We start from the raw sequence: 144,179 nt of genomic DNA on the forward strand, positions 1-144,179 counted from the left end.
CTTTTCTCTTTTTCTTTCTTCTCTCTCTTTTTCGTTATTGATTCCAAAAGAGGGGTATGAAAGAAATAAATAAAGATCAAAAGGGGGAACAAAGGGTAAAGTGTTTAGATAGCAGAACGAATTGCCTTCGTCATTTCAATCTTCGAAACAATGCCCGGTACAAACAATCAACAATTATAACAAAGAAATCATACATAATATCTCTTGACTGCATCAGAATTGATGGCCATGTCTATGCATTTTCCTTCAATATCTGTTAAACATAGAGCACCATTGGACAATACTCTGGTTACAATAAATGGCCCTTGCCAATTCGGGGCGAACTTGCCTTTTGCTTCAACCTAATGTGGAAGGATACGTTTCAACACTTGCTGACCCACTTCAAACTTTCGAGGACGCACCCTTTTGTTGTATGCTCTTGCCATTCTCTTTTGATATAACTGGCCATGACATACTACTGCCAATCTTTTTTCATCAATCAAGTTCAACTACTCCAAACGGGTTTTGACCCACTCATCATCATCAATCTTAGCCTCAGCTACAATCCGAAGGGAAGGGATTTCAACTTCTGCAGGTATTACTGCTTCAGTGCCATATACTAACAAATAAGGAGTTGCACCTACCGAAGTACGAACAGTAGTGCGATATCCCAACAACGCAAATGGTAATTTTTCGTGCCATTGCCTCGAACCTTCTACCATTTTCCGAAGTGTCTTCTTTATGTTTTTGTTGGCTGCCTCGACTGCTCCATTTGCCTTGGGACGATATGGGGTAGAATTGCGATGTGTAATCTTAAACTATTGACATACCTCTTCCATTAAGTTACTGTTAAGATTAGCACCATTATTTGTGATGATCACCTTTGGGATTCTGAATCGACAGATGATATTTGAGTGAACAAAATCGACCACTACTTTCTTGGTCACCGATTTGAAAGTTTTGGCCTCAACCCACTTGGTGAAATAATCAATGGCTACCAGAATGAACCTGTGCCCGTTGGATGCTGCTGGCTCAATTGGTCCAATGACATCCATGCCCCAAGCGACGAAGGGCCATGGTGCCGACATTGTGTGCAATTCCGATGGTGGAGAATGAATCAAATCTCCGTGTCTCTGGAACTGATGACATTTGCGTACAAAATTGATACAATCTCGTTCCATGGTAAGCCAATAATAGCCTGCTCGGAGAATTTTCTTTGCCAACACATATTCGCTCATATGTGGTCTGCGGACTCCCGAATGTACTTCGGATATGACAGCCGTAGCTTGTCTAGCATCCATGCATCTTAATAATCCAAGGTCTGGTGTTCTCTTATACAAAACTCCTCCACTTAAGAAGAATCCATTTGCCAACCGTCGAATTGTTCTCTTTTGATCCCCCGTGGCTTGCACTGGATATATCCCTATTCTGATGTACTCCTTGATATCGTGGAACTATGGTTCGCTATTTAGTTCTTCTTCAATCATGTTACAGTAAACATGCTGATCTCGGACTTGAATATGCAGAGGATCGACATAAGCTTTGTCCGGATGGTGCAACATTGATGCCAGGGTAGCCAAAGCATCGGCGACCTCATTATGGACCCTTGGAATATGCCTGAACTCCACTGATCGAAACCGTTGACAAAGATCATGCAAACATTGTCGGTACGGTATGAGCTTCAAATCTCGCATTTCCATTCTCCTTGAATTTGATGTACCAGGAGATCCGAGTCTCCCAAGACCAAGACTTCCTGGATATCCATGTCTGCAGCTAGCCTTAGACCCAAAATACAGGCTTCATACTCAGCCATATTGTTGGTGCAATAAAACCGAAGCTGAGCCATAACAGGATAGTGATGCCGTGTTTCAGAAATAAGCACAGTTCCTATTCTGACTCCTTTCATGTTCGCAGCCCCATCAAAGAAAAGTTTCCAGCCTGGTTTTTCAATTTGCTCCAGTTCATCGATATGCATCACTTCTTCATCAAGAAAATAAGTTCTCAATGGATCGTAATCTTCATCGATCAGGTTTTTGGCTAAATGATCGGCCAATGCTTGGGCTTTCATCGCAGTCTAAGTCACATAGATGATGTCAAAATCTGTGAGCAATATCTGCCACTTCGCAAGTCTCCCTGTCGGCATAGGCTTTTGAAAGATATACTTCAACGGATCCAAGCGCGAAATGAGGTAAGTAGTGTAGGATGACAAATAATGTTTCAATTTCTGAGCCACCCAAGTTAGGGCGCAACATGTCCTTTCTAGATGAGTGTAATTAACCTCATAAGCCGTGAACTTCTTGCTAAGATAGTAGTTAGCCTGTTCCTTTCTGCCAGTAATGTCATGCTGCACCAGTACACAGGCAAATGAATTTTCCAAGACTGTCAAGTAAAGAATCAAAGGTCTTCCTGGTTCTGGCGGAACCAACACAGGTGGGTTTGACAAGTATCCTTTTATCTTATCAAATGCTTCTTGACACTCATCAGTCTACTTGACCTCAACATCCTTCTTTAGCAATTTGTAAATAGGCTCACAAGTTGTCGTGAGCTGAGCAATAAACCTGCTGATGTAGTTCAACCTCCCTAACAGACTCATCACTTCAGTCTTGTTCCTCGGAGGTGGCAATTCTTGGATGGCTTTGATCTTTGATGGGTCCAACTAGATGCCTCGCCGGCTAACTATGAATCCCAACAGCTTTCCGGATGGAACACCAAATGCGCACTTGGCAGGGTTAAGCTTGAGGTTGTACCTGCGAAGTCTCAGGAAGAATTTCCTCAAATCCCCAACGTGGTCGGCTTGACGCTTTGACTTTATGATCACATCATCCACGTATACCTCAATCTCCTTATGTATCATATCATGAAACACCATAGTCATTGCTCTTATGTAAGTTTCCCCGACGTTCTTCAAACCAAATGGCATTACCCGGTAGCAATAAGTTTCTCATGGCGTGATGAATGCCGTCTTTTCTACATCTTCTTCATCCATTAGAATCTGATGATACCCGGCATAGCAATCCACAAAAGATCCTATCTCATTCTTGACACAATTATCGATCAAAATGTGGATATTGGGTAGTGGGAAGTTGTCCTTCGGAGTTGCTTTGTTGAGATTGCGGTAATCAACGCATACTCTGTTCTTGCCGTCCTTCTTTGGCACAGGTACGACATTAGCCAACCAAACAGGATATCGAGTGACCCGAATAACCTTTTCATCCAACTGCTTGGTGATTTCTTCTTTAATCTTCACACTCATATCAGTTTTGAATTTCCTCAACTTTTGCTTGACGGGAGGAAACGCTGGATCAGTGGGCAATTTGTGGACCACAAAATCAGTGCTCAAACCCGACATGTTGGCATACGACCATGCAAAAATATCTTTGTTTACGATGAGTGCTTTGATTAACTCTTCCGGATCTTTGGCTCGAGATGGACACTTATTTTAGTCTCTCTGACATTATCTGTGTCCCCTAAATTGACGGTTTCTGTTTCTTTTAGGTTGGGTTTGGGTTTTTCTTCGAAGTGAATTAACTCCTTACTGATCTCTTCGAAGGCTTCATCTTCATCATATTCTGATTCGTAGTCACAATCTACTTCTTGAACTATTATTTCAAAATCAGATTGATTTTTAAGACTGGGTTGAGGATTCCTCATGCATGTCATGTCATTAGAACCATAGTAAAAAGAACTGTACAGAAAAGAAAAGAAAAACAAAAGAAAAACTATCAGGAATGATAAAGAAAGGGAAACCGCATTTCATTAAATGATGAAAGATAACAAGGTTTGCACACTTCAAACAGACTGAAAGATAAAAAATCTGGATTACAACCCTGGAATAACCCAGACAAACTTAAGGAAACCCAAAATAAACTACCAAGACTCCTTTCGAGTGGGGAGAGAAGTAGCCTTCCAATTGTTCAGCTTTGTTTTTGGCCCGACAAATTGCACTTCCACGTTGCTAGAACCTTCTCCAATTTCCACCATGTTCACACTATCGAACAACTTCTCAAATTTTTCAATTAACTCCTTATCAGGATCAGTCACAGAACTGGGAATTGCTGTTATTGGGCGACTTTTGGTACCGACTTGACAAATGATTTGGAAAGACGTGGGACTGGCTTTGAAAGGACCCATGCCTTATGTTTTAGCTTTCTGGCCTTTCTTATGTCTGCGGCAGTGGGCTTGAATCCCAAACCAAATGTTCCCAAGTTTTCGGGAAGAGACACCGGCTATATGATGCCTTGCAAAGATGAGCCCAAACCTTTACCGAGTACAAAACCATTCTTCAACATCTCATAGGCTACCATGACTGATGCGGCGGTTATCTTTGGATTTGGAATGTATTTCCCCTCCGGAACTTTCTCTACCAACATCGTGTCAGAAACCTGGTAGACCCATGGTCCCTGGTCATCTTCCACTTCAATGACTGGTACATTGGCATTGCTGTGAGCACATAAACTGTCTTCCCCATGCACAACTATTTCTTGTCTATCCCATTCAAATTTGACTACTTGGTGTAGTGTTGATGGGACTGCTTTAGCGGTGTGGATCCATGGTCGACCCAACAGTAAATTATAGGAAACAACTATATCCAACACCTGAAACTCCATTGTGAACTCAACTGGCCCTATCGTCAGCTCCAACACTATGTCCCCAACTGAATCTTTACCTCCGCCGTCAAATCCCCGCACACAAATACTGTTCTTATGGATCCTCTCATCTTCTATTTTCAACTTGCTTAGAGTGGAGAGAGGACATATGTTTGCGCTTGACCCGCTGTCAACCAATGCGCGGGTTACCACAGAGTTCTCACATTTTAATGTGAGGTAAAGAGCTCTGTTGTGCTCAGTACCTTCTACAGGCAATTCATCATCAGAAAACGTGACTCTATTTGCTTCGAAGATTTTGTTGGCTATTTTTTCCAAGTGATTCACGGAGATCTTATCAGGAACGTGCGCCTCATTCAAGATATTCATTAAAGCTTGACGGTGCTCATCTGAATGGATTAATAATGACAATAGGGAAATTTGAGCAGGCGTCTTTCTTAATTGTTCCACGATAGAGTAGTCCTGTAACTTCATCTTCCTCAAGAATCCTTCCGCTTCTTCTTCAATTACAGCTTTCTTTACTAGCGCTGGATTATCTTTAGCTCTTCTTAACTCCTCAGGAGTAAAACACCTTCCCGAGCGAGTCAAACCCTATACTTCACAGATTTCTTCTTTGACTTCCTTCCCTTTGTACATCACAGTTACCCGTTCGTAATTCCATGGAATAGCCTTGCTGTTGATTATTGGTAACCGGGTTACTGGCTTGATAATAACCCGATCTGCGCGGGCTCCTTCCACGATTATGATGGGTTTGCTGGCTGCTCCCGGTACAATCACCTTCACCCCTTCCTGTTTCGTTGCAACTTTGCTTAAAGACCCCTTCTCAACTGCCACAGATGGCTCAACACTCTTTTTGCTCTGCTTGAGCACCAACTTCTCATTTGCTGATTGTTCATCTGTCTTGACTCCACTAGACCGAATCATCATGATGGTCTGTGATGGCTTCTTGGGTTCTCCCTCTGCATGCACTATTTCGATCATATTTGCCTCCTAATGGGCTGGCATCAGATTCCTGTTGATATTGGGTGCTTCAGGAGCTTGAACTTCAATTCTATTGGTATCAATAAGCTCCTGTATCGCACTTTTCAAGTGCCAGCACATTTCTGTATCATGACCCGGAGTACCAGAACAATACTCACAACTGACAGTATAGTCAAGATTCTTTGGAGGAGGATTTGGCAGTTTGGACTGTATCGGCCTTAGCATATCTAGCTGTTTTAACCTGTGGAACAGACTAGTGTATGATTCTCCCAACGGATTAAAGGTTTTCTTTTTCTGCAACCTTTCACCCTTGAATGCTTGACTAGACCTGAAACTTGGTCCGGGAGTGTTTTGGTAGGCTCGTGGATGTGGATAAGTATTTGGTAGGACATGAGCACGCCATTGAGTGTGGGCATGAGGTTGGTTGTATGCTTGTGCATGGTGGACGGAAAATGAGGTTCTGGTGGGGGATAGTAGTGTTGGGGTGGATTATGGTGATAAGTTTGTTTGTGGGGTCGAGGTTGATTGTAGTGGTAAGGTGAACCTCTGGATCCGGACCAAGTTCCTGAATCCACCATTGCTGCTTCCTCTTTTTTCTTCTTCCCAATCCCTCCTATGCCGCCCTGAATAGCCTGAGTAGTCGCTTTGATAGCCGAATAGCTCATGATTTTATTCAACTTGAGACCTTCTTCTACCATGACCCCCATCTTTACTACTTCATTGAATGACTTTCCCATAGCTGAGACCAAATGGCCATAGTAAGTAGGTTCCAAAGCCTGTAGGAAGTAATCTACCATCTCACTTTCCTTCATTGGAGGATCTACTCTTGCTGCTTGCTCCCTCCATCTGAAACCATATTCTCTGAAGCTTTCACTGTGCTTCTTCTCAAGTTTAGTTAAGGACAGTCGATCTGGAATGATCTCAAGATTGTATTGGAAGTGACAAGCAAATGCTTGCGCCAGATCATCCCATGTGTATCATCTCCCATGGTCTTGGCGGGTATACCATTCCAATGTTGATCCACTCAAACTCTGACTGAACTAAGCCATTAACAATTCATCTTTTCCCCCAGCTCCCCTCATCTTGCCGCAAAAACCCCTCAAGTGGGCTACTGGATCGCCATGCCCGTTGTATAGATCGAACTTGGGCATCTTGAAACCTGCCGGTAATTGCACATTCGGGAACAAACATAGGTCCTTGTAGGCCACGCTGACTTGCCCTCCCAACCCCCGCATGTCTCTGAATGATTGTTCTAAGCTTTTAACTTTCCTGAACATCTCCTCCTATTCGGTATTTTTGACTGGTTTATCAGCTTCTATCGGGAGGTCAAAGTGAGAAGTATAGGAAAGGGTTTCTGGAGCTTTAAAAGTGGACTCCGAGGGGTAGTATTGGTTGTCCTGGGCCTGGAACATAGGCTCGCTAGGAGATTTGTGGAGTGTAGCTGGTGGAGATGCTACGAAGACAGGAGTTACTGGTAGATGGGGGTATGGAATTGGTTTAGGGGGTGGAGATTGTGGTGTATGAGAAGTGGTGCCCCGGTAGTGTTGGTAAATGGGAAAGCTCGGGGATAGATCCGTGGCAGGATGATCCTGAGTTTGAGACGGTGGTAGAGTGAAGGTAGGGTTAGCCGGGTAGGCGGACGGCGGTTGTCCTTTAGCACAGGCCTGATACATTTCGGCCATTTGTTGTTTTAATTTGTACATCTCTTCTTTTATGGCGTTAACGTCCAACTCTTCTCCTTCAATGACACTGGTGTCTACATCTGGGATAGACATGATTATTTATCCTTTGGATCTGGTTTGGTAGGGGTGGGTTGCCAGTATGCTTAGGTGTACTAACTGCTTGAATTCTGATAACAACAACCAAACTTGTTAGCGATTAGAGTTTTAACAAATAAACAACCATACATAGGGATGCAATGCACCTAGGCAATTAGTCATTTCTACCATGTATTTGCTCGGTTGCTTGTGTCATCCCAGCTTTTCCTGCCCTTTCCCTTTTATTGTCACTCACGCCTATCTTTTATTCCTCTCCCCCTTTATTCATTTTATTCTTTTCTTTTGGTTGTGGTCGAATCCTATGGAGATTGCCTACGTATCATGACCCCGCATAAATCAGACCGAGCGTAGTTCTGGCGGAAACAATTATTATTACTTTTATTTATTTTAACAAACGAAACAGTACAAAGACAGAAATGACATTACATTTGGACAATACTTTAAAAAAAATGGTTTAAAAGACTCAACATGGACTTAAACTAAAACATGACTATTATATGAAAAGTTCCAACAACTATGACAACGCTTCACTCCACAATCTTTTGCTTTTAATCACTGGAACATCTGCTTACGGTGGGGCTTGACCCGGCTGACCTCCTAGTGTACGGTACATCCTCTCTAACTCCATTGCAAGATGACGGGCAAAAGTAGGTGCATGCTCTAGAAACCTCTCATAATCCATCCCTTGGCAGTTCACATAACTTTGAGAGGTGTAAACAGCCAAATCATGGATTTGTGCTCTGAAGTCCTGGAGATTCTGGTCTTGGTTTTGTAACTGCTGTTGGCGAGTGGTGGCTATATCTCTTATGTGGCCTTCGCGATCTAAAGCCGACTTCAATTGAGTCCGAAGTCTGGCCTGATCGAGTCTTGCCTGTGCTTTCTCCCTATCAATATCTGCGTGCTGATGTTCTCTATTGTACCTTCTCATTTCTTCCAACTGTGCATGGAGTTGAGCTTCTGAATATATCCAATGGTTCTTCTCTCTCTTGAATTGAGCCATTTCTTCTTCACATCTCATTACTTGGCGTTCCTTACTAGATTTGGCCTCCTCATTTAACTGTATGATTTTTTCCTTAGCTTTGTCTAACGCCTTTTCAGTCTTTGTCAAGATGGAGTCATAATCTTGCATTTTTTCCATCAGATTGGCAATGATTTTCTGATCTTTCCAACTTCTCACTGGCGCTTCAGAGGTTTTCTTCATCTGTTGAAACTGAGCGCGGAGAGTTTTATTCTCGCTAATCAGACTCTTCTTTTCACCTTCTGCTTCTTGTGCTTGTAAGTCTTTCTCCAAATTGAGGTTCCTCAGGCTTTCTTCTAAGGCATGAATAGTTGCTTTGTACCCCTTTTCCTTTTCACCCCAAGCCAACCGTTCTTGGATTTTGTCATCAAAGGCTTGAACATGCGGTCTTTTTATGGGCCTTCTAGGATCAGGTTCTGGTGCATCATCCACATGGGATCTTTTCTCAAACCACCTAGCATAACCCGAATTTATCTCACCTTTCGCAGGATCTGGAACTTGGGTATCATCTTTCAAGTATCGACAACCATTCCAAATCCGCTGGATTAAAGCCTCAGGGAGAGTGGCTTCGGGGTGTAGCTCAATCACTTGCACACTCAAATCTTCATCATCAGGCACCACTTGGTATCTCCCTAGCTGTCTTAGAACTCTTTGAGGCGCATACGACTGGACACTTCTTAAACCCAACAGCAACAAATAACTCTTTAAGGTTGACATGTGTATCACCTCTCTTACCGGGAGCCATCCCAAAGTCCACTCAATTTGACTTGCCATTAAAGATCTTAAATGAGATATCCAGGCTTCCACCCCTTCTGGAGATTTATAATCTTTTATTCTTTCTTCATAACTCTCAATAAAATTGTCCTTGCTCGGACCATACTGCATGAACTTGGGGTGATGTCAGAGATGTTCAGTCAACCACATTTGCAACAAAATATTGCACCCTTCGAAGAATTTTGGCCCGGATTTACACAAAGTCAACGCCCGATAAATGTCTGAGAGAATGATCGGGGCAAGAGTGTGATGTTCTTTGGTAGTGAGGACTTGTACGACTCTGGATATGCGAATATCAATCGTCCGCTCTTTGTTTGGGAAGACCATGATTCCCAGAAAAGCCACCATGAAAGCGAAGCGACGGTGAATCTGCCAGGTGTCCTTGTTTTGTTTGTTAGTAAGGCCTTTTTCATGAATTTCAAATCTATCCGGCTTTCCGAACCTTGAATATAGGAAGTTGAAAGAACAACACCCTTTGACAACGTTGCTTTTTCTGATTCGATTACTGATATTCAGAAGACCAAAGAATCGGTGTACTGAGGGAGCCTTTGGGAATATAAGATTCTAGTTTCTCAAATCTCTGTCAAAACCGGAATATCCAGCTATTTCTTCTAATGTGGGAGTAAGCTCAAAATCAGAGAAGCGAAAGACATTGTGAACAGGGTCCCAAAAAGTCACTAGTGCCGTAATCAAATCATCGCGTGGTTTAACTTTCATAATATCTGTGAGAGCTCCCAAATACTTAATGACCCATTTCTGACCATCTCCTCCTAATTCATACCACCACATCTGAAGCCGAAATAGAAACTCATCTACATCTGTGAACAGTGGGTTTTGGATGGTGCTCATTTTGTACCTGCGAGTGATTTTAATTTTAAAAACAAAAATCAAGACTCATTTTGAAAAAAAAAGTTCATAAAAAAAACACTTCGATGAAGAAGATTTAAAGACTGTGTTTGCTAACCGGCAATTTTTTTTTTTTTATTTATTTATATATATATATTTTTTAAAAATGACCAAAGACGGCTGTTCTTGCAAAAACAGCCTTCCGGCGCCCTTTTGGGGACATTCGGCATATTTTGGACAAGAATGACATCGCCTTACTTATGACAACACAACGACATTTATGTACCCACACTTTTATTTATTTATTATCTATTTCTTTTTTTTTAAATAGCTGGGCCCGATATGGGTTGCCTACGTATCTCACATCCAGCGAGAATCAAACTTACGTAGTTCGTAATAATAAAACTATTTTTAAAATAAACACAAAATTTCCTTCTTTTGTTTTTTAAAAATTTCCTTCTTTTGTTTTTTCAAAATTTCGAAAGAATTTCAAAATATTTTGGAAATTGTTTTTTTTTCCCGAAAAACAGCCAATTTTCTTTCTCGGTCCTCACCTTGATTTTCCTTTTCTAACTTTTCCTATAAGCTGGTCAACATGCAAATCCGAAACAAATGAATGCACAAGTAAGATGCATCAGGATGGTCTTTTCATTTCAGGGTACACCTGCCCTAGACAGACCCAACCCATGTGTTGAGTCTCCGAAGTCAAATGCACATGATGCAAACAAACGTTCCTACTAGGGATCCGGCATGAAGCTGAGTTATTCTAAGTGTAAAACCTGGGGTATACTGTTCTAGACTTGGCTTTCCCAAGCGGACAGCTCGAGCCAAAGTGTGGGTAACGTACCGGGAGCACGAAAGTCTACCCGGCCTAGTTACTTGGACCAACTTCGTTCTATTTGGTATGACCTTTAACAGAAAGGTGGGCCACGCGCACGTGTGCACCATAAATTCAGAAGACTCAGAAAGAAGAAGGGTTTCGTAACAGTTTATATATACAGTTCAGATAATATCAAAGTGGTAAAAAGCAATATTTCGCACATTAAGCACAAACATGAAAAAATAATAAAGCCAAATATAACAGTTACTGTATGCTCGAATTCTTGAACCCTGAACCAGAAATTCTGGGTTCTTGTCCCCATCAGAGTCGCCAGAGCTGTCACACCTCCTTTTTACACACCTGAAAAATGAAGTTTCAGTTCCTCAAAGCATTCAACAATTACACAGACAAAATCGACACCGCAACCATGACAGGAACTCAAACGGACAGGAGCTCGGACCTCGTCGGAATTTTTTTTAAGAAAAAACAGTCAGATCTGATTTTGTAGAACAAAGTCACTAAAATAACTGAAAAATGAGAGGAGAACAGTAGAGAGAGACAAAAATGCGATTTCATCGGCGTTAATCGAGGTCGCCGGAATTTCTCGAACTAACTGAAGTCCCACGAATTCCTGTTCTCTCTTTTGTTGTATGTGTGTATCTGTTTCCAACAGTGAGGACGAAGAAGACGAAATAGTGGTCGTCTGGGGTGGGGTTCATGACCTTGTATTTTTCAATGGCTGCCCGTGTATATCCAGTGTATATCGAGAGTATCGCTAGTGTATATAGAATGTATAGTGACTGTATATCGAGTGTATACCCCCTGTCTCTTTTAAGAAGAAGCCATCCCTTTTTTTTCGTCTGTGTTTTGAACCTCTCCTCTCGTTTCTTCTTACTTGAATTTTTTTCTCTCTTTTTCTTCTTTTTATTTGTGAAGTGTATTATATAGATGTGTATGTGTGTTTTTGTGTAAGATCGTGTGTGTGCGCATGATGTGAGACGTGAGGGAGTGATCACTAACATGAGGAAGTGGGGAAGTCACTAATATGAGAAAGTGGAAAAGTCACTAATATGAGGAAGTGGGAAAGTCACTAACATGAGGAAGTGGAAAAATGGGAGTTAAGAGGAGAAATCGTGGGGCGGTTGAGGAGATCATGGGTAAAAGGGATATTATTTTGTATCTTTCTTAATTTACGGATTCTTGTTCTTCCGTTAGTTTATTATTTATTTTATTTTAACTTTTCTTGGCACCTTTTTTTTTTCTAAAGTAAAACATATTAAAAGTAAGATAATTTTTTTTAAAAATATTAAGATTAGACCTAAAAGAAATATTTACACTAAACTAGTATAAAATTTGAGTGCGGTCAAAAATTAGGTGTTCACACACGTGGTATTAGCGCACCGGTCATCATATCCATATCTACCCTTTCCAGCCCCGTTAAGGTAATTAAAGCGAGGGTTGGTCTAGGCTCTTATTGCATGTTGTTACCGTCCCTTCCTATCAGTCCCGGAGGAATTTAGGACTACTATTCCTATAAGGAGGGGGTTCTAGGCAAACCCTCAGGTTTAAAGGCAAAATACTAAGGCGACATACAAAAACATATAAGACTACAATTATGGGGGGGGAACATATAAGCAAGTAGAAGACTCAGTTATACCTCCACAAAGAATGCACATAGATAGCATGACTTATACACAGTTAAGGTCTAAATTTAAAGTCCTAAGCAGGGTGTTTAAGTTAGAACTAGATTTATTATATAACTCAGAAAAGAAGTCCGAATCAGGCCTACCTGCTAGTTGTAGCAGTTAATAATTAAACAAAGGCAGTTCCAGTTTTATTTAGGTTATTACCTAGGGCTTGCCTAGGCGTAAAACAATGCAGTAGTTGTTCCAAATCATTAAGACAGTTTTTATTAGCTAAAACATGTTGTTCTAGGTGTTCAGCACAAAGAATTATTGCCAGTTGATTGTAAAAACTGAGTAAAATTATTTTATTCCTTTTTGTGCATTCATAGTTAGCCTAAGCGTGCTTAAGCGAATATAAATGAAATCCTAAAGACATGGTATCTAATGTACAGAGATGTAGAATGATGCAGAATCCTAAGCAGGATTTCTATATGCACAAATATTACAACGTTTAAACATGATTTCCAAAATATGCAGAAATGATATGTTTGTTAGTGTTGTTTAGCCTAAAACCGGATCTCTAAGTGTGCATGGCAGCAGGAACATAATCGCAGAAACTCCAGTTATTAACATAATTAATGCAGGATTTAATAAGTGATATGATAATGAAATGGACATGCTGAAAACAGTAAGCGTAAATCCTAGGGAACATGATCTCTAATGCATGAAATGAGTCCTAAGCATGGTTTCTATTGTGCAAGTAGGAAGATAAACCTAATAACATATTTTCTACCCCTTTTATAGCTAAAACATGCATAGTCACCCATTTCCTTTTCACTATCAATCCCCAGAGTTGTTTACAAATTATTACAGACCATGTGATTGAATTACATAAGAAAAATGCACAAAATAAGAAGTTACAACCATAAGAAGCCTGATCCTGACTTCCTCTATGAGTTATGTAATAAACCACTTCAATGCCAATATTGTTCCAAAGCCTTTTTCATATTTGGGTGTGTCAGAGTTCCTTAAGGACCTCAAGGGATCTCGGACAGTGCTCACACCCAGATTGCATAACCAAGAGAGTTAGTGCAGTGGAAGGGCCAACTCTTATGTGTCCAGGTTCAGAGGGAGCTCAAGGGTCCCAAAGCAAGGCTCACACAAGAGGGGCAGAACCTAATGATCTAAGAGTGCATGTGAGAGTGCTGGACATAGACTCAAAGGAGTTGAGTTGGAAAATAGTTTTAGAAACAACATGTTTGAAGTGAGTTTGAAAATAGCAGAAGAATTTCCTAATAAAATAGTGTTTGAAAAGGGAAAGGGGGTAGGAGCAACAACAACACACACAGAACTAGTTACAAACAGGGGAGTAGGGGTTGGGGACATAGAGGACCCAAATCAGAAACACACAATTAGTCATGAATTAGGTACATTATAGACATGCTGGTTGAAGGACATAAACAGGAACAAGTAAATATGTTGATCACATTTGAACAGGGAAGGGCAAAATTTTAAGCATGCTGAGTAAAGCAATAAACAAACAGTACAACTCAACAACACGAGCCATTAAGTTAGTGCAGAAAGAGACAATGATTGAAAACAAGGGAACACATAGGTGTTGAGTTTCTGAATTTTAATTAAGAACATACCAGTTGAAGAAGCAAAGTGCAGAAAAGTAAAGCAATCAGAGTTCCAAAGTCTAGCCTTGGCTTTCAGCCAGCTAGACAAGGCAGTAACACAAGTAGTAGAGAAAGAAAGAGAGTTTGAATGTGTAAGTGTATGTTTTTGAACTCAGTTGTTCGTGTCTTGTTAATGAAAGTATTAGGGTATTTATAGCCTTTAAAACGAGTAGAAATATAAGGTAACTAGTAAAGGTTTGACACAAATATGGAGGTAATCACAGTTAGAATCAATTAATACAAGTATTCCCTTTAATCAAGGAATTACTGCTCAAACGGATACTAACAAGGGTAATTAAGGAAAGAAAATCAATTTGAGAAAGATTGATTTCTGACCATATAGGGGATAGTAAAAGTATAGAGTAAATAATTAAGTATATGTACAAAATATACTTAATTTTGGGAAAGGATTCAGCAGGGGTAAAACATCACAACAAAGGAAGGGAATCAATCAATTTAAATAAAACGAGTGAAACCAGGGGTTTATAAGAAAATATTTGCAATCAGTCGTAACTTGAGGAAATCAAGATCAATCAAGAAAGAGTCATGATTCTGCACTTCGCCATATAAATAGAGAAGAATGAACATGGAAGGCCAACCGTATTGACAAAAGAAACAACTAGATGTACACGAACATACAACAGTAATGGGAGTAGGCTAGGGCTTAGTAGTAAAAGAACCTACTCGAAGCATAGTAGTCAACAAAGTCACGTAGTCACATAGAACCAAAAATGAAGGAAACAGTCAAACACATAGCAACAGGTAAAGGAGATCTTTTAAAAACTCTCAGTAACAAGTGAGGAAAAATTCAAGAAACTAGGGTTTTAACAGATCTGAGTTAAAAGGGTAAGAACTTAGAATCAGTCAAGTTAAACAAAGAAAAGGTTTAAACACAAAGAACTCAGTCGAAACATGTATACAAAATAAAAGACGGTTTCAGAACCTTGGATAAAACCAAAGATATTTAGGGTTTTCAACATGGTGAGTCAGGTAGAAGAAAAGCATAAACAAATCGTTTGAACATAGTAAAATCATAAAACAACACTGAAAATCGGAGAAAAGATCTTTTAAAAGAGGTTAAGAAATAGATCTAAGACCGATCTGAAAGAAAATCGGAAAGCTTTTAAAGTTAGGGTTTCGGAGAACCTAGAAAAATAAGAAAAACTTCGAAAAGTTACCGATCTAGCCTGAAAGCCATGGATCCGACTTGAACGGCCATGGATGGCCGGAGAAAGGCCATGGATAGAAGTTTGCAAGGTCTGGACTAGATCTCTTTGATATCTTTCCATGAAATCATGAAAATAGGCAATCAGGAGACATAAGAGACCGGTATACATCTCAAACGGCCGTGGGAGTCCATGGATTGAGTGAGGATTGAAGGGGTTTAGGGTGGATTTGGGTAGCAGCGGCTAGGGTTAGCCTTAGGTTTCAGAGAGGGTTTGAGAGGAGAGGGATTCAAGGGCCGCGAATTAGTAGAAATGAATTAGGTTAATGGGGTCATTTAGGTTTATTTTAGGCAGGTGGTATGGTGGCCGTTGATCTGAATGATCAACGGCCTAGATTAAATGGGGTAGGTAGGGATCCAGGTTTGGGTAGGGTTAAAAAGGGTTAGGGTCGGGTTTAATTAGAAATTGGGCAGGGGAATTGGGTTTGATTTGAAAGTCAATTTGGGCTAAAATTTAAATAGCCACATTTTTCCTTTTTAATTTATAAAAAATAGTAAATAGTTTCTGAAAACTAAATTAAAAGGTCTAAAATGATTTATAACACATAATTAACAATGTAAAAATACATGACCCAATTTTATGAATATAAAACCTAATTAAACCTTAAAAAGGTCTAATATTACAATTATATGCAATTTAGCTTTAAAAATACTAAATAAAATTGTAAAAATATGTAAAAATTACCTTAGCCATATATTGGCATAAATATTAAAATCCAATAGATGAATTATCAAAATAATAATTTTGAAAATAATTATTGTGATTTTATTGATAAAAAGGGAGAAAATAAATCAATTTAAACCTTTAAAATTTATGAAAAAATAATAAAATACTTGGACATGCTTATATATGCATACATATGCTATTTTGAAGTTATTTCGCATAATGAAAATATATAGGGAAAAATTGGGTTTCAACACCCAGGAACCACAGATGCAGAATATTGGGCGCACCTGCGTGACCGCAAGTGCGAGAGTTGTGGTCGCAGGTGCGACTAGGCTCGCAGAAGTGACCCCTTCTATTCGTAAATATGGAGACTATCCAGGTGAGGGAAATGCGCACCTGTGATGGCTTTTCCGCAGGTGTGAGACCATAAATGCGGCCAAGGCATCACAGGTGCGAAAGTCACAGGGTAGTGACATGTCATTTAATATAGACTTCAACCATTTTATCACATTTTCTTCCATTCTTCGGAGATTTGAGAGCTTTTAAGGAAGGAATTTCGACCTAGCTTTGTGAGGTAAGTAATTTCTACTTAATGTGAGTTTAATACATAGGTTATGGGTAGATTTCAACATGAAAATTTGGTAGAAATCATGGGTTTAGATGAAAAACCTCGGGTTTAATAAAAGTGAGATTTTACCGCGAAAATGATTATGGAACGTAGTGAAAATCATGTATTTATGTTCCTAAGGTTATGGGTTGTATGCTGCGGTTCATGGATTCTATGACTCAGGCTGGTTTATTTCCAGCAGACCCAGCCACATCTCAGGCGGGAGGGGGAGCACATACCCCTACTTATTAGGCTCCTGGGCATGCAACTGCAATATATCAGACTCCGGGTACACTACCTGTGGACGGAGCCCAGCCAGTTGCAGCGGCTGTACCTGAGCCTAGACCAGCTACGGTCGGTGAGCCGCAGAAGCTCTTGGACAGATGGACTAGGCTACACCCTCCTGTCTTCGGAGATGAGCGACATGAGGATCCCCAAGACTTCATTGAAAAGTGCAGGGATAGACTGCACAACATGAGGATATTAGAGTCGCATAGGGTGGATTTCACTACTTTCCAGTTGGAGGGCAGGGCCTGTAGATGGTGGCAGTCTTATCTTCTCGGCAGGCCAATGGGTTCTCCTCCCATAACTTGGGACCAGTTTACACGGCTTTTCTTGGATAGGTATATTCCATCCTCCCAGAGGGAAGAGTTGCTGTGTTAGTTTGAGCAGCTTGAGCAGGGTCAGATTTCAGTGATCGATTATGAGGTGAGATATTCTGAGTTGTCTCGCCATGCACTTATGATACTTCCTACGGATGCAGAGAGAGTGTGGAGGTTTGTTGCAGGATTGCACTCCAGTATTAGGGCTAATATGGCTCAAGAGGTTAAGATAGAGACTAATTATCAGCTAGTAGTGGACTTTGCTCGGAGGATTGAGGGCTACCTCCAGAGGGGTAGAGAGCAGATGCAGCAGGACAAGAGGACCCATTTCTCTAGAGAGTTTAGAGGTGTCCCGGCTAGGTGCAGAGGTTAGTTTGGGAGGCGTCAGCCTAGCAGGCCTACATATCCAGCACTACCACCTCCTCGGGGTGCTCCAGTGCGACCCTATTTCAGTGTCATGTCAGAGAGTTTATGCCACCCACCAGCCATCTGGGGTTCTTCCAGTGGGTATCCAGGCCATCAAGGTCAGACTTTGGGGCAACAGTCTATAGCACTAAGGGGTTGTTACGAGTGTGGGGATTCGGGTCACATGAAGAGATTTTTTCCCAGACTTTAGGGCAAGGCAGTAAGCAGGGTCATCAGCCCATGGTTACAGCACCAGCCTTTCGACCACCTAGAGGCAGAGGACAAACAAGTATAGGCCGTCATAGGGGTGGAGACCAGGCAGGGGGAAGGCGGCCAACTACTGCTCAATCAGGCGGAGGCCAGCCAGCGGGCGCTCCAGCTAAATTCTATGCTTTTCTTGCCAGACCAGATGCAGTGGCCTCAGATGCCGTAATCACATGTATTATTTCTGTCTGCGGTAGGGATGCATCGGTATTATTTGATCCAGGGTCTACCTATTCAAATGTATTGTCTCTGTTTGCTCATTTTATGGATATTCCTCGTGAGTCCTTGGGTACTCCTATTTATGTGTCCATTCCTGTGGGCGATTCTGTAGTTGTGGATCAGATCTATCGGTCCTGTGTGGTCACATTATATGGTTACGAGACTAGAGCAGACCTTTTCTTGCTTGATATGACCGACTTTGAGGTCATCCTGGGTATAGAATGGTTATCCCCATATCACGCCATCCTTGACTACCATGCCAAGACTATTACTTTAGCGATTCCCGAGTTACCGAGATTGGAATGGAAGGGTTCATTTGTTCGTACATCTAGTCGGGTCATCTCTTTTCTTAAGGCTCGACATATGGTCGAGAATGGTTGTTTGGCTTATCTAGCATATGTTTGGGATACTACCGCAGAGTCTCCGACGATTGATTCAGTGCCAGTAGTCCGGGAATTTGCCGATGTGTTTCCTTCTGACCTTCTAGGTATACCACCAGATCGTGACATTGATTTCTTTATTGACTTGGCTCCTGGTACCCAACCTATATCTGTCCCACCACACTGTATGGATTCGAAGGAGTTGAAGGAGTAGCTTGAGGAGTTGCTAGCAAAGGGGTTTGTCATACCAAGTGTATCACCTTGGGCTGCACCAGTATTATTTCTGTAGAAGAAAGATGGGACTATGCGGATGTGCATTGATTACCGCCAGTTGAACAAAGTTACCATCAAGAACAAGTACCCGTTGCCGCGTATCAATGATCTGTTTGACCAATTGTAGGGTGCTAGGGTGTTTTCTAAGATAGACTTGAGATCAGGGTATCACCAGTTGAAGATTCGGGACTCAGATATTCCGAAGACTACTTTTCGTGCTAGATATAGTCATTATGAGTTTCTAGTGATGTCTTTCAGCTTGACCAATGCCCCAGTGACATTTATGGATTTGATGAATAGGGTGTTCATGCATTATATTGATTTGTTCATTATTGTATTCATTGATGACATCTTTATCTACTCATGTAGCCTGGGGGAGCACGAGCAACATTTGAGAGTGGTGCTTCGTACCTTTAGGGAACATAAGCTATAAGCTAAATTCTCCAAATATGAGTTTTGGTTAGATTTTGCGGCATTCTTGGGGCATGTTGTATCAGGCGAGGGTATTAAGGTAGATCCCAAGAAGATTGAGGTAGTTCAGAGTTGGCCTCGTCCCACTTCGACGATGGAGATCAGGAGTTTCCTGGGGTTAGCAGGTTATTATCGCCGATTTGTAGAGGGCTTTTCATCCATTGCAGCACCTTTGACTAGATTGACCTGGAGGGGTGCTCCATTCCGTTGGTCCGATGATTGTGAGGCGACCTTTCAGAAACTCAAGACAACTTTGACTACAACATTGGTTCTATAGTTGCCTTCCAGTTCGGGGATGTATACGGTTTATTGCGATGCCTCACGTGCTGGCTTGGGTTGTGTACTGATGCAAGAGGGTGAGTTATTGCTTATGCGTCACGTCAGCTGAAGATCCATGAAAAGAATTACCCTGTCCATGACCTAGAGTTAGCCGCGATTGTTCATGCTCTTAAGATCTGGAGGCATTATCTTTATGAAGTGTCATGCGAGGTTTACACTGATCATCGTAGCTTGCAGCATTTGTTCAAACAAAGGATCTCAATTTGAGGCAGGCAGATGGCTTGAGTTACTAAAGGATTATGACATCACCATTCTTTATCACTCGAACAAGGCAAATGTAGTCGTGGATGCCCTGAGTAGAAATGTAGAGAGTATGGGTAGCTTGGCATTCATTTCAGTAGAGGAGAGGCCATTAGCTTTGAACATTCAGTCCTTGGCTAATAGACTTGTGAGGTTGGAAATTTTAGAGCCCAACCAAGTTCTTACATGTATTGTTTCTCAGTCTTCACTATTGGAGCATATCAAGGCTCGACAGTTTGATGATCCGCATTTGATGGTCCTTAGAGAGACAGTACTATGGGGTGGTGCCAAGGAGGTTTCTGTCGGTGAGGATGGTGTTTTGTGACTCCAGGGTTGTCTATGTGTTCCTAATGTCGATGGCTTGAGAGGGAGGATTCTAGAGGAGGCACACAGTTCTCGGTATTCCATTCATCCAGGTGCTAAGAAGATGTATCGTGACCCGAGGCAGCATTTTTTGTGGCGGCGGATGAAAAAAGACATAACTGAATATGTAGCTAGGTGCCTAAATTGCCAGCAGTTTAAGTATGAGCACCAGAGGCCAGGCGACCTACTCCAGCAGATGACTATATTGGAGTGGAAATGGGAGCGCATTACTATGGATTTTGTAGTTGGGTTGTCGCGGACCTTGAGGAAGTTTGATGTAGTTAGGGTCATTGTCGGTAGGTTGACCAAGTAGGCACACTTTATTCGAGTTGTGACTACATATACTTCAGAGACGTTGGCCCAGATTTATATTCAGGAGATAGTTCGGTTGCACGGTGTGCTTGTTTCCATCATATTAGATAGAAGCCCTAAGTTTACTTCACATTTCTAGAGAGTCGTACAGAGTGAGTTGGGGACCTGCATAGAGCTCAGTACAGCATTTCATCCGCAAACCGAAGGGCAGTCAGAGTGGACAGTTCAGATCCTTGAGGACATGCTCAGTGCATGTGTGATTGACTTTGGAGGGCAGTGGAATAGATTCTTACTTTTTGGCCGAGTTTGCTTACAACAACAGTGATCAGTCCAGCATCAAGATGGTTCCATTTGAGGCTTTATATGGTCGGCGATGTCGTTCTCCCATCGGATGGTTTGAGCTAGGCGGGGCTAAGTTATATGGTACCGATTTGGTAAAGGATGCCTTGGAAAAGGTGAAGTTGATTTAGGAGCGACTTCGCACAGTGTAGGCCAGATAGAAGAGTTACGCGGATCAGAAGGCGCGTGATGTATCATTTATGGTTGGCGAGAAGGTTCTCTTGAAAGTCTCGCCGATGAAGGGTATTATGAGATTCAGGAAGAAGGGCAAGCTGAGCCTAAGGTTTATAGGCCCATTTGAGGTGTTGAGGCGAGTTGGGGAGGTTGCTTATGAGCTTGCTCTACCTCCCAGCCTATCAGGAGTTCATCCGGTTTTTCACGTGTCTATGCTCCAAAGGTACCACGTCGACTTGTAACATGTGTTAGACTTCAAATCTATTCAGTTAGATGAGAGCCTGGGTAATGAAGAAGAGCCAGTTGCCACTGTTTCTAGACAGGATCGCCATTTGAGATCCAAGAGGATTTTTGCGGTAAAGGTTCAGTGGAGGGGGCAACCAATTGAGGAGGCAACCTGGGAGTCCGAGGAGGACATGCAAATCAGATATCCACACTTATTCAGCACTACAGGTATGCATCTAAAGCCGTTCGAGGACGAATGTTTGTTTAAGAGGTGGAGAATGTAACGATCCGACCAGTCATTTTGCTTTCTAAAACCCCGTTCCCCTAAATAAGACTCCCCGTACATGCTTTTACTGATTTATGACTTGCGGGAAGGGTTGGTTTGGTATTTGGAATTGGGGTTGAAATCAAAACACTTGGTTCCTTATGTTTGTCTTAAAAGGCTAAGTTTGTCTTTGGACAATATTTTAAGTAAACGACCTCGGAATCGGGATTCAATGATTCCAATAGGTTCATATGATGATTTCAGACTTGGGCGTACATTTAGATCGGGTTTTGGATAACTCGGGAGCATTTTGGCGCTGAATAGTGAAAGTTGGTTCTTGAAGGTTTTAGAAGTTCTTTAAATTTGGTTTGGAGTGGGTTTTGGTTATATTGAGGTCCAAATGAAATTCCGAGATAGGGAATAGTTCCATAATAACATTTAAGACCTGCACACAATATTTGGTGTCATTCCGAGTAGTTTAAGTACGTTTCGGTGCATTGGAAGTAAATTGAGGAACTTAAAGTTCATAAGTTTGATTCAATTGGTTTTGGGGTGTGATTCTTAATTCTAATGTTGTTTCGGGCATTCCGAGAGCTCGAGCGAGTCCGTTTTATGATTCCAGACTTGTGGGTATGTTCGGGTGAGGCCCCGAGGGCCCCGAGTGTCGATCGGACGAGGCATAGACCAAGTTGGGAGTTTGAAGCAACGGCTGAAGCTCCCCATATCTATCACAATCGCACCTGCGCTTAGCTAGCTGCAGATGCGTGCTCACAGGTGCGAGGAATGAGCCACAGGAGTGAGAAATCAAGGGCAACCCAAGAACCGCAAATGCAGAATATTAGGCTCGTAGAAGCGGCCCCTTCTGTCCGCAGATGCAAAGACTGGCCAGATGAGGGAAATGCGCACCTGCGATGGCTTTTCCGTAGATGCGAGACCGCAGATGAGGCCAAAGCACCGTAGGTGCGAAAGTCGCTGGGCAGTGAGGGGTCTTTTAATAGGGACTTAGGCCATTTTAAAAACATTTTCTTCCACTCTTGGGCGATTTGAGAGCTTTTAAGGAGGGGATTTAGACCTAGCTTTGTGAGGTAAGTAATTTATACTTAATGTGATTTTAATACATAGGTTATGGGTAGATTTCAACATGAAAATTTGGTAGAAATCATGAGTTTAGATGAAAAACCTAGGGTTTAATAAAAATGAAATTTTACCACGAAAATGATTATGGAACTTAATTAAAATCTTGTATTTATGTTCCTAAAGTTATGGGTAACAACTTTCTTCAAAAATTTTCAAAATCCGGGCATGTGGGCCGGGGGAGGGGGGTAAATTTTAGGAATCTTGCATTTTGGGTTGGGTAATAACTTTAATAGTGGGGATATGGACTTTTGAGCGTAGATTGATTAATTTATGTAATGTTTGACTAGTTTCGAATAGTTGGCACCAAATTTGGAGGTTTGAGCACCTCTTGAACCGAAAAGTAGGCTTTGAGATGAGGTAAGTCTCTTTTCTAACCTTGTATGAGGGAATTTACCCAATATGCGAACTTAATTAATATGTGTTGTGATTTATGGGGGCTGCGTACGCACGAAGTGATGAGAGTCCATACATAGCTACTATACCTGTTTATGTCTGGGTAGTTTTAGATTTACACCATGCTTTGTGGAATCCATTATTTGATTATATTTGTTAATTATATCAAATGGAACTAAGTTAGGGATTTTTAAGAATTTAAAAGCTTCAAGTTGAATTGTCCTTATTTTTAAAAGAATCAAGAAAGGGTATGTTTTATTGATAAATTTATATTTGACCACGTCATAAGTATATTCCGCGAGGGGGTAATTCTTTCCACTACTCTCATTGGAGTGGGTTATTCGCCTAGGCAGTTTAATAGATGCATATATGGTTCGTTCCGTTCGACCCTCGGCGAGCACTTCCTACTAAAAAGCGACAAGTGACGATGCAAAGCGATGCGGAAGAAGTGAGCGCTTCTCTGTTTTAAAGGACCACCCACCTATTTAATTAAAAAAGATGTTCTTTTTTAAAAACATATCGACCAACAACATAATAGAGAAAGAAAAAGGTGATTAGGGTTCAAGTTTTCTATCAACCAGCAGCAACAGAGAAACATATCGACCAGGTATGTGATTTCTTCTTACTCCTTCTCCTCCTCCTCCTCCTCCTCCTCCTCCTCATTCTTCTTCTTCTTCTTCTTCTTCTTCTTCTTCTTCTTCTTCTTCTTCTTCTTCTTCTTCTTCTTCTTCTCTTTCTTTCACTATTTTAGCGTCCAACTAGCAGCGAAATGCTGGCGATTTTTTTCCCTTCTCATTCTTCTCCTCTTGTTCTTCTTCTTCTTCTTCTTCTTCTTCTTCTTCTTCTTGCACTGTTGTATAAGAATAGGATGCTCATTTTGTGCTTAAATTGTTGCTACTCTTTAGTTTTTACATTGAAGTATTGAACATTTGCTTACAATTACATGTATTGTCTATGCAGTATTTATTTTAAAATTTTGCTTCACTTTACAAAAGCGAGCGCTTCGATTCTCGCTTCTCGCTTTAAGCGAAAAGGGGCTTGTTGCTTTTCCTCTCTTCATGCTCTTCACAACACTGAACCTTCATTAAACTATTCTGGTGGTTGGACTTTAGTGCATGTTTGTTTGTGAATTCTTTATGAAGGGGTGGACCCCAAATTGTACCTTTTGTGAATTCTTTTGTACGTGTTGTTGTATTTCATTATTCATGAGACCTTTTGTCTCACATGTCATTTTCTGCCTATATTTACTCCTTTTTTTACTTTCAACTTATATTGGTTCTTTTATTGTTTGCTAATCATTCTTATTTGCTATAGTTGCTAGATTATTGGAGATGGTCATATATAATGACCCGGCCGATTATTTTGAGAGTTAGAACCCTGATCCCCTATTAAATACTTTTCCCATATCTATTTTTTCTATTATGGCCTGCCAAGAGGTTTCGTTTTGGGGTTTGAAGTGTTTGGGACACTTAGTCCCTAAATGGAGGTTTAAGCTTGAGGATTTGGACCGTAGTTGGAACTATATGAAGACAACTCCGGAATAGAGTTCCGTCGATTATGTTAGCTCCGTTGGGTAATTTTGGGATTAGGAGCATGTCCGGATTATGTTTTGGAGGTCTGTAGCTCATTTAGGCTTGGTATGTGGAAAGTCGAATTTTTGGAGATTTGGACTGGTAGTGAAATTTTTGATATCGGGGTCGGATTCCGATTCCGAAAATTAGAGTAGGTCCATAGTGTTGAATATGACTTGTGTGAAAAATTTAGGGTCAATCATATGTGGTTTGGTTGGTTTCAGCATCGGTTGTCGAATTTGGAAGTTTCAAGTTCTTTAAGTTTGATTTGGAGGGCGATTCATGATTTTACCATTGTTTGATATGGTTTGAGGGCTCGACTAAGTTCTTCTAGTGTTTTTAGATTGGTTGGTATGTTTGGTTGGGGTCCCCGATGCTTCGGGTGAGTTTCAGGTACTTGACGGATCAAAGATTGAAATTTGTGTTGTTGCTGAAGTGATAAGGTTTCTGGTGTTTTTGCACCTGCGGTGGGGATACCGCATGTGCGGGATCGCACGTGCGGAGTGGAAGGCATACACGCGAAGTTTGGAGACTTGTCCAGGGATTGCAGGTGAGAGGGTAGTACCGCATCTGCGATGCCCGCAAATCCTAAGGAATTGCAGATGCAGCGTAGGACTGCATAAGCGGACAGTTTCCATAGGAACGCACACGCAGGTGTGGCTCTATTTTCGCAGATCCAAACCCAGCCTTCATATGTGACTTTCGCACCTGCGATATTTTTCCGCAGGTGTGGTACCGCAGGCGAGGTTGTGGGATCGCAGAAGCGAGTTCGCTGGGCAGAAAAGAGAGAGTTTCGAGGATTAGAATTCGTTCTTCATTTTTGGACATAAGAGCTCGGAAATTGGTGATTCTTCGAAGGATTTCAGAGAGAGCTTTGGGGTAACGATTCCTAACTTGATTTTGGTTGTATTTTATTAAACCAAAGTTGTTTTCTTCATTAAATTAAGGAATTTGGGTGAGAAGTTGGGGAAAAGGGGGAAATGTTCCTCAACCGAATTTTTGAGTTTTGATTTGGATTTAGACATCGGATTTGGATAATTTTGGTACAAGTGAACTCGTGAGCAAATGGGTGTTCATAATCTGTGACTTGCATTCAGGTTATCATTAGTTGAAGATTCGGAGACAGATATCTCAAAGAAATCTTTTAGGACTCGGTATGGTCATTACGAGTTCCTTGTCATGTCATTTGGGCTGACCAACGCCCCAACAACATTTATGCATTTGATGCACAGTGTATTTCATTCTTATCTTGACTCCTTCATTATTGTCTTTATTGACGACATTCTGGTGGACTCCCGAAGTCGGGAAGATCATGAGCAGCACCTGAGGACTGTGCTTCAGACCTTGAGAGAGAAGAAGTTATATACAAAGTTCTCAAAATGTGGGTTCTCGAGTGAAGGGATCAAAGTGGATCCGAAAAAAGTGGAAGCGGTGCAGAGTTGGCCCAGACCATCCTCATCTACAGTAATCCGAAGTTTCCTTGGTTTGGCAGGGTATCACCGTGGATTTATTGAGGAATTTTCATCTATTGCAGCGCCTATGACCAGGCTCACCTAGAAGGGTGCTCCGTTCAGGTGGACGAAGGAGTATGAGGAGAGCTTTCAAAAGCTCAAGACAACTTTGACTGCAACCCCAATATTGGTATTGCCTTCAGGTTGAGGGTCATATATAGTTTATTGTAATGCGTCATGAGTTGGCCTTGGCGCGGTGCTGATACAGAACTATCCTGTCCACGACCTTGAGTTAGCTGCTATTGTTCATGCCTTGAAGATTTGGTGGCATTATTTGTATGGTGTCCCTTGTGAGATCTATACTGATCACCGGTGTTTGTAGCATCTGTTCAAGTAGGAGGATCTTAAATTGCGTCAGAGGAGGTGGTTAAAGCAGCTTAAGGATTATGATATCACCATTTTGTTCCCCAAATTCCGTCACTACTCGACCGAGGTTAGGCTTGACACTTACTGTGTACCGTTGTGGTGTACTCATGCCCTTCCTTGCATATGTTTTTCAAGTGCAGATCAGGTACCGCTTATCAGTCGCATTACTAGTGAGGTGAGACAACTGTAGAGACTTCAAGGTATATATCTGTCGCATCTGCAAACCTCAGAGTCCTTATCTACTCCTCCCCATGTCAAACACTTCTTGTATTTTTTTCTTCTTTTGTTAGACTCTATAGTATAGACGTATTGTTTCTTTCTGTAGCTTGTGACTTATGATATTCCGGGTTCTGGGAGAGTCTATGTACATATCGAGAGTGATTATTGTATATGTCGAGCGACATCTCAAATTTCTTATTTAAAGTTACCTATTAGTTGTTAGCTTTATGTTTTCATTTCATTTCCGCAAAATATTAGATATACCTAGTCATAAAGACTAGGTGCCGTCACGATGGTTCATAGAGGGAGAACTTGGATAGTGACATCATAGTTAATTTAAAATTCAATTATGATGGTGAATGGGTTACACTTTCTGAAGCTGTGTACACAAAGAATTAATTGCACACTTGGTTAGGAGTATGATTCAGACTTGCTTTCTCATATAGATATAGTCAATGAATTCACTGGTGAGCTAGGGTTTGTAGGGGTTCAACAACTTATAGTTGTTGGACCTTCTGGTAAATTGTATGAGGTTGAAGGGGAACTGGGGATTAGAGAGTTGATATCTTTGCTTTCTGATGAATATAATATAGTGAACCTATATGTTGTGGATGAATGTGATCCCCCTATTGATTGTATTCCTAGTATTATACATTATTGTGAATCATATCCTTGTTTAGATGAGGATGATACTAACTATAGCTTAAGTGAATTAGGATCTGACTCTACTTCTGATTCTGAAGAATTAAATTCACTCAAAACACAAAGTTGAGGAAGAGTGATACAAGGAGGGTTAGGTATAGATGCATTATAGGTGGTCCCTTTGTTTGTTTAATATCCGAAGATAGTAATGCATGGGTTACAGTAAAAATATTAAAGACAGAACATAATTGTGGCTCTACATATGATAATAGTACTGTTGATTTCAATACCATTACGTATTACTTTAAGGGAAAACTACAAGATAATCCTAAGTATAAGGTAATGGAGATGTTTCTTGATTTGAAAAGGATTTTTGAGTTAAATATTAGTCATTGAAAGTGTAAGAGGGAAACCAAATGATACTGGAGACCTTAGATGTGAGTTTTTTAGATGAGAACAACGAACTTGATGTTTATGCCATTGAATGACGGGAGAGTAATCCAGGAAGTGATGTAGTGATTAACATTTTAAAAAATACGCTTGAAAATAGAAAAAGAAGATTCTTGAGGATGTATGTTTGTTTCTAAGCTATGAAGATGGGTTTCAATTTTGGGCTAAGACCATTTATTGGTGTAGATGACACCTTTTTAAAAGGGAAAGCCAAGGATCAATTGCTAGTTATTGTTGGACAGGATGCATAAAATCATTTTTATCCTTTGGCATGGACAGTTGTTGATAAGGAGACAAAGTATTCTTGGAACTGGTTCCTACAGTTGCTTCAGGGATCTCTAGACTTTAAGGAAGGAGAAGTAATTACCTTCATGTCAGACATGCAAAAGGTAATGTTTTTGAATTTTTTTTCTATTTCTATTGTTGTCCAGTTTTCTGTTATCATCTATTTCTGTCCATCTAATTTTGTTCTATTTCAATTGATGTCCAGTTGTCAGTCATCTACTACTGTCCATCTGATTTTTTTCTACTTCTATTGCTGTCCAGTTTTTTATCATGTATTGCTATCCAATTTTCTATTTCTGTCTATACATATTGTTGTCCGATTTTTATTTCTGTCAATTTCTAACTGCTTTATGTTTTGAAAATTTGTTATATGGATTAATTGATGCAATTAAAACCGTTGGCATAAGTACATCATAGGTTTAGTGTTAGACATATCGAGCTAACTGGTGAAAGACATACAATATTGGGGAAAACAAAAAACTGCTTTGGTGGTGTTCATGGTGCACGTATGCAGAAGTCTTCAAAGACCAACTAAGCAATCTAGGAGAGTTTAACAAGGATGCAACAGAGAGTTTATTGAAGTAGCCACCACAGTCTTGGTGCAAAGCTTATTTGGATAAAGTTTGCAAGAATCAGTCGGTTGATAAGAATCTAACTGAATCCTTCAATTCATGGATTTTGGAAGCAAGAAAAAATCCAATCATTAAGAAGTTGGAAGACATTAGACACAAAGTTATGAACATGATGACAAAACATAAAGCTGAAGTTAGGACATTGAGCGATGAGTTCAGTCCAAATAGCCTAAAACTCTACAATAAATTCATGGGGATTGCTCGAGTTTGTAAAGTTAGTTCCAATGAAGTAGGAGGATATAAAGTTAATGAAGGGTCTGATAAGTATTGTGTCAACTTAAGCATGAAGAAGTGCACCTGCAGGGCATGAGACGTTACAGGAATCTCATGTTTTCATGCTATTAGCGCTATGATTCACAACAGGGTGACCCTTTGACAGAGATGCACTGGTGGTACAGTAAGGAGGCATTTCTACTTATAGGCACAAGCTCCAACTTGTTAAAGGAGAATTTTTTTGAAAAATTAACCCATCACAAGCAATGAAGCCCCTAGAGTTGGTGAAGTTGGCTAGCAGGCCTAAAGTTAAGAGGGATAGGCAGAATGATGAGGCAGTTAAAAGGCAAGGAGTATGGTCATAGTCCAGAAAAGATAGAGTCATGACTTATGGCAAATGATGACAACCAAACCATAATGCAAGAACATGTGCTCAGGTAATCCACAATTTGTATATTTTTTATTAAATTTTGTACTTATTTATGTTTTCTAACTTTATTTTTTAACATCAACCAAAGGGAAAACAACTAAGAAAGGGAAAACAATCTTTAAAAAGGACAAGAACTTATTAGATTCTTAAGCAGAAGATGAAATACAATGTTCAGTACCACAAATGACTCAATCAAGTCAAGAAAGTAGATTTAGCTTCATGCCTACACCTAAAGTTGGCCAATCAAGTATGTTTCCAAATTTTAAGCTTCCAGAGATGGAATATGATGAAGATGTTGTGGGTAGGCCAATAGTGATATCAGAAGTTAAAACAAGATTTCAACTAAGGCAGCAGGTAAACATACCATCTGGGACAAAGTCAATCAACTTTACTGGTGATCACACAGGTATTAGTGAGCCCACATATCTTCCATATTCATCAACAAGCCTATTGTGAAAGGGTAAAGCAGCTACAACTTCAAATCAGTTAGAAAAACAAAGGCAGGAGAAGATTGGGAAGCTGAAGTTAAGAAAAGGAAATTGATCAAGCTATTCTATGTAGTTTTGTGTTATGTTGGTAACTGAATTAGATGTCATAGTATGACTTAAGTTGTGTTAGTTTTTAGGATTATAATATGACATCCAATCATCAGTTTGACCTACTATTTTTACTATTTTTGGTGATATGTAATTACTGCATTGACAATACTTCTAATATGTAATAAATGTTTAATTTTCAGAATTTCATGTTCTGTAATTACTGCATCATCAAATGAAGTTACTGCATTAGAGCAGATTGTTATCATCAGTTCTTGGTAATTTGAGATCCCAATAGGCAGTATTTCTTGACTTCCAAATTCCCGCCATGATAGCAATGACAAATGCCCTACAGCTTCTTCCCTTGGTATTCCTGGCCAGCCTACTCCATATACCCCCTTATATTTTTATGTTGTACTTCTTTCCCTATCCATATAAGAATTCATTGTAAGCTGAGAAAGTGCATTCAAAGAATATATGATCCACAATATGGTCATCATATATTGTACACCTATCATCTTGACTAGTACCCAATCTATACAGCCTATTCTTGGTCAAGAGTCACTTCTGTAAGACCCGCCAATAAATAAAATTGTGCTTTGTCACATTTCCTCTGCTCCATACTCATCTCCAACTGGGTCAATCCTCCTTATCCCTCATTTACCATTTGTATCCATTACTGACAGAATATTGAACATGGACACTTAGCCACCCATTCAAGACAAAGCCAGAGGAAAACATATCTCTTGTACTGCATACCATTTTCCAATTCAACAACAATCTTGTGGTCGTGTGTACTGCCACCACTCGATGTCTTTTAAGCATACCATTTTTCCAATTAAATATGTCATCTTCGAGCAATTGAATAGGGACAGGACCTTCAAGTTGCTTGTTTTCACTGCACATGCAATAAAATAATGAGTTACTAAAATTAATCCAAACTTTACATATAGCTTTATATATTCACTTACAAATCATAATGTGTTGATATCCCATTATGGATATTGTCCTGTTGATGATGACTCCCAGATGGACCACCATGATCCAACACACCAAAATTAGGCATATTCCAAGTGGGTGTTGGTTCATAAGTTGTAAAATTCATATTTGGTCGGTATCCCATGTGGATATATGACTGTTAATACAAATTCAATGCATGAAAATATACATCTTAACACAAAGAAAAATTGAAGTTTACCACTCGAATTGTAGATTATGTAAACTAGGAGACAAATTATTTCCTCGCTCCTCATTCGCCCGTGGAGATAATTTTAGATCATGCCAAACTCTTTCACCCGGAACTTGTTCGGCAAAAAATGCTCCAAAATAATTACCTGATGATTGAGGGATATCCCTACTTTGCGCAACCTCATTATTGCGAATGTCTTCAGCCTTGACGTATATTTCCAATAGTTTTATCACAAAATATTTCCGGTATTCATCCGGAGTCCTCAAAAAATCTTTCAGAGTTTCATCATCTTCGATGTTAAACTCAGTATAACAAGCAACCTCTTGCGGAGTCACAGAATATGGATATCTTCCGGTTACTTTAATATTCAACGAATGTTTGCTCACACTCATTTTCTTTTACATAATAACATTATCAATATATCGTACTCCATTATAAGTGGCAACTTAACATGATACTGTGGAGATAAATTATAGCTTACTGAGTTATTTGCCACTACAAAATCTTAATTCTTCGCTCTTCAAACATTATGACAAAATGCCAAATAACTAAACGAAGAAATATTTTAGAAGACTTGAAAATGTTTATAAGATTTTCACAAAATCCTTAACCTCTTTAAATAAGGCAAAAACCAATCTGAGGGTACAATTATTTGAGGTATAGCGCCTTAGCTTAAGACGCTATACCCAGTTGAATTATTGTTATGTCAGTTAAGCCTGCAAGAATTATTGGTGGGCCCACATAATACATATAGCAGGGTAGGTTAAGGCTTTGTATATATATAGCGCCTTAGATAAATGTGCTATACTTAATTGGGCAAACAGTCGTTAAGGTATAACGTCTTTTGCTAAGGCGCTATATATATTTTGGTCACCAATTTTTTTTCCACGCATTTTGGTTCTTTGAGTCTAAAAGAACCACATTTTGGTTTCAGTCACTCATTTAAAATTATTTTTTAAAATCCATTGAAAATATACAGCAGTTAATATGAATGTTATGGTAAATTATGCACTTCATTTATTATTTTTTAAGGAATGTGCAAAGTCTATAGTAGACAAGTAAAAGTGAATGAAGAGAGTAATAAGTACATACATGGGAATATCTGGGGGGTTCCATGGGGCACGTGAACCCATGCTCACCTCCCTAAATCATGTATAGTAATGTTATATCTTTTCAAATTTTTTATATATCTGTATGTGCACTTGTGCTTAAAATATTATATAATGTGATGATTATTGGGTGTATCTCTCTAGGTGAGGTTGTGAGTTCAAATCATATGTTAATCTTGTTATTTTTTTCGTCTCTTTTTTTCTAGAACTAGACGCCCACGGGAGATGGGCGTATCTGGTATTATTTTTTGCATATTAATTAAGAACTTTTTTTATTTCTTTTTTGTTTGGTTTATTCTTCAAATTTTTTATACATTGAAATTCCTATTCTTGCATCAGGGATCAACACTTAGCCCATTTTTATTTTCACTGAATGGATTCTTTAATACGTCACATTCAAGGGGAGGTGCCTTGGTGCTTGTTATTTGCGGATGACATAGTCCTGATTGATGAGACGCGAGGTGGCGTTAACGAGAGGCTGGAGGTCTGAAGACATACCCTGGAGTCTAAGAGTTTCAAGTTGATCAGGACCAAGACAGAATACTTGGAGTGCAAGTTCAGCGGTGTTACCCAGGAGGCAGACGGGGATGTAAAACTCGATACGCAAGTCATTTTTAGGAGAGAGAGTTTCAAGTATCTGGGATCTATAATTCAGAAGGATGGGGAGATAGATGAGGATGTCACACACCGTATCAGAACAGGGTGGATGAAGTGGAGGCTTGCTTTCAGTGTCTTGTGTGATAAGAATGTACCATTAAGACTTAAGGGTGAGTTCTACAAGGTAGTGGTTAGACCGACTATGTTGTATGGGGCAGAGTCTTGGCCAGTCAAAAACTCCCATGTCCAGCAGATGAAGGTAGTAAAAATGAGAATGTTGATATGGATATGTGGGCATACTAGGTTGGATAAAATTAGGAATGAAGTTATTCGAGATAAGGTGGGAGTGGCCCCTGTGGAGTCAAAGATGCGTGAGGCAAGGTTTAGATGGTTCGGGCATGTTAAGAGGAGAAGCGCAGATGCCCCTATCAAGAGATGTGAGAGGTTGGCCTTAGGAGGTGATAGGAGGGGTAGAGGTAGGCCAAAGAAGTCTTGGGGAGAGGTGATCAAGCGGGACATGGCGCAACTTGAGATAACCGAGGACATGACTCTAGATAGAAGGGTGTGAAGGTTGAATATTAGGGTAGAAGGTTAGTAGGTAGTCGTGCGTCTCCCTTTGTCTTCTCTAGCTCGATAGTATTAGCGCTAGTACAGTACATTTTTTCCTTAGTTTGCTATATTCACATGTCTTGTTTCGTTGTTACTTGCCATTGGTATTTCCGTAGTTTGCTAGCAGTAATTTGTTCATATTCTCATTTGCTGCCTTGGAAATAGTTTTCTAAATATGTTATTTTGCCACTACTTGTTATTAGTACCCTTTTCATATTATCTGTTGCTATCTTCGATTTAGTTTTCTAATTATTGTCTTGCTATTACTTTCTACTAGGGCTTCTCTCACCTTCTTTAGCCAAGGGTCTATAAGAAATAGTCTCTCTGCCCTTCTAGGATAGGGGTAAGGCTGCGTACATCCTACCTTCCCCAGACCCCACTTGTGGGACCACGCTGGGTTGTTATTGTTGTATTGAAATTCCTATTCTTCTTTTGTCATTGTAAAATTTTATATGATTAAACAAACTATGTATATTAAAACTAGTAGTAGTGTATGATGTAGCATAGTCAATAGGTTCAATTGATCCCACTATTTTCAACATGGAAAATAGATATAAATGTGAGAAAATTACTATTTTAAAAAATTGAAGTTATAATTCTAAAAGTGTAATGGGTGCTCAATCGTAAGAACTAAAGGTTGAACCCATAAAATTTATATTCTAGATCCATCTCTTCTTAATAATACACCCATCCTGTTAAAATTCTGGATACGCCTTTGAATATATACGTCAATGTCACGACCCGGATTTTTTACCCTCGGGAATCGTGATGGTGTCTACTCGTAGAAGCTAGGCAATTTTTTTTTAACTCTTTCATTTTTAACCCTTTTTAATAGTCTGAATTAACAGGTATCCAACATTTAGATATTAACGATAAGTGAAATCAAGCGGAAGACTTAATCTAATATAATAACCAAGACCAGTACGATAATGACAAAACACATCTTTACTCGGAATCTGGTGTCATAATATCACGGACGGACTAAGATTACTACAACAATTGTTTGAAAGAAATACAATCTGTCTCGAAATCTAATGAAAACAGAGTACATAATAAAGTAGAAGAGAACGCCGGGCCTGCGGATGCCTGCAGGACTACCTCGAGATCTCTGGCTGCACTGAAGGTAGGCTCCCCAAGTGTTACTGTCCAAAAGCTGCTCCGGAATCTGCACATAGTGCAAAGTATAGCATCAGCACAACCGATCCCAGGTGTTGGTAAGTGCCTGGCCTAACCCCGGCGAGGTAGTGACGAGGATATGACTAGACTCCAGATAAACCTGTGCAGTTATATAATATACAACGGAAAATAAACAGGAATAAACAATTAATATGGGAGGGGTACATGCTATGTGGGAAATATCAAAATATCAAACAGTTATATAACATCTGTATGTGCACTTGTGCTCAAAATATTATAAAATGTGATGATTATTGGGTGTATCTCTCTAGGTGAGGTTGTGAGTTCAAATCATATGTCAATCTTGTTATTTTTTTCTTCTCTTTTTTCTAGAACTAGACGCCAACGGGAGATGGGCGTATCTGGTATTATTTTTTGCATATTAATTAAGTACTTTTTTTATTTCTTTTTTGTTTGGTTTATTCTTCAAATATTTTGTACATTGAAATTCCTATTCTTGCACCAGGGATCAACACTTAGCCCATTTTTATTTTCACCGACGATGGATTCTTTGATACGTCACATTCAAGGGGAGGTGCCTTGGTGCTTGTTATTTGCGGATGACATAGTCTTGATTGATGAGACGCGAGGTGGCGTTAACGAGAGGCTGGAGATCTGGAGACATACCCTGGAGTCTAAGGGTTTCAAGTTGATCAGGACCAAGACAGAATACTTGGAGTGCAAGTTCAGCGGTGTTACCCAGGAGGCAGACGGGGATGTAAAACTCGATACGCAAGTCATTTCCAGGAGAGAGAGTTTCAAGTATCTGGGATCTATAATTCAAAAGGATGGGGAGATAGATGAGGATGTCACACACCGTATCAGAACAGGGTGGATGAAATGGAGGCTTGCTTTCAGTGTCTTGTGTGATAAGAATGTACCATTAAGACTTAAGGGTAAGTTCTACAAGGTAGTGGTTAGACCGACTATGTTGTATGGGGCAGAGTCTTGGCCAGTCAAAAACTCCCATGTCCAGCAGATGAAGGTAGCGAAATGAGGATGTTGAGATGGATATGTGGGCATACTAGGTTGGATAAAATTAGGAATGAAGTTATTCGAGATAAGGTGGGAGTGGCCCCTGTGGAGGCAAAGATGCGTGAGGCAAGGTTTAGATGGTTCGGGCATGTTAAGAGGAGAAACGCAGATGCCCCTATCAAGAGATGTGAGAGGTTGGCCTTAGGAGGTGAGAGGAGGGGTAGAGGTAGGCCAAAGAAGTCTTGGGGAGAGGTGATCAAGCGGGACATGGCGCAACTTGAGATAACCGAGGACATGACTCTAGATAGAAGGGTGTGGAGGTTGAAGATTAGGGTAGAAGGTTAGTAGGTAGTCGTGCATCTCCCTTTGTCTTCTCTAGCTCGATAGTATTAGCGCTAGTACAGTACATTTTTTTCCTTAGTTTGCTATATTCGCATGTCTTGTTTCGTTGTTACTTGCCATTGGCATTTCTGTAGTTTGCTAGCAGTACTTTGTTCATATTCTCGTCTGCTGCCTTGGAAATAGTTTTCTAAATATGTTATTTTGCCACTACTTGTTATCAGTAACCCTTTCATATTATCTGCTGCTATCTTCGATTTAGTTTTCTAATTAGTGTCTTGTTATTACTTTCTACCAGGGCTTCTCTCACCTTCTTTAGCCAAGGGTCTATCGGAAACAGTCTCTCTGCCCTTCTAGGGTAGGGGTAAGGCTGTGTACATCCTACCCTCCCCAGACCCCACTTGTGGGAGCACGTTGGGTTGTTGTTGTTGTTGTATTAAAATTCATATTCTTCTTTTATCACTATAAAATTTTATATGATTAAACAAACTGTGTATATTAAAACTAGTAGTAGTGTATGATGTAGCATAGTCAATGGGTTCAATTGATCCCACTATTTTCAACATGGAAAATAGATATAAATGTGAGAAAGTTACTATTTTAAAAAATTGAAGTTATAATTCTAAAAGTGTAATGGGTGCTCAATCGTAAGAACTAAAGGTTGAACCCATAAAATTTATATTCTAGATCCATCTCTTCTTAGTAATACACCCATCCTGTTAAAATTCTGGATACGCCTTTGAATATATACGTCAATGTCACGATCCGGATTTCCCACCCTCGGGAGTCGTGATGGCGCCTACTCGTAGAAGCTAGGCAATTTTTTTTAACTCTTTCAGTTTTAACCCTTTTTAATAGTCTGAATTAACATGTATCCAACATTTAGATATTAACGATAAGTGAAATCAAGCGGAAGACTTAATCTAATATAATAACCACGACCAGTACGATAATGACAACACGCATCTCTACTAGGAATTCGGTGTCACAATATCATGAACGGACTAAGATTACTACAACAATTGTTTTAAAGAAATACAATCTATCTCGAAATCTAATGAAAACAGAGTACATAATAAAGTAGAAGAGAACGTCGGGCCTGCGGATGCCTGCAGGACTACCTCGGGATCTCTGGCTGCACTGAAGGCAGGCTCCCCAAGTGCTACTGTCCAAAAGTTGCTCCGGAATCTGCACATAGTGCAAAGTGTAGCATCAACACAACCGACCCCATGTGTTGGTAAGTTCCTGACCTAACCCCGACGAGGTAGTGACGAGGCTAGGACCAGACTCCAGATAAACCTGTGCAGTTATATAATATACAGCGAAAAATAAACAGGAATAAACAATTAACATGGGAGGGGTACATGCTACGTGGGAAATATTAAATCCAGCAGAAACTTAAGAGAAATATGAGAGAACAATTCAAGATTTACAACAAAACCAGAATAACACTGTTGCGGCGCGCAACCCGATCCCTATCATTTAACACTGTTGCGGCGTGCAACCCGATCCATTTATATCACGGTTGCGGCATGCAACCCGATCCAATATAATATTGTTTCGGCATGCAGCCCGATCCAACAAAACATTGTTGCGGCATGCAACCCATTCCAACATAACATAGTTGCGGCGTGCAACCCGTTCCATATATTGTATTGTTGCGGCATGCAACCCGATCCAACATAAAATTGTTGCGGCGTGCAACCCGTTCCCAATATAGTATTGTTGCAGCGTGCAACCCGATCCAACATAACATTTATATACCTTTAGCAACAACCATACCAAGAGTCCCGACAAGGGACCAACAATAAGCTACACTATCCCGGCAAGGGATTCGACAGTAAAAGTAAATACGTCCCGGCAAGGGAAAAACAGCTATAACCAATCTTAACCCAACTTCTACTCATCTTAGCTAACACCAATACTCAATCATAAGTAATTTCCATGAAAACAAACTTAATCCTTGCTTAATATCGAGAATCATCAATTAAAGCATCCGTAGTACTATTTAAGAACACAAAATAAAGTGCAATTTAAGACTCACGGTCATGCTCGACACCAATGTATAGATACTCCCTACCATACCTATACGTCGTACTCAACAAGAAACAAATAGAAAATAGGCCACCACTCTTAATCCCTCAAGCTAAGGTTAGATCGAACACTTACCTCGAACTTCCACGGCCAACTCAAGCCTCAAACACCGCTTTTCCCTTTGAATTCGGCTCCAAATCAATTATATCTAGACATAATCGACTTAATAACATTAATAAACGCTAAACAATCCAATTCCAATGCTTAATTATAGCTTTCCAATCATTCTTTCCAAAAAGTCAAAAATTGACCCCGGGCCCGCTTGGTCAAAACGCGAGGTTCGGACAGAAACCCGATCACCCATTCACCCACGAGCCCGAATATATAATTAGTTCCAAAATTCGACCCCAAAACGAGGTCTAAATCACAATTATACAAAAAGCCCTAAGTCTACCCAAATCCCTAATTTTCTACCCTTAAGAATATGATTTTAAGCCTAGAAATCTAATGGGTGTTAATGAAAATTGAAGAAAATGAGTCTAAGATTACATACCTATGAATTGATGGTGAAATCCTCTTTCAAAAATCGCCCAATTTGGAGTTTGGAAGAAGAAGTTATGAAATTTTGATTAAATCTCGATTTGGCTTCTATTTTAAAATCACTGGACATGCCTTCATCGCGTTCGCGATAGGCCTGTCGCGTTCGCGAAGAGTTGGGCCTAAGTGACCTTCGCGTTTGCGACATTGGGCTCGCATTCGTGGAGCTTTGACTCCTCGAGCCTTCGCGTTCGCGGGCCAGTGGCCGCGTTCGCGTAGCACAAAATTCCCTTCCCCCTCCCCAGGCCCAAATGCCTTCGCGTTCGCGAAGGGAAACACCCCCAAGGCTTCGCGTTCACGTCCTGTGCCTCGCGTTCACATAGAAGGAGATTTCCTTTAGCCTGACTAACCCTTCGCGTTCGCGAGAGTCCTTCCGCGAACGCGAAGAAGAACACACCAGCACACCAGAAAACTGAAAACCTGCAATCTTTTCCAAGTTCAAAACCTTCCGAAACCCATCTGAAACTCACCCGAGCCCTCGGGGCTCCAAACCAAATATGCGTACTAACTTAAAAACATCATATGAACTTATCCGTGCGATCAAATAGCCAAATTAACCCCCTAAACAACGAATTAAACCTCAAAATCAATGAAATATTTCAAAACTTCTTAAAACATCAAATTTTGCATTTAAGGTTTGAATCACGTCAAACGGATTCCGTTTCTTACCAAACTTCACAGAATTATCTTAAATCACATATAAGACCTGTACCGGGCGTCGGAACCAAAATACAGGCCCGATACCAACATGTTCTAATCAAAATTCATTTCCAAATCCTTTAAACAATTTCAGAAAATAATCTTCTTTAAAAATTTATTTCTCGGGCTTGGGATCTCGGAATTCGATTTCAGGCATACGCTCAAGTCCCATATTTTCCTACGGACCCTGGGAGACCGTCAAATCATGTGTCTGGGTCCGGGTCCGTTTACCCAAAACGTTGACCGAAGTCAAATTAATTCATTTTATAGTCAAAATTTACCTTTTTTCACAGATTTTCACATATAAGCTTTCCGGCTACGCGTCCAGACTGCGCACGCAAATCGAGATAATGTTAAAAGAAGTTTTAAGGCCTCGGAATGGAGAATTCAATTTATCACCGTCAAATTTCTCAAAGATTGTGAGGAAATAGCTCATTTTTGCTTTTGATTGAAGGTAATTGTCACAAAGACTTTATTACATCTATCAAGTTTTCGTTGTCATGAAATATTCGGTATGTGAACCTTCAGTAGAATATTGAAAAGATGGTCTGCGTAGCTCAGTTTTCATGATAAGACTCTTTGTTTTCTGTAACCTTGAGAAGCAGAGTCACTCCACACAGCTATGTAAGAGCCAGGTCCTATTCATAAAGTTCGTAGTATGATTGTTAATGTCCTTTCTTGGGGACTCAACTCATCTTCTCTAATTAATAGAAACATGTATTATCAGTTACAACTCTTATTAATCGATATTATCTTCTTCATAATTTTAGATATTTCATAAAAAATAAATATGATGAATCCTATATGAATGTTTAATATCGGTAGAAACCTTGGGCATAAATCACTCTATAGAGTCTTAATGTCCGTAGAATCCAATGGCATAAACCACTGTATAGAGTCTTGAGTGCCTTAAACAATAATATGTTGGAAAAATCAAGATGTTATCTATACATGTTCAGTTATGCTTCAGTGTTGTTCATTTTTTGTAGTGTTCGGGAGATATTAAATCATCTTGCTTCATTGAGATATATGGACACCAGCTTCCCCTCAAGTTTTCCTTGTTTTGGTGTGCAACTTAAAACAAGAAAACAGAACTTCTACCATTTTGAACTAAATCTTGAATAAAGGTAATTTGATATGGAAGCAGAGAGAAGTTGGTGTCTTGGTGATGTGCAAACTTGGAATTCCTCATTGAGTAGAGATAAAGACACGGATAAATTATTCCATTTCAAGGTGCGTCGTTCCTTTACGTGCTTTGGAGTTTGAAAAAGCGAAAAAGATAAAAAGTAGGATTACGAGGTTAATTTCACCTATAGTCACTCAACTATGTTTTAATTTCACTAAAGTAACTCAACTATTTTTTGTCACTTAAAAGTAACTAAACTTTCACATTATTACTTAAAAGTCATTTTGGCTCAAACCCCTACCATAAATAGGACATGACATAAAATTTAGTGAGAAAAATCCAAAAGTAAATGTCACATAAGCTTAAATGGATTATACTCACTTTAGATCAATTTCTTTCTTAATGTGATTTGACTCATAACCCAAGTATTTTCCATAAAAAAAATATATTAAATTTCACATTAGTTTAAAATGATTATCCTATACTACATAATTCTTGCCTTTTCTGTTACATAATGCCCATTTATATTATTCTATACTAAAAAAATTCTTATCTTCTTTGTATGCCACATCCGAGTCGTTTTATAATTTTACTGAAGTTAAAATACTACTATTTCTAACTCACATAACATATTTATAATTTTCTAGTGAAATTAAATAGTATTATGTTCATCTTGCATAACATATTAATGTATCATAAGCATACAAGAAGTCAAGAATAATAATAAAGCTAATAAGAGTCTATTTTCACAATGAATATGCAATCACAGACAATCTATTGCAATTGTTTAGGCAAAAGAAATATTGTATTTGTACGATAAAAATCCCACAAAAAATCACAAGACCTAATTTTATTAGGGGTGTGTGTTTTTTCCCCCGTTGAAACCCATTTGGGTTATGAGTTAAATCACATTAAGGAAAAAATAGATCTAAATTTTAGATTTTTCTCATTAAACTTTATGCCATGTCATATTTATGGTAGGGGTTTGAGCCAAAATGACTTTTGAGTGACAATGTGAAAGTTTAATTACTTTTAAATGACAAAAAATAGTTAAATGACTTTAGTGAAATTGAAACATAGTTGAGTGACCATCAGCGAAACTAACCCTAGGACTATGCTACTCTTTTAAGTTGAAGTATGCTACTCTTTTAACCCTAGGACTATGCTACTCTTTTAAGTTGAAGTATTATTGTTAAATATTATTTTCGCATCAAAAATGGCTAAAATTTAATTAGTTTTGGAACAATAATGTATTTTCAAATTACAGTTGTAAAAGTGGTTATTGTGATATTTTCAATGGAAACACATCTTCGAAGCCGAAGGGTGTTAATGTGTAAAAATAAAGAAAAGGGCATCTTTCTTGATTGCAGAGAGGCGAGAGAGGTATGCGGAGCGTGGAAGTACGAGCTGCATGTGGATAGGGTTAGTGTGATGAGATTCTTAGCTATGTGATTAATGACTCACAGTTTTTAAAGGCTCGACAAACTTGTGCCGTCCTTCGAATAATTTACGCCACGAGGTGATGAGGAACAAATATGTGTGGAATGGTAAAGTTTTTCCTCCTAATTATGTATTATCTCAAGCTCTGAACTTTTATAGTGAGAAGGAATCCTCCTACATGGAACCTGAAAATGAAATATTGATGTAGCTATCTTCCTTGGTTCAGAGTGCAACGGAGTAGGGTTGTTGTATATGATTTAGCGGATCACTTTGTAGTTGCAGCTTCTTTGATGTTTCAAGACTGTGTCAATCCTAGCATGTTGAAATTAGGGGTGTGTTTTGCTCTCGGTTGGTTGTTCAAATATTTTGATGGTCCAGGTATAGTTGAATGTGGTACCCACGAAATTGTGCTTTCCTGCTACTCGTCAAGTGAAGATTTTACAAAGTTCCGAATGTTGTTATATGATAATCATTTTTTGTCAAAGAGAAATTCTAATGTTCTTTTGGTTTGGGTTAAGAGGCAAGCAAATGTAGTTGCTCATGGCCTTGCAAGAGAATCTAAAAATTATGCTAGTCCCATCTGTTGTGAGCATATTACTAGTTTTATTATAAACTTGTTGGTGCCTGATTCAATTTATTAGAGATGTTCGTTTGAGTTAAAAAAGAAAAGTGTATATTTTTAGCTGCTCCTAAAAATAATCGCCGATAAAATATATATTTTCTGATATATGTATATTATACACAAACAATATTCATATTTTATATATTTTGTAAGGCCCCGAAAAATTTCGCTAAATAATTTAAGATTTCGTGGTGCCAGGTAGGCTAATTATAACATTTACGTGCTATTAACATGATGGACATCAATTGGATTTGGTAAATATGTGAATAAGTCATATAATACGTAAATTGGGGTCCAAGGAAAGGTCTAAGTGTAAGTCAAATTGAAAATTTTCATAATAGGCTAAAATTCCAAATGAGTTCGCGCAAGTATACACTTTGGACGAGAATATCTAAATATATATAAGGTTTTATATGATGAACAACCTATCAAATGAAAGGTCTTCGAGTCTAGTTTCTAACGCCTCAAACCGTTTGTCATTTGGACATTCCTACGCAAAGTTATGAACAAATTACCAAAGGCTGGATTTGCAATCAATGTTGCGATCGCAAAACGACTCTGCGGACCGCATACGGGTCGTATAGTGAAGCAGAGTCGGGAAAAAATTAGGCTGTCGCATATTGATTATGTTGTCGCATAATTGATTATGCTGTCGATTATGCTGCAAGTCTGCTGTCGGGGGTCATTTTTGGAAATTTTCATATCCGAACCCACTTTGATAAATAAGCTTTGGGGCTTCATTTGAGGCTATTTTATACTAAATCTAGAGAGATATGAGAGCATTTTAGAGAGGGAAGGAGGAAGCCTAACATTATAACCATTCAATCTTTCATCAATCTTCAAGAATCAAGGAAACCAATCACAAGATCTTCATCTAAGAGGTAAGGTTCTATACACTAGATTTTAATTTCGAGTTTTGGGTATAAGATGGGTTATTGAGGTATGATTCTTGGGTGTAATAGTATTATGTATACATGCATATACAAATTAAGTTTGTGGAAAGATTGTTGAACACAAATAAGTAAAGATTGGGTTGGGGAATGAAGAAAATCTTGTAGAAGAGCTTTGAAATCAAGATGCACAACTAGTGTTTAATAAAATGCTCAAATAAGCTGAAACTACCTAATTTGTGTTTGATTTTGTTATGTCTCAAAGTAGATTGGGATGGAAGTAAATCGATTTTGCCTAGATTTGCCATACTCTTTCCAATTCTTATCCATACTTTTTCTAATTTTATTGCTTCTACGTGTTCCTCCATGGCAGTTGAAGTAAATCGATTTTGCCTAGTTTATCTCGCTTCTTCTAGTTTATCGCCTGATTTGATGACATGAATCTGAAATTGCATGTGATGAATATAATATTTGTCATTGAATATTTTGATGCTTGAATCTGGTCATATAGGTTGGATTGAGTCTTCTTAGTGATAATTTTTGTTTTTGTGCTTGATAACAAGTTAGATTTGTTAGAATTAATGATATGCAGAATAAGAATTGGGACGTGGGAATTGGGGTAAAATACATGGACCATTAGTGTTGATTTGCCTACATATTTAGGAGTTGAGCTAGTTTGGTTTAAATACATGAAATAAGAATCAAAAGGAACTGAGCATGCTATGAATTTTCCTACTTAGTTTACTTTTACCTTTTCTTACTTACTCGCTAGGAATATGCTTAGGCCGACCACACCTGGATAGGCAAACTTTAGGATTTTTGTTAGTTTTGAGGTGAGAGGTAGTTCCCTTAGTTAAATTTATCCGGGGAATACCCCGAAGGATTTGTACATATTTTATTCCGGGGAATGCCCCGAAGTAAATGTAAATGAAGGCCAAAGACCGAACGGTTCGAGAAAGCATAGAATAATATTTTATTTTTTCTTTTATTTTTGTTTTATTAGGTGGGGACGACATCGAGCCTCTTTTGATTGTTTATTTTCTTTTTGTGTGTTTTTACCTCAATTTGAATATCTTAAAAGCCAACTTGATCGAGTACGCAACCGTACTAGTTACGGGACTTAGGGAGTACCAAACAATTTCTCCCCGAGTCAAATGAACCCCTTTACCCGAATCTCTGGTGCAGACTTAGTTTTGGAGTCTTAAGTGGTTTGAAAAAAAAAAATATTTTTAAAAAAACGGTGACCTGACACACCGAAATCAAAGTCAGGTGGCGACTCTGAAAAAATCCTTTTGAACACAATTTTGTCACTTTTCAAATTTGAAAACTCTTTTGAGCTTTACAAAATCTTTTTATTATTTTAAGAGGGTTAGTGAGGTGCAAAAAGGGGTGTGACATCTCTGGCGACTCCGCTGGGGAGTTGCAGGTTCGAGCTAGTACTTGATCTTGTTGGCTTTTTAGGATATTCGGTTGAGGTTTTTATGTGTTTTGTTTGCTTTATTCGATTTTTATTTTGTTTATGTTGTTTTATTTGCTTTAGCATAATATACAAGAAAAATCAAAAAAAAAAAAAACCTAAACCTAGAAATTGGCATCAACCATTTTTTTTACATTTTGGAGACCTTTCATCTTCTCAAAACACACAAGAGAAGGCAGTCATTCATCAGATTTTGAGAGGAGAAACAGAACGCTAGGCTCCTTCTTCTTCATGGAACTTTGGATAAAACCCTAAGAGCTTCTTCTTCACCCTAAGCAAACACCCATGAACGTTCCCTCTCTATCAGTTTGAGAAAACCAAAAACTAGCCTCCTCTTCTCCACAACGCCATTCACCACCCCGTTTCTCGTCGTCAAACAACCTTCACCACCCCTCACCAGCCATGCTACTCGCCGAAACAAGACCTTGCCGTCAACTAGCCCTCAAACAAACTACGAACACCCCTAAACAGATTCTCTGACCCTTGAACACCCTAAGCAGCGACCTAACCCCACCAACCTGAACCAAACAACCATCTCCATTCCAACACCCTTCAAGCAGCGGTTGCTGCTTCTTCGCACCAAATACCACCACAGTCGTCACCCTCAACCCCATCTCCACCCATGCCGACGTTTAACCATAAGACCAATTATCGACCTTTCTATCTCTAATGCATGCGGCTGTCTCCAGCCCAAAACAAACGAATCAGTTAAAAAAAAGTCAAAGCTCTGTTGAAATTTAGTCGAAGTAGCCGTTCGAAGTGTGTTTTGAGAAGATGAAAGGTCTCCAAAATGTAAAAAAAAGACTGATGCCCAACTTCTAGGTCTAGGTTTATTTTTATTTTTCTTGTATGTTATGCTAAATGGGTGTCTAGGTTTGGGATTTTAAGTTAATGAGTTAAGAGATTGGTTTAATTGGGCTACAAGCAAGACTAAATTAGTCAAAAAAAATTAATTATATTCCCTCCTCTTTTTTGTATATAAAAATAATATATCAAACAAGATAAATTATTAAAAATACTACTTAATCTTACTTAAGAAAACAACTATTAAAATAACATTAACCGTTTAAAGCAAACCTATTTTTTATTTTTTTTTCAAGATTAAAAATGACTACAAAACCTTAATGAAACTATTTTTTGTAATTTTTGTTTTTTGTGAGAAAATAAAGTAAAAGGGTCAAACCTAATTAAAATTGCAATGTTAGGTCTGAACTAAATATTTAAAAGCTAAAATGTGTAAAAATTCGGGGAGGGTAAAAAATTACATGTCTACACTCTTCAGTTGTATTTAGAGGCTCCGTAGACAGGTTGTGGGTGGTGTCGGGTATTGAAATTAAGATAGAGATATTGATATTTGGCAAAGATGTATAAAACTTGTTATATTTTGAAAATTATGAACGAAGTTGCTAATGGAAATGAAATGGAAATCGTTAATGATATATTTACAAAGTATGATTAATGGAGTTCATCTCCTCTTTATTCATGAATTAGTTTGGGTAGAATAAAATTTAACGGGCTTGCTCAATCGGGTTTATTCGGTTGAGCGCCGGTCTCGCTCCTCGATTTTTGGGGCATGACAAACTTGGTATCAGAGCCTAAGGTTTTAAAGTGTCCTAGGATGTCTTGGAGCCATATCTAGTAGAGTCCTTCTTATCGGTGTGTTGTCGACCACATCTATAAGTTGGAGGCTATTCAGATATTTAGGAATTTCACCCTTCTTTGATACTCCAAATCGTGCGGTAGAGCCCAAGATAGGGAGCTAATTTCCTTGCTATGTCTTATTCTCAAGATGAGTAATCTTGATACCATAATCCATGAGTTTGAAGTAGTAAGGAGGGAATGACCCCACCATTGAATCTGAGGGAGATTGCCCAAGAGTTTGTTAGGAGAATGTATCGAGCCATGGAGGGATTGGTAGAACTTGTTGCTAAAAGGAGTACCCTTGTTCCTATTAATGTCACTGCACCTCCAGATCATGTAGTATATCAGTATGTTACCAATGTATGTTACAGATGTGGAGTCAGGGTGCATCAGTTAAGGCATTGTCCCGCCAATCTAAAGTTACCAAGTAAGTCACTCCTTGCTATATCATTATGAGCACCGCACGGTTTCCTTTTTGTATATGTGCACCTATATTGAAGAATTCTCATAAACACGGTCTTAACAAGATGTTGAATCACAAAACATTGCATGTATCGACTCTTTGAACGAGACGTATTATTCATGAAGCCTCCTGATCACAGTTCTCTTACTTACAACCCATTATGGAATTGAGCTCTATAATTATGTTTTTGAAGTGAGTTATAACACTATTAATACTTCTCATTTTCTTTCCTAAATTCTAAACAAGGGACTATACCCGATAAATTTCTTACAACATCTCTTAATTTAAATGGACAACATCTACTCACTTATACCTATGCATGCACCGTCGTAAAGTTTACTTATGTGGTGTCAAGTTCCATGTAAAGCATCACATTGTTGCGATCCTTCTCGAGTAACTCTTTTACTCACTGGTGTATATGGATTCTATGGTTTGAACAGTCACTCTACTCTCTTTCGAGTATCATCACGAAACCTTCTCACTGTCAAGTAACATAAGAGCATACATCAGCACCTATCATATGAGTGTATGTCAATCGAAATGGTCACTGTGTCTCTCTGAAAATTGAGATCCTCACATCTCCATCATAGGAAGATCTTGTGTCTCCATCTTAGTATAACTTTCGTGTCCACGTGGGACATCCCGCAGTAAGTAGCCCACTTTGTTCCTAGGATTATGGTCGCGCATGACGTGGTCTTGTATTGCTGTTTGGGAGATAGTATAGCAGAGGCATGTCCAGCTCATAATAAATGTTTATTTTCTCTTTATACCTCCACAACATGCATTAATTGTGTTCCTTAGTTAGTGAATTCATTGTGCTAGTTTCCCAGCATCTGTTCGATAACCATGAGAGAACGTGCCCTTCTATGTGTCACTATAACACTTCATTTCTCATGAGGACCCTCAATAGTCTCTTTGTCAAGACCAAATGCGTCTTTGGGTTTTATCATAACACAATGCCTGCTTCTCATATTTTCCTGTCTTTCATTAGCATCTGGGTATTTCTCAAGTCAAAATCCATGGAGAACTCATCATGAACATCCGCAAACCTTCCATGATTATTTTATGCTATCTTATTGGGTTCTGTTGTCTTTACACACTCGACTTGTAGAATCATTAACTATGTCATTGTCATGTGTGGGGAGTTTTGCTATCCTTGGCATTCCACCTCCCTGGGTGGATTGGAGTTTTAGTTGTCTTTCTCCCCGGAGCATCATGTTAACCATTAGAACCCCTCTATCCAATACATGATTTCATCCCAATACTAAGATGTCCTAGCTATGTGGTCTCACTCGTGAAAGGTTGAGATTAAATACATTCAGATTTTTGCACATATCATGAACATATTGATTTGGAAGACAAGTTGTCGTATCTTTAGTTCTCTCATATAGGATCAACTATCAGGAAGGGTTAAGCTATTTGAAATATGATAATTTCATAAGTGTTCAACTTCTTTTCATCCTCATGGGCTTGTAGCATAGATTTCTTGTGTCAGTTAACGTTAGGGGTGTAATTCAACTTTATTTTGAAACCCATATCGCATTCAAGGTGCCAGAGTATTCTCATTCTTGATAAACGGATTTTCCCTACACTCCAAGAGATGACTGGGTCACATACTTGAATATTCCTCCTTAATGATTCCTATTGCCAATGTACTAGTTACCCATATTGCCTCATTTGTCTAATAATTGATGTCGTCTCTATGATTAACCATGTCAGTATTGTTAGTAGTAATCTTCGTGTCTCTTAGCATATAACCTCATGAAATACTCTACTCAGCACATTAATGGATTCCTGAATAATTCCAGCCTGATCTTGAACTCCGTTGCTCCTCATTGTATTAAATATATTGGTATTGAAGGTTCAAACATGTCAAAGAAGAAGTATCCCCGTGTGATAACATATATTCAATCGGTAATTTTTATGGTTAGTTTGTGATAGCACATCTTAGAGTAATTATTGAAGGTCATCAAAGTTTTAGCGTGGGTGTTCGCATAGAGATTTAGAGTTTAGAAAGGTGAATGGGCTGTTCTCAATATTTTCCCCCTGAAGATGTTACGTGAATTGATAATGGAGGTGAAATAAGTGTAGTTCACATTAGGCCACGCTATGAGTATGATGTTTCCCCATCATTGTTCTTCATGTAATCTGTGTTTTCATATGTCTATGTCTAAGAATGTAGTTGAAAATCCCTTATGCATCATTTCGGTGGAAATTACTGAAGGTGGAGGTAATGGATAGTTGGCCTATGAAGGATATCTATTTGTCATCCTTGTTAGGTAAGTTTGGGGGTAGAGATTGTTTCCGTGAATGTGTTATGGCGAAGTTTGTAAGTATAAGAGGCCACATTGAAGGCCGAGAGTGTTGTGGAAATAAGGTATTTTCTCTTGATTGTATAGCAATTGGTTTTAACTTGAAAGGTACCTTAAAGGTATTAGGATTTAGGAATGTGCAGTTTATGTCCAGGTATCCTTATGATAATGTAGTGCTTGTAATGCTAAGATTAGTATTATTGATATATACATTGTAGTGCTTTGTCTAGTTGTGGATGTATTGTTAGGACGATTTTAGTGATTCTCTGGCAGGTGGATAGGCCTAGTTACAAAGGAGACTCTGCCGAAATTTCTGAAAAATTTGGGAGTTAGTCAAAATTTAGGGACTTGAGGTATGTGAGGAAAAGAGATATATTATATTAAGCGCTTGGAGCGGACTCTACTCCTCATTCGAGGATGAATGATCCTAAAGGGGGAGAATGTAAGGCCCCGAAAAATTTCGCTAAGTAATTTAGGATTTCGTGGTGCCAAGTAGGCTAATTATAATATTTTACGTGCTATTAACATGATGGACATCAATTGGATTTGGTAAATAAGTGAATAAGTCATATAATAAGTAAATTGGGGTCCAAGGAAAGGCCTAAGTCTAAGTCAAATTGGAAAATTTCATAATAGGCTAAAATTCCAAATGAGTTCGCGCAAGTCTACATTTTGAACGAGCATATCTAAATATATATAAGGTTTTATATGATGAACAACCTATCAAATGAAAGGTCTTCGAGTCTAGTTTCTAACGCTTGAAACCGTTCGTCATTTGGACATTCCTACACAGAGTTATGAAAAAATTACCAAAGGCTGGATTTGCAATTAATGTTGGGATCGCAAAATGACTCTGCGGACCGCATACGCATCGCATAGTGAAGCAGAGTCGGGAAAAATTAGGCTGTCGCATATTGATTATGTTGTCGCATAATTGATTATGTTGTTGATTATGCTATCACATAATGATTATGCTGCAAGTCTGTTGCCCACATATCGATTATGCTATAGCATAATTGCACCATATATTTGACTTCGGGGGTCATTTTTGGAAATTTTTATATCCGAGCCCACTTTGATAAATAAACTTTGGGGCTTCATTTGGGGTTATTTTATACTAAATCTAGAGAGAGGTGAGAGAATTTTAGAGAGGGAAGGAGGAAGCCTAACATTATAACCATTCAATCTTTCACCAATCTTCAAGAATCAAGGAAACTAATCACAAGATCTTCATCTAAGAGGTAAGGTTCTATACACTAGATTTTAATTTCGAGTTTTGGGTATAAGATGGGTTATTGAGGTATAATTCTTGGGTGTAATAGTATTATGTATACATGCATGTACAAATTAGGTTTGTGGAAAGATTGTTGAACACAAATAAGTAAAGATTGGGTTGGGGAATGAAGGAAATTTTGTAGAAGAGCTTTGAAATCAAGATGGACAACTAGTGTTTGATAAAATGCTCAAATGAGCTGAAACCATGAATATCTATCTAATTTGTGTTTGATTTTGTTATGTCTCAAAGTATATTGGGATTCTAGAATTTTCGGAACATTGTAGTAACATAAGGAAAGCTCTATTGAGGTATGTATGGCTAAAACCCCCTCTTCTTAGAAATTAAGCTCCCATGGTGTCCATGCAAATATTGTAAGTCCGAAATTTGATTGATGTAGTTCTTGTTATTTCAAGAAAATTGGTGTTGCAAGAATATATGTGAAAGGTGTGTCTCAATGTGTATGCTATTCTTAGTAAATTGAGGATATGTGAAGAATGTGAACTATGTGCTAAAATGCCTAGATTCCAAGTCAAGTTTAAATTGTGATTATTATGCCAAACCATGTGAATTCCTCTCTATGCTTACAACTTGAATTGCTCTTGTATGTGCTCATTATCTTAAATTGCAAGGTTAATATTGAAAGTGATGTGAAATGTGAGTTATGAAATATGGTCTAGTGCCAAGTATGATGTGATAATTGTGGCCCCAAGTGCCGACGAACTGATATATGTGAAATAAAAATTGAAATGAGATGATTGATAGAAAAGGAAAAACGTCTTGGTAAGACAGCCTAGCCGATCGGGCCGTGATCTGACGTCATGCCACACGCATGGTGGTATTGTGCTGATATTGGAACCAGAAAGTGAGAATGAAATTGTGACTGAGGTACATGTCTCAAATGGGGCAACCTAACCGATCGGGTCGTGATCGGACTCCGCGCAAGAAAGCGGTGTTATTGTGAATGATGATGCAACAGTATAAAATGTCCCAACCTAAGGCTATGGCAATTATGTGAAAGCTATGTGATCCCTTTTATTTGATGATGTGGTGATTGTTTAAAGCTTTTGTTGATCCTTATGATTTATTTATTCTTGTGTGGATGTTCTTTCTAATGAGATGGTATTTAATTATACATATTAGTACTATTCCATGGTACTAACGTTCATTTTGCCGGGGGCACTACATCTTTGAATGGATGTAGGTGGTTCCATAGCAGAAAGTGTTGGTCGCATCTAGCGGCGCATCCTCTTTTCAGCCGACTTGGTGAGCCCCACTTCATTTCGGGGTCCTGTATCATCTGTTCATCATGTACTTGTATATTGAGGTATAGCCGGAGCCTTGTTGCCGGCATTTTCATATTTCTCTTATGTTGTATTTAGAGGCTTCGTAGACAGGTTGTGGGTGGTGTCGGGTATTGGAATTAAGATAGAGATATAGATATTTGGCAAAGATGTATAAAACTTGTAATATTTTGAAAATTATGAACGAAGTTGCTAATGGAAATGAAATGGAAGTCGTTAATGATATATTTACAAAGTATAATTAATGGAGTTCATCTCCTCTTTATTCATAAATTAGTTTGGGTAGAATAAAATATAACAAACTTGCTCGATCGAGTTTATTCGGTTGAGCGCCGGTTGCGCTCCTCGATTTTTGGGCGTGACAATTTTTTGGCTAGCTAATGCAATTAGTTTCGATCGACCAACAAATTCTATATTTTGCCAAAAAAAAGGGTGAAATTAAAAAATAGCCAGATTTACAACTGGTAATTGAAAAATAGCCACAATTTTGAAAGAAATCGAAATTTAGCCACTTTTAATATAAAGATAAAATATGAACAAAAACACTCTTACATAATATGTTGAAGTTCAAATTATCCACTCTTATCCAATGCCAAAAATGGATGTAAGATACGATTTTTGATGTGTCGATGGGCATTTGTATATGGTTGGCTCTCCATACGAGAGACGGCCTCAATTAATTGACATATTTGAACTAAGGGTGTTTAACAGGTGGGTCGGGTCGGGCTGGGTTGGGATTTTTTGGACCCGTACGGGTTATGGTCCGGGCCGATTACGGGTTGGGGTTACCGAGTTTAATGGGTTCGGGTTCATCCGGGTAAAAATTGAACCGTAAGGGTTATGGGTTGAGAGGGCCGGGCCGGGTTTAGTGTATTTTTTAATTTTTTTTATATTTTGTATAACTATTGTAATTTATATTAATACTTTGTATTAATATAAAGAATACAAGGAAGATGGGAAAAATTGCACTTATAAATTGCAAGTGCTACATTTATTTCAAAATTCAAACTTACAAATTGAAAGGTTTACATTTAATAACAAGTAAATTAACCAAAAAAGAGTAAATTCAAAGGTTTTGCATTGCCTTAGTAAGTTCTTCATAATCAATATGAACTGAGTGACCTTCTTCTAGAGTGTTAAATTCAGATGGGTTACCATGTGTTAATATATCTCCAAGTTCCACGTCTTTTGGCTATCAACATCTTCACGTCCTTGATTTCTTCGTTCCGATCTAATCCAATCTCTGAAACATACTAAAACTTCCAAAGCATTGCTTCCCAATGACGGGTATCTCCAAGTTGTTGTCTTGCTTGGCTAAATGCACCCTCTGATGCAACAATTGAAATTGGCATATTCAGCACGTCCCGAGCCATAGCGAAAAGAACAGGAAATTGCTTTCCATTCTCAAGCCACCATCCCAATGGTGAAAATTCCTTTGTGTGAGGCTATTTTTGCTTCTGCAAGTAGAATTGAAGTTCATCAATGTTCCTGCTACTAGTTTGAGTGTTAGAAAATGTAGAAAAAATATTAAAACTATCAAGGCCTTCTTCATCATCCATAGTAGCAGAAGTGGTACAGTGCATAGTGGGATTAGCATTGCCTACATTAAGAGCAACGTCATCAATTACATTTGCATAATAATTATATAATTGTTGTAAATATTCATTTAGCCTGTTCATACAAGTATATAAATCTAGGGTTTCAGTTGGTCCAATCTCCATATAAGTATATAAAACATTCATTAATTGGTGACAATCAGACATCTTAATAGAAGGATTTAAAACAACACCAATTAAGTAAATCGGAGGAATTGGAAAGAAATATTTTTTGAATTCTGCTTGCATTTTTTCAACAACATCCCTATATTTTTCTTTCTTCTTAAATTCAAAGAGTAAAAAAGAAATTTCAGCTATATGTACTAAAGCCACAGTAATAGTAGGGTAATATGCTCCAGAAAACTCAACAGTAGCTGTATAAAATTTATATAAAAATTTAACAACATCATTAATGACCTCCCAAGTAGTAGTTGTTAACATACGATTTGAATCAGTACAATGCGCATTAACAACTTCAGTTATTGGGAATCTATATTTGTAGCAACATTTTAAAAATATATATATATATAATTCCATCTAGTAACAATTTCTTCTGGCATGAATCTAGGTTTAAGGTTATACTGGACACACTTATTCTTAAATTCCTTTATTCTAGATTGTCTATTATTTCCTTGAATAACACCAACTGCTCTTCTAACATGAGTAATCTCAGTTAAAAATAAATCAAGGCCACTTTTAACAATTAAATTATAAACATGACATGCACATCTAACATGAAAAATTTCATCAAGAGGTGGTTGCAAATGCAGTTTTAATATTGAAATTGCAGCATTATTGTTAGAAGCATTATCAAAAGACATACACAATATTTTTTGCTTGAGATTATAAAATTCAACAACTTCACAAATAGTACTACTTATAAATGCAGCAGTATGACTTTGATATTCATCATATTTAAAAGTGAATAATACGTTTTTGCATACAAGTAGTATCATCTATCCAATGCCATGTAATTGTCAAATAATCACTTTCATTAACAGCATGACCAATATCAGAAGTTAGAGAAACTCTACAAGGAAGGTGGCTAAACAAATAACGTATATATGTTTGATATTGTCCATGAAGTCTAAAGATATCAGATCTACAAGTACTTCTAGGGATACCTTTAAATAAAGGATTGTAAATCTTTTGAATATATATAATAAGATATGATAAAGAAGCAAAAGAAAAAGGTAGACAACCCAAAACAATCATTTTTGCTAACTCCTCACGATCCTTCATTTTATCATATTTCACAAGACCTCCAGTAGTAGGGTTTAGAGTTGATTGATTTCCATCTCCATCAAATCCCCATTCTATAGGATGCTCAATTCTCATATGTCTACTGAGTGTCCCAGTCCCCCCTAATTGTCCCCCAGTCTTATGTTTAAAAGTATCATTACAAAGTTTGCATTTAACTCTATCAATACCTTCTATTTCCTCAAAAAAGATTCAAACCTTACTTCTTTTTCTACGATTACTAGTCGGGGCCACAGGTGGTCTACTACTAGCACCACGACCACCACCCCTGCTAACAGCTTCAACACTACTAGGTGTAAGTGGTATCTCATCTTCCATTTCTAATTCATTATCATCTATACCAAAATCTTCCTGCAATTGTTCATAATCTATATTATTATCAGGTAATGTTTCAGGAATATTTGGAGAGGTATTTAAACTACTACCAGATACTGAAGCTGAAGTACTACCTCTTTTTTTATTTCCCTGATTAGTAATTTTGTTACAAACTCTTTTTGCAGCATTAAACATATTGTAAAAATTTAACTACTAGCAACAAAATAAATAAATATGCAAATAAAATAGTAAATAAGAGAAAGAGTTGGACGGAGTGCACCGAATTCGGCAATAGTTGAGCACTTGATGATTTCGCAACTCCAATGTTACCACGAAGAAACGTCAATTGTTCCAATTTTGAAGTTCAATTGTTCAAACTTCAAAAAATAAATACTACGATAAATTAAATTCCAAAAAAAATAGCCAAATAGTTGATTGCACTTTAATAGGTGAAGAATGAAGATTGAAGAATGAGAGAATATGAGAATTGAGAGATGAGCGAAAAAATGAGGAACGGGGGGGGGGGGGGTGTATTTATAGTTTTTTAAAGGGGGGTTAATTTTTTTTAAAAAAAAAACAAAATTGGGTTAATTGTGCAATTCAGTCGTTGGGCAACAGCCATTTTCTGAAATGGACCATTGCCAACGGTCAGATCTGGGCCCATATTTTAAAAAAAAAATTAAAAAAAAAACAATTTATCGTTAAACTAGTCTGGACCGGTTAACCGGTTTGATATCACTGTTCATTTACCGGGTTGTACCGATCCGGGTAACCGGTATTTCAAATGTGAACGGTGCAACCTGCATGTCCCCCTTAACCCAGCCCAATCCGTCCCCCTTGTACCGGTCTGGGCCAGTTCCGCTTTTAACCGGTCTGGACTGACCCGGCCCGTTTAACACCTATAATGTGAACTGGGAAATGACTACTCCTCTTGGAGCCTAAACTCTAAAGTATCACATTGATCTACAAGAAGTTGTAGGCTCAATTGTACCAATGGTTTATGTTACCAAATTAAGCCCAAGAAATTTCTCTCTCAAATTTATTGTGCTTTCAATTATGGCAAGAGAAGGTTATCAGGAACCACATTTGGCCCTCCTCATACGATGCAACGTTATATTAATCAGTAAGATCATACTTGCAGCAAGATATGCAAGTTGCCGTTACGTTCTTTTGCTGTGAAATGGCTATCCTGCAATTCTTCAAGGAAAGTTTATCATCTGATTGAGAATCCGTTTGCAAACTTAGTAGCATAGACCAAGGGAGAAATTCAAAAATAGCCAGATTTACAACTGGTCGTTCAAAATTAGCCCAGTTTCAAAAGTAATCAAAATTTAGCCACTTTTCATGTAAAGATAAATCTGAGCGAAAACACTGTTCAAAACTCGAAAAATACGCCAGTATATCATATTGGAATTCCAGTATAAGTATGCTTGAACTCCAACATATTATACTGGAGTTCCAGGATAAGTATGCTGGATAATATGACGGAGTTCCAGTAAGTATAATTGTCCAGTATAATATACTGGAGTTTGGAGCACCGGTGCTCCAATCTCCAGTATATTATACTGGAGTCAGCAAAGTATACCGGTCCAACATAATATGTTGGAGTTCATACACAGGTGCACTGAACTCCAGTATATTATGTTGGACCGGTCTTTGTTGCAGCAAAATAGTGGCTATTTTTCATTAACTTCGTAAACGCTGGCTATTTTTAAATGACCAATCTGAAAAATGGCTATACCGTGCTGTTTTTACTTAGACCAATAGTTGTATAGGAAATGTGTCTTGACACTTTTGTTGCTCTATCATATTCACAGTCATTGGGCATAATCACCACAAGTAATAAGGCATAATTATGTACAGTCGACTAATCAAGCAAGGTTTGCTAATAGAAATTGGAACTCAGATTTACTATAGAATAAGAATAGAAAATTTTCTTAACTTACAAGAATCAATATGAGTTTGAGGTTAGCAAATTAGTTCCAGATCTTCGGAATCACTCCCGTAGATGATTACAACCCAAAAAGAAAAAAAAATTAAGAAAAAAATCTAGATCTCCTGACTATGAATTTTCTTGTTATATATCTTTCAAATACAAATACAGGACGAACTACTTTGAAAAAAAGCAGCTTCGCATAAGATTTACAAGTCAGCTACAAGATGTCACACTGGGACTGTAACGTAAAACTTAATCGCCTGAAACATACTGTTTCTCTGCATAATATTTTTTCTCGCTTGCTTCCTTTTTGGCATTTCTTTTCTGCACGGGTCATCGAGGCATCAGTTATTCACCAAATCCCAGTACCTTTTTCACGTGATTGTGCGAAACTAAATGCCTAACCAAGAAGAAACATGTATCTAGCATGACTAAACTACAGCTTGTCAAAGGTATCTTTTCTAATTTGATGAGGTATCACAAGTAACAAACCTTCGTTTTAGTTGGAAAAAAATTTAAAAAGAAAGGGAATTCATAGGCTCATTTTTCAGTATTGTCATTTTTGTTCAATCAAAGGGTAGATCTGTGAATAGGTGAAAAACACCAGCTATAATGTTCTATTTTTCTGCAGTAATGGTTTATCTAAACTAGCAAAAAGAAAGGGCAGCCCGGTGCACTAAGCTCCCGCTATGCGCGACGTCCGAGGAAGGGCCAAACCGCAAGGGTCTATTGTATGCAGCCTTACCCTGCATTTCTTCAAGAGGCTGTTTCCACGGCTCGAACCCGTGACCTTCTGGTCACATGGCAACAACTTTACCAGTTACGCCAAGGCTCCCCTTCTAAACTAGCAAACTGATCACTAAATAAATAAAGATAGGTACATAGTCCCTGATAACCACAGAAAACTTGAAGATAAATACAGATAGAGTTAGTTGAACTTAAAGATGAATCTATTATGAGGCCACCTTTTAATTAAGTAGTTAAAAGAACAGTTAGTTGACTTCCTTCCGTCTTATTTTCTCTCCAAGTGCATGTAATCGATAGGTGCATATTACCGACCAAGTAATAAAATGGGTAATGCCACTTACCACATATATCTCGTGGTTGGCAATGATTCTTTGAGCAACCGAAGTGGTTGTAATATCTTTAGGGCTCTCAATTACTCGGAAGATTCCCATGTTTTTAGGTACTGCATAGGGATCATGTCTCTCCTGCATCAGCCAAAACATTTCGTCAAGAACATGCTTCTATATTTAATGCCTTAGCAGTTTGGAAATATTCGTTCTATTTTTTTTTATCGATAGATGGAAAATGTTATTCATTGTGCAACTATCAAAATATGCAGAGACTTACTCCTGTAGAAGAGTTTCTTTCAGAAACTGTCCCATGTACAACCACAGAAATGTTGAAAGTTGTTACCTGCCCATGCCAAAAAAAGGGGAGAATAAATTAGTGACCAATAAGAAATGTAAAGTACTTTGTTCCTCCTTGCCGGTTAAAGAGCAGGGATGAGGGAAAAATGAACAATTTAATTTCAACAAAAGGACATGACTCATTAAAACAGAAAGCTCATGTGCAAGAACGGCAAAGAGCTTCACCTCCTGAGGTTCTTATTTTATCTTGTTGCATTTTAAAGTGTTTTTGTTGAATGTTTCGAGCAGTATTAGTGACCTACAAGCTGTAAAGAAATAGGCTTTCAGCTATAGCAGAAATACGGTGATGAACCATATCTGCTGTGGTATGGTGAATCAAGGACTGAGCATTACACAGTTCTACAGGATTAATATGATTCTACAAAAAATTGGAGAATTCACAACTAGTATACAGGTAAAGGGAGAGTACGAACTCCCAATATAACAGGCCATCACCCTTGCCTACATGAGAATGTAGAGATTTTTAACAACATCCCAAAGTTTCAATTGTTAAGCTTGAACTATCAGTTTACGAAACCTTTTTCCCTTTTCTGCCAATTTCTGACAAAATCTGAAGTGTGTAACAGTTTATACCATGGTGCAAATACTTGTTTCCCGAATCTCTAGTTTGCCTTCCTAATGAATGCTTTTCTCCAAAGAGTACTGGATTACTTTTATCGCCGAGCAAAGGGTCAAGCACACATAGCCAAGTGAGTCATAAACAAAAATTTCCCCATTTCCTTCTTTTTCATCAATACGAAATCAACAAACACAGAAGAAACTTCCTTTTAAAAAGAAAAAAAGGGACAACAAAAGCAGCAGTTTTGCTTGTCTTTTGTATAAACTATAAATGCAATTAAATAGATAAATCTAAAAGAAATAGAAATAAGAGAGAAAGAACACATCTAGGACGTTGAAGCAAGCAATACCATATCCTGGGTCACTTCCCAAGGGGCACCAATAATGACCTCATCAACATAGCGGCAGGCAAGTACACTAAGACTTCGCTCGTGCAGATTCATCAGTGGATACTGATGTCCACGAAGTTCACTGCAAGAAATAAAAATTGTTAATTCTCTATAATTCCTACTCATAAAAAGGTTGGTTAAATGAGATAACCACAGGCTCTGAAGGAGTACTGAGAAATTTTTCCGAAAGTCATAACTAAAAAGAAACCATGGTATCTAAACATGCATGAGGAAATACAGAGACAATCACACGCTCAAAGTATCTTGATAACATGAAGAAAAGAATTTTCTTGTACTTCTAATGTTAACGAATAAGGTTTCATTAAAAATATAACCTCAGAGCTGTTCAATTGACATTGCAGTTTGCCCATTGACAAATAAAATTAGGGTTGCCACTTTGAAGGATGTTATTGGAAAGTATTAGAGTCAAACCAAGAACAGGCAAGTAGTACTAACATGAACATACCTTATGGTCTGGTCAGTATAAACTCCAACTAAAAGAAAATCTCCAAGCTGTCTGGCACTTCTAAGAATCTGAGTGGGAGAAAAAGAGTAACTTATTCAAAAAAACTGTATGCTGATGCTGAACGAGAAGACACTCTTTTAATGAACTATGGAGCACAATAAAAAAGTGAATGACACTAAAGTTAGGTTACAGACGAGAATTTGAAGCTTAAGTATATCATCTATAAGAGGCAAAAGAAAAAGATCAATAGTTAAGTATACCAGTAAACATCTTCTACTATTATATAATGAGCTTTGACAGTTCAAAAGAGTTTATTGCAATTAATATAAAATGCTACTGGTAATTCTCAACATCATTAAGGATCATGACTTATACTGCATCTTAACGCATGAACCTTAGCATTAGCATCCAAGTAGAAGAAAGAAACTTAACAGACAGTTCATAAATCATTCAGAGTAACAATATCACAGACATATTTATAAAGGTGAAAGCCACACATAAGATTGCACAATGTATGCATAATAAAGCTTGACAATATCAAAAATCCAAAATTAGAGATTTACCTCAACATGACCAGCATGAAAAAGATCAAATGCACCATCAATATACACAACTCTAGCATTTGGCCCAGGCCCCTAAGAATAAAAAGGTAGGAGAATATTTAATTGTATAGCTCCCAAAAAAAGGAGAAACTCAAACAGAAATAATTGCAATGAGACAGAAAAGTGAGACTTTAGTGTTTTCTGTAAATCACCATGAGCTAACAGGAAGTAACTTTATCACCACTTTTTGTTGTTTCAACTTCAAAAGTGAATTCATTTACTCAAGCATCGCCAGATCTGTATGATATCCCATATGAATGAGATTGAGGGTACATGGTTGGCTGTTACAATTATTAATACATGTTAATGGAACAAAATTTTCTTTTGCCCGAAGCATAAAGGAACTATTATCTCCCAGAAAACACCCTAGTCAATAGTACCCAAGTTAACATTATGTTTTCTGATTCATCAACCCCATGAGCGAGGCCTTCATTCAACATAAAATTATGCTAGTGTATGTCTATTCATATATCATATGGGCCGACATTTACAGAAGCTTTATCCTTGATCACTGTGAAGTATAGATTCAGACATAAAGGCTCCAACAAAATTCTAATTCTACAACTAGTCTTAAATTGACACTCATAATGTTCAAATTGGAATCAACTGGAAAAAGGAATAATAAACTTAATTTAGCATGATGCCTCACAAATAATAAGTAGAGAGTACAGCTTGTGGTACCTTTCCATTTGAAAATTGCACAATTCGTCTAGATGTGGGCAGAAAACGAGATATCTGATCAATCTTCGCCATTTTTTCCTCAGCATATACACCATTCATATTATCATCTCCAGGGAGAGATGCTTTGGTGCTATCTTGAGAAATACTTTTAGCAGATGAAAGAATCCTTCCTACAAAACATGATCAGAAAATGTATGAGAAAAACAAAAACATACTCATCGCTCCTACGACATGGTTCCAGGAAACATTTCCTTTTCTTCATTTTTTCAGGATGTTTCCTGAACAGTCTCTTTGATATATTTTCATTTGCTAGTCTTGGGAAAATCATTTGATTCTAAAAAGTATTCTGAAAAACCACTATACACAAGTCTTCTGATATTATCAGCTGTATACACACTTAGGCCTTTGTACATTGTATACATATGTAAGCACAAAGTAAAAACTAGGGGTGGGAGAGGAAAGAGTTTGCAATTAAACTATCTGAGGTGGGGGAGAGTCCATTGTATACAGAGCACAATCTTGTAAAGGATCAATATGGCATATATCTGGAAAATTTTAGCTATATTAGCTTAATAGATTGGGTGATGTGCTTACGCATCAATACTTAAACTGAACTAGAATAGGAAAGATATAGTACCTACAATGTCTGTGCTAGAGACACCTTCAGTGCGTTTAATCTGCTTGTACCGACCAGCTTGTTTTGCTAGGGCATAAGCATCAGTTCCATCTGGAAGTAGACAGGGATCATCACCGTGTATAATGTAATCAATCTTATGCTCATTAAACAAACGGTTCATAAAATCCTCAGTAATTGCATAAGGAGCATTGGCAATTACTTCATCCACCCACTTCAGCCCACTAACAAGGGCAAGTCTGCAAAAGATCTTAAAATTAGACGACATTTTAAGGTCGGGGAAAACTGAAACAGTTGAATTGATGAAATGAAATAGCATTACATCAGGAACACATAAATAAGTGGCACTAAATTCTTTGTCAAGTAATTGAAGTGAATGGTAAATTATACTTGAACTTCTATGAATTAAAAGACATTTACATCTTTACACACGGAGCCAATAGGCATAAATTGTAGGAAGAAACTTCTCTCCATAATCCACTTTATGTCAAAAAACTAGTTTAGGCTCATCAAGAATAGCAAGGTCAAGACTTCGATGGACAGTGCTGGTAACAGGTCATCCATCAACTTACATCCTGAACAGGGCCAGAGACCTCCAGCACAGATATGGTGCTGGGATAAAATGCATAAGGGATGGGATCTCAAAGAGTATTTGCTACTCATTGAAGAGATTGTCTCAGTTTCTGCCTTTGCCAAAGGACCAATAGACAGAGCTAATTAGCCACCAGATCAATGCAGAAAACGACGATAGGGGGTGTTAATTATGACATTATTTCACAATGTTTAGCTATCATTATTACTCAAATAAGTGGAATCTTGAAAAATATTACGTATTTATAGTCAAGATCATTTATGGATAGTTAATGAGGACTTGAATCAGTGCGTCTAGTTAATACATCTTAATCATGATAACAAATTGTTACCAGCATGGCCATAGCATGTCATCCTACACTAAATGTGAGATTGTCCCCAACTCAGTACCAACTTTACTATGATTTCTCTTAAGAAATGCAATTGGCTCGTGTATTCTATAATTCTCAGTCTTGGTTCAGTCCATTGCCGCCAATCATATTGCATTTTAACAAAACAATTTCAGCAACTAAATTCGACCTTTATGTAGAGTGGATTTGTTCTTCAGCTATCCTATTCAGGCAGGGTGGAGAAGAAAGAGGGAGACTAAAGCGCATGTTCTCTAGTCCACAGTAGATTAGATTTTAAACCTTCATGTTATATAAAGGTGAAGCTAACACTCCTAAGGTAGATATTGAAAGTACAGCTCTCTACGGCACCATCTGAGCAAATAAGGCAACAACAACAACAACAACGGCCCAGTATAATCCCACAAGTGGGTCTGGAGAGGGTAATATGTACGCAGACCTTACCCCTACCCCGAGGGACAGAGAGGCGGTTTCCAGGAGACCCTCGGCTCAAGAAAGCAACAAGAGACGATATATTAGTACTTTCAATAGACTCATAATAAAATAACATAAAATAATATAAAATAACAGCAATATAAAAACTATAGGAAATACGAAAAAGATGGAAGGTATAATAATATCCAGCAGATAAAGCCCTGCATCAGTAGCTGACCAGTAGCATCCTAAGACTAACTCCTAACTGGCTAGTCTCACTCTCGTGCGCCGTAGAAATATTCACAACTTTCCCCTAACCTACAACCTTAATGCTCGACCTCCACAATTCCCTATCAAGGGCTCATGTCCTCAGTAATCCTAAGTCGCGCTATCTGAACAAATAAGGCATCAGACAGAAATTTTATGCATGAAACTATTTTTTGTTGTACAAGACAATTTGCATATAAGAGAAACAAATATAAAAATCTAATCCATGAAAGATTCAACTAATCAATACCTTTCTTCCATGCATAAAACAGGTGGACCCTTATTAGCTACAATTTCTTCATCACTAACAACTCCAACTACTAACTCGTCTCCCAACGCTTTAGCTTGTCTTATCGCATTTGCATGACCATAATGCATTAGGTCAAAACACCCATCCATATAAACACGAATACGTTTCTTCCCACGCTTCTTTTTACGGAGGATACTCAGATTGGGTAAAAGGTGGGGTAGAGTAGGAACACTGATCCCTGTAAAATAGCTAGTAGATACCCCGAGCAAGGCTGCAGTTAGCATGACTCCACCAAAAAGCCTGGGGTAGTAACACAGCCTTTCCCCGATCCAGCTATTGCTTTCAAAATCCATTGGCCTCCTCCCTCTAACTTCTTCCCCAGGGTCCTTTGCGGACCTCTTCTGCAAAAGAGGAAGAGAGGCCCTGCAATAAAGAGCAACAACCATCTATTCAAAAGCCGAAAAGTAAGTCGTAGAAATAATCTGCTCATAATAATCCCTATCCAAATTCAGAAACATAACATTTCACAATAATAGGTTATGCTGGTTAAAGGATTAAATATGATGGAAGGGTCAATTAAATAAGCATGTGAAAAAGGACCAAATATCAAATGTTGGGGGTTAAAGTACCCAAAAGATGCAAACTCTATTGCTAAAACATCCAATTTGAACAGAAACAAGAAAATTGAATAAACAGACAGCAAGCATGGGTGGAGCCGGGGGGCAGAAGCAGGTTTATCTGAACCCCCTTCGCCGAAAAATAACACTATATATACGGTCAAAAGTATTTTGTTTGTATATATAGTAGATGTTGAATCTCATTAACTTCTTCGTATGTTTAATTCTGTATATTTCAAACCCCTAACTGAAACTAGCTCCGAGCGAGCACCAAGATGAGCATGAAACAAAAGTAAACTACATGAATTGCATTCGCTCAATAGAATCCCTATTTCAATCTTTTTTGCCTATTTCAATCTGATTTCAGAAAACAATTTCTTAGCTACAATAGGTTATGCAGTAAAAAGGATAAAATTAGATGGAACAGCCAATTAATAAACATGTTCTGAAAGCACCAAATTACACAAGTAGGGTGAAGTATGCAAAAGATGTGAACTTTATTGCTATAACAGCCCAAAATTAAACAGAAATCAACAACATTGAATAAACAGACATAGCAACCAGAGGTGGATCTAGCCTTTTCAGCAGGTTGAACCGAATCCACTGCCTTATAGATCGAGTTTAAGCAATGTATACGTATAATAGACAGTATCGGCACCTAATTCACTGTCTTTATATCTTAATTCTGCCTATGCAACAAACACTAGCAAAAACATTCACTTTGAGGCTCATACAGAAATGCCAACCAAGACAAAAAAAAAGAAGGTATTAAGATCTGGGTAATGTATGATAATCAAAATATGTCCGTATTCCATTCAAAACAACAACTTATATTCCATTCAAAACAACATAATGCATCACACACAGATAACAGACACATGGAATCAAGATAATGAACCAAATTGCTGAAGCACAAACCACGCAAATTACAGAGCTAAATCCAGCTCAAGATTCATAGAGTAATTCAAGAAAAACGAAAAAGTTTGCAAAATAATAAGAAAAATTGATCTTTTTAATTAAAAAAATGGTGGGGTAACCTGAAGCCGGGAAAATAATGGGAATTGAGAACTTCAAGAAAAATCAGGAATTATATTGCTCTTGCAATATGCGTGTTAAGGGGTTCGTTGATATGGTGTAATTTACGTTGAGGTTAACGCCACAACAGAACAGAAATCTAAAATTCTGCAGAAGAAAAAGGAGGGAATTTGTCAGATAGAATATTCACCTTTTCTATTTCTCCCTTTATTCTCCTTTAAATCTTAATAATGGTAAAGGTGATTCACAAATATCAGCAAATTTTTAATCCTTTTTTTTTTCCCTCCTGTGTGGTAACATTTATTAATATGTCTCAAATCTTTTTAATAGATGTTTAATTTGGTGCTTTAGTTTGACAAGGAAAGAAAAAAGAAGGGTCGACATTTTCTTAGGACTGTTAGATCTCATGTTAGTCATTTTCGCAGTTTAAGTGTATGATTTGTCACCTGAAATAAAAAATTGGTCCTAGTTAACAAGTCATACGTTAAATGTGAGGCAACAAAAAAGGAAAGAAAGTCATTTACTTAACCTATTAAACAATTGCGTGAAGTAGTTCATCGAAGAGAAAGAGTCGAGCCAGTTTTTTTCTTTTTCTTTTTACGTTTTGAGTAATTGAATCTACTCCCTTTTGGTTGTTTGGTGTATAAAGTGCCAAATGTAAACGGCAATATCGAATACATTTAATTCTAAGCAAGTCCGGATTGATTATATAAATATTTTTAATTTCATTTCATATTAATATTATACAAAAAAAAAAAAAGTAAAGAGTACCAGTGTTAGATGTAAAATTTAAGGGGAAAAATTGGTACAAGTATTTTTCAGAAATGGATTTCTATTCTTAGTTTTAATTTGTCAGAGAAAACTTGCCCGCATATGATTTATGTACCAAACTAATAAGAAATGGCGTGTACTATCAGTTACATGAATGTGTATCATTTAATCAGGAATTAAATTAAATAAGAATATAAGAGAAGTTCTTATAATAAACATTTTAAGATTTATAGTAATGAGTACTTGTGATCAAGGAAAGAAAATTAAAATAAATTTGAACAATGATAACCATCCTACATATAATTCTTTTTCTTAAAAAATATTATGCATAAAAATACCACTTTTAATTGTTAATATTAACTTCGATAGTTAAATTAAGTGTTGCATATAGTTGTGAGGTCCTTTACAATTTGTTGTGCTTATGTATAATTATTATATTCTTATGAAAAAGAATTTTATCGAGAAAATCTGTTGAGAAAATATCAAAAGTTTATATTCATGACATTTATATTCTTTAGTGGATCATATGAGAGCTCAAACAGTTGCTTGAAAAACTACTGAAGTTGTTTAAATAATTCAATAATTTTAGTTTAATTATTTTTTGACATACTCTTCTCAAAGTGTATAAGGATCAAAAACCTTCTTTCACAATGTTTTTGGGATAATATTTCTCGATTCATTTTCTTACATATATCTTAGCCCATCTTTCTATTTTATCATAAGGTATTCTCAATGGGGGGAGGGGTTGCTCTTGTGCTAAGCAACCTCCACTTCCAACCAAGAGGTTGTGAGTTTGAGTTTCTCCAAGAGCAATGTGGGAAGTTCTTGGAGGAAATGATACCAGGGGTCTATTTGGAAACAGCCTCTCTACCCCAGGGTAGGGGTAAGGTCTGAAGGGTGAGGAGAGGGCCGGAGACGGGTCAATGTCAACCAGATACCAAAGTGAGAAATAATTCCACTGGACTTTTCTTCTTTATTCTTCTAATTAGGGGTACAAAGGAAACTGACAAACCGCACCAACCCGATAATCCGAGTCAAACCGAGAAAAAAAACCCGACTATGGTTTGGTGTTGGAAAAAAAATCCGACCATAATTGGTTTGGTTTGGTTTTAACTAAAGAAAGTCAAACCGAAACCAAACCAACCCAACATTATATATATAGAAGTTTTAGATATATTTGATATATAAATATATTTATTGTGATGTAATATAAATATTTCTTAAAAAAAATCATAATTTTATCTTTTAAGGTTGGAGTTAGAACTTTTGATTGTTCCAATAAGTTTTATAGCCATTAATATTAGTAAATTAAATAATGCTAACAAAAGTCCAAACCAAAATCAAATCAATACTAATGCTAAAAAAAAATATTCCATTCAATAGTCAATACTAAGACGAGAATGTATTGAATATTTATTTTTTGTTTTGCAATAATTTAGATAAAAATGCATAACCTATTTTTATCTTTTCTTTAGCGTTTAGTAATGTAATTAATGCTCCCTTATTAGTCTACTTACTTTAGCATGACTTAGCACTTTTAGATTATGTTTATTTTTATTATGATTTTTTAATTAGAAATATTCTTATTACATAATTTTATTGTCTTTATTGTTGAATATTTTAGGATAATGCCATGACACATCTCATATTTTGTATTATTTTCTTGGAAAATACTTTATATAGTTGTATTTTACAAGGATTAAAGAAATATTTTGAGTACAAGTTATATGTTTTGTTCTACGAAGATTTTACCGGAAAAAAACCCGAGAAAAACCGAGATTGAAAAACCCGAGTTTTATTGGTTTGGTTTGGTCTTTAGATTTAATAACCCGATACAATTGATTTGGTTTGGGAATCGTAAAATCCGAACCAACCCGACATATGTATACTCCCGCTTCTAATCCTCTAGAGGTTCCCCGTTCCTTACATCATCTAGATTGCATGTGAGATAATCATTTCAATTTTATATTATTCTCTCTCACTACACCCGACAAACAAGAAGAAAATATGGATTCTAGTTAGTAATTAACAAAGTGGGTGGAGAGATTTCAACATAAATTTTAGCAAAAGCAAAAAAATATTTGACAATTTTTCTCTTATGCCCAAACTTTACATTTGTGCCGATGAAAACTAGAAAGTATCATTTGATAATAAACAAGGTGTGCAATTATATTGACTGGAACACCAAAATTATATATATATATATATATATATATATAGATAGATAGATAGATAGATTAATAAATGCAAACAAATTAACGAATACACATGTCCATGAGCATGAGACATGGTGCATCAGCGACAACCCCGTTGGAGTCCCTTCCATTGTGTTATTTTGTAATTTGTTAATCGTTAAGTGGGGTACAGACAAACCAATTAAGTACAGGGTGGCCTGCACACATAAAGAACTGAACACGTACACTTAAATGTATGTGCAGAATGTGAGAACGTTTTATTTTGTGTCGCATACAATTGACACTAATTGTATGAGGCTCATTTTTATCTTATAAATTTGTGGATCTCAATCTTAGACTTCTGGGTCCATATAAATCTGAGTCTACAAAACTGTGAAACAAAAAAGTTACCTCATACAACTAGTGTCAATTGTATGAAACACAAAATAAAATTTTCCCCGAGAATGTCATCATATTCAAACTCTCTTGGACCAGGGACAAAATTAATTGATTTTTACAAATAAAGTGACATTCCTGTAATTATCATATTCATTTCCATTTTGTCGACATGGTAAAAATAATAATAATAATAATACTATAATTTTATTATTATTACTATTATTATCCATAATCTGATGATATTCATTTTAAAAGGTTATCATCGCCGAAGCCAGTCTACTTTCTTGTTCTCTAATGATAAAAATTCGTTTACTATGAACTTTCTCTTGCCACTATGTCTATTTTAAGCGGATCATTGCCATCTTTGATATGGCACACCCTCCATCCCACTTTGTCGAATAATATTTTCTTATTAATTCGTTTTAAAATGTATGATATATTTTTATATTTCCTTATCAGCTCTTTTGCTGTGAATCCAAAGGTCATCTTATGTTTTAGAATTTGATTCGGTGTTTCGAAACCTTTAAAATCTCATTTTTACCCTTTTCGATTTGCGTGCGTAGTCCGGACGTGTTTCCTGAAAGCTGATAAAAATAATAATTTGTGTCTTTAAAAGTTGATTTAGTTGACTTCGGTCAACGTTGTGAGTAAACGGATCCGGACTGTGTTTTGATAGTTCCGGTGGGTCCGTATCGAAATATGGGAGCTGGGATGTATGCCCGGAATCGAATTCCGAGGTCCCTAGCTCGAGATATGAATTTTTGATGAAAATTAAATGGTTTTAATAATTTGGTTAGTGTTTGATCTCGTTGGTATCAGACACGTATTTTGGTTCCGGAGCCCGGTACAGGTTCATTATGTTATTTAAAACTTGTCTGTGAAATTTGGTGAGAAACACAGTTGGTTTGACGTGATTCGGACGTCCAGTTGTGAAAATAGAGATTTTAAAGCTTTCTTGAAAATTTCATTCAATTTGGTTCTAAATTCGTAGTTCTAGGTGTTATTTTGGCGATTTGATTGCGCAAGCAAGTTCATACGAAGTTTTAGGACTTGTGTGCATGCTTGGTTAAGAGCCCCGAGGGTTCGGGTGAGTTTCGGATAGGTTTCGGGATGTTTAGAACTTAGAAAAATCTAATTTTTTTTTTTTGGCTTCGGCTGATATCTAGTGTGTCCTTCATCGCGTTTGCGGAGGTACTCTCTCGAATGCAAAAGGTAAAACGAAGGTGTAATAACCCGAATTTTAATATACTTAATAATTGTAAGATTGGAAATTACTTTTATTTATAGCTATTGGGTCATAATACTAAATTAGTAGAAGAGAGTGTATTATTTTATATATAAAATTTTGCATTAAGTAAGTGGCTGGTGGGCTAATTATACATTAGAATTTAGAAGTACGTAACTTTAGCCATTGGTCATTATTTAATTAAAAGTTTAACGGGTGGGCCAAGCCCACACTTTTAATGTCCTCACGTGACATGGTCCTAGAAAGAGTTAAATATAATAGGGTTTATATCTGATAAGAAGAAAATATTAACTGAGAGAGGAGATTTTTTCCGAGAAACTCACGGGAGGCGTAAGGAAGATAGCAACGCAAGACTTACAGCTTCAGGTATTGAGACTATTCCATTAGCATAAGCTTTGAATATATGTGGCTACGATGTTCTGATTGAGAAGGTTAATGATGTCTATATGAGTTACTGATAAGATAACAAATACTCCCTCTAGTTCACAATAAGTGACCAATTTGCTTTTTTATTTTGGTTCAAAATAAGTGTCCAGTTATGTAATCAAGAAAGAATTCAATTTGTTTTTACAAAATAACCCCTATGTACAAAATAACTCCTCACATTAAATGTTTAATTAGGGGTAGTTTAGTCATAGTATGTATTTTTGTATAGAATTTAATATTTTCTTAATGGACGTGCTAAAAGCAAATTGGTCACTTATTATGAACCGGAGGGAGTAGTAAATAATGATAAGATAATGAATAACTGAATTGTATAATTGTCACTTAGTGAACCCTTCGTAGAAGAAATTTGATTAGTCTAGTACATATATGCCTATTCATATTCTTACAGTGGTGGATTTAATTGAATTTGGAGAATTTAGTTATTATTTAACCTTATGAATAATTATGCCAATGATTGGAAGCATTATGATTAAGCAAGTAGTTATTTGGTTTTTAATTGGATGTAAATATATAACCAAATGAGAAATCGGCCAACATGTGCATCAGTTCTTAATATCAATATTAGTACTACTGTTTCCGTTTTGTTCTTATGTTTAGGCAAATTCTAACTTTTACTCCAGTTATTATCATTGGACTTCAAGTATTACTTTATAGGATTTGTAATTAGATATTAAGTTTAGAGTATTACTTATTAGGAATTGTAATTAAATATTGAGTTTAAATTGAGATATTGGAACATATTATGGCCTCAAGAGGGTACTTACTGCGTAGAATATTATGATTATGATTCAATTCTAAGTCTGAAAGTTCGGGATATTGAGGTTTGATCCCAACTAGTCAAATTGACATTGTTAATCAATATTTTTGCATGGATTGCGATCATTGGAGGCCGTTTGGGTAGTTTTCTAGACGTTTCAAGGTTGAGAAATTTGGCATTGGCGAGGTAAGTGAAACTTTAAGCTTTGATACTTGCTTTACTAAAACCCGTTTTGAAAGTGTGTTTTCTCTGCCTGGTCCATGTGTTGGGACAAGCGTGCGCTTGGCAGAGTCGGTGGACTTAGACTAGCCGCAAATATATTATTTTATGAAAAAAATAATAATATTTTTTTATAAGTTGTTTGATAGTGTGATATGGCTGTGCGCCATGAGGTTGAGTTTTATAGTTTGATACGACTGTGCGCCATGATATTGAGTTTGATACGAGCTGTGCGCCATGATATTGAGTTTGATACGGCTGTGCGCCATGATATTGAGTTTGATACGGCTGTGCGCCATGATGTTGAGTTTGATACGGCTGTGCGCCATGATGTTGAGTTTGATACGGCTGTGCGCCATGATGTTGGGGCATTGTGTATGCCGCCGCTATATATTTGGGGCATTGTGTATGCCGCCACTATATATTTGGAGCATTGTATATGCAACCGCTATATATTTGGGGCATTGTGTATGCTGCCGTGATTGATTTGGGGCATTGTGTATGCTGCCGCTATATATTTGGGGCATTGTGTATGCCGTTGTAATAGATTTGGGGCATCGTGTATCCTGACGTGGACTCGTTGGGTGTTTGGTTAATTTCCTACACTGCCGTTAATGACAAGTCCTTAGTGTAGATTGTGTTGAGATATATATAGTATTGTTGTTGAATAATTGTTTGGACCTTATAGAGTAATTATATGATAAAAGAATTTATGTGCATATTATTTGTGTGCTCGTTGTGTGTTTGTATTTTCTAACACTTGTTCCAGGGGTATTCAGAGTGGCGGGTCGATGATCTTACTGGGTTATATTTATGTATAACTCACTCCTTACCTTCATGTCCATGCAAATACTATTGGTGAAGACGGAGCTAGTAGCCGACGAGTTTGCTAGAGTTGATTCAGTTATTGAGGTGAGCCGCCGCATTGTTCGTGGAGGCTGCCCAAAGAGTCTTTATCATTTATTCATATGGGGTCTTTTGTAATTCTCTTAGATGCTCCATGGTCTAGTGTGCGATTTGGGCTAGAGTTTAATCTTATATTTTGAGATATTAATTATTCGTAATAGTTATCAGATTATTTGGATACTCATTAATTAATCAAATGCTACAAATTAATGGCTAAGGTAAGAAAGTATGGTTCGTCTGGCAGGTGGTGTTAGCTGGGTGTCAGTCATGTCTATGGGGTAGTTTGGGACGTGACAGAAGGGCATGGTATTTTCTTCTTCGCGAACACGAAGGCTTGGTCGCAAACCCGGAGCATTGGGGGCATTACCCTTCGCGAATGCGTAGCGTAAGGGACCTAGGGGAGGGGACAACTGTTCTTCTACGTGAACGCGAGCACTGGCTCGCGAACGCGACGGCCAAGGGGGAGCAACCTTCACGAATGCGTAGGTCTTTGGGCGACTGCCTTTCGCAATTGCAGCAAGCCCTTCGCAAACGCGAAGAAGGCCTGGTGCCTGAGACTTAAAACAGACCAGAAACGGGATTTTCTCAAAATTTCATAACTCTTTCATTAGAGCTCGACCTATGAGCGATTTTGAAGGGGGAATTCAACATCAAATCATAGGTTTATACTCTTTAACTCATTTTCTTCTATTTCTAACATCACCTACTGAATTCCTAGCCCTAATTTTTGTTCATGGTAGAAAACTAGGGATTTAGGAAGAATTGAGGATTTTTGCAAATTGGGGATTTAGACCTCGATTTGAGGCCGAATTTCAAAACCAATTGTATATCTAGGCTCAGGGGTGAATAAGTAAATGAATTTTGGTCCGAAACTCGAGTTTTGACTAGTAGATCCGGGGTCGATTTTTGACTTTTGGGGGGAAAGTTTGAGAAATCTAAATTTATGCATTGTAGTTTATTCCTTTAGCAATAATTGATGTTATTGAGTTAATTGTGGTTAGATACGAGTGGTTCAGAGGTGGATACTAGAGGAAAAGCGGTAATTGAGCATTGAATGGTCCGCGGAGCAAGGTAAGTGTCGTGGTTAACGTTGGCTTGAGGGATTAGGTCTTATTTGCCTAATTGTTATGTGTTTGAATGTTGAGTACAACGTATAGGTGAGGTGACAAGTATCTATGCGTTGTTTTTTGAGTCATAGCATGCTAGTGAGTCTTATTAATAAAATTTTAGCTTTCTGTAATCATATTACCCATGCTTAGACTAGTTTATAGTTATGTTGATCGTTCTTATCATATGTACGGATTTGGTATTGATTGAGTATTGAGTCAAGTTCGAGGTTGATATTGTGGAACCAAATGTTGAAGTAAGACTTGTTGTTGTCATTTCTATCTCCCTATTATTATTGTTCCTTATTTTGGTGAGAGAGAGTGTTAATATACTAAGGGTGATGTCGTGCCATATGTTGTGAGTGCTAATGCACGACGGGTGATGTCGTGCCATGTTATGAGAGAGTTAATACACGAAGGGTGATGCCGTGCCATTCTTTTTTTATTTATATGGTGAGGTTGAGAGTAAAAGCATGAAGGGTGATGTTGTGCCGTTTCTATTGATTATCTGGTGAGGTTGAGAGTAAAAGCACGAAGGTTAATGCCGTGCATTTTCCATTACTGTGTTTACTTGTTTTTACTGGTTCAAGGTGTATTAGCTGCTCAAGTTTCTTTACTGTTGTGATTCTTTATCTTATAATCCCCTCAACATGTCCCCCCTCCCGATATTGCATGTCTACCTCTTAATTGCGGTTATTTTATACATACTTTGTTAAACTGCACAGGGTTATTATGTTTGTGTCCTGTCCTAACCTCGTCACTACTTCGGCGAGGTTAGGCTCGGCACTTACCAGTAGATGGGGTCGGTTGTACTGATACTACACTGCACTTCTGTGCAGATTTTAGTACTGGCCTGAGTTGACCTCGAGTTTAGCAGTTGGACTTGATCGACAAGAGACCAAAGTAGATCTGCTGGCGTCCGCAAACCCTGGAGTCTCTTTCTAGACTTGTCACTTTATTGTTTCTTTCTTCCAGAATAGTGTATTATCTTTTAGACTTTGTATGTAGTAAACCGTAGTAGCTCGTGAGTTGTGACTCTGGATCCTAAATGCTTCAGCTACTTTGGGTTTTATAATATTCTGCAAACTCTATTTAGCTTAATTAAATTCTATTATTAAAAATTTGCTGAAGTTGATTTTGTGAATACTCTAACGTTGGCTTGCCTAGCAAGTGAAATGTTAGGCGTCATCACGGTCCCAAAGATGAAAATTCCGGATTGTGACAAGTTGGTATCAGAGCACTAGGTTGCCTAGGTCTCACAATTCACAAGCAAACTTAGTAGAGTCTTGAGGATCAGTACGAAGACGTCTGTACTCATCTTCTAGAGGCTATGGAGTTAGGAACAGTTTCACTTCTATTCTTCTCTGTCATGCGATTTTATTCTATCATTGTTAATTAAACTCTTCTATTCTGTTCTCTCGCAGATGGGAAGAATACGCACCGCATCTTCAGTTGAGCAGCAACCAGAGCCCCCAGTGGGAGCTCCTACGAGGGGCTGAGGTCGAGGCTGAGGCCGTTCTAGAGGCCGAGGCAAGGGCAGGGCTCAACCCAGAGCTTGAGCAGTAGCACCAGTAGCAGAGCCTCAGGTGGAGTTTGATGATGAGGTTCTATCCTAGACTGTTCCTGCCGGACCAGCTCAGGTTCCAAAGGGGCTCATCGCCACCCCAGTACTTGAGGATGATTTGGTCCGTCTAGTGGGCCTTATGGAGAGTGTTGCTCATACCGACACATTTTCTGTGGAACCCTCCGTCTCTCGGGCTGGGGGAGGAGTCCAAACTACCGCTACTCACACTCCGGAGTAGATGGCTCCCCAGTTTCAGACTCCAGCAGCTCAGCCAGTTGGGGTAGTTTCGCCAGGTGTTGCAGTACAGACCGGTGACGGATCAACTATATCTTCTGAGGCTTGTAGAGATTGGATAGGTTTACCAAGCTTTTCCCAGTTCACTATGGTGGTATATCTTCAGAGGACCCCCATGACTATCTGGACAGTTGTTATGAGGTGTTACGATTATGGGGATAGTGGAGACCAATGAGATCGACTCTGCTGCATTTCATCTGTCGGGTTATGCCAAGAAACAACGGAGAGATTATATATTAGCCAGACCAGTTGGGTCGCCGACTCTTACTTGGGACGAGTTCTCTCAGCTATTTCGTGAGAAGTATCTTCCTATCACTCAGAGAGAGGACTACCGGAGGCAGTTCGAGCGTCTGCAGCAGGGTTCTATGATTGTCACTCAGTACGAGACTGGATTTGTGGATTTGGCCTGTCATGCTATTCTTCTGCTTCCAACCGAGAGAGAGAGAGAGGGTGAGGAGATTTATTGAGGGGCTTGCTTAGCCTATCAGATTGCAGATGGTTAATGAGACTGGGAGTGAGATTTCTTTTCAGGCAGCAGCCAATATTTCCAGGCAAGTCGAGATGGTTCTAGCTCAGGGGAGTGGTCAGGGATCTGACAAGAGACCTCTTCATTCTGGCTGATTCAGTGGTGCCTCGTCTGGAGGCAGGGGTACTTTTGGTAGAGGCCCTCCTCCCAGGCCGTTTCATTCAGCACTCCAGGCTTCTCACGATGCTTCAGGTGGTCGTGGCCCTCATATGCAGTATTCCGATCATCTAGCCTACAGTGCACCACCAGTTTTTATCAATGCACCTCCACTCTAGAGTTTTCAGGTTGGTTACTCAGGCCGCTAGGGTCAGTTTCAGGGTCATCATCCTCAACAGTCGAGATCTTGTTATACTTGTGGTGATCTGAGGCACATTGCTAGATTTTGCCCTCGAGCATCGAGTAGTTCTCAACATCAGGGTTCTCGTATCATGGTCCAGGCATGGGTGTTTCACCGCCTGCTCAGCTAGATAGAGGTAGGGGTCAGACAGCTAGAGGTGGAGGTCGAGACATTTGAGTTGGAGGCCAGGCCGCTAGAGGTGGAGGCCAACCAAACATGGCTCGTCCTCGAGATATAGTTCAGAGTGGGGCCCAACCCCAATGCTATACTTTTCTATCCAGGCCTGAGGCTGAGTCATCTGACGCGGTTATCACAGGTACGGTTTCTGTTTGCAGTAGGGATGCCTCAGTATTATTTGATTCGGGTTCTACTTATTTGTATGTGTCATCCTATTTTGCTTCATATTTGGTTGTGCCTCGTGATTCTTTGAGTGCTCCAAATTCAAATTCGAATATACGCCCAAGTCCAAAATCACCATACAAACCTATTGAAACCATCAAATCACCAATCTGAATGAGTTTACTAAAAAGTCAAACCTTGGTGAACTCTAGCAACTTAAGCTTAATGAGAGTGTCTTAAATCACTCTCAAACCTTTATGAAGCCAAATCAACCATCCCCGCAAGTCAGCAAACAACAAACAAACATATGGGAAGTATCAAATATGGGAAAAGGCTCAAATACACAAAATAATCAATCGGATTATTACAATTACAAAACCCTCGGGCTGCTCCATGTAAATCTCCTTATTTAAATCACCATGAAGAAAAGCAGTCTTGATATCCATCTGCTCAACCTATAAATCTGGATTCGCCGCCAAGCCTAGAACCACAAGAATAAAAGACATCTTTACAATATGGGAGAAAATTTTATCAAAGTTAACTCCTTTCTTCTAGCCAAAACGCTACTAGAAATCCGGTAAAACCCGATCAACTTCGGTCAGTAATGGCCAATAACCATCCAAAATGCATTTACATGTGGACGGTATTTTAAAGGTCGGAAAGCCATACCGACCAAAGTTGGTCAAAAATTACCGACCAACATTGGTCTGAAAGCCATACCGACCAAAGTTGGTCGAAAATTACCGACCAACATTGGTCGGTATGCTCTACACGACCATATGACAATTTAATAGGATTATCGACCAAAATTGGTCGGAATATTATTTTATTAATTTAATTTAACCGACCAAGCTTGGTCGGTGTATTAAATATATTAATTTTTATTACCGACCAAAGTTGGTTGGTATTGAAAAATATTTTTTTTAAAATTTAATTTAAGAAAACCGACCAACTTTGGTCGGTAAACTTGACTGGGTAGGCAGAAAACCGACCAAAGTTTGTCGGTAATGTTGAATTCTGGGAATTCATTGTACATAACCGACCAACATTGGTCGGTAAACTGCAATTTTTTTTTAATTAGTAACCGACCAAGGTTGGTCGGTTTTCTAGGTTTAATTTTGGCAGAAAATGCCTGTTTTAGTAGCTACACCACTTGCCAAATCAAAACAGCATACCAATACCCCCAGTTCAATTCTAACAACCACCAAATCACCACAAATCCAATCAAAAAACCCGACAACAACGACAACAACAACCAAGCATCCAATAAATACTTTAAAACTAACAAATTAAAGTTCAATTGAACATAACAATCCAAAACCAAGTTAAAATTAATTACAACAAGTTCAAAATTGTTCAATCTAATTCAAAACTGGTTCTATTAGTCTAGTTCAAAGTATATAAAAGTATTGGTCTGGGGATGTTTTCTACAACATCATCAGCACCGTCTGATGAACTTTCATCTACAAGACGGTATAGAGCACGGTCTTGTGGAGGACGGGAAGAACGATCACGGGGAGGACAGGAAGAACGATCACGGGGAGGACGGGAGGAATGATCATGAGGAGGACGGGAGGAACGATCACGTGGAGGTCGAGCTCTAGCGATGACTCACGAGACCGAGACAACGGAAAAACTCTAGTAGATAGGAGAGTTCTGATCTGAGCTTGCATACCAAGGAATTGAGCATCTCTAAGCCTTTCTCTTTCCTTGGCCGCTTCTAGCTCAAATGTAAGCTTTGTCACTGTCTCCCCCATAGCCGAGAGGCTCTCCCTATTAAGTTCCTTGCCTTGCGAGGAAGTCCCTATTCCTTGCATTCCACACCTATAGCGATGGAATTTTTTCGTAGGAAGCCCGTATACTGTCTTCCATTTTGGACCGCCAACAACTTCCAACCATATTTCGTTCAGCATCCTCGTCCGAAGGTTGGATTAGCTCGCCCGATTCACCAGATGGATGACTACAAATGAATTCCTCCATGTTACTTTGGTAGCGATCCTACATTATTTTAAATTAAATTAGTATTTAAAAAATTTATAAAAGTAAATTATAACACTTAATTTGAGTGAGGAGTTATGAAAATTTGGAGAAGAGATGTAAGAGAAATGGGGGGAATCAGCTTAAATTTCAGATCTAATTTCATAATTACCAACCAAAGTTGGTCGGTATATATTAAGTGTTGACCGTTTGATTAAAAACCGACCAACTTTGGTCGGTTATTTAAAAAAACTAATTTTTTTTGTGTTTTTATTTCTTAAAATATTATAAACTATAAAAAAATTATTATAAACTATAAGCATTTATTTTATTTATAATAATTATAAACTATAAGCATAATCTTTATAAATAATTATATTGACTAGTTACTTTTAATAAATTATAATAACATCTATCTAAGTAAACTTTCTAAGTTATAATTAAGTATATGAGTAATTTCACACACACACACATACACTATGTTGTAATTGATGATTAATCGCATACATTACTACGTACGAAAAATTTTCAACTGATAAACCGATATTATTCTATTTTAAATATATTTAGTCGTTAATTTGACCTATTAACTCGTTTACTTAATGCTAATAACTTCTTTCGTTTCTTTTATTTGTGTGTGTGTGTATATATATATAACATGTCAAAGATGTTTAGTATTAATTCTTCTATTTTTCATTCGTTCATCACTAATAATGCATGATAGATTAATCGATATAGGCCGAGACATTTTGTTTTTAATATTAATCGATATAGGTCAAAACATTTTGTTTTTAATATTCATCGATGCATCTAAGTAAGTTATAACTAGATGAATCAATTTATAAATAGATATATTTGATGATAAATTATATATACTAATTAGATTATTGCTTCTTCACAAGTCTATCCCTAAAAGAACTAGACCCTATGGTCCTAGCGCTTCGTGTTATTATATATATACGGATATACCTATATATATATATATATATATATATATATATACACACACACACGCGCGCGCGCGCGATTCACTGTACTACTTTAACTACATATATAGCATGTTATAGTATATGTTAATATATTCATCATTTGTATTACAAAAAAAAGGTTAACGGATTACATTTATATTATTTAGATAGTAAATATAAAAGTGATTCAAAAGTTTTACCAATGTTGACCTAATAACCGACCAACTTAGGTCAGTTATTTTCCAGAAAATAAAATATATCGACTAAAGTTGGTCGGTAAATGCTTCCCCCGCATTAAATTCTTTAAATTTTATAAAACCTTTTAAATAATAATATAATTAGTAAAATTTAAAAAATTAGGTCCATATTACCGACCAAAGTTGGTCGGTAATCAAAAAGTTTCTTTGACTAAGCAAGTCTGACCAGCTCAGTCAACTTTTTGACCAATTTACCAACCAACTTTGGTCGGTATGTAATTTAAAAAAAAATATAAAATATTTTTTTTGTAGTTTCCGTCCATGTTGGATGGTTTTTGGTCGCTTTTTTTGACCGACCAATGTTGGTCGGTACAACTTGGTCGGTTTTTAGCGGATTTCTATTATTGAAACCTTTAACAACTAATATCTCCTTGTACCTACGTGTAGAGGTATGTTGATCTTACTTTTCTCTAAAAATTTATTTGTTTGATAAAGCTCTCTTACCTTACGGCAGTTTCACTGACTCATATGTGACATTCTCATGGAACGACTTCATATTATCTTTTGTGGCTTCTACATACCGATCTTTGTGAGTATCTTGCATGACTTCGTCATAACTCTCAGGTTCTTCCATATTAGTCAAAAGTACATACTCATGAGGAGGATAACACATGAATTTTTTCTTCTCTTTTGTAGGTATTCTAAGAGAGGTTTCAGGAGCATTCGAAGTAGTTACTTGAACAGGAATTGGTTGTTGATTAACTAAAACTTCATTAATTGGAGCATCCATAATATCTGCAGCTTAATAATAATTTTGATCTTGATCACTCTATTCATTATTGTCTTTGGTTTCTTTATGTACAATAGGTGCCTTGGTAATAGAAACTGATCAATATCAACTAAGCTCTCTTTACTTTGGGAATATATCTTCTTGGCTTTATTAATATATTCAATAGTCTGATCTTCAAAGAATAATGTATCACGAGTCTAATGAGTTTATTACTAACTAGATCATAAAAACGATACCCAAAATCATCTTGCCCATAACCAATAAAGATGCACTGCTTAATTTTGACATCTAGCTTCTATTTCTCATCTTTAGGAACATGCACACAAGCTTTATACCCAAAAACTTTCAAGTGATCATAAGAAACATCTTTGGCAAACCAACTCTATCTGGGACATCACCATACCAAATGTAGGAGACAAATTGATAATATAAGTGATAGTGTTAAGTTCTTCCACAAAAAACTTATTTGGAATTGTAGTCTCTGAAAGCAAGCATCTAACTCTCTCAACGAGAATTCTATTCATTTTCTCTGCCAAACCATTCAATTGAGGCTTCTTAGGTGGAGTTTTCTGGTGACGAATTCCTTGTTCTCTGCAACAGTTATCAAACGGACCACAATATTCACCACCATTATAAGTGTAAATACATTTGAATTTCCTCCCAATCTACTTCTTGATTAAGGCCTGAAATTCCTTAAATACGCTAAGTGCTTTATCTTTAGATTTTAAAGGGTATACCTAGAGCTTACGAGAATGATCATCAATGAAGGTCACAAAGTAAAGTGCACCACCTTTTGACTTAACTTTAAAAGGACCACATAAATAAGAATGTACTAGCTCTAATAGTTCAGGCTTTATGAAATGAAACCTTTTTCTGTTTGCCAGCTAAACGATGGACACACCTTTTCAGCTTTATTTGTTTCATTCCAGAGAGCAAACTTTTCTTAGTTTCTTAGCCAAACAATGTAATCCCCCTCTCTCTCATATGACCTAGTCTTTTGTGCCACAATTCTGATAAATGTTACTTTCTACCAGATTTATGGAGTCATTAAGAATAGAACATGTACCGGTCATGACATGGAATCCCAACCTCGGGGCTGTGATGGCGCCTAACATTCCACTTACTAGGCAAGCCAGCGTTAGCTAATTACTTAACTTGTTTTAACAATTTAAATCAAAATATTAATAATAAAAAACTATAATAGTCTGAAATAGATATGATAAATACCATGTAGAGTAGTCTAAACATATTCCAAAAATATGGAGTCACGAATACATGAAAATTCTAGAATTCTACAGATAAAGTCTGAACGAAAGACAACTGTTTGAAATAAGAAAAAAAAATAAAGATAGGATAGAAGGGGACTTCAGGGACTGCAAACACCAACAACTCTACCTCAAGTCCCCAAAAGCAGTTGAACCCGAGTAGTCTCCGCTACGCGCCACTGGGACCAACAACAGTATCTGCACAAGAAGTGTAGAAGTGTAGTATAAGTACAACTGACCCCATGTACTCTGTAAGTGTCGAGTCTAACCTCGACGAAGTAGTAATGAGGTTATGGAAAGTCATTCACAAATAACCTGTATGAAATAATAATTAAAAAATAGAATAAAAATAAAATAGTAAACTCAAATAAACGGACCCGAAAGTCAACTACTAGATGGCCCCAGAATAACATAATCTCACATCCCACATCACAATACCGAGATTAACTCTACAGCCACAAACAACTACAACACATCAAATCCGTTACAGCATGAAACCCGATCCCATGTTTCAGCACAATATCTTTTACAGTGTACGTCAGATTTCCAATATCAACATCATATCATTTCTTGTTCTGTTGCGGCGTGCAACCCAATCCCCCAATATCAATACCGTTGCAGCGCGCAACCCGATCCCCCAATATCAATTTAACAACATAAATAACTCAACACCAATATTTCCATAATATCAATACAAAAAGAAATGAAACATGTAAAACAATAAGAAACTACCAAAACAAACGAAGAATAACCAACAATTCGAAATCCCAAACCTTAGCAAAACAATAATACCAAAATAGCTAAATGACTCACATAAATGAAATAACATAATAAAATACTTCAAGTAATATAAGAACGGTAAAAGAAAGTAGAACATGATTCAAGGAAAATATACAATTTATACAATTAGAAGTATGTAGCAGGTAAACAGATATTGGGTGAGAAATATACAAATCGAAACAAGTAACAATAAAACAACAATGACAGGTAAGAACATGTAGCAACTAAAACATGTAACAAGATATAACATAGAATAAAGAAGATATGGAAGTAAATAACTCAATCCCGCATGTTTTAACCCTACGACGATGCATATACACTCATCACCTCGCATATACGCCGTCTCTCCACATAATTCACATAACAAGTAGACCAACAAGTCCTAATTCCCTCAAGTCAAAGTCAGGCACAACAATTACCTCTTCCACAATCAAAGCAACACTCAACTACGACCTTTCCTTTAGAATTAGCCTCAAAACCAGTCAAATCTAGCCAAATATGATTCAAATAATTCAAAAAAAGCTTTAGAAATTACCCATGAGTGAAAAAGATTCAATCTTTAATGAATTTGGAAAAAGTCAACAAAAGTCAACCCTGTGCCCGTTTGTTCAAAACTCGAGATTCAGATCAAAACCCGATTACCATTCACCTCCCGAGTCCAGTTAAGTGATTTGTTTAGAAAAACATCCTCAAGTTGAGGTCTAAATCTCAATTGTTTAAAATCCCTAAATTCTACCATGGAATTAATAGATTAAAGGTTAAAAATCAATGGGTGATTTTGGAAATACATCAAAACTAGTTAAAAATCACTAACCAATGAAGTGAGGATGAAATTCTCTTCAAAATTTCCTTTAGGCCGAGCTCTAGCTTTCAAAAATGGTGAAAATTGTCAAATCCCCAACTTTCAGCGCTTTAAATATCTGGGCGTCAGGTGTTCTTCGCGTTTGCGAAGAGCACTGGCCCGGTTCGCAAGGTCCTCTTCGTGTTTGTGAAGGCTAAATTCCCTGCATGCCTTTGCGTTCGTGAACCCTGGTCCGCGTTCGCGAAGAGAAACCACCCGCCTTCCCCCGAGATCACCCTAAGGCATCACGTTCGCGAGATGCCTGTCGCATTCGCGAAGGGTAAGACCTTCATTGAATCCTGTTCTCGACCGACCCTCGCATTCCCAAAGAACAACCAGCCCCAGCCCAAGTTTCCCCTTCACAATCACGAGAGAGCTTCGCGATCGCGATCGCGAAGCACAATGCACCAGACACCAGAAACAACTGTTTTACAAGTTTAAAATGGTCCGAAGCCTATTCGAAACTCACCCGAGCCCTCGGGGCTCCAAACCAAACATCTACATAAGTTTAAAAACATCATATGAACTCACTAGCGCGATCAAAACAACAAAATAATATCCAGAACCACGAATCAGGCATCAAAACACATGAGATTCAAAAGAAAACTCACCCGAGCCTCACCCGAGCCCCTCGGGCTCCAAACCAAACATGCACACAAGTATAATAACATCATACGAACTTGCTCGCACGATCAAAATACCAAAATAACACCTAGAACTACGGACTGGTCATCAAAATGAATGATATTTTCAAAGAAACTCAAGAACATGCAAATTTACAATCGGACGTCCGAATCACGTCAAATCAACTCTGTTTTGCACCAATTTTTGCAGACAAGTCATAAATAGTGAAATGAACCTATACCAAGTTCCAGAAACGAAATTCGAACCCGGTAGAAACAAAGTTAACCTACGGTCAAACTTAGGATTTATTTAAGCCATCAAATTACTAGTTTTCAACAAATCACTTTAAATCAAGTTAGGGACTTCCAAATTCGATTTCGGGAATAAGGCCAAGTCCTAAATCATGATACGGACCCACAAGGACAAACAAAATACTAATCTGAGTTGGTATCCACAAAATATTGACCGTAGTTAACTAAAATGAGATTTACGACAAATTTTCACCTCAATAATTTTTGAAAAAAAGACACGGACTGCATACGCAAATCGAGGAAGGCTAAATGGAGTTATTCAAGGTCTCAAAACACAAAAATGAAGGTTAAAACCCAAAGTGACTTATTTTGGTATCCATAAAATATTGACCGTAGTCAACTAAAATGAGTTTTATGACAAGTTTTCACCTAAATAATTTTCGAAAAAAAGACACGGACTGCGTACGCAAATCGAAGAAGGCTAAATGGAGCTATTCGATGTCTCAGAATACAGAAATGAAGGTTAAAACCCAAACTGACTTATTAGGTCATCATATTCTCCACCTCTAAAACAAATCTTAGTCTTCGAATGGACATAGAAAGGTATCTGAACTGGTAAAAAGTTGTGGATATCTACTCTTCATGTCCAACTCGGACTCCTCTATGGCTGCCTCGATCGACTGACCTTTCCACTACACTCAAACTGAAGGATAAATCTTAGACCTCAACTTCCAGACTTGCCGGGCTAGAATGGCCACCGGCTCCTCCTCATAAGTCAAATCCATGTCTAATTGGACTGAGTCGAAAGTTAACACATAGGACGGATCACCGTGATACTTCCAGAACATGGACACATGGAACACCGGATGGACTGCTAATAAACTAGGTGGCAATGCTAGTCTATTGGCCACCTCACCCACTCTCTCAAGAATCTCAATGGATCCGATATACCTAGGGCTCAACTTGCCATTCTTTCCAAATGTCATCACACCCTTCATGGGTAAGATCGGAGCAGAACCCTCTCTCCAACCATGAAAGCAAGATCTCGAACTCTACGATAAGCATAACTCTTTTGCCTAGACTGAGCTATGCGAAGTCGATTTTGAATCATCTTGACCTTTTTTAAGGCATCCTGAACTAAATCGGTACCTAACAACCGAGCCTCTCCCGACTCGAACCAACCAACTGGCGAACAGCACCACCTCCCGTACAATGCCTCATAGGGAGGCATCTGAATACTCGACTGGTAGTTGTTGTTATAGGCAAAATCTGCAAGTGGCAAGAACTGATCCCAAGAACCCAAGAAATCCATAACGCAAGCGCGAACCATATCCTCCAATATCTGAATAGTGCGCTCGAACTATTCGTCCATCTGGGGGGTGAAATGTTATACTCAACATAACCTGTGCGCCTAACTCTTCCTATACGGCCCTTCAGAAGTGCGAGATGAACTACGTACCTTGATCAGAAATGATGGACATGGGCAAACTGTGAAGACGGACGATCTCACGGATGTAGATCTTAACTAACCGCTCTGAAAAATAGGTAACTGCCACTAGAATGAAATGTGCCGACTTGGTCAACCTGTCTATGATGACCCATACCGCGTCGAACTTCTTCTGAGTCTGTGGGAGCCCAACAACAAAATCCAAAGTAATATGCTTCCATTTCTACTCAGGAATCTCTAGCCTCTAAAGCAAACCACCAACCTCTGATGCTCATACTTTACATGCTAACAATTCAGACACCGAGCCACATATATAACTATATCTTTCTTCATTATTCTCCACCAATAATGCTACCGCAAATACTGGTACATCTTGGCGGCACCCGAATGAATGGAATACCGAGAATTGTGGGCCTCATCAAGAATCAACTCACGAAGCCCATCCACACTGGGCACACAAATATGACCATGTATCCGCAAAACCCCATCATCTCCAATAGTAACCTACTTGGCACCACCGTGCCATACCATGTCCTAAGGACAAGCAAATAGAGGTCATCATACTGATGTTTTCTAATGCGCTCATACAAAGAACACTGAGAGACTGTGCAAGCTAGGACACGGTTGGGCTCCGAAACATCTAACCTCACGAACTGATTGGCCAAAGCCTGAACATCTGATGCTAGATGTAGACATGTGATTTTTGACCCTCCCCAATATTTTTTATATTTTAGCATGTAAATATTTAATTTAGGCATAATATAGCTATTTCAGCTATTTTTAACTTCTTTACTTTATTTTCGTCATAAAAATGGAAAATTACAAAAAAATATATTTTTAGCTTACGTATTTTTCATAAATTTAAATAAATATATACAAAAATAGTACTTATTTTTATCTTTATATAATTTTGAAAATAAAAAATATATAATAGTTTCATGTTAGCCTTTGGCATGGGGTAGTATTTTTATCTTACTTTAAAATGAGTCAATTAAGGGTGTTGGATCATAATTTTAAGAGTTTTAGAACCCAATTCTTGGCCCAATTCGGATTAGTCCATTAAGCCTAGGGACCCTTCTAGACTCTTCTTTGGAATAAAAAAATAAATAAAGAAGACCCTAAGGACTTAACACAAAAGACCTAGGGACTAATGGGCAAAATACACAAAGATACACCTAAACCTAGACTCTACCTATAAATGAGTGCTTAAAAAAAAGAAAAAAGGCTGAACGAAAAAGCTGAAAAGCTGCGCAAGGAACGACCCCTCCCCCCCGGATCGTCTTCTCCGACCCCCCCTTGCCTGTTCATTTTTCTTCAGCGGTTTGAATAGAAAACGACCCCGACTCCATCTTCTCCAAACGACCCCCCTTGAGTCTTCTTCTTCAGTAGCATAAGCCCAAAACAATAACTCCTCGCTGGAAAACCAGAAACCCACTGCCCTAGCCAGGAGTTTTGTGCGTTACCACTGCTTTGCCATATTTTCCGATGAGTTTTGAGTTCGTCGAGGTCCCTCTGAAGATCGTCTTCTTTGCAGCCCCTGAAACCAATAACACCCAACAACGAAAAAGGCAAACAACGCTGACCACGGTTGCTTGAAACTCATCGGAAAAACGATCCTCAACAGCTCGTCGGATTTACGAGCTCCAGATGCAGCCTCTGAAACCAACGACACACAACAACCAACTCCTCCATAGCTGCGAAGCTCCATCACCAACTCAAACAAGAAAACAACCACGACACATGTACACGCTAAAAATAGTGAGGAGTTCACAAGCTCGTTTAACACTTTTTCGGCGAGTCTCGAATTTTTCTGGTCGAGTTTCGATGACTATTCTGCTAGTTCCTTGTCGAGGTTGAATCCATCTTGGAGTTCGTTTGCGAGATCCGGACAGTTCCATATATTGAAGTGTCGGGTTCGTTGAGGTCCCTGGTGCAATATTTCCATTTAGTCGTTGAGTCGGAGATTCGAGTTTGCCGCTGAGGTCGTCATCGAGTTTTCCGGTCAGTAAAGGTCCTGCTAGAATCGCCGACGTATGTTCCGGTCGGGCGCTGGTCAGTTGTTGGCTTTCCATTCAAGGTCCGTTGGGATCCTTCTCACTATTTTAGATTCCTCTGTACTAGAAGACTTCAGTTTTTAATTAAAAGGTCAGTTCCTTCCTTCACGGCATTACTCCATTTTCGAATAGTTTTGATGGACTTTGCTGGTGCACCGCTGCTCCATTTTCATTGATGCTTGTTTTAGAATAACGCATATCATTAGTAGTGTATGCCTTAACTGCTGATGTTTGGTTGTTTCTGTGAATTAACTTTTGTTGTGTGGAACCAGGATAAGTATACGCCTTAACAATAATTTGAGACGTAGGTTTAATGTTTAAAACACATAAGAGCGATAAATAGACTATGAGAGATAACGACGAGACTGTTCTGTTTAGATTAAATCACATTAGTTTGGATTTGTGTCATAGTTTAATTACATATTGGTCTAATAGGTAGAAATGACCATTTCTGATAAATTGATAGCATAAAAAAAATAAGTGCGTAGTTGCTTTAGGCGCGCTATTTAATAATTTACTTTCCTAAACTCGGGTGCGCATTTATGTGACCCAAATCCAAATCTCAACAATGTTATATGAAATGTGTTGCGAACTACGGGTGCATTTATGTGACGTGGTTCGAGACATATTTTAAATGACGTTGCAATCTTCCTAAAAATGAATAAAAGCGGCTAATAAGTTAAAATGGCACCATATGATAAAACATGTATTAAAATCATATAATAGGCCAAATATAACAGTTGAGCGACCTCACTAGAACCACGGAACTCGGGAGTGCCTAACACCTTCTCCCGGGTTAACAGAATTCTTTACCCGGATTTCTGGTTCGCGGACTGTGATACAGGTCATTCTTTCCTCGATTCGGGATTTGAACTGGTGACTTGGGACACCATTAATTATCCCAAGTGGCAACTCTGAATTTTTAATAAAATGATCCCGTTTCGATTGTCACTTTAAGTTGGAAAAAACTCCTTTATACACCCTTCCGGGGGTGTAGTGAAAAAGGAGGTGTGACAGCTCTGGCGACTCTGTTGGGGACAAGAACCCAGAACTTCTGGTTCAGGGTTCAGGGTTCAGAATTCGAGCTTAGATGAATTGTTATATTTGACTTTATCTATTATCTGATTTTATTACATAGTTGGGCCTAATGTGCTAAATGTTGCTTTTACCACTTTGATATTATCTGAACTGTATATAAACTGTTACGAAACCCTTATCTTCTCATCTTCGGGGATGTGCTCGCTGGTCGAGACTCCCTATCCTGTTAGTGTCATACCTTGAAATAAGAAAGAGGCTCGGACAAGTTACTAAGCCGGATGGCTTTTTGGTTCCCGGTACGTAGCCCCCTCCTCGGCTCGAGTTGTCTGCTGGGTACACAGTCTAGAACATATACCCAGGTTTTGAACCTAGAATAACTTAGCCTCATGCCGGATCCCTAGTAGGAACGCTTTTTCGCATCATGTGCACTTGACTTAGGGGACTCAACACAGGGGTTGGGTCCGTCTAGGACAGGTATACCCCAAAAATAAAAGACCATCCTGATGCATCTTATGTGCTACATGTTGCATTTATTCAAGGGTAAAAGGGTCATTTGGCAGACCAATGATAGCTGAGGGTAAATGAAGAAATGAAAAAAAAAAACAATGAAACAAGAAAGAAGAAAGAGAAAAAGAAGAAAAAAGAGAGGGTGAAGTGTGAAGATAAAGCGAGTGGGGCCTAATTATGTTTTCTGTTACATTTTGTTAAGAGTAAAAAAGAGAGCTTGAATAATTCAAAAGATTTTTGTACTTTTTCATCATTTTCCAAAAATCAAAAAAGGTGAAAAAGAAAATAAAAAAAGAGTTTACATGTTTCATCATTTTTCAAAAAAAAGAGAAAGAAAAAAAATATATTTTCTCTAAATTAGTTGTTATTTTTATTTCTCGCCCGTATCCTATCTGCCCGAACTACGCATACCTGATTCTCGTATTTTGGGAAGTGATACGTAGGTAACCCACATAGGGTCCGGTCTTCCTATTAAATCTTAGGTTCTTGGCTTTGCGGAGTCATAGCCAAAATTTGCACTTCTAACCACCTTTTGGCCAAATAAGCCATTTTGCAAAATAGCCTCAATCATGTCTTGCATGTGTCTTAGGGAATGTTATTGTCTCACATAGTGCTAGTTTAAATTTTCTCATACAGGTGTGGATCTACTTACTAGAGTTTGAGCATGACAGATACCCCAGGATCACTGCATTCAGAAGCTGCTCGAGGAGCCATTTTATGTTTTGAGTCAATTGTTTTTGTTTTATTTTCTAGTCAAGTATAGTAGTATTTAATCTTTTAGGTGATGTTAGAGTTTGTAATAGTCAGGTTAAGTTTTCCGAGTCTTTTGTTATTGTATTTCTTATTTTGTATGTGGAAATGTGTTACAAGTCGAAAATCCAGAAAAAAAGAAGAAATTTTGCGTTTTTGTTATAAGAAATAAAAAAAGTTCTCCTTTGAGATTGTTTTTCCTTGAGGCACTAGGACTTAAAATGAATTGTTTTTATATTTCCTCTACTATATTAGGACCAAAATTCAAAAAAAAGAGAATTTTCTTTTAGTACTTCTTTAAAATTCTTCTGTAAGGTATTAATTCCAAAATCCAAAAAGATTTTCTTTTGAGGTGTTTCTTGGGGAAATTATTGAAAAATGAAAAAAAATTATTATCTTTTTTTATTAGAACTTTAAGATATTGTACATAGAAAAAACATACTTTATCCTTTGTTTATCATTAGAAATTCTTCTTTAGACAATCAAAGTTGAAATCCAAAAATATTTTCTTTTATCTTTTTCATTGCTTGTTTCGAAACTTTGCATCAGAATATCAAATGAAAATTCTAAATGTTTTTCTGTGGTTCACTCTTTAGATTTTCTTCCTAAAAAAAGGAATCAAAAATATCTTTCTCTTCTAGAGTTTTTCCTTAATAGAGTATTTGTTTTAAAGAAAAGAAAAAAATCCGTTAAGCTTGAGTTTAAAATAGGTTATAGAACATTAAGTTTAGAAAATTCAAAAAAGATTTGCTTCATTTATTTCTCTTTTCTCAACAAAGTAGTCATTAAGGTAAAAAGAAAAGAAAAAGAAAAAGAAACAGAGAACGTTAGTTTGTTTCCTTTTTTCCTGATCTTCCCGAACTACGCAAAGATCTGATTCATGCGGCGTCATGATACGTAGGCAACCTACATAGGGTTCGATCGAATAATTTTTTTTATTTTTTAAAAGAAAAGAAAAAAAAGAAAAAAAAGAGAGAGAAAAAGATTGTGAAATTATGGGAGGTGAGAATTGAGAAGGAAGAAAAGAGCGACAATCAAAAAGGAAAGGGGAAAGAAAATGAGCGAGCTAAGAAGTGCGAGGAAAGAAAAGAAAAGAGAATATTCAAATGGATAGATTGGGATGATGCCAAGTGACCTTATGACCCTCGAAGTTATTCTAGAACCATTAATTGTTGCTAGGTGCATTGCACGCAATGTGATATTTCTGGTGTTAAATGCCCTAATGCTAACGGGATGACCCCATTTTGTTCCTTTTGATATCTTCATAGTAAAAAGGTGGTTGGTTTGTGGTCCTCGAAGTAGTAACTCCTCTCCACAACATAGTCAAAAGGCAATGGCAGACAACAACAAAACTGAGTTGGTTGATACAGGTGCCCAAAAGCAATTGGTTAAACAGGACAATGGGTTGGTTGAAGAGGTGAGGATGTTAAGACAACACATAGCGGACATGTATCAGGCCTGGATAACTGGGAAGGCACCATCCCCGCCACCACCTAGATTCCTAGATGTCGCCCTTACTCAAGCTCCGAACACAATGCCAGATGATCCTCCATACTCTCCAGATCTACCCGTTTATCACAGCTTTCCCAACCGTCTTAGTAGCTCTATCACTCATCTTCCAATTACCTTTCCCAAAAATTGCCCTCCGGTCTTATCCACCATCCCCAACAATGAACACCCACTCAAAGCTCATGATGCCCAATATTACCCCTCAGAGGTTGCCCACAAGGTTCCCAACTCATACAAGCAGGGTCCGCAGGATGGGCCTCATGTTGTAAATGAAAAGTTCACAGGAAGACAAGGGCGAGATGAGATACCCAGGAGGCTGAAAGGCATAGAACAATCCTTAAAGAACAAACAAGGAGGGGGAGACCAGGGTAGCATGGCTTACAAAGAACTGTTTGTGTCCCCTGACGTTCGCCTGCCCGCGGGATTCAAAGTGCCAAGATTTAACTTGTATGATGGGTGTGGAGATTTGGTAGCCCATTTGAGGGATTATTGCAGTGAAATGAGAAGTGTTGGCGAGAAAGATGATTTGTTGATGGCGTACTTCAGTGAGAGCCTGACTGGGGCAGCTTTGGAATGACATAATCGTCAAGATGTTGGTAAGTGGCCTATATTAGGTGACATGGCTCAAGATTTTGTTTGATACTTTCAATACAGATCGGGTGTTACCCCAGATCGCTCCTCCCTATGTAAAATGGAAAAGAAGCCGGAGGAAAGCTTTAGGGAGTTTGGGCTCAGATGGAGGGAGCAAGCTGCTCGAGTCAATACCCCGATTGGTGAAGAAGAAATGGTTGAGCTTTTCCTACAAGCCCAGGGGCCCACCTACTTCAGTCATTTGATCCCGGCCCTGGTGAAGCCTTTCAAAGATGTGTTAAAAATAGGAGAGCTAGTGGAAGAGGGAATCAAGTTAGGCAAAATCATGAGTTGTTCGAAAGACATTCAGAACACCCCAATAAGCTTGGGTGGAAGAGAGAGAAACAGAAAAGATGATCCAATGGGCTTTCCCGATCAATAGTTCCAGCCTCGACATCGTCCCCATGGATATCCTTATGCACCAGATGATCCTCTCCAATGCCACTTTTCTCCACAGAACTCCCAAAGTCGTACATCACTCTCCCAGTACCCAGCTCCACAAAAAGCCTATCTACCCCCACGAGCCTATCAAAAACCACCTGGATCAGGTTTCTGGCCCAGTCAAGCCTTTAAGAATGAGAGGTTACAAAAGAAGAAAATATTCACTCCATTGGGAGTGTCATATGCCAGTCTGTTCTAGAGGCTAAGGTAATTGGACATGTTGCCGACCCAGATAAAAATGCCAAACCCTCTTCCAAAGAAGTTTGATTTTTCTCAAAGGTGCGCCTATTGCTCAGATGCCCCGGGGCATGACATAGAGAAGTGTTGGAATATGAAGAATGCAATTCAGAAGCTTATTGATGCAGGCGATATTGTCGTGCAAAATCCAGATGTAGCAGACACTAGCCAAAGTCCATCGCTTGTGCATAATGAGACGCATATGGTGGGTATGGTTTATTTTGAAAAGGAATGTGAGAATTCTTCTGGGAGCCTCGGAGGTCCACGTGCTACTAAGCTTTCATCGCTATCAGAGGTTGATCCTAAGAACGAGCAGGCAAAGGGAACCCAAAGGCAATCCGTTAAGAACAATGTGATGGAGATGTATGAATGTCCTAGTATTGTTGATGCAGAAGTCAGAGGCTAAGATGTTGAGTTTGATGATTGGAAAGACGCTCTTTTCTTGGTTAGCCAGGGAGGAGTTTTTGATGGTTTATTTTGTTGTCATTTCTACTTTCCGGGTTATTTCAGGGTTGTAATCCGGATATTGTCTTGTGACTTAAACCTTTCTATCCTTTATTTTGCCTAGTTTGTTTAGTCATAGTAACCTGTTTAGCATTGTCTAGGTTTGTTCTAGGTTCGTAACCCCAGTTTAGTTTGTTTGTTTTGTTGTCCAAACCCTTTCACCATCTGTCTAATGCAATTTTCTATTTTCTGTGATTTCTAGTCAATTTTGTTTAGTTCTCTTTTCTTTTATAGTTCTTTTCCTGTTGACTCTAGTAACATGACATGCATGCGTAATTCTCAGCTTGGTCTTAAAAGGTTAGTTTAGTCATGAAGCTGAATGAAACAATTTTGAAGATGATAGGGACATTTGAGGGAAATAAGTAAAGGCATTTTGAGATCACTTCAAGCCCGAATTGTGTGAAACTAGGGGCAGATAGAACATAAAAATACATTATTGAAATGCATCATGCTGCATCGGGTGAAGATAACGACAAGTTTGCCCCAAATTTGTAGGGGGCCATTTGTGGTAGTGAGAGTGAGAGTGTTGTCCAATGGTGCTTTGTATGTAACAGATGTAGAAGGTGAATGTGTGGATATGGTCATCAAGTCTGGCGCAATCAAAAAATGTTACGAACGTTTTCCTTCGTTTGTTTAATTGTGTTGTTTGCATTTGGCATGTTTTGAAGATTAGAATGACGAAGACATTTTGTTCTGCTATCTAAACACCTTATCCTTCGTTACCCCTTTGAGCCTTGTTTATTTTCTTTCATACCCCTCTTTCGGAATCAGCAGCAAAGATCAGAAACACAAACGTGAAAGATAAGTAAAAGAAAAGGAGAAAAGAAAAGAACGAAAAGGGAGAGAAGAAAAATGAAAATCGGAAAAAAAAGGAAAAAAAAGAGAAAGAAAAGAATGAAAAGAAAAAAAGAGAGAAGAAAAACAACAAAAAGAGAAAAAGAAAGCAAAAAAAGAGAAAGAAAAGAAAGAGAAAAGAGAAAATCACAACAACAAAGTAATTTCTATGACATGAACTATGTTCGACCTGATTCCTTTTAAGGATACGTAGGCAGCCTCACGGTTCAGTCTCATCAAAATAAAAATCCAAAAGTCCCCAGGCAAGAAACTGGGGCAGAAGTTGTAGTTGTTGTAAGAAATCTGGTTCGAAAGTTGTAATTTTAAACCCATTTTTGATAGGTTTTGAGCCTTTGATACCCTTTCTTTCTAACCCCATCCAAAAGCCCACATTAAGATCCGAAGAAAGACCTTCCGATCAGTCTTTGAGATATTCCAAGTCGAGCAAATAGAGGTGATTCATATCAGGGGCAACACTGTGGTCCAAGAAGGAAAAATAATGAAAATGAGAGAGTCTTATGGGTGAACCTCACAGGCACCGTAAGGCGACGAGAGTTGAGAGAAATAAAAATGAGAGAGTCTTATTAGTGAAAACCTTCACGGGCACCTTGAGGCGACGGTAAGTTGAGAGAAAGAACAGAATGAGAGAGGCTTGATGGTGAAAACCCTTCGGGCACTACAAGTCGAATAAGGATTATGAATCAGATTGGATAATCGGAGCATTGAAGTCCAGTTTCACGGTTCAGGGGTATAACAAGAGTTGAACATCAGACTTGTTTGACAGATTAGGCCACTTAATCAACATGTGCATGTCATGGTTATTAGAGTTGGTAACCTCATCTGATAGGTTTCTACTTGGTAGTTTTCTTGTTAGGAATCATCTCTTTCCTTTGTCCTTTACTCTGTTCCTTTTGTCTTGTTTACTTCCTCTTCCTGAGTCTGTTGGTCAAAATAAGTGAGAAATGACTTCAAAATATGCCACCAGCTTTCCAATTGCACAAAACGGGATCTGGCCAGTACATCAAAATGGCATAAGTTAGGAAAGAACGACAAGCGCACTGAGCTGGTAACAATCAACATGCTTTGGGACCTTTGTGAAATACAAAGGTTTGGTACACATCAATTCAGGAACAATGCAACAGATGGAGGGTGCTAGGTAAACAGATCAAAGGTATTTCTGGTGAAACACGAGGGTTTGGTGCATATCAATTCATGAACAATGCAACAAGATGGAGGGGTTTGGTGAACGGATCAAAGGTATTTTCTGTGATAAGATTGACAAAAGGTGTTTAATCAGTGACAAGCGAGGTCCTCCGAGCAGAAATCAAAGTTATCGTGGCAAGTGAAGGAGCAACAGACCTCAAGGCAATGCCAGTGGGTTAAGTCAGGAAATAACAACATGCACATTGAGTGGACGGTAATTGACGTGCTTTGGGATTCATGTGAGACACAAAGGTTGGTAAATGTCAGTTCATGAGTAATGCAACAGATAGAGGGTATTGGGTCTGAACGAAGAAGAGTTATTTTCTATGATAAGGATAACAGAGAAAGTGATTAGCCAAGGAATAAGCAAAATCTTTGAGTGGAAATCGGTTATCATGAGAAGTGAAGGAGCAACCGCCCTCAAAGTGAAGGTTACAAACCAACCACCGCATTTTAAATTGACAAGATTTTTCTTTGATTTGACACAGGGGCAGAAAATTTTGTTTGTTTCGGAGAAACCCTCCGCAAGGAAAAGCAAGTACCAGACAAGTTTGACCGTAAACTCTCAGGACCTTCCTGGAAAATGTGGCCTAGTTTAAAATTCAAAACAATCATGAGTAGTATAATCTAGCATAAATGTACCACAAAGGAATATAAGTTGGTTTCGAAGTTTGCATATTTAAGATAGGATTCAATTAGAAGTTTTCAGGACCCTCTTGTAAAATGGGACCTAGTTTAAAAATTGAAACAATCATAAGTAGCATAAATGTATCCCAAGGAATATAAGTTGGATTCAAAGTTTGCATGTTTAAGATAGGATGTAGTTAGGAGTTTTCAAGACCCTCCTTGATAATGTGATGTAGCTTTAGTACTTTCTTAGATAACAATACTTAGCATAAGACGTACCTTTAGTAGATATAATTTAGCTTTAAAATTTTCATTTGACTTTTGAGTTTCAGGACCCTCCTGGATAATGAGGAGTAGTTTAAGACCCTCTTAGATAACAAGATTTAGCAGAGGTCACACCTTTAGAAGATATAACTTAGATTTAAAATTATCATTTAATTAAGAGTTGTCAGGACCCTCCCTGGATAAGGGGACCTCGCTTTCAAATTCTTAGTAATATTTGGTAATATGATTCAGTTTAACACTCGCATATGTGCCCAGCTACCAAACTGGGGCAGAAAAGTTTTCTTTGTTTTTGTCTATTTTGATGAAGTCAGGAGCCCGCCTGGAGAGCAGGGAATACATTTCAAGTCAGCAGTCAAGAACCCGCCTGGAGAGCAGGGAATGCATTTCAAGTTAGCAGTCAGGAGCCTGCCTGGAGAACAGGGAATACATTTCAAGTCAGCAATCAAGAGCCTACCTGGAGAATAAGGGAGTACAATTCAAGTTCTAGCTTTCAAGTTCTTATTGATATTTGGTAACATGATTTAGTTTCATACTCACATCTGTGCCCCGCCACCAAACGGGGGCAGAAAATTTTCTTTGTTTTGTCTATTTTGCTGATGTTAGGAGCCCTCCTAGAGAGTAGGGAATACATTTCAAGTTCAGCAGTTAGGAGCCCGCTTGGAGAGCAGGGAATACATTTCAAGTTCAGCAATCAGTAGCCTGCTTGGAGAGCAGGGAATACATTTCAAGTCAGCAGTCAGGAGCCCGCCTGGAGAGCAAGGAATACATTTCAGTTCAACAGTCAGGAGTTTGCCTGGAGAGCAGGGGATACATTCAAGTTCAGCAGCCAGGAGCCCGACTGGAGAGTAGGGAATACATTTCAAGTCAGCAGTTAGGAGCTCGCTTGGAAAGTAGGGAATACATTTCAAGTCAGCAGTCAGGAGCCCGCCTGGAGAGCAGGGAATACATTCAAGTTCAGCAGTCAGGAGCCCGCCTGGAGAGCAGAGAATACATTTCAAGTTCAGCAGTCAGGAGCCCGCCTGAAGAGCAGAGAATACATTTAAAGTCAGCAATCAAGAACCCACCTGGAGAACAAGGGAGTACAATTCAAGTTTTAGCTTTCAAGTTCTTATTGATATTTGGTAATGTGGTTCGTTTTACACATACATATGTGCCCAGATACCCAAACTGGGGCAGGAAAATTTTCTTTGTTTTTGTCTATTTTGTTGAAGTCAGGAGCCCGCCTGGAGAGCAGGGAATACATTTCAAGTTCAGCAGTCAGGAGCCCGCCTGGAGAGTAGGGAATACATTTCAAGTTCAGCAATCAGGAGCCCGCCTGGAGAACAGGGAATACATTCAAGTTCAGTAGTCAAGCATCCACTTGGAGAAAAGGAAATCATATCAAAGTACAATTCGAGTTCAGCAATCAGGTATCCACCTGGAGAAAGGTAAAGGATCTCAAATTACAATTCAAGTCAATAACAAAAGGAGCTCGCGGCAAAAATGCAAGTCAACAGTCCGAGGTGATCAACAGAAGTTTGTCACAATAAAGAAAAAAAGAGAGAAAGGCAAGAAGTGAATCCAAAGGCAGAAGTTGATGGAAGATGTGAACTGCTTAAGACATAGTGGAAGTCACAAGCACTACATGTCCGGTCTTGATCCAAAAAGCTGTAGAAGAACGAGCTAGCACCTGCAGCTAGCAAGCGCCAAGGTTCAAATCTAAAAGTCTGCATGAAGAACCATTCAAGACTCAAGATCAAGCTTCAGAAGACTTATAGATAGGAATCTTGTAACTCGTGGTTGACAGGTTTAGTTAGTCTTTTTCATTTGATTTTTTTGATGTAATAACAGGAACCGCGGACCGGAACCTCGGTGGAACGGCACCTCGACCGGATCTCCAACCCGACATACTCCATCATCTCACTCACCTCTGAACTACACGTGGCCTGATTCCTTTATAGCCAAGGATATGTAGGCAGCTCAGATACCAGGGCTCGGTCACATTCCCCCTTTCTCTTAGCTTTAGTCTCTCCCAAATAAGGGTCGGGTCAAAAATCTATCTAGTCATTCTTTGTCCAAAAATGCTTCTCGTTTCCAGTCAAAGAGGGGCAGCTGTAGACATGTGATTTTTGACCCTCCCCAAGATTTTTTATATTTTAGCATGTAAATATTTAATTTAGGCCTAATATAGCTATTTCAGCTATTTTTAACTTCTTTACTTTATTTTCGTCATAAAAATGGAAAATTACGAAAAAAATATTTTTAGCTTATGTATCTTTCATAAATTTAAATAAAAATATACAAAAATAGTACTTATTTTTATCTTTATATAATTTTGAAAATAAAAAATATATAATAGTTTCATGTTAGCCTTTGGCATGGGGTAGTATTTTTATCTTACTTTAAAATGAGTCAATTAAGGTGTTGGATGCACTTCGGTTGAGACTATTCCCTTTTTCACTTAGAGGGAAAGCTTTGGACTGACTTTAAAGGCTTCCAACCATTCCATCACTACTTGGGATGAGTTGACGGATAAATTCATTGCAAAGTTTTTCTCGCCGGGCCACATTGAAACCTTGAGGGATGAAATCTTAGCTTTCAAACAGGAGCCCAACAAACCACTGCATGAGATATGGGAACTATGGTGAAGGAATGCCCAAATAATGATATGACTGAGGCAATGATACAATAGACATTCTACCGAGGCATTAACAAAATAAATCAGTGCATAGTGAACCAACTCGCCTGGGGTAATTTCATGAACACACCATATGATGAGGCTAATGCAATATTGGATGAGATATACATCATCCGCTTGGCAAAGTAGAGCCAATGTGCCATAGGGTGACCCCACGGTCAATCACTTGCACAAAGAGCTCCATGATCATGGGCAGGAAATAGCAGAACTGACAACAACAATGAACCAGCTAGCAAAGGCACAATTACAGCAGGTTCAAACTCCACGACAAGTAAATGCTATGGAGGGTGTCAACATGTTAGTAAACAAAATAAGACAAAGAGGTCAACAGAACCAAGGGAGTTCGGATCAATATGACCAAGATAGTGGTGAGTTCCAAGATGATGGGTATGATGAGCAGAATAAAGAAGTGCAATACGTGAACAACTATCAGCGCCAAATGGGCAATTCTTCTAACCAACAACAACAATAGAGATCCCAAGGAAATTGGGGAAATCAACAACAATAAGGGAATAGTAATTGGGGGAACAACAACCAAAATTCAAATTAGGACAACCTGAACAATCAGGGTAATTGGATTGGCAACAACAACAACTGGGGTGGAAACAACAATCAGGGTGGTTGGAACAATAGCAATCAAAGAAATCGGGGGTAAGGCTTTCAAAGGCCCCCCATGTATCAACAACCGAAAAATCCACCCCCATTTCCATCCCAAGTCCTAGTTCATCCAACAATGAAATGGGGAGAATCAAAATGATGTTTGAATAGATGATGAAAAAGAATGCCGACTCTGATGCCCAGTTAGCATCCCACAATACTTCAATCAGAAACTTGGAGGTTTAATTAGGCCAAATCTCACAATCCTTGAATACTCGCCCTAAGAGGGCTCTACCTAGTGAAACGGTAGTCAACCCGAAGGGTGGGAACAATACCGGGTATGCAATGGAGGTAACTACAAGAAGTGAACGAGGCGGTGATGTGAATGCCTCCAAATAAAAAGAAATTTTGAGTGATGAAGTTGAGTTGCGAGAGGATGATATCCCTTTGGTGGTTGAGAATGTGACTGATGAGAACTTGAATGAGGAAGTGAGGATTGATATCCAAGATAACGAGGTGGAAACTCAAAATGACGTTAACCTGTCTAGGGAACACATAATAGACATACCGGAAGCAGTTGTGCCTAAAGCCAAGGCTCCTTTGCCAAGGCCACCTCCATCTTATCCTCAAAGGCTAGCAAAACAGAAAAATGAGAACCAGTTTTAGAAATTTATTGACATGATGAAGAGCTTATCAATTAATATACCTTTGGTGGATGCTCTAGAACAAATGTTGGGTTACGCCAAGTTCATGAAAGACTTGGTGACAAAGAAAAGATCCATGGACTATGAGACCATTAAGATGAATCACCAAGTAAGTGCAATTGTGCACTCGATGTCTCCAAAGTTTGAAGATCCCGGCACTTTCACCATCCCGTGTACCATTGGGAGCGCTAATTTTGCAAAGGTATTGTGCGATTTGGGTGCAAGTATCAATTTGATGCCTTACTCCATGTTCAAAACTTTGGGTATTGGGCAACCGAGGGCTATTTCAATGAGGTTGCAAATGGCGAATAGAACTATGAAGAGGCCGCTTTGTATTGTAGATGATGTTCTTGTTGTCACGCCCGCTTTTTTCCCTCCGCGGAGAGGAGTCCAGGTTTCGACATTCCATGTGGTGTAATGACTCATTTCCTTTCGGGAATTGGGTATTTGAAGAGTCGCCACCTAACGGATTATGGTGCGTTAGGGCACCTAGAGTGATTAACTCATGTAACTATTTTGCATTACGAGAGATTAGGGTAAGGGCTCGAAGTAACCTCGAGGGGAAGGTGTTAGACACCCCTCTTGGTCCACAACTATGGGTCCCGACTGAACTTATATTTACAAATTAGTCCATACAAATAGCTGAATCAAATAAGTTGCAAGTAAAGCACGTTGGATAATTCATGTAGTAAGATAAGGTTTAAACAAGTTGTAGAAGATAAAAGCTTTGAATAGAGAAAGGATTAGGTAAAGAGGGGTCCTAGGTTGTTTGTCCTATAGGATCACGCCACGCGATGTCCGGTAAACACTCTTCGACGAGGGGCTACATGTGACATTAATGCATAGTCATCATATCCCATATCTAACCCTTCCCATCCCCTATTGGTCATGCAAAGCGAGTATTTTGTCACTGACTCTCATTGTGTGCTGCTACCCGTCCCTTATTAACAGTCCTGGAGGAAATTAGGACCTCTACCTATAGGTGGTTCTAGACGTACCCCTAAGGCTTTAAAGGCAAAAATCTAAGGCGGCAGTCAAAAAGCATTTAGGACTTCCACATAATGGGAGCAATTAAGAGGCTCACAATTCCTCCTCAAACAAACATACAGGCAGCATGACTCAAACACAAGTAAGGTCTTTATTAATCAAAGTCCTAAAGTAGGATTTCTAAGTGATTATGCAGAAATAGACCACTTTCAGATCCAGAAGTTATAACCTAGTAGTTGTCTAGAGACTCCTCTTTAAAAGATTATCACAATCAGAAAAGTTGAACGACAAAAACAGTTTCAAGGAAATGCAGATTTTGAAAATGCCCTAAGGCTTGCCTATATGCAGCATACTGTGTCTATATTAATGCAGAAACAAACAGGTTTACAAAATAGACCCTTGTGATACCTATAGGAAGGATATCTATTAAGATTAAAGCAATTTTGAAAGAGCTAGTTTCAGGAAATGTCATTGCTTAATAAGACCAATTTTAAGAAGATGAACTAGGCGTAGTGACATTGATTTATCAGGCTAATTAGATTATCAGACATAATTGCGAATAGAAATTCCTATAGGCATGGTATCTAGGCATATTATTGGTTTTAGTCAATTTGCAGTAACATATGAAAGGTTTATGACAACTGAATTAGAATTAGATCCTATAGGCATGGTATCTATACTTGAATTGATTTAAGACACGATTGTTTGAAAACCTATGAACATGACTTCGAAAATACAGAACCTTAAGAACATAATTTCTACTTGATGCAAACGACATTGGAAGTGGAAACCTATAGGCATGATGTCTATTATGCAAACGAAATCAGATTCAACAAGAGTAAAACCCTATGAATATGTTTTCTATAGAGTAAAGCAGGCAGATTTGAAAGTAAAGCCCTAAGAGCAAGATTTCTACCCATATTACCCCACAAAGTACACATCTACCCACCCTCTCCAAATATCTATTTACAAATTATTACAGGCCAATAACTGAATTACATAAGTGAAATGGAAAATCAAGAAGCTATTCTATAGAGAGCTTGCAATCAGACCCAAGTTTCCCAAAGCCTCCAATGGTCTTACAAGCCTAATTTCCATAGACAAATTAGAGTCTAGGTGCATCAAAGTTTTCTAAGTGTCTCAAGGACCCCGGGCAATGCTTACACCTAGACTTAGTAACTAAGCATTGAACCGGTGCAATGTGGAAAGGCCAGCTTTAGTATGCCAGAGTTCAGAGGGTTCTCAAGAGGATCCCAAGGCAGTACACATACTAGAGGGGGCATAACTTATTAACTAAGAGTAAAGTGGAAGTGCAGGACACAGGTTGAAAGAAGTCTGTTTTGAACGCAACTAGTAAAGTAATAGAGGTTGTTTGAAAGAGGTTGGAGTGGTAAACAAAATCAAGCAATATTCAGAATCCAAATGAACTCAGTAGTCACACAGGGGTCAAAGGGTTTGGGGATACACAAATAATTGACCGCAGACACATAACCCCAGCAAGGGGTCTTAGGACTGGTTCAGACATGCTCAGAGATAGTTGACACTGGCATAATCACAAACCAGTCATGAGGAGCATAAACACATAGAGGGGGATAAGGATTTGGGATTCACAAAAATGGTAAGTACACGGTAGGTAAAACAGTTGTCCATGCATGCTTTGAATCATATAAAGGAATACATTGATTTAAAGGGAGGGGAGTCATACTAGCATGCTGATAATATAACCTAACTACAGACTTCACAACAGAACCACGAGTAAAATCAAGCTAGAAATAAAAGAAACTGAAACAAGAAGAGAAACATGTTGTTGTTGAGGCTTTAAATTAAACTAGGACATACCAGTGAAGATAGAAGTAAGCAGAATGAAAGAACCACAGAGCACAGAGGATTAGCCTTGGATTGCAGTCGGCTAATAGTAGCAAATAGCACAAGAGAGGGGGAAGAACATGAATTTTTAATAAGAGAGGACTTTTTGAAAAACCAAGTGTCCGCGTTGTTTGTAAAAGACTTAGAGTATTTATAGTTGAAAGTAGGTAGTGGAATAAGGTAAAAATCATAGCAGTATGCTAATTTAAGAACTCAGAATCAATCAATTAGAGAATCAAGGAAGCTCTCCCTTAAGTTAAGGGAATCAAGATCAAACGGAAAGATGCAGTACCATATAAGGCAGGAAGAAGAATCAGTGCATGATTAAATAACGAAGGAGTCAAGGTTCATTAGGCATAAAGTAGTCAATTAGGACCAAATTCAGAAAGACCCAATTAAGGAAAGACTAAGTAAAACAAAGTACCATAGTAAATAAGGTAATGAAATCAGTCAATTTAAACAGACGAGTAGAATTCTAGGGCTTTGAAAGAAAATCTTTCAGTTACCATCAATTAAGGAGAATCAAAATCAATCATGGGGAGTCATGATTCTGTCTTCTCAATATATAAATAGAGACGAATGAACAGGAGTAGCAAACAGACAAGGTAAACTATATAGACAGAAAGAAACAAGAGATGAGAAAACACAATCATATAGAGGTAATATAAGTAGGGTAAAGATTCGATAGAACATATGCGAGGCATGGTGAGAAATTAACAAGAATTAGGTAAACAGGATAACACATAGAACCAAAGCAAAGAAAATCATGCTAACACACAGAACCAAGGCAAAGAAAATCATGCTAACACAAAAAAACAAAGTAAAGAAAAATCTTTAAAAATTAGGACTTTTAACAGAGTCGAGTTAAAAAGCAGTAGGAACATAAAATCGTCAAAATAAGCAAGGAAAATGGTTTAATCATGAAGAAATCGATTGGAATAGGTGTATAAAGAACTCCGAGAAAACCCTAGTTTTTAAAGAAAGTAAAATGGTTTAAAAAATGAGGATCTTTCAGAAGAATTTCAAAAATAGGCAAATCATAGAAGGAAATAGGCTTAAAGCATGAAAATAACACAGATCTGAGAGATTCATAAGAGGGTTAGGGTTTCAAAAGGAAACCCAAATAGAAATCAAAAGAACCTATTGTAACTTCAAATCATAACACATATGGTGTGATTTTGCCCAAAATCACACTAGAGAAACCTCAAACAACAGAGTCGGAAACCCTAGTTCCAAATCGACATGTCCCAGGACCCTTGAAGGCCTTAGAGATGATGATCAAGGTGATGAGAGACCCATTGGAGGCTTGAGGTTAAAGGAGGTAGCCGGAGATGACCAGAGAAGGAGGGGATTGACGGAGTTTTAGGGTTAGGTTTGAGAGAGGAGAAAATATGAGAGCATCTGAAGGCGACGCCTTTGGAAAAATGACTTAGGGTTCGGGGTCGTTTGGAAATTAAAAAGGAAATAAGGAATAATGGCTGTTGATCTAAAAGATCAACGGCCAGGATTTATGATGGCTTGGGTCGGGTAGACGTGTATAGGGTTTGGGACGGGTGATTGGGTGTGAAATTGGGCTGGAGAGGGGTCCGATTTAGGCTATAATTGAAAGCCAGATTTGGCTATAATTTAAATAGCCAATTTCCCACCTATTTAGTTTATAAAAATAATAGGTAATTTCTGAAAAATAATTTAAAGTGCTAAAATGATTTAAAATATATAATTGACATTTTAAAAATATAGGGACCAATTTTATGCATATAAAATATAACTATACCTTAAAACGGGCTAACATTGCAATTATATGCAATTTAGCTTAGAAAATACTAAATATAATTATAAAAATGCATAAAAATTATACTAGCTATATTTTGACATGAGTATAGAAATTAAATAAATAAATTATCAAAACAATAATTTTGGAAATAATTATTGGGGATTTTATGGATAAAAGGGGAGAAAATAAATCAATTTAAAACCTTAAAATTATGGAAAAAATAAAAAAGCCTCGTGCATGCTTATATATGCATATATATGCTAGTTTGAAGGTATTTATGCATATTTAAAATATATAGAGAAAAATTGGGTATCAACACTTGTTCGGGTGGACAAGTTCATTTTGCCCGTTAATTTTGTGATCTTGGATTGTGAGGTAGATTATGAGGTTCCGATCATATTGGAAAGATCTTTCCTTGCAACTAGGAAGGCCTTAGTTGATGTGGAAGCAGGGGAACCCACCTTCCGGGTGGGTGATGAAAAACTGTTCTTTCACGTGTGCAAGTCAATGAAGCAGCCAAACAGTACTGAAGTGTGCTCTTTCGTGGAACTTGTCACGGAAGTGATAGTTGATAATACTAGTGCAATGATTAATATGGAGGATCCTCTAGAGGCGGTATTGCTGAATCTTGATGTAAATAAGGATGACGGCCGGGTGGAGTGTGTCAATGCATTACATGGAATGGGCTCTTACTCTTATGAGCCTCGGAAGATCTCTTTGGATCTTGAGAATAGGAAGACTCCACCAACAAAGCCCTCAATCGAGGAACCTCCCATGTTGGAGTTGAAGCCATTGCCTCCACACCTCAAGTATGAATTCTTAGGCCCTAGTTCAACTTTGCCAGTTATTCTTTCTTCTCGTCTTACTAACATGCAGGTAGATGCCACATTGGCGGTGCTCCAAAAATGGAAGAAGGCAATTGGATGGACTTTAGCTGATATTTGGGGGATAAGGCCTGCCTTTTGCATGCATAAGATTATTTTTGAGGAAGATGCCAAGCCCTCCGTGGAACATAACAGGAGGTTGAATGAGGCTATGCAAGAAGATGTGAAAAAGGAGGTGATCAAGTGGTTGGATGTAGGGGTTGTGTACCCCATTTCGGATAGTTCTTGGACTTTGCCGGTGCAGTGTGTGCCGAAGAAGGGTGGTATGATCGTGGTTACCAATGCGCAAAATAAGTTGATTCCTACCAGGACTGTCACCGGATGGAGGGTGTGCATGGACTACTGCAAGCTGAATAAAGTGACCCGCAAGGATCACTTTCCTTTGCCTTTTCTTGACCAGATACTAGATAGACTTGCTGGGCGTGCCTTCTACTGTTTCTGGATGGGTATTCTGGGTACAACCAGATTTTGATTGCTCCGGAAGATTAGGAGAAAACCACATTCACGTGTCCTAATGGTACCTTTGCCTTTTCTAGGATGCCATTTGGGTTGTGTAATGCACCGGCTATATTCCAGCAGTGTATGATGGCCATATTTACCGACATGGTGGAGGACATTTTGGAGGTGTTCATAGATGACTTCAGTGTTGTGGGTGACTCGTTTGATGAATGTTTGAAAAATCTTGATAGCGTGTTGGCCCGGTGTGAAGAAACCAATCTTGTGCTTAATTGGGAGAAATACCACTTTATGGTCGAGGAGGGCATTGTCCTCAGCCATAAGATCTCAAAGCAAGGCATGGAGGTGGACAAGGCTAAAATTGAAGTGATCTCAAAGCTTCCTCCTCTTAAATCAGTCAAGGGGGTTAGAAGTTTTCTTGGGCATGCGGGGTTCTACCGAAGATTCATTAAAAACTTTTCTAAGGTAGTGAATCCATTGTGCAAGTTATTGGAAAAAGATACAAATTTCATGTTCAATGAAGAATGTCTGAAAGCTTGTGAACTCCTCAAGTACAAATTGACAATCACTCTCATTATCACCGCACCCAATTCGAGCTTACCTTTTGAGCTCATGTGTGATGCAAGCGATGTTGCGGTAAGAGCGATTTTGGGTCAAAGAGTGAATAAGATGTTTCACCCGGTGTATTATGCAAGCAAAACAATAAATGATGCTCAAGTGAATTACACGGTGATGGAAAAAGAGTTGTTGGCTATTGTGTTCGCAATGGAGAAGTTTAGGCCTTATCTCATGGGTGCCACGGTGATAGTTCATACCGACCATGCCGCACTCCGATACTTGATGATGAAGAAGGATTCCAAAGCTCGGTTGATAAGATGAGTCTTATTGCTTCAAGAGTTTGATTTGGATATTGTGGATTGGAAAAGGGTGTGAAAACCAAGTGGCGGACCACTTGTCCCGCTTGGAGGAGGAGGGAAGGCCCCGTGATAGCCTTGAAATTAATGATTCTTTCCCTGATGAGCAACTCCTCTCCGTATCAGTGAATAGCATGCCATGGTTCGCGGATGTTGCCAACTTCCTTGTGACTGGTATTGTACCGTATGAGCTCTCTTCTAACCAAAAGAAGAAGCTTAAACGGGATAGTTTGGACTACTATTGGGATGAGCTTTACTTGTTCAAGATCTGCACTGACGGTGTGATCCGAAGATGTGTCCCAGAGGAGGAGCAATTGAGTATTTTAGAGGCTTGTCATTCCTCTCCCTACGATGGTCATCATGGTGGGGGAAGGTTCTTAGTTGTGGTTTTTACTGGCCAACATTGTACAAGGATGCAAGTGAACTTGTGAAGAGATGCGACGAATGTCAAAAAGCGACTGGAATATCAAAGAAGGATGAGATGCCTCTCACCACTATTCTCGAAGTTGATATCTTTGATGTGTGGGGCATTGATTTCATGGGCTCGTTTTTTAGTTCACATGGCAACACATACATTCTAGTAGCAGTTGACTATGTTTCAAAGTGGGTTCAGGCCGTGGCTTTACCCAATAATGAGGTCCGGAGCGTTGTTGCGTTTCTCAAGAAGAGTATTTTTACAAGGTTTGGCACTCCTCGCGCAATCATAAGTGATGGGGGTATCATTTTTGCAATAGAGCTTTTGACACTTTGCTTGCAAAGTACAATGTCAATCACAAAGTTTCTACCCCTTATCATCCTCAGGCGAGTGGCCAAATTGAAGTGTCAAACAGGAAAATCAAGAGTATATTGTCAAAGATGGTCAATGCAAATAAGATCGATTGGTCAAATAAATTGGATGATGCTCTTTGGACTTATAGGACTGCTTACAAGACTCTGATTGGTATGTCTCCGTACCGGTTGGTGTTTAGGAAAGCTTTCCATCTACCGGTTGAGTTAGAACATAAGGCCATTTGGGCTTTGAGGGACCTAAATTTTGAATAGGATGTGGTAGCAAATCTTCGTGTGGAGTAGCTTAATGAATTCCGATTTCATGCCTACTCCAGTTCATCCTTGTATAAGGACAAGATGAAGTACCTTTATGACAATTATGCTCGTGACAAAGAGTTCAAAGTGGGTGCTTTGGTTCTCTTGTTCAATTCTCGGTTACGTCTGTTTCCGGGAAAGTTTAAGTCGAAATGGAGTGGACCTTTTGAAGTGGTGCTTGTGACTCCGTTTGGTGCACTTGACTTGAAAAACAAAAATGGAGAGATCTTCAGAGTTAATAGGCACAGAGTCAAGCACTATTTTGGCAAGATTGATGACAACCACGTGGTGGCAATGATCCATCTAAAGTGATTTGATGGTAACTTGCGTCGTGCCGCGACATTAAATCAGGTGCTTCTTGGGAGGCAACCCATGTGTTTTTATTTCTTTCCTCTTGATTTCATTCTTAGTGTAGGATCTGTTTTTGGACTAACTGGATGTGAGATGTGTGTAGGGATGTTTTGATGCAGTGCAGAACCAAATTGGAAAAATGTTACACTCTCTAATGTTTGGACCGCTATTGCACTCCATTTTTCGCGGTCCGTGGTGGCCTTATCGCGGGGGCGAAATTTGATTGTGGTCCGAAATGCTAAATGGTTAAAAGTGATAGTTCTCTGAAGTTTCAACCACAGTCGCAATGCATGTTTGCGGTCCGCGGTGCCTTACCGCTGCCGCGGTGTATTCTCTGCGGTTTGCGGTGAACCTGAATCATAGAGTGGGTAGTCTGAACCCCACCTCTTCGTGATCCACGGTTGATTTTTTGCGGTCCGCGGAGTAGCCTTCGCGGCCTCAGTGCATTTTTTGCGGACTTCGGTCTGCATTTCTGCTTTACACTGTCAACTACTTTTCTGCACTGTTTCTTCCAATCTTTGCACTACCAAACATTAACTAAATTTTCCTTGCAGACAATGGTAAAATCAAGAGGAGGTGGTGACAAACAAAAAGGAAGAGGGGAGTCCTCTCGGGGTAGGGGATGAGGAATGATAAAATTGACTCCACAGGTTCGAAAAGCAATTGGGGACACTAGAAAACTAATCAGAGCTACAGATAGAGCTGCTTCCCATTCTGAGGGAAGTGAGTATGTGCCCTCTCGGGAGGCATCAGCGTCTGACTCAGTGCCAGAATATGTACCCGACTTCCCGGAGAGACATAGGTTAAGAGATATACCTACCCCTCCAGACTCCCCTACTGCTCGTGCTTTAGTTCAAGTTTCTTCTGAGTCGTCTTAGGGATCAGCAGAGAGTAGTGATAGTGCAGCCTCTACCTCACCTATAGACTCATCACCTAGAAGGGATTTAGATGCTAGGGTACTAGATGAAGAGGGAGGGTTTGTGCCTCAACCCGAGGGTGTGGAGAGAACTAGAAACCCCGAGGTGTGGCAAAAGTGGTTCGTCAGTGAGCTAGCTTATCACAAGTTCCAAGAATGGTGGCCTCTAAGGCCGTTTATTATTGAGCGCCAGTTCATATAGAGGGATCTCTTGCCACACAACCCTAACGTGAAACAACAATTCAGTGAACGTGTGGGGTGGGTGTTAGAGGAAAACGGGCACTTAGTCAAAGAGTTTTACGCCAATGCTACCCACATCAAGAAGGATACCAAAGTGACTAAAGTGCGGAATTTGAAAGTGAAGTTCGATGGGAAGATAATCAATGAGTACTTGGGCTTTCCTGAGGAAGATGAATCATTGTATTTGGAGAAATTAGCACTTGATGAGGAAGCTCGTCCATGGTTAGCATCATATTTGGCTCTCTCGGGCACCACCCCAGCATGGTTGACATCAGGAGTTCAAATTTTGAGGAAAACTCTAAATTTCAAGGCGAAGGGGTGGGAGACTTTTGTATGCAGCAAGCTGGACCCTACTACCTATGAAAACTCCATGCTAGTCTCCTGGGCAATATTAGTGGCTTCTATTATGGTGGGGTTCCCGATCAATATTGGGAATTTCATGTCTAAGGTGATCACTAGGGTGGTCAATGAAGGTGATAGATCATACCCCTTCCCAAATTTCCTTACAGTGTATTTGGAAGACCAGAATGTGGAGAAAAGGAACTTTGACGTGAAAGTGAAACCCAAAATGCCCTTTTCCTGGTAAAGCCTCAGGGCGGATAACAACCCCAAAGCCAAAGATCCTAAAGGCAAAGCCACTACTTTTACTGGCCAGTCTGAAGAGCCAGTAATAGTAGTCACTTCTTCGCAACCTCCCATAGCCACACCAGATATTGCCTCTGGGCCATCTACTTCCACTGCTCCAGATATCCTATCATCCTCAGCATACCCATTGACTGCCCACAGATTGAACCAAACACTCTGCAGTATCAGCAACTGGATGCAGACATCAATTTCTAAGCTGTCTGTACTTTCTAGTTCAGTGGCAGCCCAGTCCGTATCCCCATAGCCACAAGTTCCGGCTTTAGTGGAGGAGACTCTCAAGGAGCTTCTGGACAACTAAAAAAGCTCCTAGAGAATTAAAAGTTGATTGTGGATGCTATAGATGCTCATGGAAAGTCACTGAAGGAGCTGACCAAGCAAACAAAGAAGCTGAAGCATACTCGGGCCTCAAAGGAGTATGTGAATGAGTTGAGGGGAGAAATGGAGAAGATGAAGGCTGCTGATCATCTATCATTGGAGCTATTGTTGCATGAACAACCTTCAACAACTCAGACTGAGCCGGAGTAGGAGCAGGAGCACGAGTTGGAGAGGGCACCAAAGAGGAGAAGAGTGATCCTCCAGGCAAATGATGTAGTGATTGAGTTGGAGGACCCGCGGGGAGGTTCCTCTAGCCAGCCTCAGGTCCCAGAGCAACCTCAGGTCCCAGAGCAGGCACATGTTATAGGGATCCAGTCACAGGTTCTCGAGCAGTCACAGGACCTAGGGACCCAGGCTCATGACCCCATGCAGACGGAGGACCAATATGGAGTTTTCTTTACTCTCTATCTTCTTCTTGAGCTTATTTTTGGCTAGTTAGCATTGAGGACAATGCTATATTTCATTTGAGAGGGTAGACCTATTTTGATGATGTTGGAATGTAATTATGATACTATTTTTTTTTTTTTTTATACTTTTTCACTTTTGGTATGTATATAATTTTACCAGTTTTTTCACTTTTCGTATTTTGCAATCTTGGTTTGTATAAAAAGTTACTTTCTTATATATATATATATATATTCATTCCCTCTTATGTATATTCGTTTAAATCCCCTATTGTACATATTTAGTTTTCCTTCCGTATTTTCTTTCATAGCTTCTTACTTCATTTTAATAGCTTCTTTTTCAGTTCGTAGCTTCTTATTTTGAGTTTTGCGTTCAATAAGCCTTTGGTTTTCTTAATGCCACGGTTCTTTCCAAAGGTGGAGTTTGTGTGAACCGGGTGGCTCTTCCCGATGATGGATGGCATGACAACCTTCTTAAGGGTTTGAGTCTGTTTTCTTTTCGTTTTTGTGTAAATAGTAGGTAGTGAGTAATAATGCCTCAAGTAAAGATTCACTTGGGCCTAACACATTTGCCTTTGACCTTATGGTCAAAAACAAATTGGTGGGTATAGGATGGTGACAGTTGTGACCTTGAGACTCTTGTGTTGGCTAATAATCATCAAGTATTTTTTCGGGACCATTTGCATTGCTCAAATCTTAGCTAAGGTTGTTGTGGGCCCCCGACTCTATCTCTTTAGCAATCCTATAGCTTGTGTGGTGAGAATTTGATTTGCAAGTCCAAGTCCCGTGCCATTGAGTCTAGAACTTGCCCTGAATATTTGTCTAGGAGAAATCCTAAGTGTAGTTTGACTTGAGAGGTGATTATAGACTCTTCTTGATCCCAATTGAAACTTGAAAATATCCATAGCCTACCAATGATGTTATCCTTAGTCAACCCCGTTGAGCCTTAGCCCGTATTCTTTCAATAACCATGATACAAACCTTTATCCGTTCTAAAATGATCCTCTCTTGGCACCCTATCTTTCCTTAGCACAAGGCAAAACTATAAGTTTGGGGGAAGAGACGAGGAATGCAAAAGTGATAAAAGGTACAAAATGAAGAAAAGGAAAGGTAAAGAAAAAGAAAAAGAAAGAAGCCAAAGATTCAAAAAGAAAAGAACAATGTAGAAGAAATGAAGGGTTTCAACAAAAGTAAAAGATGAAAGGCATGGAGAGATTAGAAAGGAGAAAAAGGGTTGAAATGAACAAGAAAGAGTGACAGTGTGTCTCTCTAACCCCTAAGAAAGAAGTAAATGACTCAAAGAGTCAAGAGAATGTGTGCCAAAATGAAGCAAATGAAGTGCTTAAGGGAAGATGAAACCTTCTTAGACCAAATATATCCTACCCTGAACCAAAAGCCTTCATTGTATCCCCACAAAATCCCTATATGATATTGCGTTGAGTGAATCTTACATTAGTGGTGACTCACATAAGGGGAAAACTTATGGTACTTAGAGCCGGACTTGTGACCTTTCATTGAGAGAGATGAGTGTATTTTCCACAATCCTCATTCTGAGTGCTACAATCTAAAAGTGAGGTTTTGCTTAAGGAAGAGTGAGGAGTATGAGTTTGGGTTCAACAATGACCAAAGTAGTAGAAAGAATTTCCTTGATGAGTTGAGTCAACTCTTGATACTTTTGTGTCGCACTAAAACCATGGTGCTTAAAAAGGTTGAATGTTGTTAATGATTCATTTGAATTGAGGGCAATTGTTAGTCCCAATTGATGCTATATGAGGTCACTTTAGGTCAGCTAAATTTTCTTGGTTTTATTCTTAAGGAGGTGGGACTTACTTTGTTTGCTTGAGGACAAGCAAAAGCTTAAGTTTGAGGGAGTTGATAACTATGGATTCTAGTCTATTTTATACTCCTTTTTGCTTGAGTTTTGGATTAAAAGTGTATACAAGTAATCCTGAAAGCTTACATATTGTACTTGTTTGCAGTGTTTGGTCAAAAAGTGACAAGGAAGTCAAAACCAACACAAAAAGGAGTGAAACCTGCACAAGTGCCAAGAACAAGTCAAAGCACCGCTACAACAGTAAATCCACCGCAGCTGCAATAGACCTACCGCGATCGCAGTTCTTTTATCGCAGTCCACGATGGCAAAGATCAGATAAGATGTAATCCTAGAATTTCAAGCAACGCGGTCCGCGGTGAAGCCATCGTGGCCGCAGTCCATTTACTGCAGTCCGCGGTGGCCAGATTTAGAGAATAAGATTTGAAGCCAAAAAGCCTCACCGCGGTCGCAGTTCATTTTTTGTGGTACCTCCTTCAGGGGCATTTTTGTCCAGAAAATTCGGCCTTGTATAAATACTTCTTTTTCAGATTTTTAGGTTATCGTATCTGTAGTTGAGCACGTGAACACCATTCTTTTAGCTATTTTGAGTAATTGTGTAGCTAGTTTAACAATGAATCTTCGAATCTTAGCTTGTAATTATATTTTATAGGTTATTCTTCATCTCAATATCTGATTTCTTCCATTATTATGAGTAGTTAGACCCATTAGCTAGGGTTGTGGCTTAACCCTAGTGTGGGTATTTGATGGGTCTCTTGTTTTAGGGCTTAGATTTTTATGGGTGGTTGATATTTGGCCTGATTTGTATTTTCCATGTTGAATTAGTGGTTGCAAACACTAATTTGTGCCTTTTTGACTTGGGCTCTTCTTGAGAAAGAGAGCTTGAGTCTAGGAAAATCAGGCCAACAAGGAATTGAGGCGTATTCAAGAGATTGATAGCCCCAATTAAAGGGTTAAACCTAGAGATAGTAATACCCGACTTAAGCCTATATTGCTTGCACAATTTTGACACCCAATTAGTCTTGAGAAAGCCAATTAGGGCAAAGTCACTCAAGCTACCGAGAGATATAAAGTGAGTAGTTTAGTGCATTGGTTATATCGCAATCTCAAACATAACAACTTTTCCTTAGGCTTTAGAATCCGTCAAATATTCACCTAGGAGTTAGTCACTTCCCTAGTGCCTCTTTACCTATTTAGAAAACCTTACAAACATTTATACTTAGCTAAATTTTGCACATCATTAGTATAAAATTAAAAGTAACAAACAAACAAATATGATTGAAAATGTAATCAAGAGCACTACACGCTGCTAGATTAGATAGAAATCCAACTCCAAACATTGTTGTATCTCCCTGTGGATTCGATCCCGACCTTCTGGGGTAAAAGCTACATTGACCGCTCTCGCCACTCTGTAGTGGTAGGGTTGGGCCTGATTAGCGATCGCGAAACGCAATGCACCAGATATTAGAATCCCTAAAAACAACAATTGCCTAAGTCCAAAACTCACTTTGTAGCCTATCTGAAGCTCACCCGAGCCCCTTGGACTCCAAAACATACATGCACACAAATGTAATAACATCATACGAACTTTATTGCGCAATCAAAATACCAAAATAACACCTAGAACTACGAATCAGACATCAAAATGAATGATATTTTCAAAGAAACCCAAGAAAAAGCAAATTTACAACTGGACGTCCGAATCACGTCAAATCAACTATGTTTTGCACCAAATTTTGTAGACAAGTCATAAATAGTAATGTTGAGCCTATACCAAGTTTCGAAATCGAAATCTGAATCCGGTAGGAACAAAGTCAACCTACGGTCAAACTTAGGAATTATCTAAGCCTTCAAATTACTAGTTTTCAACAAATCACATTAAATCAAGTGAGGCACTTTCGAATTCGATTCCGGACATATGCCCAAGTCCCAAATTACGATACGGACCCACCGAGACCCTTAAAATAATGGTCCGGGACCATTTACACAAAATATTGACATAGTCAACTCAAATGAGTTTTAAGGAAAGTTTTCACATTTTCTTAAGTTTTTCACATAAGAACAGGTTATTTTCGTGAGATCCTGTCTCTAGATGCCAATGAATAGGTGTTCTTGTAAATACTTATTTTTTGGCTGAATAAATCTTTCCCTTTAACCAAAAAAAGCATTTACCCATAAATATGACAGTATAATATTTAATTATATGTCGATACTTTTAGGAGGTATATGTCCAATCTTTCGTTCCTAAATTTTTAAGAGACAAAAAAATTTAATTTGTAATTTATGTTATATGATAAGTCTTTGAATCATCGTAATAATAATCTTGTGTCTTGTTTCCAATATTATGTTATAGAAAATAATAATAATTTTTAAAGATATTCTCACATAAGTACTTATTAATCAGAATAAAATATATGAAAACATTTGCAGGACATGATTTCTTCATTTTGAGCTAGCTAACTGGAAATGACATGAGATTCATCATTATTATTGCCTAATAATAAATCTTGTTTACTTTAAAGTGGGCCAAATTACTCATCATCTTTACGCAATATCTTCTCAGTATTAGATTCAATTACTTTTGTTTGAATATATATTGAAGGTTCTTGTGATCCAATAAAATCATACAATATTCACCATCCATAAAAGATAGGGACGCCAAAATTTAAAGCGAATACAACTACTACAAATTTAGGGTAGTTATTTTCGTTTCTCTTCAATTGCCTTTAAGTTTAAGCAAAACCTTTATCGTTTTGAATTTAAATAAACCCAATTTAGAAGTATCACATTATACGATGAATCTATGTGAATATGTCCGTAAGCTCATCCAACTAAAAGACCGATCGAACGCGATCAACTTTAAAGAATTACCTATGAAAAATCGATCGAAATGGGTGATAAAAAATATGATCACTGTTAAAAATCGACCGTTATTATTAGTTAATGTTTGACCCAAAAAGTGTTGAACCTTTTAGCTAAACTAATTAATGAAGAGATACAGGATAAAAGGTAAATCTTAGCCAAATATAATTGATTCTAAATCAAAACCTATTGAATATCACAGTCGAAGGAGACCAAGTTTATATAAGATCCATAAAATGATTGACAAACGTCGAATGTAAATAACAAGCTTATATATTTGATGTATTTATATCATACTTGTAATTGCAAAGAAAGAAAAGAGGGGAGGTTGTTGATATCTAAGAGATCTCACCTTGTTGATCTAGCGGCGATGATTACATGAAGTTGTAGCCAAAATCTGAACTGTTGGTTTCTCTCTAAGGATCTCCTCTTATTCTTCTCTTTCGTCCACAACCCCCTTTTCCTTCTACTTGATCCTCCTTATATAGACTATCAATTTTCCCTTTATCCAACGGTCTTTACCCAACGGAACCTCTCATGACTACACTCTTTCTCACTTGATCGGGTAGTACAATGTATGCGTTGTCGTGCAGGTCTTCTGACGGTTCGATCTTGATAGTGGCCAAGGTGGTTGCAGCTATTGCGCCTCGTGGGTACAACTACGGCTTGGTCGACCTCTTATCGTTCCTTTTAAAGACAACCATCTTGTGGTCAGATTTTGACCCATATAGTTAGTCCCCCCACCCGTCGGGGTTGCCCTTTGGCGAATTCGATGGACAGATTCTGTTGATTCAAAAATCAGGAGAAATATGAACATTATGCGCTGAATGAGGTTCTCAGGGCGAGGTGACGACGTGATGCTTCAGGAGTCTCATTTGATCGTTACATCGGTTCAGAGTTGAACCATTGCATCAAGTTATGATATCATAAATGCCCATTATACGTCATCATGGCACACATTTTCCAGGCACCGTATCGTTTCCCGTGCCCTTTCAATTTCTCAATTGGCGGCTCTTGGGTTTCCCGCTCAGAACATTTGCATTCCTATAAATAAGGGGAATCCTTCATTTGAGTGTTATGTTTTTCAATTTACCTAAGAGAATTTTACAAACTCCTGCATTCTTTAGTCTTTCATATTTCTGCTTTCGTCAGAATTCGACGCGTTCATTCCCCCTTTTCTTCCATCGTTCTCGTGTATTTTGATCAAGACAGACAAATGGCTGGTACTTCTTCTCATACTAATAGATTTGTTGAAGCTGTGGTGCCGGAAAATGACGTGACCCTTCTTGAAGAGGGAACAAAGGTGGTGGAAGACGAGGGGTTTCCGATAGTGGACGAGATAGTTCCCCTCCCGGGGAAGACGAGGATAGATTTTAACAGTCCTACTAGAGACGAACCGGATCCTGTCCCTTCCACTATGATGAAGCAGTGATTATGGAGCTCAAGACCAAGTGGGGTATCCCTGCTCAAATTTAAATGGTACTGGAGGCGGGGGAGGACATTTTACATTTGCACCGCCCGGGGTACAACGCATTTTACGATTACCCCTTTGTTTTCGGGTACACGCTTCCTCTCCCCTCTCTATTTGTAGACTTCTACCACTTCTATTAAGTGTGCCTGGACCAGCTCTCCCAGTATGTATACAAACTCTTCCTCATACTTATCAAGTATGCGGAGCTTGCCGGACGAGGAGTTTCCTTGAAGTACATGCATCACATCTTTGCCCCTCATTTTCTTCGGGGTTCAATGATCCATATACGCTATCGAGGAACCAAGAGTTTAATGGTGAAGATGGACGATAAGGCCAATAGCCGCTTCTGGGAAAGCTACTTCTATGTGCAGACAGAGCCCTTGTGGCGGACGCGCCAGAGTTCCCAGCAACGTGGAACTTCGCTCGTGAGTTTTCCTTTATTTATTTTGTGATTCCTCTCAAGGAGGTCATCGATTGTTCTCTATCAGCTGATATTGCTAATGACTTATTTTTGCTTTTGCAGCCAAGAGAATACCTCCCCCGCTAGTTGATGATATCCGCGAGTGGGTGGGCACAATTCTCCCCCATACAATGGGGATTTGTGAATGGGCATCCTTCCATGAGAAGTATGGGTGCAAGCCTCTCACCGGTGAGTCAGCCCGCTGCAGTTTTTCTTTGTTCTTTACCTCATGATTTAATCTTGTCATTATATGATTGTTTTTCTTTGTTGACAGGGAGAGTGCAAAGGATGAGGGCTCCTCCGCTCGCATTTCATCAACCGGCACCCCCTGCCCGACTTACGCCGAGGGCCGCTATCCGGCCTGCATTGAGAGTTGCTACCCAACCAGCGCTTGTGGCTAGAGCCATGTGCGTGAAGGCTACTCCTCAACCAGAGACTCCGGTTTCTACTTTCCGCTCATCGGGCAAATCTTCCTGCACTGGTAGTAGAGAGGCCCCATAGAAGAGATGATGGGTGGCATTGGAAGTGGCTCCCCAAGCCGAAATATCTTTGAGGGTCGACCTTTCCTTGGCGGTGCTCGAAATTGACGGTGGTGCCAACCCGGCCGCAGAGGCTACGTCTGTTGTGAGAAATCAACAAGCTAATGTGGTGGAGAGACGGAGCCCCGAAGCTGCCATTGCTATCTTAGGAGGCCCTTCGGCATCCCGGCCAAACCGCACTTCTTCTTCGATCGAAGAGAGGGGAAAGGTGTCATGGTTGATGATTACGCGTCTGAATCTGACCTCGATCTTGTTGACGTTAGGATGTTCGAGGAGGGCTTTACCCGAACTATGGTAAGAGTGGGAGGTCCTTCCCAAATTCTCGAAATTCTGTCGGACCTCAACCTTCTGCAAGACACGGTGGATTTTGTGTCACAGTTCGACTTTCTATGCTCTGTCGCAGAAAGTGGAGCTATTTAGGATGTCAGCGACGTTGAATTATCACGTGGTATGGGTACCGACACCCAATTCGTTATTGCTAGATTGAGAGTGCTCGCTGGGGCGAGACTCAGGCCAAAATTTTTCTGATGATGCTTGAAAAGTATTGGCGATATTGCAACAAATGTCGTGAGATGCATGAGCATCTTAGGGCGGGTACCGGCACCTAATCCATCAGGGAGGAGTTGGAGAAAAGGGATCAGGAGCTGATGCAATCCGTCCGTAGATGCAGTGAGCTCGAGGAGCTGCTCCGTGCCAAAGACAAAGAGCTTGAGTTAGGAAAAGGGGTTGCTGCGGAATGAGAGCATCCTCAGGTGAAGTTACTGTCATTTCAAGCCGAGCTTGAGCAGAACGCCGCCAGAGTCGAAGCTTTGAGTGCAGAATGGATGGGGAAGTTGGCCGAGCTGGAGAGGAAAGTGGCCTGGATGGAAAATGCCGAGAACCCTCGGGGTTCAAGAGCGGCACTGCTAGAGGACATTATCCGCATCCTCCAATCTGATCAGGAATCTGAGAGAGCAATGGCCACACTGAGGGAGGCACAGCTCGGGGAGCGTATTGATGAGATTGATCGGGAGGTTTCAAGCCTTGGGGACCTGATCGTGGCGCTCGAGGCTGAGAAGGTGCAATTATTGGCTTAGGTCGAATCTGCCTCTATCGTTGTTCCTCACCACTTGAATGAACTGTGGGTCCATGCCGAGACCCAATGAGATATATACAAGGATTTGTGTGAGGCGGGCAATGTTTCAGAGGCTGCCTTTGAAGAAGTTCGGGCGAAGGCACGCGAGGCTCATGCCAATTGCGGATACGACCCTGCGACACCGGAGGTTGGCGAGGATGCTAATGTCGAGGATAGGTCTCTTGAAGACGATGATGGGGAGAACGATGGTGATGACGCCGAAAGAAAAGCTGTTGCAACTTTCGTAGTTTTGTTTTTTTATTTGTTTTGTTGTTGTGTTGCTTCTTCTCTTTTTTTTAGGGGGGGCTATTTCGGCCTTTTGTAAGGTGGGATTGTTGCGCACGTGTACTTAAATAAAACTGTTGCTTCACCTTTGTTTGCTTACCATTTGATTTTCTTTTTCTATCCCTCCCATTTGTTATATTTCTCCTTTTGGCGTAGGCCTTCGAACTTCTTTGTGAGGAGTCCCTAAACTTTTTAATTTGGAAGCCGATCTTGTGATGATAGGGTAGGATCTCGTCGTACGAGTCTGAATAAAGTCATTTTGGTTTCGCCAATTCGGGCGAGATTAACTTCTGGCTTGTCAGTTCAGGCGAGATTGCCAAAGGGTTGAATTGAGATTCTCCACCTAGGGCGAGGTCAAGCTCTGACATATATTTGGACGAGTTCGAACTCGAAGTCGCCGTTCTAGTTGAAGTCAATTTCTGACATATTTGAACGAGTTCGAACTTGGAATCGTCGTTTTGGGGGAAGTCAATTTTTGACTTATTTGAATGAGTTCGAACATGGAATCATCGTTTTGGGCGAAGTCAATTTCTGACTTATTTGAACGAGTTCAAACTTGAAATCGTCGTTTTGAGCGAATTTAATTTCTGACTTATATGAACGAGTTCGAGCTTTTCTTTTATTAGATGATGACCGGTGGCTGTAAAGGTGTTATTTCGAGCAAGGTCAGCATTATAACCCATTATAATTAGAGCGAAGTCTAACTTTTCTTTTAGTGATGGCCGTTGGTTGTAGGGGTGTTATTTCGAGTAAGGTCAAAATAGTAGCCCGTTGTAATTCGAGCGAGGTCAAACCTTTCTTTTAGCAATGGTCGATGGCCGTAAGGGTGTTATTTCGAGCAAGGTCAAAATAGTAACCCGTTGTAATTCGAGCAAGTATGAACCCTTCTTTCGGCGATGGCCATTGGCCATAGGGGTGTTATTTCGAGCAAGGTCAAAATAGTAACCCGTTGTAATTCGAGCAAGGTTGAACCATTCTTTTGGCGATGACCATTGGCCGTAAGGGTGTTATTTCGAGCAAGGTCAAAATAGTAACCCCTTGTAATTCGAGCGAGGTCGAACCCTTCTTTTGGTGATGCCCGTTAGCCGTTGTGATGTTATTTCGAGCAAGGTCGAAATAGTAACCCGTTGTAATTCGAGCGAGCTCAAACCTTTCCTTTGGAAATAGCCGTTGGCCGTAGGAGTGTTATTTCGAGCAAGGTCAAAATAGTAACCCGTTGTAATTCGAGCGAGGTCGAACCTTTCTTTTGGCGATGACCGTTGGGCGTAGGAGTGTTATTTCAAGCAAGGTCAAAATAGTAACCCGTTTAATTCGAGCGAGGTCAAACCTTTCTTTTGGCGATGATCGTTGGATATAGGGGTGTTATTTCGAGCAAGGTCGAAATAGTAACCCGTTAAAATTTGAGCGAGGTCGAACCTTTCTTTTGGCGATGGCCGTTGGCCGTAAGGGTGTTATTTCGAGCAAGGTCGAAATTATAACTCGTTGTGTTGTTTTTGTTGGGAACATTACTGGTCATCGTGTTGTATATGCATGTGTTGAGACAAGAATAGGTTCCCTCAATTTTGCTTTCATTTTGAGAGTACTGTGCGTTTCCTGGGTGAGTCCAGTTTGCCCAATTTTTCTTTCATTGGAGAATGTTACGTGCTTTGTGGGTGAGTCCCAGTTTGCTTAACTTTGCTTTTATTGAAGAATGATGCATGCTTTACGGGCGAGTCCCAGTTTGCTTAAATTTGCTTTTACTGGAGTGTTTTTTTTGGATAGCTGTTCTGTACCGAGCCATTTCTGGGATTCATGATATGCTGCAGTTTAGAGGATTTTGCTCGGTCATTACTTGCGGGGTTGTATGCTATAGAACCATTTCTGGGGCTGTGTTGGAGGCGTTGTTACCTTGCTCGCGTACCCATGCGAGTGCTCGCGTTCCTGTTTTGAACCGACAAAAGAGTGAAGATAACCCAAAATGAAATTGTCTGTTACCTCAACCTAACAAGCCGGTGAAACAAAGAGTGGCGTTATAGGATTGCTCGCTCCGCCTAGTGCTCGAGTGGTGGTTTTAGATTTGGCGGCCGTGTTTGGCTTCATCGTTAACCGCGTCTAGGCTTCTCATGGGTTGGGCTCATCTTGCTCGCTGAGGTGTTAAAACCGAGTGCCGGTCCGATATCGTCCGATTTGCACAAACAACAAGGGAGACATGTCACATTTCATTCATAAATCATCCAGTGTGTGAGGGGAATGTGAAAATAGGGCAGGATGTGCCCGCTATTTCAAAAGACCATAACAGGATATTGTCTGTTCCCAAGGGGTGGGAATACGGGTCAGTATATAAGGTAGATATGTCAAATGGGATTGTGGTCATGCTAGACAACCGTGATTCTATTTTAAATGTGCATATGTCGTGCCAAACCCATCGTTACATGTGAGACTTGAGTTTTGCATAGACATCGGTTATAACTTCTATTTTATGCAGGAACCTGACCTAGATTGGTACGGTCATCTCGAAGGCTTACCTACCGCTCTTTCGGGTAGGTGTTTGTGACGAGAGGGTGAGTCCATGACCGCCTGGTAGTGATATTTCGCTGGTTCTAGATCTAAAGAAAACTAAAAAATTTGGCTAAGAAATCCCCATAGACGACGTTAAATTGTTTGACCAAAAAAGTGTTGAACCTTTTAGCTAAACTAATTAATGATGAGATACATGATAAAAGGTAAATCTTAGCCAAATATAATTGACTCTAAATCCAAACCATTGAATATCACAGTCGAGGAGGCCAAGTTTATATAAGATTCCATAAAATGATTGACTAATGTCGAATGTAAATAACAAGGTTACATCTTTGATGTGTTTATATCATACTTGTAATAGCAAATAAAGAAAAGAGGTGAGGTTGTTGATAGCTAAAAGATCTCTCCTTGTTGATCTAGCAGCGATGATTACAAGAAGTTGTAGCCAAAATCTGGGTTATTGGTTTCTCTCGGAGGATCTCCTTTTGTTCTTCTCTTTCGTCCACTGCCCCCTTTCCTTCTACTTGATCCTCCTTATATAGACTGTCAATTTCCCCTTTATCCAATGGTCTTTACCTAACGAACCCTCTCACGACTGCACTCTTTCTCACTTGCTCGGATAGTATGACGCATGCGTTGTCGTGCAGGCCTTCTAATGGCTCGATCTCGACAGTGGACGAAGTGGTCGACGCTATTGTGTGTGATAACACAATGGGCCATCTTGTATTTTAGAATCCAAATCCGGCTTTCAAGGCCTTGAAAATCTCATTATTTTTCTCTTCAATTTGCGTGCACAGTTCGGTCGCATTTCCGGAAAGCTTTTATGTGAAATTTAAGAAAAATATTGTATTTGGCCTTTAAAATTGATTAAAGTTGACTTTAGTCAAAGTTTTGATAAACGGACTCGGACCTGTGATTTGACGATCCCGTAGGATCCGTAGTAAAATATGGGACTTGGGCGTATGCCCGGAATCGAATTCCGAGGTCCCTAGCCCGAGAAAAGAATTTCTAAAGAAAATTATTTGCTGGAAAATATAAGGACTTTTGGAAATGAAATGGTGTGTGATATTTATGGTATCGGTCCTGTATTTTAGTTTCGAAGCCCGGTACAGGTTTAAAATAATAATGAAGTCGAATCTGTGAAATTTGGTAAGAATTAGATTTGATTCGGTATAAATCGAACCCTTAGTTGAGAAAATGGAAATTTCAATGTTCTTAAGAATTTCATGAATTTTGGTGTTAAATTCATTGTCTAAGATGTTATTTTGGCTATTTGATCGCACGATGTTGGCCCAAGTAAATGTGAAGTTTTGAAGACTGACAAAAGAACTCAAACATGGACCAAGTCCATCTTGTGAAACATAGTCGTGATCAACCCTAACATGTGAGATGCACGTGAAGGAGATAAATCTAACTTATCAGAAGTAATATCTCTTGATCATGATCGAAAGGGTTGCATATTGGATAAGGAGAAAGACTCCTTACACAAAGAGAACACGGTTTAGGAAAAGGATAGAGTTAGAATATGAGCTCAACTAGAACTCTTCCACCATGGAAGAGTAGCATCTGTATACTAGTAAATCTCTAATTGCTAACTCCTTAAATATCAGTGCTTTTCTCTTTTACAGGTAATGCACATAACCAGAAGTTAAACGCGAATTGAGAGCAAAATAGCAAGGCAATTTTGCAATCAATTTATGTGTGATTCACGCGTGCAATCCTGAAGCTACTTGAACCAAATAGAAGAACCAGTTCCAAGTGTCTATCTTTTGCTCTAGTTCAATTGTAGTAGGTGATTTTACATTGTACCTTTCAGCTTTTATAGAAGCAATTGCATTAGGTACTTAGAGTTTTCAAGTTAGAGTTAACTTGAAGTTGTCGCAACAGTTGAGGTTGTGTGCCACAACAGGATTAGAGTTAATCCTAGGTTTACAAACGAGTTTTTGTAAATGCAGTTTTTGGCTCAGTGATTTTAGTGGAGAGTTTGGGAAAATCCTACTGGAAGGTAGGTCGTGGTTTTTTCACCTTTTGAGCCAAGTGTTTTCCATGTAAAAATACTTGTGTTCTTTACTTTCGACATTTATTATTCTGCAACAGTAGCAGAACGAACACATAGAAGAACCAGGTCCTTCCATAATCAGTTTAAGCTAAAAATTGGTCATCACACAAATTACCACCCTCTTGTGTGGTATTGAAGTATAAAACATCAATTGGTATGAGAACGGGTTATCCTTGAAGAGGCTAACACCTTAGGAATAGATCAAGATGAGTGCACCACCTGAAAACTGGGAAGGGCAATCCACTGCTAGGTCTCCACTCTTTAATGGCCAGTACTATTCCTAGTGGAAGAACAGGATGAGAGACCACATCATAGGAGAAGACTATGAACTATGGGACATAGTTACTGATGGTCCCCTGACTACTACAAAGAAGAATGCTGAAGGAGTAGACGTGCCAAAGACAAGAGCTGATTGTACTGCTGAAAATTTGAAGAAATGGGAAAAGAATACCAAGGCCAAGAAATGGCTTGTGTGTGGACTAGGTCCAGACGATTACAACAGGATTGAAAGTTGTACCACTGCTAAGGAGATCTGGGACACTCTACAAGTGACCCATGAAGGAACTCCTCAAGTAAAGAGATTAAGAGGAACACTGCTATATTCTCAATATGAGAATTTCACCATGAAGGAAGGAGAAACCATCCAAGATATGTACACAAGGTTCACAACACTAACAAATGAACTTAAGTCTCTTGGAAGAATTATCCTTGAAGAAGACAAGGTTGAGAAAATCTTGACAAGGGTCTTGCTAGTAACTTGGAAAGCAAAATCACGGTTATTCAGGAATCAAAGAACATTACTACTCTCAAGTTGGATGAGCTGATTGGAAATCTCACTGCCTATGAACTGAGAAGGCAAACCATGAAGATGGATGCACCCAAGAAGGAAAGAAGCCTGGCTCTCAGAATAGCTGAAGGTGCAGACTTAGAGGATGATGAAATGGCTATGATCATAAGGGATTTCAAGAAGTACCTAATGAGAGGAAATGGTTCATCAAGAGGTGCAACCTTCAACAAACCAAAGGCTCCTGAAAAACAGACCAATGAGGGCTGCTACAAATGTGGTAAGACTAACCATATGATCAAGAATTGTCCTTGGTGGTAAATTGAATGGAAGAAGGAAATGGATGAACGAAGAAACATGAATAAGGAACAGGTTCAACCCAAAAGGAACAAAGGATCAACAAAGGCTATGGTTGTTGCTTGGGGAGAAACCTCAGATGAGGATTTAGAAGATGAAGCTGGAGAAGAACAAACACTTATGGCCATTGGAGAATCAGACGATGAATAAGAGGTCCAAGTGAAGGGAAGTAGCCAAATATGGTACATGGATAGTGGTTGCTCAAAGCATATGACTGGAAGTAAGAACCAGTTCCTTTCACTTGAAGACCTAAAATGAGGTAATGTCTCCTTTGGAAATGGGAAGAAAGGTGAGATCATTTTGGTTGGAAAGGTAGGTAAGACAGACTCACATTCCATTGAGAATGTCTACTTGATAGATGACTTAAAATATAGCCTAATAAGTGTATCACAACTGTGTGACAGAGGTAACCTGGTAGCATTCACCTCTACCAAATGTTTTGTGATTAATCTCACCACTAACAAGATTGTTTTGCAGGGAAAAAGAGTTAACAATATTTACATTGTAGATTTGTCCATTCTTTTAGAAAATGAACTCACTTGCTTGAGTGTGTTGGACAATGATCCCCTCATGTGGCACAAAAGACTTGGTCATGCAAGTCTAAATCAACTCAACAAATTAGTCTCCCAGGACCTGGTAATAGGGTTACCTAACATCAAGTTCAAGGAAGACAAAGTTTGTGAGGCTTGTGCAATGGGGAATCAGGTAAGATCCTCTTTTAAAAGCAAGAAAGTGGTAAGCACGACCAGGACGATGGAACTGGTTCATATGGATCTCTGTGGTCTAATGAGAATATTGAGTAGAGGTGTTAAGAGATATGTGATAGTACTTGTTGATGATTACTCTAGGTTTACTTGGGGTATTATTTTTAACATCTAAGGATGAAGCATTTGACATGTTTACTGCCTTTGTTAGAAAAACTCAGAAACAACTAGGTAAGTTTGCTGAATTTTGTGATGAGCATGGTATAGATCATAATTTCTCTGCCCCTAGGACTCCTCAACAAAATGGAGTAGTTGAAAGAAAGAACAGGACTCTTGAAGATATGGCTAGGACTATGCTTCTTTCTAGTAAACTGCCCCATATCTTCTGGGTAGAGGCTGTAAATACTGCATGTTACATCATTAATAGGTGCATGACTAGACCTTTTGTAGAGAAGACTCCCTATGAGTTACTTAAAGGGAGAAAACCAAATATATCCCATCTTAGGGTATTTGGATGCAGGTGCTTTGTGCACAATAATGGAAAAGGACTCCCTAGGTAAGTTTGATCCCAGAAGTAATGAGGGAGTATTCTTGGGATATTCTTCACATAGCAAAGCTCATAAAGTGTACAACAAAAAATTTTTGTGTGTAGAAGAAAGTGTACATGTAGTTTTTGATGAAAATAACATTCTTTTTGAGAGATAGGAACATGAAGATGAAGCAATTGGGCTAGTAAAAAAAAATTGAGTGAAGTCAAAGCTCAAGCTGAAGATGCACCAAAAGAAGGAACAAGTGATGGAACAGGTTCTTCCATCCGGGGCAACCTGATAGCGGGAACTGAACAAGGAATAAATAAATCTAACTCCCATATGGAACCTATCCACGAGCCTGTTCCTCAGCAACAAAATTGGGAGAAACTCCAAACAGAAATCAGTTGGTTGTGAAACCTTACAAGTATCAAAGTTCGCATCCTAATGAGAACATCCTTACTGGTCCAACTTCTGGAGTTAAAACCAGATCTCAATTAAAGAATCTGTGTGCTTTTGATGCATTCCTATCTCTTATTGAACCTAAAAATGTTGCTGAAGCTTTGAAGGATGCAGATTGGCTAAATTCAATGCAAGATGAACTCAATTAGTTTGAAAGAAGCCAAGTGTGGCATCTAGTCACAAGACCCAAGGACAGATCAGTAATTATCACTAAATGGGTCTTTAGAAATAAACTTGATGAAGATGGAACAGTTACAAGGAACAAGGCAAGGCTGGTGGTCCAAGGTTATAGCCAAGATGAGAGCATAGATTATGATGAGACCTTTGCTCCAGTTGCAAGACTGGAGGCAATAAGACTCCTCATAGCCTTTGCAGCACATATTGAATTTACCCTTCACCAAATGGATGTGAAGAGTGACTTCCTAAGTGGCTACTTAAAGGAAAAAGTCTTTGTCAAACAACCTCTTGGGTTTGAAAGTAAGGAGTGTCCATATTATGTATACAAATTGGACAAGGCCCTATATGAACTCAAGCAAGCTCCTAGAGCATGGTATAAATGTCTATCTACTTGAACATGGATACAAAAATGGTAAGATTGACAGTACTTTATTCTTGAGGGAAAAAGGTAAGGATCTACTAGTAGTACAAATATATGTTGATGACATAATTTTAGGGCAACCACTGACAAACTGAGTAAGGAATTTGCCAAATTAATGGGGAGTGAGTTTGAAATGAGTATGATGGGTGAGCTTAACTTTTTCTTAGGCTTACAGATCAAACAAAACCCAAATGGAACCATGATCCATCAGCAGATATATGCAAAAGAGTTGATTAAGAAGTTTAAAATGGATGAATCAAAAGAAATAGACACACCCATTACAACAACTACTAAATTAGACATAGATAAATCTGGTTCATCTGTTGATCAGAAGTTGTATAGGGGTATGATTAGTTCACTTTTGTATCTTGCTGCTAGCAGACCTGACATAGTTTTCAATGTAGGGCTTTGTGCTCGTTTTCAGGAAAATCCCAAGGAATCTTACTTGACTGCTGTCAAGAGGATACTGAGATATTTGAAAGGCACTACTAATCTTTGCCTTTGGTAACCTAAAGGTAGTAACTTTAATCTAGTGGGATATGCTAATGTTGACTATGCAGGTTTCCTGGTGGATAGGAAGAGTACCTCAGGTATGGCACACTTCCTTGGGTCATATCTAGTATCATGGGCCACTAAAAAGTAAAATTCAGTGGCCTTATCCACCACTGAGGCTGAGTATGTTGTTGCTGCCTCTTTTGTGCTCAACTGTTGTGGATCAAACATCAGCTGATGGATTTTGACATTGAAGTTGATTGCATCCCTATCTTTTGTGATAACACTAGTGCTATTAGTATGACCAAGAACCCAGTTCATCATAAGAGGACTAAACACATAGATGTTAGGCATCACTTCTTAAGGGACAACTATAAGAAAGGATTGATTACCATAGAATTATGTGATACTGATAAATAAATTGCTGACATCTTTACTAAAACACTGAGTAGAGAAAGCTTTGAAAGGAATAGGTTAGAATTAGGGATGATTAAGATCACCTAATGGGATCAGCTCAGAATGCACAATAAAAAAAATGAAAAAAGAATTTTGGCTAGGAAATCTGGAACTTATGTAAATACCTAGATTAATTTTTACTTAGTTTCATACTGTAAATAGTATACTCCTGTGACATATATTGATATGACTCACTGATCTCTAACAAAATTTTGTTTATTATGATAATTTGAAGCATGATCAAGAGAATTCTAAATGAAGAACCTGGTTCATCAGTATTAGTCATCTGAAAAATGAGGTATGTTTTCTATACTCTGCACAATTAGAAATATAAATATTTAAATCATGAAAGGAGTCCTACCTATGTTCAAAAACATCAGATAATCCTATCCGTTTATTTTTTTGAACCAGTTCCGTCTCTACTAGAGTTCTCACCATATAAAATGCCTAAAATCTAGGGATGCTTAACCGCTCATTCAACCTAAAATTTTAGGTTGATTAGACCTCTAATTGACTGCTAAAAGCTACCGTTAGTCATTAAATAGGTCTCTTTCTTTAAATACCCATCATCACCCTCTGCCACTTTTACTATTCCAAACCGTCAAAAATCTATTTCACTCCCAATTGTTCCCTCTTCCAAAAGCCTAACTCACAAACTCTCTAAAGAAATCAGTTACAATGTCGAACCCTCAAGATAATCCAGGTACTCCTCCACCACCCTCCCCTTCTGGTTCCTCCATACCACCTCCACCCAGCACAACCCCTCAACCTAGGAGAAGGCGAGTAAAAATGCTTGCTCGAAAAACGGTGGCAACTGGTTCTCTTTCAAAGAAATTAAACGAGAAATTAAAGTCAAGCCAAGCCCAAGATTCTGAGAACTCACATAATTCGTTCAAATCTACGAGGGGGGAGGAGGAATTGGGTCTTCTGACTCTGAGAAGGCTCAAAACTCCCCTTTTGAGGTACGTTCTGCTTTGGCTGAAAATTTAGAAAATAGGTTCGTTTTGGTTGGGTCTGTCAGGAATGTGGAATTGCCTGAATTAGGAAGGAGAGGATGTAAAAATAAAAATGAAAAAGAAAAAAAGAGAGAGGGTGTATGTAGTGATGTGAGGGGAAAAAAGAAAGGAGTGGCTGGTTCTTCACCCACTTCTGAATTGATGGTACCAGCTATCTGTGGGGTTGAACATGCAAATGTTGAAGAAAGTGGCAAGAAGTCAGGAGGAAGTGGTTCAGGGGAGGCTACTGAAGGGTTGGTTAATCTAATTTCACAGGAAGATTAACCTGGTTCATCTATTGAGGAGACCCTAACAGACCTTCTGAAAAAAGTAGGTGCCAATTATGATCCAAAGAAAAGGAAAACTCCAACACCAAAATCCCCCAGCACTGCAAAACCTTCCAAGAAAAGAAAGGCTTCCTCACCAACAACTACTAAAATTCCCTTGCCAAAGGAAAGAGCCACAAGAAGTAAGGTGAAAACAAGTGAGAGTGAATTGCAAAAGGCTTTGGCTGAAAGCAAGAAGAAGAGGATGGATAAAGAAAAAGGTAATGTTGCATAGTCCTCTGAAGCTGTTGATGTTGAGGAGATGGAACAGGTCCATCAAGAGGAACATACAACAATGGAGGTTCAGACTCCCAAGCCCAAAAAGACCAAGACCTCTTCCAAGAAGTCTTCATCTATGTCTAAAGCTGCTGAACCCTCATTGGCCAAGAGGACAAGGTCTGCAGTGAAAAACAAACAAGTTAGAGTTTCTGAAGATGAGGAATGGAGTGGTGAAGAAGAGAGTGAGTCTGATGGTGAACAAGACAAGTTGGCCAAGTTTGGCAAAAGAAATTTTTTGAAGGGAAGATTGCTGAAAGACTTGGTGGAACCAGAAATGGTTCGTTTGGGTAATGCCCTAGCTAAGGCTGGAAGGACATGGTCCTTCAGATGGATGAAAGGCTAGCTAGAAATGAAATCATTGAATTCATGGCCAATGCAGAGGTCAAAGATGACAGAGTCACCAACCAAGTAAAAGGAGTTCCAGTGACCTTCGATGCAGAGAAGTTGAGAGAGATTCATGACATCCTTGTCACGACCCCGGTTCGCCCTCCGTGAACCATCGTGACGGTACCTAGTCTCTACGACTAGGTAAGCTTAAAATGCGAAAGATAAACAAATTCGCGAAAGAAAAAAATTTAAAAGAGAAATAGAGTAATAAAACAACGTTTAAAAGTGTCGCCCGGCATACACAATATTTAACTCTCAAAAAGCTAATATACATGCCAAAAACCTCGAAACCTATGAATCACAAGCTAAGGATACTACATAGTGCTCTAACTCCAAAATAGTCTAAAACAAAGTAAATATAGAAGGGCTGTAACTACAAGAGAGAATGGAGAGAGACTCCTCGGTCTGCAGACGCGACAAATATACCTCGAAGTCTCCGAAGGGTCGCCTCGCCTCAAGGATGGTAAGTCTGAGTCGAAGTACCTGTATCTGCACATGAAAAACATGCACAGAAAGGGCATGAATACACCACAACGGTACTTAGTAAGTGACAAGCCTAACCTCGGTCGGGTAGTAATGAGGAAGGTCAGAGCCCTACTGAGGTTAAATAAAATATAAAGTTCGACAGTGTAGAGCAGAGAAGTATAAATGAGTACAACAGTAAAAGTAACATAGGATATAAAGGACAACAACAACTATACAGAGGCAAAGTAAGCACAAAAGGAAATACAGCTCAGCACCAAATCATAACAATCGGGGATCTCCCAGGATACCGTCTTGTAGTCCCAAATATACATATCTAATAGGTCTACCGGGATACCGTCCCTTAGTCCAACTCATAGTGCGCGGGGATCTACCGAAATCTCATTCCGTAGTCCCAAATTTAAATACCCAGTACTGGGGGAATCTACCAGGTGTAGTCCCGTAGTTCCATATAACTATGCAGGGGGATCTACCGGAATCCCACATCCGTAGTCCCAAATGTAAACAGACAAGGGGGAGATACCGGAATCCCACATCCGTAGTCCCAATGTAAATACACAACAACAACAGGAAAATACTCAGAAATGTCAAATTCCATATTAAGGCAAACAAGTAAGTCTAGCCTAGCATGCTGCACAGAATTCCGGTAAGCAGTTTGAACAAATAAAGCAAATAAATCACTTAGACATGCTTTCCTAAGATAACAACAGGATTAATAGTGCAAGTAATAAAAATAAGAAAGAAAACATACTAGTAATTACTTAATGAAAAACCGAATTTTCAACAATTATCACAAGTATGCACTCATCACCTCACGTACAAGGCATTTCAATTAACAATAATACCAAATCCTAAGGGGAAGGTCCCCCACACAAGGTTAGGCAAGCCACTTACCTCGAACCAGCTCAAATCAATCCGAAACCACACTCTTGCCACGAGTACTCAACTCCAAATGACCCAAATCTATTCAATTCAATTTCATAATGTAAATAATACTTCAAATAACTAATTCTACAAAGAAATTCTATGCTAATGCACAAAATTAGGTAAAATGACCAAAATGCCCCTCAAGCCCACGTCACGGAATCAGGAAAAAATTATATTTCCAGAATCCTCACACTCTCACAAGTTCAGTCATACCGAAAGTACCAAAATTGGACCTCAATTGGTCCCTCAAATCATCACTCAAAGGCCTCTACTTAGTCAAACCCTAACCCACAAATTACCACTGATTTTCCTTAATTTTTCATGCTTAAATTGATAAAAATCATTCCAATAACGAGTTTAGGGACCAAAGACCTTACCCCAATGAACTCCTCAGAAAATCCCTCTTGAAAAGTGCTTCCCAAGCTTCTTCCCGTTTGAAATATGGTGAAAAATAGTTAAATTTCGTGAAGGCAAGTATTTATATGTTTTTGCCCAGTGATTTCCGCATCTGCGGCCCTTGGACAGCATCTGCTGTCCCGCTTTTGCGGACCAATGGTCGCATCTGTGACAATCACTTAAAGCCAGCTTCCGCACCCGCGGTTACCCCTTTGTAGATGCGGGGCCGCTTCTATGGTCCTTGCTGGCTTCTCCCTTTTCTCTTCTGTGATCATTCCGCCACTTTTGCGACTCCGCACCTACGGTCCCACACTCGTTGGTACGGTTATGATAGAAAATCAGCTAAAACTGCAACTCTAAACTCCAAAATCCTTTCGTTAACCATCCGAAATCATCCTAAGGCCCCCGGGACCTCAACCAAAAGCACCAACAAGTCTAATACCACTGTCCAAACTTATACCAATCCTTAAAATACCTAAAACAACATCAAAACAACGAATCAACCATGGATTCAAGCCTAAAAATTTCAAAACTCTAAAAATACGCTTTCGATCAAAAAGTCTATCCACCCTCATTCGAATGACCTAAAAGTTTATACATACGTCATATTCCACACTACGGAGCTACTCCAACTTCCGAAATTCCATTTCGACCCTCGGATCAAAATCTCACTATCGGACCGGAAACTTCAAAATTCGACCTTTCGGCATTTCTAGCCTAATTTAGCTACGGACCTCCAAAATAAAATCCGAACACACTCTTAACCCTGAAATCACCCCCACAGAGCCAACTGAATCGTCAGAATTCAATTCTAAGGCCGTCTTCACACTATTTCGACTACGATTAACTTTCCAACACTTAAGCTCTCAATTAGGGACTAAGTGTCCTAAAACTCTCTGAAACTCAAAACCGAACATACTGGCAAATCAAAATAGCAGAAATAAACACGGGGGAAGCAATTAATAGGTGATCGGGGTGTAAATTCTCAAGATGATCGGCCGGGTCGTCACATTCTCATATACTTAAATATTCGTTCGTCATCGAACGAGCATAGAGACATACCTGAAGTAGTGAAAAGATGAGGGTAATAGCTGCACATATCCTGCTCGGTCTCCCAGGTCACCTTCTTGACCGACTGACCCCGCCACTAAACCTTTACTTATGCAATGTTCTTTGACCTCAGCTTTCTAACCTACCTGTCCAATATTGCCACTGGCTCCTCAATATAGGATAGATCCTTGTCCAACTGGACTGAACTGAAATCCAACACGTGCAACGGATCACCGTAATACCTTCGGAGCATCGAAACATGAAATACCGGATGAACTCCTGCCAAGATGGGAGGTAAGGCAAGCTCGTAAGCAACCTTCCCAACACACCGCAATATCTCAAAAGGACCAATAAACCTCGGACTCAACTTCCCCTTCTTCCCAACTCTCATGATGCTCTTCATAGGCGAAACCCGAAGTAGAACCCACTCTCCAACCATATAGGAAACATCACGAACCTTCCGGTCCACGTAGCTTTTCTGTTTGGATTGGGCTGTACGGAGTCTATCCTTAATCACCTTAACCTTCTCCAAAGCATCTTGAACTAAGTCTGTGCCCAATAATCTAGCCTCACCAGGCTCAAACCAACCAACTGGGGATCTACACCGCCTACCATATAAAGCCTCATATGGTGCCATCTGAATGCTGGACTGATAGCTGTTGTTGTAGGCAAACTTTGCCAATGGAAAGAACTGATCCTAATACCCACCAAACTCAATCACACACGCACAAAGCATATCCTCAAGAATCTGAATAGTGCGCTCGGACTATCCATCCGTCTGAGGGTGAAATGTTGTACTCAACTCCACCCAGGTACCTAATGTCGCGCCCCCTTTTTCCCTCTTATGCAATCGGGAGATCGGGTTTATGACATTTTGGGTGTAGGACAATTCGTTCCTTTTGGGAACTGGGTTTTGCATTTGAAGAGTTGCCACCTAATTATTTAAGGCACATTAGGACACCTATAAGGGTTCACTTCTAAGTTCGTTTGATAACCAGAGATGGGGTAAGGGCTTGAAATTATCCTAAGGGGAAGGTGTTAGGCACACCTCAGGATCCACTAGTGTGGTTCCCGACCAGACAGTTTTGTGATTTTGTGCAATTTAGCAAATAGACAAGTGTAGGCTCAAATATTAGGGGATTTAAATTTAAACACATAAAAGAACAATTAAAAGACAAGTTTTGAAAAGAAGTTTGCAAATAAAGGGCAAGGGGGTCCTATGTTTATATTTAATATGGATCACATCAATGTGATACCCGATATGACACTCCTCAAAAGAGGGGATACACATGGTATTTGCGCACCGGTCATCATATCCATATCTACCCTTCCCACCCTATTAAGGTATTAAAGCGCGGAATGGTCTCGACCTCTATTGCATGCTACTACCCGTCCCTTCCTATCAGTACCATAGGAGTTTAGGACTACTATTCCTAAAGGGGAGGGATATCAGGCTGATTTTAGGTTTTAAATGTGAAAAAACTAAGGAGGCATATAAAACATATAGGGGCTGCACATTAGGGGAAACATGTAAAAAATAAGAGGCTCATGTATACCTCCTCAAACAAATCACATAAATAACATGACTTAAACATACATCTAAGGTCTGAATCTAACATACTAAGGTAAGGGAAGTTTCAATTGTAGAGGCAGACCAGTTTATTACATAACTCAGATAAGAAGTCTAAATTAGGCCTACCTGCTGGTTGTAGCAATTGCTAATTAACAAAAGGCGGATTCAATTTTATTGTTATTATCACCTAAAGCTTACCTAAGTGTTTGGTTGAGGTCCTATAGACATGATATCTAGTTGGTTCAAAATATGGCAAAGCAGTTCAATTTTAAAACAAACGATTTGAGATCCTACAGGCATGCTCTCTAAACTGTATTAGTAGGAAACGAGAGAGTTGTTTAAAAACTAGTTAAGAACAGTATGAATTGGACTGATTTTAGACTAGACTAATTTCGGGTCCTGTAAGCATGATATCTATTATTGCTGATTTAATTCCTATAGACATGATACCTAGTTGAACGTGTAATGAAGCAGGCAAAATTTACTCACAATTCCTATAGGCATGATTTCTATAAAGGATACTGGTTTTAAACTACTGGACATGAAGCCAGATTATAACTAGTTAGATCCTAAGAACATGGTGTCTAAACGTGGTAATGTAGAATTTAAGAAACAGTCCTATAGATAGGTTCTCTAGATGTAGATTTAAGTATGCAGAATTTAAATCTAATAGGCATATTTTCTAGATGTAGAATATACAGAATTTTAATGAAAACAGATCTTATAAACATGTTATCTAAATGCAGAGTTAAACATGCATAATTTAAAACAACAGATCTTACAGGCATGCTTTCTAAATGTAGAATTAAACATGCGAAATTTAAAGCAACATATCTTATATGTATGATTTCTACCCTTAAGCATGCATAATTACCCAGCCCTTTTCACTAGCCAGCTCTAGTGTTTATTACAAACTAAATAATGAATTACATCAAGGAAGTATAAATGAAAAAGTTACAACCAGAAGAAGCCTGATTCTTGACTTCCTCTTTGAGTTATGGAATAAACCACCTCAAATGTCATTGTTTCAAAGCCTTTCTCAGATTTGAGTGTGTCAAAGTTCCATAAAGGTCTCAAGAGGACCCCGGGCAGTGCTCACACCCAAGTTGCATAACCAGATATAGATGAGTGTAGTGTGGAAGGGCCAGCCCTCATGTGTCCAAGTTCAGAGGGAGTTCATGGGTCCCAAGGCAAGGCTCACATAAGAGGGGCAGAACTTAAGTCTAAGAGTATAGTGGAAGTGCAGGAGCAGAGAGTTGTTTAAGAACTAGGTTGAGAATAGTAGGGGGGTAAGGGTAGTTTGGAAAATAGTAGTAGTAAAAGTAAAATTATATAGCATCAGTAATTGCACAAAGGGGGCAGGGGTTTGGGAATACATTGCAGGTGGTATATGACCCTAGGAGGGGTCAAAATCGAGACATGCACAACAATAAGTGATGCTGGCATGCCAGCCAGAGGACACACACATAAAGAGGATATGAAGTATATGATTAGGGAGGGTCAGGTTTGGGTCATGCATATCAATGTCTAATGTTGATATGCCCTCAAACCAACCAAGGAATATAAGCACATAGGGGATATGGGGTTTGGTGTTCATAGAGTTCATACATAAGGGCAACATGAATTCAGAAAAAGGAAGGGGCAAATTACAACATGCTTAGTAATGCAACTTGATTAAAACACAAACAAAAATAGGCAAGAGTGAAGGAAGTAGCAAAGAAAATATGTTGTTGTTGATGCTGGAAATTTAATTAGAACATACAAGTAAAGAAGCACATACAGAAAGAAAAAGTAAGCAAGTTTCCCACAGCCTAGCCTTGGCTTTCAGCCGGCTAGATAAGGCAACAACACAAGCAGTAATAGAGAAAAAGAGAGAGCGTTTGAGTGAAGTGTGTGTTCTGAACTCAAGTGGTCCGTGTCTTTGAAAGAAGAGGGGTTCAGGGTATTTATAGTTTTGAAAACATGTGAGAAATAAGGTAATAAGTAAAGTTTCAATACAAATATAGAAACAATCAACAATCATAATCAATTAACCAAGTGATTCCCCTTTAATTAGGGAATCCTTGTTTAACGGTAGTGACAGGTTTAAAATAAGGAAAGAAAATCAGTTTGTAAGCAGAGTGATTGTTGCTATAAAAGGAGCAGTAAAACCACTGAGTAAGTAATCAAGTTTAAGTGCAGAAATATACTTATTCTGGAAAAAGATTCAGTAAGGCAAAATTAGGAAAGGAATCAATTAACTTTAACAGGCGAGTGCAATTAGAGTTCACAAAAGAAAAGTTTTGAATTCAGTCACAAGATTGAAGGTCAATCAAAGAAGGAATCTCAGCATATAAATAGAGGGAACAAACCAGACATGCGAGGCTAAACCCATTGGCAAAATAAATAGCATACAGAAATAGGCATAAGGTTCAGTAGTAAAGTAGACATTCGAAGCATAGTAGTCAAGTAGGTCAAGTCACATTGAATCGATAGTAGAGAAAACAAAGTATCAGAAACATGCTAAGGTCTCACAGTAGCAGACGAGGAAAACCTTTTGAAAAGTTAGGGTTTCAAGCATAGTCAATTTTTAAAGATAATAAAACCCAGAATCAGAGGAATCACATAAAGAAAAAGGGGTTCTGAAATAAAGAACTTTAAATCGAGTCAGGTATTCAAACGAACAGTTTCAGACCCAAAGACATAGATACTTCAACCATAGTCGAGCTTAAAAGATGATAAACAAATAAATCAAACAAAATGTAACCAAACAAGCACTCATCTAACAAACAACCAATAGAAAATAGGGTTTTCAACATGCTAAATAAGATAACAGAACAACATGAGCAACACATAGCAAAATCGGAAGCATGTTAAAGTCATAGAAGATATATTGAAATAACTTAAGAGAAAAACCCTAATCGAAAAATATAAAGAGTCGTTTTGAAAGCAAAGTTAAAGAAACTTCGAGAAAATGCTTAAAAGTTGAAAGCAAGCATAGATCCAAAGTAGATCTGAAAGAAATCAAAATATCTTAGAGATTAGGGTTTCAGAAAACCCAGAAAAGGTGAGAAAGGCCCTGAAAGTTATCGATTTAACCAGGAGAGTCAAGGATCTAACTCGAGCGGCCATGGCTGGCTGGAGAAAGGTCAAGGATGACCGGAGAAGAGCCAAGAACTGAAATCGGACAAAGACTGGACCAAACTCCTTCAAGGTCTGGCCTTGAAACCCTAAGAACGAACACATAGGAGCCATGAAAGGCTGGTACAGGTCTCAAATGACCACGGAGGGCCATGAATTAGGTAGATATCAAGGTGGGGTGAAAGGGCGGTAGCTAGGGTTCGTGAGAGTTTCAGAGAGAATTCAAGAGAGAAGAGGGGTTCAAGGGTGACGGATTGTATCAAATGATAGGGTTTTGGGGGTCGTTTGGGATTAATTAAGGTAAGGGCAGTCGGTGGTTGTTGATCTAAATGATCAATCGCTGAGATTTAAATGGTTAGGTGGGGATCCGAGTATGGGTCGGTTTAATTAGGTTGGGGGTCGGGTATGAGTAGAAATTGGGCTGGGGTAATTGGGTTTAAATTGGGGTAGGATTAGGCTACAATTGAAATGAAATCTGGCTAGATTTTAAATAGCCATTTTCCCCATTTATTTTATAAAAAATAGTAAATTAATTCCTGGAAATAAATTAAAAGCACTAAAATTATTTTTAATATATAATTATTAATTTAAAAATACTGGACTTAATTTTTATAAATATAAACGCAATTAAATCTTAAAAGGGGCTAATATTGCAATTATATGCAATTTATCTTTGAAAATACAAAATGAATTTGTAACAATATGGAAAAATTATATTAGCTATATTTCAGTATAAATATGAGAATATAATAAATGAATCACCAAAAACGATAATTTTGGGAATTATTATTGGGTGTTTTATGAATAAAATAGGGGAATAAATTGGTTTAAAAATCTTTAAAAATTAAGGAAAAATAATAAAACATCTGGACATACTTATATATGCATACATATGCTATTTTGAAAGTATTTTGTGTATTTAAAATATATAGGAAAAACATTGGGTATCAACAGCTGCCCCTCTTTACCCGGAAAGGATGAAAGAGTTGTCGGGTAAAGATATGATGGCCAATTTTGACCGAGCGGAACGATTCGAAGAGGTTTAGGCCATGCCATGGTTTCTGAGCTGCTTACATATCCCTGGTTTTACAGGAATCAGACCATATGTAGTTTAGGATCCATCGGTGGAGGATGCCGACAGAGACTTTTCGAGAATGGATGCAATATTTAGGGTCGGGTGTGTGGTAGATTTGTGGGAATGTTTAGGTTTGATATGCCTGCGAGAGTTGGAGCAGGATCGCTCCTGCCAAGATAGTCGTTGCTCGCCGGTGTACCGGTATTTAGAAACAATACAAGCGTGTATCACGCATAAATTTAAACATGATGCAAATTCCCGTTGGACCATGAAGGTTGTCTTTGGACGGTTAGGATGACGTCCTTAGACCATGATGTCCTGGGCCATGGAGTGTACAATAAAGGATTCGCAGACCATGAAATGATGCTCTCGGGCTATGAGTATGGTGACTCCAAACCATGATGCCTTTGAATAATGATATGCAAAAGATTAAAAGGGATCCTCAGGCCATGACATGGTGTTCTCGGGCTATGAAGATGGTGCCTCCGAACGATGACGCCTTTGGATAATTTGGTAATCTTTCAGCCCGTGAGATGCAGTTTGTGGCGATCTTTCAGCCCATGAGATGGGGTTTGTGGTGATCTTTCAGACCATGAGATGCAGTTTGTGGCGATCTTTCAGCCCATGAGATGCAGTTTGTGGCGATCTTTCAGCCATGCAGATGCAGATGGAGGTAGAGCTTAACCTCGAAAGGCAGAATGGTAGCCTTATGCAATGCAGAAATGTAGGTGAAGACAACATTTAGTCTCGGAAGGCATAATGGTAGCCTTATGCAATGCAGAAATACAAATGGAGACAATGTTTAGTCTTGGAAGGCAGGATGGTAGCCATATGCAATGTAGAAATGCAGATGGAGATAGTGTTAATATCGAAAGGCAGAATTGTAGCCTTATGCAATGCAGAATGAAAATGAAGATAGCGTTTAGTCTCGGAAGGCAGAATGGTAGCCTCATGCAATGTAGATGGAGACAACTTTTAGTCTCGGAAGGCAGAATGGTAGCCTTATACAATGCAAAATGCAGATGGAGACATCGTTTAGTCTCAGAAGACAGAATGGTAGCCATATGCAATGAAATAAAGTGGCAAATGGTAATAGAGTTTTCTTAGCTGATAGCAAATTAATATATTGTGACTGCTGGGGACATTGCGACACACGGAATGTCACTAGTGTGGGTGGATAGCAAATGTTGGTAAGTGCAATGGTTTTGAGAGTTGTATTCCTAAACAATGTTTGTCTCGTGAGTGTATAGTATGTTGGATGATTTTGCAATCCAAGTGCCTGCACCCAAAGAAAAGTCGTGAATTTTGTAAAGGGGGAGGTTAGTTCGTATCCCCACTGGCTCTACTTGACCTGGTCGACTTTGATATGGTGATATTGTATGTATCCTTGGGGTAGCGTTGCTAAACAAGGCAATTTCAGCAATAAACGTGCATGATTTAGTAAAAATATGACATAAGTATATAATTAAGAATAACTTTTAGATGAACTGACGACTGCGACATGGTTCACGACATTGCAACCTTTCTTATTAGGGAATTTTGAGGGTCCTCCTCAAAATTTTGCCCCAGTTTAATGGGTTGATGCTTCTGACTGTTGTTTGCGACGATCAACTGAAATTACTTCGGAATTTTGAGGGTCCTCCTCAAAATTCTGCCTCAGTTTCCAATTGCGAGGGAAATGAAAAGTTTATTGAATTATGACTGAACTCATAGGGCTGCCTACGTATCCCCTCTTAAATGGGAATCAGGTCAAAAGTAGTTCAATTTACATCATATAAGGAAAACATAAGGATTACACATAGTAGCGCTTGACTGCATCTTAGTTGATCGGCTTTGGCCAGATTTCTCCATCTATTTCTGCATGTATGAGGGCTCCTCTTGTCAGAACTCGGTGAACCATGTATGGACCCTGACAGTTGGGAGAGAACTTCCCTTTGGCTTCATCTTGATGCAGAGAAATTTCCTTCAAAACCAGCTGCCCCGGTGTGAACTGTCTTGGCTTGACTCTTTTATTGAAGGCTCTTGACATTCTGTTATGATAAAGTTGACCATGGAAGACTGCATTCATTCTCTTTCCGTCTATAAGGGCTAGTTTCTCATAACGACTTTTTACCCATTCTGCATCGTCGAGCTCAGCTTCGTGTATGATCCTTAGGGAAGGAATTTCTACCTTAGAGGGAATGACTGCCTCTGTACCATAAACCAGCATATAGGGGGTTACCCCGGTTGATGTGCGGACTTTGGCGTAATACCCCAATAGAGCAAATGATAACTTCGTGTGCCACTGTTTATGCTTCTCTATCATTTTCCTCAATATCTTCTTGATATTCTTGTTGGCAGCCTCTACAACTTCATTCATCTGCGGCCTATAGGCTGTGGAATTCTTGTGTTTGATCTTGAAGGTTTCACACATAGCTTTCATCAAGTCGTTGTTGAGGTTGGTGCCATTATTAGTGATGGTTGACTCTGGAATTCCTAATCGACAAACAATGCGGTCGCGGACAAAGACTGCCACGACTTAGTTACTGCTCTGTAAGATGTTGCTTCGACCTATTTGGTGAAATAGTCGATTGCTACTAGGATAAACTTGTGCCCATTGGAAGCGGCAGGCTCGATTGGTCCAATAACATCCATTCCCCAGGCGGCAAACGACCATGGTGAGATTGTTGCATTAAGCTTATTCAGAGGTACCTTTATCACGTCTGCATGTAACTGACAGTGGTGGCATTTCCGAACATACTAGATGCAGTCCGTTTCCATAGTCATCCAAAAGTAACCAGCTCGGAGTATCTTCTTTGCTAAGACAAAACCATTCATATACGAACCGCAGGTCCCAGCATGAATTTCTTCTAGTAGCCTGGATGCTTCCTTTGCATCGACACACCTTAATAATCCCAAATTAGGAGTCCTCCTATAGAGGATTCCTCCGCTGTGAAAGAAATTATTGGACAACCTCCGAAGTGTGCGTTTCTGAGTAGGATTTTCAAGTTCTGGGTACTCGCCTTTTGCCAAATATTCCTTGATATCATGAAACCAAGGCTTTCCATATACTTCTTCTTCAACATGGGCACAATAAGCTGGCTGATCGTGGATCTTTACTGGAATGGGATCAATGGAATTCTTGTACGGATGCTGTATCATAGATGACAGGGTAGCCAATGCATCGACGAACTCATTCTGGACTCTGGGAACATGTGGAACTCCGTCTTTGTGAACCTCTTTCTCAATTCCTGCACATGATGCAGATACGGGAGTATCTTGGAGTTCTAGTCGCCCATTCTTCTCGGAACTGATGTATGAGTAGGTCCGAGTCTCCAATCACTAGCAACTCTTGAATGTTCATGTCAATGGCCATTTTGAGCCCTAATATGCAAGCTTGATATTCAGCCATATTGTTGGTGCACGAGAACCTGAGTTTGGCAGACACCGGATAATGCTGACCGGTTTTTGATACTAGGACTGCTCCTATGTCGAATCCTTTGAAATTTTGCTGCTCCATCGAAAAATATTCTCCAACCGTCATAGGATTCTACAATGCCTTCTCCTATGAATGATACCTCTTAGTCAGGAAAATACATTTTCAGGGGTTCGTATTCTCCATCCACGGGATTTTCAGCAAGGTGATATACTAGTGCCTATCCCTTGATTGCTTTCTGAGTCACGTAGACAATGTCAAACTCACTCAACAGGATCTGCCACTTGGCTAGCTTGCTAGTGGGCATGGGCTTTTGAAAGATGTACTTCAAAGGATCCATCCTTGATATGAGATATGTAGTTTAGGCACATAAGTAATGTCTCAGCTTCTGGGCCACCCAAGTCAAGGCCCAATAAGTGCGCTCTAATAGGGAATATCGAGCCTCGTACGGGGTGAACTTCTTACTGAGGTAATAAATGACTTGTTCCTTCCTCCCCATTTCATCATGCTGCCCCAGAACGCAACCGAAAGCTCCATCCAATACTGCAAGGTAGAGTAACAAAGGTCTACCTAACTCAAGTGGGACCAAGACTGGTGGTGTTGAAAGGTATTCCTTGAATCTATCGAAGGCCTTTTGGCAGTCATCAGTCCATTTGGTAGCAGTGTCCTTCTTCAAAATCTTAAAGATCAGCTCACAGATAACTGTAGACTGTGCTATGAACCGGCTGATGTAGTTGAGTCTTCCCAAGAAACTCATCACGTCATTCTTTGTGATAACCCAGAAATGTCATCTTTAATTTAAACATTAAATTCTATGTTTTATGAAAATGTTAAGAGCTTACCCGCTATGAGTTAAGTATCACCTCAATAGTTGATGTGAATGGCGTTCCTTATCTAGTAATATATTACTTATGAGGCCAATGTTGGTATTATTTTCATGTTGTGTTACGTTGATTGGATTATGTATATGTTGTTAGGATTGGTTTCTGGGATTCTTTGACAGGTGGATAGGCCCAGTTACAAAAGAAACTCTGGCAAAATTTTTAGAAATTTTGGGAGTTAGTAAAATTCGGAAAAAATTGAAATGTGCGAAAGAAGAGGTAAGTTAGGTTATACGTTTGGGGACAGACTCTACTTCTCATCGGACGACCTATTAACATGATGGGTACCAATTGGATATGATATCAAGTGTATGAAACATACTATAAGTGATATGAGGTCTAAGGAAGGTTCTAAGTCTAAGCCAAGTTGGAAAATTACATAATACACTAAAGTTGCAAATGAGTACGCACAAGAACTTACTTTAGACTATCATATATACATATATATGTATATAAATAACTATGTGATGGACAACCTATCAAATGAAAGGTTTTTGAGTCTAGTTTCCAACGCTTCAAACCGTTCGTCATTCGGACACTCCTACTAGAAGTTATGATAAAATTACCAAAAGCAGCGCAGAATTTTACACTACCGCGCTGCCCCATGCGCCACCCCACGCGGCGCGGCAGTACAAAAACGGGTTTTATGACCCGACCCCCATTTCATTTAACTCGTTTGGGGTTTGTTATTTTGGGATTTTCTGGTGCTTTTAGAGAGAGGGAAGAGCAATTCTAGAGAGAGGAAGAAGCTTAAGTGCCTTGTTCACCAAAAATCTTGTTCAAGCCTTGAAATCGCATCAAAGGATTGCTAAGGCTTCAAAGAGGTAAGAATTTCTTTTCCTCAATTCTTCAATTTCGAAATCTATCTAGAAATGGGTAATTAGATAGATGATTCATGGATGTTTGAGTATTAGTTATACATACATGTAACAAT

At 38.9% G+C, this 144,179-nt stretch overlaps 5 protein-coding genes and 1 long non-coding RNA gene across 12 annotated transcripts; 5 read left to right on the top strand and 1 right to left on the bottom strand.

Annotated features, from left to right (window-relative positions):
* Nucleotides 1–17,850: 17,850 nt before the first annotated feature.
* On the top strand, nt 17,851–18,687 carry LOC138868582 (uncharacterized). The gene has a single exon (XM_070146140.1). The coding sequence runs from the start codon at nt 17,851–17,853 to the stop codon at nt 18,685–18,687; it is 837 nt and encodes a 278-aa protein (XP_070002241.1).
* A 10,472-nt stretch (nt 18,688–29,159) lies between these two features.
* LOC138868583 (uncharacterized) lies at nt 29,160–33,322 on the top strand. The gene is made up of 3 exons (XM_070146141.1): nt 29,160–29,239; nt 30,063–30,137; nt 32,686–33,322. The coding sequence occupies exons 1-3, from the start codon at nt 29,160–29,162 to the stop codon at nt 33,320–33,322; spliced, it is 792 nt and encodes a 263-aa protein (XP_070002242.1).
* A 1,719-nt stretch (nt 33,323–35,041) lies between these two features.
* Nucleotides 35,042–35,536, top strand: LOC138868584 (uncharacterized). Its single transcript, XM_070146142.1, has one exon. The coding sequence runs from the start codon at nt 35,042–35,044 to the stop codon at nt 35,534–35,536; it is 495 nt and encodes a 164-aa protein (XP_070002243.1).
* LOC138868585 (uncharacterized) lies at nt 35,533–36,210 on the top strand. The gene is made up of 2 exons (XM_070146143.1): nt 35,533–35,854; nt 36,152–36,210. Exons 1-2 carry the CDS (start codon nt 35,533–35,535, stop codon nt 36,208–36,210), a joined length of 381 nt encoding a protein of 126 aa, XP_070002244.1.
* A 20,572-nt stretch (nt 36,211–56,782) lies between these two features.
* LOC104221357 (ethanolamine-phosphate cytidylyltransferase-like) lies at nt 56,783–65,431 on the bottom strand. Of its 5 annotated transcripts, none has more exons than XM_009772417.2 (10): nt 65,312–65,431; nt 63,470–63,892; nt 61,604–61,839; nt 60,967–61,136; nt 60,247–60,318; nt 59,684–59,751; nt 59,179–59,299; nt 58,191–58,256; nt 57,926–58,048; nt 56,783–57,161 (listed from the first exon to the last, which is right to left on the bottom strand). In XM_009772417.2, the coding sequence occupies exons 2-10, from the start codon at nt 63,820–63,822 to the stop codon at nt 57,090–57,092; spliced, it is 1,281 nt and encodes a 426-aa protein (XP_009770719.1). In that variant the 5' UTR covers nt 63,823–63,892; nt 65,312–65,431; the 3' UTR covers nt 56,783–57,089. The 5 variants fall into 5 exon arrangements, with proteins under 5 accessions (XP_009770719.1, XP_009770718.1, XP_070030473.1 ...); XM_009772416.2 differs by having other exon boundaries at nt 65,124–65,323; XM_070174372.1 differs by lacking the exon at nt 65,312–65,431 and adding an exon at nt 65,005–65,028.
* Nucleotides 65,432–70,012: 4,581 nt separating this feature from the next.
* Nucleotides 70,013–80,214, top strand: LOC104221356 (uncharacterized). 3 transcript variants are annotated; one of them, XR_011407545.1, is made up of 6 exons: nt 70,013–70,077; nt 71,047–72,046; nt 73,042–73,111; nt 73,986–74,079; nt 74,571–76,183; nt 80,045–80,214. It is a non-coding gene; the product is annotated as an uncharacterized lncRNA (long non-coding RNA). The 3 variants fall into 3 exon arrangements; XR_709702.2 differs by lacking the exon at nt 73,042–73,111; XR_011407544.1 differs by lacking the exons at nt 74,571–76,183; nt 80,045–80,214 and having other exon boundaries at nt 71,047–73,111; nt 73,986–74,247.
* Nucleotides 80,215–144,179: the final 63,965 nt, after the last annotated feature.

This window comes from Nicotiana sylvestris, chromosome 5 (assembly GCF_000393655.2).
Source record: "Nicotiana sylvestris chromosome 5, ASM39365v2, whole genome shotgun sequence".
NCBI lineage: Eukaryota > Viridiplantae > Streptophyta > Magnoliopsida > Solanales > Solanaceae > Nicotiana > Nicotiana sylvestris.

Bases quoted from the DNA above. Each gene is read 5' to 3' on its own strand.
- LOC104221357 (XM_070174370.1), bottom strand. From the start codon at position 63,915: ATGGTTGTTGCTCTTTATTGCAGGGCCTCTCTTCCTCTTTTGCAGAAG. The intron at 59,752-60,246 runs GTAAATCTCTAA...TCTCCCACTCAG, and splicing joins TTCATGCTGGTCATGTTGAG to ATTCTTAGAAGTGCCAGACA. The intron at 57,162-57,925 runs GTAAGTGGCATT...TGACCCGTGCAG, and splicing joins CCAACCACGAGATATATGTG to AAAAGAAATGCCAAAAAGGA.
- LOC138868583 (XM_070146141.1), top strand. From the start codon at position 29,160: ATGAAGCCCCTAGAGTTGGTGAAGTTGGCTAGCAGGCCTAAAGTTAAG. The intron at 29,240-30,062 runs GCAAGGAGTATG...TTTAATTTTCAG, and splicing joins AATGATGAGGCAGTTAAAAG to AATTTCATGTTCTGTAATTA. The intron at 30,138-32,685 runs GTAATTTGAGAT...CAAGTTGATCAG, and splicing joins ATTGTTATCATCAGTTCTTG to GACCAAGACAGAATACTTGG.
- LOC138868582 (XM_070146140.1), top strand. From the start codon at position 17,851: ATGGTTACAGCACCAGCCTTTCGACCACCTAGAGGCAGAGGACAAACA.
- LOC138868584 (XM_070146142.1), top strand. From the start codon at position 35,042: ATGGATTCTTTGATACGTCACATTCAAGGGGAGGTGCCTTGGTGCTTG.
- LOC138868585 (XM_070146143.1), top strand. From the start codon at position 35,533: ATGAGGATGTTGAGATGGATATGTGGGCATACTAGGTTGGATAAAATT. The intron at 35,855-36,151 runs GTTAGTAGGTAG...ACTTTCTACCAG, and splicing joins GTTGAAGATTAGGGTAGAAG to GGCTTCTCTCACCTTCTTTA.